Raw genomic sequence first — 144,179 nt, 5'->3', positions numbered from 1 at the left:
CTGTAACCTAGCAACTCAAATCCTATGTACACACCCAGAAAAAATTTCCACACACAAGGTTCAGTGCCATCACCAAGAATGATAGCTAAGATATTGTGAACACCATGGCTGAGCATGAGCAGTGGTATCAGATCTTAAAATGTAATGTTACATGGAAAGACAAAGTCATGTGACACTTAATAATATGATGCATTTAAATATAAATGCATTTCCTATGTAATTAATAAATTAGACTCTTGACCTGAAAAGCAAGAAACAAATGGGGAAAATGATCCTAAAAAGGAGTTAATTTTTAAAAATATTGAAAGGCCTTGTGCAGTAGATGAGGTTCCATGAAGATTATCATCAACTGATTAACTGTGCCAGAAATTTTCAAAACTGCTTTTCTAATGTTCTAAATCTCAACTTACACTGTCTTTATATACTTCATAAAAGACAGCTAACATAGTAAATGGACATGTCAATAAATCATTCAGTCAGTAGAAATTCAATAACATTTTTAAGGAACTGGGAATTAAATATGGTGAAACCCACGTGTTGCTCTCTAGAAGCTTACAGTCTAACCTGCAAACAGAAGCAGAGTGCACTTCAACAGTGGAAGAGAATTTTGGCTTTGTTTTTGCACATTTTAAAAAGCAACAAGGTGCAGAGAACTAGGCTATCAAAACTGATCCACCTTCAAATAAAATCAGGAGAAAGAACATATCCCTCATTCCTCTTTGTCTGGAATATCTCTCTTTTGACTGTTGGACAGAAATTATTCTTTGAATTTTTACCCTTTTAAGCTAAATTTTCCCAATACTTTTCGTAAGGCACCAACCACATCTTTGTTTCTCAAACTGTAGATTAAGGGGTTCAGCATTGGGGTCACTATGGCATAGAAGACGGCACCCATCTTTTCCTGCTCTGCATAGGAGCCACCCACAGGTCTCATGTATGTGAAGATGGCTGTGCCAAAACACATGGACACCACAATGAGGTGGGAGGTACAGGTCCCAAAGGCTTTGCGGCGTCCCTGAGAAGAACGTATGTGTAGAACAGTGGCAACTATATGAGCATAGGAGAAGAGGACCAGAAAGCAGGGCAGCATGATCACCAGAAATCCTGAGATGGTCACCATGATCTCGTTGAAGGAGATGTCCCCACAGGCCAGCCTCAGCACAGCCAGCATCTCACAGGCAAAATGATTAATGATGTTATGACACAAGGGTAACTGGAAGATGATGATCGTCTGCATGAGTGAATTCATGAAACCTGACACCAGGCAGCCAGCAGCCAGGCCAAGGCACAGCCCTCCATGCATGATGACTGTGTAATGCAGTGGGTGGCATACTGCCACGTAGCGGTCATAAGCCATGATCCCCAGCAGGAAGAACTCTGTGCTGCCCATGGCTAGAGACACATAGAGCTGGAACACACAGCTGTAGAAAGAGATGGACTTCCGGGAGGACAAGAAGTGAACAAGCATCTGTGGGACAGTGCTACTGATATAACAGATGTCCACACATGACAGGATACTAAGGAAAAAGTACATGGGTGTATGGAGCCTGCTGTCCAGCCCGATGAGGAGGAGGAGGAGGGAGTTTCCCAACACAGTAAGGAGATACATGGCCAGAAACAGGACAAAGAGGGAAACCTGAGTGTACCACTCACTGGACAGGCTCAGTAGGGTGAACTCACTCACCCACGTCTGGTTGTCCCTGCCCATGAGCTTCTGAGGATCAAGTCCAAGTAACTTATCAATAAACAACAGAGCAAAACCAGACGGAAACCCTTGTTATCTCCTCTCAGTGGGGAAGATGGTATTAGAGTGTCTGTACATTTGAGGTCAAAGGATAAACTATGGAACTTCACCTTTTTCTAGACACTCAATACCTAACCATGGAGTTTATTCATTTCTTTTCTGACAACCAGCTTTCTTCTACTTGTACCTCAGAATCCACAGCAAATAACTCAGTAGTTACCTACAATTTTATAAAAGTTTACATTTTACCTCTGGGTTCTCTAGCTATGAACATGCGGTGTTCAATTTATACTCTTCTATAATCAGAAATTTGGGATATCAACTTGCAAAATAGCAAATTTAATAGATTATATGTGTCAGGAAATATACAAAATTACGTTTCAGAAAATTAAAAACACTAACATACGAGTGATCGTGTTCAGTCTTAATAAAAGTGCATATGGGAAGAAATCACCCCAATTCATGTTCTCCCTCCTTCAGGAGACTGGCAAAGAATGGCCTGCAGGAGGATATACCTGGTCAAAAACAAACAAGCAAAAACATGAAGTCCAACATTAATTTTGCTATCTTCTCTGATACATGATGTAAACTCTAACACTCACTGCAATTATTAGCTGATTAACTAAGGGGTAGTGGGAATCTTGCTGCCCTCCTTACTGATCTTATTTTTGTGTATCCTGAGTAGTGAAGGGGTTTGGAGACAAAAAACTATCACTAGGATTAACTCATTGAAATGGCTGCTGATGTTCTCTTTCTCGTACCTCTCTCTACTCTTATTCCCATTTCAAATGTATTTGACCTTTCATTCTTCTGAAAGATATGAAACTTTATCTTTCATATCTCTGAGCTGTTCTCTCTTGACTTTGACTCCTGCCACCACAGGGTAGTGTCTGGTTTGCTCAACATGGTCCCTGAACTTTCTAATCTTGATGATCTACTGGTATTTCAGAGAGTTTAAAGAGTCTGTTTTTAGAAATGCACTTTGGAACTCTTATTCATCTTGGGTTTGCATTTCACTTAAATGACAAGGAATTTCCAAAAGCCTCATAGACTGGACAAAGTTTATTCCCAATTTCTCACTTAATCTATATCTCTAAATACTCTGCATTTCAGAAGGATAACCTAGGACCACCTACAGCCTCCCAGTCAAACACATGATCTGCCTTTCATCTTTGGTCAGATACTACCACTAAATATATGACAAGGATTGACCTTTCTGTTGAGTGTGAACATAACAGGAAAGGTCATAAGGTACATGAAGATCAATAGGGTGTTGCACTTTCATTTTGGCTACAGACAAAAGTCTGAGGCTGGTGCTATGTATCCTTCCTTCATCTGAGAATAAATACATTTCAAAAAACTACTCTCAGACAACTTATGCAATATACAAAGGGAGACATTCTAGCATTCTTTAGAAATTATTCCAGAACTTTGAAAAAATAGCAAGTTGTATTGTAATATTTCTGTAAGAAACAGAATACCTATCTTTTCTATCCTTATGGAAAAAGGAAAACTTGAAGTACAAAACCATCAGTGGTGGGCATTTGGCAAAGCAGATACAAAAGTGAGAGACAAGGAAAAAGCAGGGCATGACATGCTTCAGCGGAACTTGACTACAAACAGGCACTATTTTATAAACAAGACTTGAAAAAGGAATAGGATAGTTTCTAGTTCTGCTGTTACATAGGAAACAACTCATGTGAAAGAATTTTGTCAGCAGAAGGCTGAAATCCTAGTGCAGTGATAAAGATACACGATGATTAGGTAGTGTTTACCAGGTACTAAATACAGGAACTTTTGAAAATTCTTGCTATTAAATATCTTAGAATTTTGAGTCTTTTACTTCTCCAAAATAATGATAACTAAATACTTGACAATGAGAATGTTATTTCTGATCTTTGGCTAGTAAGTTTCCTTAAAGCCCTTGGAAGTAACTGATTAGAGGCAGAATGTAAAAATTTAAAGGTCTGTTTAAAGGGAGCATACGGCAAGTCTGTCCTAATGTACAGGAGGGACAAAGGGACAATAAAAGGATAGAAATAAGACAGTAATATGAGAAACAATAATTCTATAAGGAAAGCAGAACACAACAATACAAAATATCTGAAATATTTTTTGAAAAATTAATACTGACAAGCAAATAAATCTTAACATGTCTTAAAAAGTAAGATGGCAAAGTTGTAACTGTCAGCAATCATAAAATTAATGAGATTTTCTGTGCCTTTTCTTCTTGGAAATAACTCTAGTGACATATCACTTTTTTTTTTCAACAGAATCACATGAAAAGTTTGAGCTACCCTAGGAATAGAAATCGACCAAATTACCCTTCCCACCTATCTCCACTTCCTTGTAGGTGCTGATATATACCTGCTACTGGTAACCATGGAACGATTACAGCCCATCATTCAAGCAAAGTTACTTTCTACTCAGCAAAATTTAAGAATGACTGATGGCACAAACCTGTTCCCCGGCCCATAAACCCGAATTCAATGGATGTCATCTTATCCTTGTTGTATTATCTTTCCTTCTTGGTTAAGGACCTGACAAAAGAAATGTCATCCCATCTTCTTTCTCCTGAGTATTATCCTCTCTTTCTCCGTGTTGACCATGTTGAGCAAACCAGACACTACCCTGTGGAGGCAGGACAGACTTGAATATATGCTTCCTTCAGTCAGACCCAGAAAGAGCACTGCTATAGCTAAGCCTATTGATTGTTGGGAAAGAAGTCAAAACATCTGAAAGAAATCACTGCTCAGTCTGACTACAGAAAATGTGCTTTCTTAGAATCAATTGGCAAAGGTGGACTTATATTTCAGTTTCCCAGCTCAGTCCAATTGCAACATGAGGAAGACATTAGGAAGAGGCTGTGTGGTGAGCAGACCCAGGTTCCAAGGCCTTAGATCCCAGAATGCACTCCTAAGTCTCTGAACATGGCTGACTCATCCCAAGGATGGGAGGTGGCCCTGTCCCAGGTGACATAAGGCTGGCCAAGATGTGTGGCATAGAAGAAGTAACTTTCCTCTCCCTCCGAGATAAAATCTCCACAGGTCAATTATGTTGTACTTATTAGTGTTCTGCTACTTTGCCACTTTCCTTTTCTTCTCTTTTTTTTTAAATCTCCATTTTATCCCTTTCTTTAATGAATTTCAATGTAACTATTCCCTCCCCTTAAATCTCCCATGCATTTTATTTTTTAAAATTTCTCATGCATATTAGAGACTTTAAAAATCATAACGTTTTTATTAACCCAGAAACATGAGAAGCCACAAAGACTCACATTCCCAGGAAACTTTCTTCTGTTTGTGGAGTTTTCTTTTTAAGAAACTTATACCTCGCCTGGGACTTTTTCTCCTCACATTCATTTTTGTTTTGTTTTGTTTTGTTTTTGGTATTGGGAATCAAACTCACAACTTCATGCTTGCCAGGAAGGTGCTATACTACTGAATTATATCCTTGGTTCTCTCTATACCTTCATAGTTGAGAATACTTTGACACAGTGTGTACAACAATGGGCTGTGTGTAGGAATACTGAGTAATATCTCCTGTACCATAAAACTGAATTTACGTAAATTTTTGATCAAATGATTTTTCACAGCTGATGCAAAGATCAGTTGTATATCTTCCACCCTTTCTGAATCACTATGAAAGATTCCTTTTTAACTAGGCACTGCAAAATTATTTAAACTTTTTATCTAGAAGTGAGTCTTTATATTCTGCAAATACCTCAGAAATTATTACTTGCTTTAAACATTCCTAATTATAGAGTCCTCTTACTGGTAGACACTTGGATTAACTCTAACTTGCAGCAATTAGAAAAATACTGCTGTGAGTATTCATACATACACACTCACCACTTGTCCAATATAGGGACTCATTTCTATTATCTGGTAGTGTAATTGCTACATGATAGGCTTGACCATTCTTAACCCATTGACTGGGTAAAGAAATCCGTAGCAGATTAACAAACCATAGTTTTGGGCATTCCTGGCAGGTCACAGAAGCATGACCATGAATATTACATATAGTATCTGCTGCTTTCCTCCCTAGCATATTATTCTCCTCTGCTTCCCAGCTGCCATGAGCTAAGCATCCTTGCTTCACCATTCTTTTCTGCCCTTATTTTTTTCTACTGTGCAGACAGCTGACCATGAACTGAATCTCCTGAATCTGTGAACCAAATTAAACCTCTCCTCCAAATTTTCAGTGTTGGGTGTTGTGTTTCAGCCTTGGGAGAGCTGATATAGAAAATTGGTAAAAGAATGGTGAGGTCATTGCTGTGGCTCAGAAGTCTTTATACCATGGGGCTTAGGGGCCTTTGGAACCTGTTAGTGGGAGGAATTTGCAACGGATTGTAAATGCAAGCTAGGAAATACCAGAGTGCTATAAGAAGAGCCTGATGGAAGATTCTGGTCCTCAGCCATAATATCTCAATGTTCATAGGAATGCAAAGAGTAAAAAGTACCCCAATGATGATTGAGATGTGAATGCCACAGGAAATTAGGCTATAGACCATGCATATTTCATTATTCAAAGAAGCTATCTATTTGTTGCCAATGTCCTGAAACTTTGCGGGAGGCTGAGTTTAAAGGCTACAGACAAGTTGATGTCTAAGAGAAAATTAAAGGCACCCCAATGTTCATGCTGTAATGTGGTAATTCTGGCTGCTATTAACAAGTTTATAGTCAGAAACTTGATCCAAAGGAGAGGAGATGTATCTTAAATGCTGAGATTTTGGTGCAAAAGGGACTATTATTAAATCTGAAGCCAAAGTTGTACAGTTGCTGAAAATGTTAGCACTATGATGTAGACTTTATTGAGATAGGAAGAGGATGTGCGGATAGAGATAAGGAGAGAGCTAGAAAGGACTGGAAGTTACAATAACCGAGAATTTGTATGGGTTCAGAAGGAAGTTGCCTTGAGGACATCTTAGAAATCAGCAAGATTCCACACATTCCAGGCTCAAGAATGCAATCTATTAAACTTTCATATGATAAGAAAACTGTAGGAACCCCTGCCCAAGAAAGACTGCTCAGATAGTTTATTCCATAGAATTCATTTCCCTATAATCAGCCATTCAGGCAAAGATTGCTGTAGACATGGTATAAGAGGTCCGGATACCCTGACTGCAGATCTTGGTATCATCCACCTAATGCTCACTTTACCAGCATGCAGAATGCAAGGATTTTGAGGTTAGGAGCATTTCTATCCAGATTTCAAAGGAAAGATTAGGAGGTCAAGCAAAATATCTCTGATAGGTTGGATAATAGAGGGATTGGCAAAAACAGTGTAGTGGAGACTCGGGTGTCAGAGATGCCGGGGATATGGAACATCTGCAGATAAAAGCTGTGAGGACAGTCACTTCTAAGAGAGAAGATATATGGGTTGCAACCAGCAAGATCATATTGGTGAGAAAATTCAAGCCCTATGCTTGCCCTATGCCACTGTATCTTAGGCCAAGTTAAGTTGTTTTTGATTTTGCAGAGGTTCTTAGTCAAGAATTCTGATTGAGCCTCTGAAGAGACCCTAACTTAGACTGTTGAAAAATGCTGAACTCTTAAGGCTTTAGGGAAAGGTTTATTGAGTTCTCAATTCTATTTATGATGATCGTATCATGTTAGGAATTATTACCCTATTGTGTTTATTTAGAGATTTAGTATGCTTTAATGATTTGTGTTTGAATGTAAAGTTACAAATGGTAGATGGTGACTGATAATGCTGATCTGTTGACTGGATGGGGTTAAGAAGTGCTAAACAGATTAACACAGCACAGTTTGAAGTATGTCTGCATGGGTTATGTGGGCTTGAGCTTGGAGAATATACTATCTCATGATCCCTGCCCATTTCCTCCCTGGCTCAGTCACTGCTGTGGTTCTTCTGCCTTGTTGCCATGCACCAAGCGTCCACTTTGCCTTACAATGTGATGCTTCTGTGCTGGTATCAACAGATCATGGACTGAATCTCCCCGCTGAGCCAAATTAAACCTCTTATCCTTTATCTTGTAGGTGTCAGATACTATGATCCCTGCACAAGAAAGCTCACTGATACAACAGATTAACTGCATCTATGTTGCCAATAAAATTAGCACAAATTTTATTTGGCCAATAAAATTAGTTTTCCAAAATTTAGTAGTGCTAACTAGTGGTGTTAATTACAGTGGTGCTACATTAACTATGTATTTCCCTATCTATTCTCTATCCTTGGTATTTCCATTCTTAGGTTTTGCCATGCTGATGACTCTCTAGTAGTATTGCATCATGATTACATTTTATATTGCTTGTATGGTTAATGAAAAGTTGCGTATTTTCAAATGCTTACCTGCTATTTTAACTTTCCATATCCTGGAAGGTATACATAATATTTTGCCTTTTTTCTAAGTACATGATAATTTTTCTTATAACAAAAGTTACTGTGTTATAGCAAACCGGCTCCTTTTTCATGTCCCTATAAATGTGTCATAGGATTATGGACATTAATGGTAAAAGTAAGAAAAGTGAAGAACTTACAAGACATTGTTGAAAGCCACAGGCTTCTGCTTTCTCTGTGTCTGCTCATGGTTTTTTAAAGGCTTATGAGTTATTAGAAATTTAATTTTTCATTTGTTGTCTAGCATTAGTATTTAGAAAGTAGTTAACACTAATGAGAGCACAGAGGGTTGCACAATACTTAAATAACTGTAAGACAGGACTCAGTACCTTGAGAGCTCCAAGGAAAATCACATCTCTGTAAAGGTGACTACATCGCAAATTTCTTCTGAGACTCTTGCTAGTTTTATGGTATTTTTTGTACTTTATTACTTTAAAGAAAATAAGACAAGCAAACTAATGCCTGTATCTTTCCAAAGCTTTGACATTGGTTAACTCATGTTTTGAATGGAAAAATAAAGTCAACTCTATCTTTCCTTTTTTTATTTAAAGAAAGAAGAGGGAAAAAAGAAAGGATATAAAAAAACAATGCAGTAAAAGGGTACAAATAATACAATATTTCTAGAAAAAATATGTACAGTACGATATCACCAGTTAACAGCTACACATTATCTTCCCAGAAACGGTTGTCCATATCACTAAATTAAAGCATATAAAGTGAACATTCATACAGTGAAATTGGAGACAGTTCTGTTCAATGATCCAACAAAAGCTCAGTTATATGATTTTCCATCCTACACTCTCGAACATACCTGCGGTTATATCCCTTAGTCCACCTTACTTTCCTCTCTTTTTTACAGTAACAATTAGACTTTTAGGGTTTTATTACTCTCAAGGTTCTTATTACTTTTTTGAAGAGAATAAAAACAAATGTGACTAAGCAAAACAGAGTCAGAACAGAAGGGTGGGCATAGCACGTGATGCAAAAATAGAATACCAGGTGATCAAAAGTGGTTACCATTGTGCCTCTTGCTATTTTTAAATTGAGTTGTCTATATCATCAGGTATAATAGAATTGATCAAAACAATATGGAACAAAACCAACAAAATCTACACTGAGGACCTTACAGGACTTAAAAAAAAAAAAGGATGATAGTCAATCCATATTGGGCATCATAGTATATCTTATTGCCTTCAAAGTGATTGCCTATACCCTCAAACTTGATACTATCAAACAAAATAGAATATATAATAGTCAGACAGAACAAGATGGGGAGAGCAATACTGGGGTTCAAGTCAGGTTAATAGGACAACAAAAAAGTTACTATAATGTGTCCCGTTATTCTTTAATTTAGTTTTCCCTTAGTTAAAAAAATGAGAGAAAGTAGATTAATTTAAAAATAGGGGGAAGATTCAGATAAGAGAGGACATTGTAATAGAACAACGCAAGGCAGAACTGAGCAATTTAAGCATCATTGTGTTTCACCACCAGATAATCTAACATAATAGTAGTCACCATAGTGCCTCTTTCCTTAAATTGAGTGTAATTTTGCATGCTATAATATCAAGTGTATCTAGACAGTGTGAAGCCTTTCAAGAGAATGCAAGAATTACAAGGTATTTAGAACCTGCTAATAGAAAACAAACAATGGTTTCTCTATTATCTCTTTGCCTATAAAGAGTTGCGTTTATACTATAGCATATAGTGAAATATAGTAAGATATAACATGTTAAAACCAGTGGAAACAGATGTACTACAGCTTGATGGGACTTCAAAACAAGACGATATTGAAGCATTAAAGCACTAGCTTTTACGCTGTGTTGCTTTCGTCAAAATAGCTATTCGTGCTATCATAGATACCAAAATCGAACAACCCAGGTTAAAACCATTGCGGTTAATGAGTGAAAACATTATATAGCTTCAAACCAATATGATTGGGAATCATGATTACCACATACTTCTATGTATTCTTATCATTTCTTACACTAGGGAAACTATTCGGTATTTATACATGTGAGTTTGATTTATTTCACTTATGAGTATGGTCTCAAGCTGCGTCCATTTATTTATAAATGTCTCAATGTAGTCATTCTTTATAGCTGAGTAGTACTCCAATGGGTAAAAATACCAGAACTTTTTTACCCATTCTTCAGTTGATGGACACTTAGGTTGTTTCCAAGATCTGGCTATTACAAATTGTGCTGCTATAAACATGGGTGCACATATATCACTGTGGTATGATGTTTTCAGTTCTTCTGGGAATATGCCTAGAAGTGGTATAGCGGGGTCATATGGGGCTTCCAGTCCTAGTTTTCTGAGAAATCTCCAGACTGACCTCCACAGTGGTTGCACTAGTCTACACTCCCACCAACAGCGCAGGAGAGTTTCTTTTTCTCCACAGCCTCTCCAGCATTTGTTGTTGTTGGCTTTCTTGATCTTGGCCATTCTTTCAGGAGTGAGATGAAATCACTCCTGATTTGCGGTTTTGATTTGCATTTCTCTAATGACCAATGATGGTGAACATTTTTTTCATATATTTATTTGCCATTTGCATTTCTTCATCTGAGAATTGTTTATTTATCTCAGATGCCCATTTTTGGATGGGGTCTTTGAATTTTGGGTGTCTGATTTGTTTTAATTCTTTACATGTTTTAGACAAAAGTCCTTTATCTGAAGGGCAGTTCACTAAGATTTTTTCCCAGTGTGTGGGTTTTCTTCTTACCACACTGGAGACTTCTTTTGATGTGCAGAAACTTTTATATAAGAGGTGATCCCAGTTATTGATTCTGGGAAGTATTTCCCGTGCAGTTTGAGTCCAGTTCATGAATTCTCTACCTACTCGTATATCTTCAAGGTTTTACCCAATTTGTCTTCCAATAGATTTAGTGTTTCTGTTTTAATATTTAGATCTTTGATCCATTTAGATTTTATTTTAGTACATGGTGATAGGCATGGGTCTAGTTTTAGTTTTTGACATATGGAAAGCCAGTTTTTCCAGCACCATTTATTAAAGAGACTGTCGTTCTCCCAGTGAACATGTTTGGCCCCTTTGTCGAAGATAAGGTAGTTGAGTGTGTTTGCAGTTGTGGTTGTATCTTTAATCTATTCCACTGATCTTCAGCTCTGTTTTGGTTCCCGTACCATGTTGATTTTACTACGGTTGCTTTGTAGTATACTTTCAAGTCAGGGATTGTGATACGTCCTGCCTTGCCTTGGCTGCTTAGAACTGTTCTTGCTATTCTAGGTCTCTTCTCACTCCAGATGAATTTTAGGAGTGATTTCTCGAGTTCTATGAGGTATTTTTATTGGGATTGCATTGAATCTGTACAACAGTTTTGGGAGAATGGCCAGTTTCACAATATTTATTCTCCCTATCCATGAGCAAGGGATGTTTTTCCATTTTCTGAGACGATCTTCAATTTCATTTTTCAGTGTAATATAATTTTCCCTGTACAGGTCTTTCACTTGCTTCGTGAGAGTAATTTCTAGATATTTCATTTTTTGGTTGCTAGTGTGAAGGGTGTGGCTTCTCTTATTTCTCTTTCTGTGACTTTGTTGTTAGTGTATAGGAATGCTATTGATTTTGAGTATTGATTTTATAGCCAGCTACATTACTAAATTTATTTATTATATCTACCAGTCTTTCAATGGAGTTCTGGGGATCTTCTATATAGAGTATCATGTCACCTGCAAATAATGATAGCTTAACTTCTTCTTTTCCTATCTTTACGCCTTTTATTTCTCTCTCTTGTCTAATTGCTCTCGCTAGTATTTCCAGTACTACATTAAATAAGAGTGATGATAAGGGACATCCTTGTTTTGTGCCTGATTTTAAAGTAAAGGCCTTCAATTTTTGGCCATTTAGTATGATATTGGCTGTTGGTTGTCATAGATGGCCTTTATTATATTGAGGTAAATACCATCTATTCCACTTGTCTGCAGCATTCTTATCATGAATGAATGTTGGACCTTATGAAAAGCTTTTTCTGCATCTATAGAAATGATCATGTGGTTCTTACTTTTGGCTCTATTGATATTGTATTACATTTATTGATTTACGTATATTGAACCATCGCTGCATGCCTGGGATGAATCCCACTTGGTCATAGTGTATGATCTTCTTGATGATTTGCTGCATCCTATTTACCAATATTTTATTGAGGATTTTTGCATCTGTGTTCATTAAGCAGATTGGTCTGTAGTTCTCTTTTTTAGTTGGGTCTTTCTCAGGTTTTGGTACTAGTGTAATATTTGCTTCCAGGAATGACTTAGGAAAGATTGCTTCCCTTTCAATTTTATTGAAGAGTTTGAGGAGTGCTGGCATTAGGTCTTTTTTATATTTCTTGTAGAATTCTGCAGTGAATCCGTCTGGGCCTGGGCTCTTCTTTGTAGGTAAGGATTTAATTACATTTTCGATTTCATTAATAGAAATTGGATTATTCAGTAGATTTACATCTTCATGACCTAGCTTTGCTACTTTGTATGCTTCTAGGAATCTGTCCATTTCCTCTGTGTTATCAAACCTTTGAGACTAGAGGTTTTTGAAATAGGTGTTGATGACTTTCTGTATTTCTATAGGGTCCGTAGTGATTTCTCCTCTTTCATTCCTTATTGCATGAATTTGAGTTTTTCTTCCCTTTTTAAAATAAGGTTGGCTAGGGGCTTATCAATTTTATTTATTCTTTCAAAGAACCAACTCTTTGATTCATTGATTTTTTGGATTTTTTTTGTCTCTATTGCATTGATTTCTGCTCTGATTTTTTATAATTTCTTCTCTTCTTTTGGCTTTGGGCTTGACTTACTCTTCTTTTTCTAGATGTTTGAGGTGTAATATCAGGTTATTTATTTGTATTCATTCTGTTTTCCTGATGTGTTCCTCTGAGGACAGCTTTTATTGCATCCCACAGATTCCGGTAAGTTGTATTTGTTTTTCATTTTCTTGTAGGTAGTGTTTAATTTCTTCTTTGATTTCCTCTGTGACCCACTGATTACTCAAGAGTGTGTTATTCAGTTTCCATGTGTTTGTGGGAATTTTGTAGTATCTTTTATCATTAATTTCTAATTTCATAGCGCTATGGTCCGATAGCATGGAAGGGATGATTTCAACCCTTTTGTGTTTATTTAGATATGTTTTGTGAATTAATATATGCTCTATTTTAGAAAATGACCCATGTATTGCTGAGAAGAATGTGTATTCTGTTGTTGTTGGGTGGAATGCTCTGTATATGTCTATTAAGTCCATTTGTTCACAGGTGCGATTCAGTTCTTTTATTTCTTTATTGATTTTCTGTCTGGTTGATCTGTCCATTGGTGTCAATGGTGTGTTAAGATCTCCTGTTAAAATTGTGTCACTGTTAACTTGGTTTTTCGTTTCTGTTAGTACTTATTTTATATAACTGGGTGCTCTGGAATTTGGTGCATATATATTTAAGATAGTTATCTCTTCCTCTTCGAGTTTTCCCCAGTATGTAGTGACCTTCTTTATCCCTTCTGATCATTATTGACTTGAAGTTCACATTGTCTGCAAGCAGAATAGCCACCCCCACTTTTTTTGGGGGGGTTCCTGTTGATTGAAGTAATGTTTTCCATCCTTTGACTTGTAGTCTGTGGGTATCCTTTTGGGTTAGATGGGTTTCTTGTAGACAGCATATGGTTGGATTTTGTTTCTTTTTTTTTAAATTTTATTTAAGGAGAAAAAAAGCAGAGAAAGGGTACAAGTCATACAGATTTACAGAAAAAAAATAAACAGTAGGAAATCACTAGTTAATGGATTACATATTGTCATCTTAGAAATAATTGTTCAAGTCACAAAATTAAAGCTTGTAAAGTAGACATTCCAACAATGATACTGCAAACAGTTCCGTTCAATGATCCAATAAAACTCTGTGATATCATTTTCTATCTTATACACTTAAATATACATGCAGTTATATAGTTTAGAGCACTTTCTTTTCCTCTCTTTTGTACAATGACTATTACACATTTTGGGTTTCATTGCTCCCACGGTTCTTATTACTTTTTTGGAAGAGATTAAAACCAAATGTGACATAACAGAACAGAATCGGTCAAATCAAAAGGGTGGACATAATAGATAATGTAAAAACATAATACAAGGTAATCAACAATGGTTACCATAATGCCTCCCGCTATCTCTAATAGAATTGCCTATATCGTTAGTTATAATAAAATTGAACAAAACAGTAAAGAACAAAACCGACAAAACCAAAACATTGGAGACATTGTAGGTCTTCAAAAGTAGATAAAAGTCAACGAGAATGGGCGTTATAATGTATCTCGTTATCTTTGTTTCTTGATCCATTCTGCCAGTCTGTATCTTTTAATTGGTGCATTGAGACCATTTACATTAATGGTTATAACTGTTATATATTGGTTTATTGTTGACATGTTATCTTTCTGCTTGCATCATTGTCTTTCGGTTCTGTTTAATTGTCTGCTTTGTTTAGTGGTTTTTTCCTAGATGCATCTAGGCTGTCTTTCAGTATTCTTTGCAGGGTTGGCTTGGTGATCATATAGTTTTTCAGCTGCTCTTTGTCATGGAAGTATCTTGTTTTTCCATCCATTTTGAAGGACAGTTTTGCAGGATACATCAGCCTAGGTTGGAAATCATTTTCCTTTAGGATCTTAAATACTTCACTCCATGCTCTTCTTGACTTTATTGTTTGTGCTCAGAAGTCTGCTGTGATTCTGATAGGTTTTCCTTTATAGGTGATCTGTCTTTTCTCTCTTACAGCTTTTAATATTCTATTCTTTTGTTCAATTTCTGGGATGGCCATTACTATGTGTCTGGGTGTAGTTTTATTTTTGTTATGGCTATTTGGAGTTCTATATGCTTCACTGATCTTGATATCGATTTCCAGTCTCATGTTTGGGGAATTTTCAGCTATTACTTCTCTAAATATCCTCTTGACATCTTTTATGTTGTTCCCTTCTTTTTCATTTATCCCTATTAACCTTATGTTGTTCCTTTTTGCATCATCTTGCAGGTGTTGAATTGTTATTTCCTGATTTCTTGTTATTTTTAAAACATCTTTCCTTTCCTGTTCACTGGCTGCAATCTTGTCTTCAAGGTCTGAAATTCTATCTTCACATTCATTGAGGTGATTTTTACAACTTTCGATGGAGTTTTTGATTTCCTGTATATCTCTTTGAATCTGCTTTATATATTCTGTTTGTTTCTTATATTGTTTATCCAGGGAGTCTATCTTTTTGTTTATCTCCTCAAGTTTTTTAACTGTGTCTTCTTTAGATATGTTCAGCATCTCTTTCATTTCTTTTGTCATTTCTTCTTTCACCTGAGAGATTATTTCTAGTTTGATTTCCTTTACGGCTTCCCAGAGTTGCTTCTTTATTTCAGTTTCTATTATTTCTTGTATTTCAGGTATGTGGCATATATTTTCTTCTATACACATGGCTCCTAGGCTTTCTTGGGATGGGCTGGATGTTTGAAACTGCATTTTGGTCTTTCATTTTGTCATTTTCCTGTATTGTTGCGCTTCAAGTTTTGTTCCAAGTGAGGTAGAGAAGTCAGCCAGGCTGGGACAGAGGTCCCTGCTCCCTCCTTACTCACTGATTTTGACAGGAAGCCGGATCCGGGGCCCCAGGTAAAGAAAACAGTTCGCTGGCCTAGGGTGTGGTTCCTTCAATCTATCTTTCCTTAAAGGATTAAAAAACAGTAATCACGGATGTGTTTGTTGTCTATCTGATGAATTGGCTCCTCAAAATTATATGCTAATATTTTAAACCACAAGTACCTTGAAATATGACTATATTAGGAGATAAGCTTGAAAAGAGAAATTATAGGCTAAAATGAGATTAAAATGAGGTCTTCAGTGTAGTCTTAATCCAATATGATTGAAGTTGTTCTAAGAAGAGATGAGCACACGCACACACACACACACACACACACACACACACACATACACACACAGAGAGACAACACACATCCACATACACATGAACGGCTATGTGAGAACATGGAGAAGAGACCAGAGGGACATTAGATGAAGCCAATCCCACAGACACCTTGATTTCAGATTTCAGGCTCAAGAACTGTGAGAAAATAAGATCCTATTGCCTACACTGCCCAGCAGCCTTTTCAGTACATCAATGATATAGCAGAAGTTACATTTTAGATATAGAAACACTAAAAGTGAAAGCTTCTTAAAAATAGTAAGTCCAAACTGAAAAAAGTAATGCTGATACCCATGCGTCATTTGCTGGTTTCTCTCTTTAAAATCATTTTGTTTACTGTTACACTAACAGAATTTGGTTAAAGATAACAGAATCTGAACCTGTGTTTTATATTTGTTTCCTCTGGAAAACAGAACAGATTGACAGAGCCAGCACCTTGGGGTGGGGGTTGGGGGTCCTAGCTTCCTCACTTTTCAGAGCAGGTCAGAAGACAATGGAGGTGTTGCCCTCAGAAGCCCCGGACTCCTAAGATCTGTCTTTCCACTTCTAGAAACAAGGACACTTTTCAGAAGCACTGTGAGATGCACTAGAGTCACAAGCCTGGGCTCCAATTAAGAAAAGTGATAGCATTTTGCTAATGAGTTTGAATACTCAGAAAAGCTCTTTCCACTTGTCACAGTAAGAAATGTCCCTCCTGAATTTAAAGACAAGCTTCACAGCAAGCTATGGAAAACATTTTTACGCACTATCATCATTCAGAGGATTACAGATTTCAGAAACTTTCTGTGTGCTATCTTTGTTCTGCACCCCAAAACTCCCTCAATTCACAGTTTAATACAAACAGGAAAAAATGCAAACTTCATAGTCATCTAAGACTGAAGGACAGAGAAAGTGTAAGACATAATATGTAGTGTGTTCACAGTTGTAAATGTGTATTTAATGTGTTCTAATAGCTGAAACAGCCTGTCATGGTCATCCTTCCTGTAACCCCAGCACTCAGGAGGTTGAGGCAAGAGGATCACTATGAGTTCAAGGCCACTTTGAACTACATATTGAGACCCTTTTCAAGAAAACACACACACACACACATGTACACACACATATACATACACACGGAGAGTGACACATGCACATGGAGAGAGAGAAAGAGACAGGGACAGACAGAAAGACAGATAAAGAGACAGAGAGATAGAGGCAGAGACTGGCATATAATTTTTAATAATTTGCTGCATTCTGTTTGCATTGTCTTACTGGGGTTTTTTGTGGCCATGTCTTTGAAGGAGACTGGCCTATAGTTGTCTTTTTTAGTTTGGTCCTTCTCTGATTTGTGTACCAAGGTAATGCTTGCTTTTGGGAATTAATTTGGGAGTATTGCTTCCCTTTCAATTTCATTAAAGAGTTTGATAAGTAGCAGCATGAGGTCTTCTATAAATTTCTTGTACAATTCACTAGTGAACTTGTCAGAGCTTGGGCTTTTGTTTGGTGATAGACTTTTAATTACATCTTCAATTTCATTAAATGATACTGGTTTATTTAGCGTTTTTATATCTTCTTGACTCAGTTTTAGCAACTCTTATGTATCTAGGAATCTGTCCATTTCTTCTTCATTTTCCATCTTATTAGAATCCAAGTTCTCAAAGTAAGTATTGATGATCTGGATTTCTGCAGGGCCTGTTTTGATTTGACCTTTTTAATTTGTAGTTGAGTGAATTTGAGTCTTTTGTTTTTCTGCTAAGGTTGGCTAAATGTTTGTTGATTTTATTTAATCTTTCAAGGAGCTATCTCTGATTCATTGATTCTTTGTAGTGCTTTCTTGGCCTCCATTGCATTAATTTCTGCTCCCACCTTTAAAATTTGCACTCTCATAGGAGCTTTGGGCTTGACTTGCTTTTCTTTTTCTATAACTTTGGGTTAAACATTAAGTTGTTTATTTGAACTTGCTCTGTTTTCCTGATATGGGTATTTATGGCCACAAATTTCCCTTGTAAGACTGCTTTCACTAAGTCCCATAAGTTCTAGTATGTTGTATTGGCATTATCATTTAATTTGTAGAATCTGTCTAATTTCTTCTTTAATTTTATCTAAGACTCATTAGTTGTTTCAGGAGGATGTTATTTAATTTCACTGTGTTTATGCAGTTCTTGTGTTTTCTTTCAACATTGATTTCCAACTTCATCATAGTACCAAGGGATTCAGTGTTGATTCAACATTTGCAAATCAATACATGCAATACACCATATTAACAGAGCCAAGGACAAAATCATAAGTTCCTCTCAATAGGTACAGAAAAACTTTTGAATTGCCAATACCCATTCATAATAAAAAAAATTTATATAAAATTGAAATTAGCGTCTTTATCTCAATCTGGTAAAAATCCATCTATGACAAACCAACATCACACTGAATGGAGAAAAACTAAAAGCTTTCACTCTAAAATCAGAAAGAAGACAAGGATTTTCATTGTCACCACTTTTATTCAACATAGTTGTAGAAAATTTAACTATAATAATTAGATAAGAGAAAGAAACAAAAGGCATCACAATAAGAAAGGAAAAAGGTTTATTATCATTATTCATTGATAATGATGCTCTACATAGAAGATCCCAAAAACTCCACCAAAAGACTTTGGGACTTAACAACCAAGTTCAGTAACATTGCTGGACACTAAGTCAACACTCAAAAATTAATGTACAAAAATAACCAACTCACCAAGAAAGAAATTAGAAAAACAATATCTTTCATAATAGCATCCAAAATATTAGAAACAGGAATCAATCTAACAAAGAAAGTAAATAACCTCTAATTGAAAACTACTGTATTTTGAGAAATGAGGTTGAAGAGTACCTCCGAACATGGACCAAGACAGTTATACAACTGGTTTCTCTGATTTCATTAAGAGAATTTTTTGTGCTTGTATTGTTTGATTAGTTTTGTATGCCAATATCTTGTAATCTGAGCAATTACTTGAAGATAATAACATGCAATATATTAACCATTGTTAATTTCCTATTATATCATTATGAAATTCTGTATCATTGTTTTTGGTTTTTTTCTCTTTAAAAATAAATGGAAAGATGTCCCTTGGTAGGAAGAACAAATATAGAGACAGTAGCCATACTTCCAAAATTGCTATAGAGATTTAATGTAATCCCAATTAAAATACCAAAAGCATCCATAACAGAATTAGAGAAAACTATCCTAAAATTAATTTGGAACAGAAATGACCTAAAATAGCCAAAGGAGTCCTGGGCAACAAAAGAAAGACAGGGGGCATCACAATCCCAGAAGTGAAATTATACTTCAACCCTACTATGAGAAAAATAGTGTGGTATGACTAAAAAAAAAAAAAAAAAAAAAAAAAACAAGCCCCAGGATCAGTGGAGCAAACCAGAAGATGCATAAACAACTCCAGACATTCTTAGCCACCTTATCTTTGACAAAAGTGGCAAGCACATTCACTGGATGAGATAGACTTTTCAAGAAACGATGCTGGAAAAACTAGCTTTCCATGCAACAAAAACTAAAATGAGACCCTTATCTTTTACCATGAACTAAACTAACATCAAATCATCAAATATCTAAATATTAAAACAGAAACATTAATTTTCTGGAAGAGAGAATAGGTAGAACTCTTGCAGCTATTGGTGTAGGCAAAGATTTTATGAATAAAAAATCCATCACACAGGTAATGTCATGCAGGACCCACTTGGATCTCATCTTCTTTAAAAGCTTTTGAGCAGCAAGAAAAAAAAAACAAAGAGACCATCTACATTGTGGGAAAATTTTTCAGCTATTCCTCAGACAAAGGATTACGCCTAGAATATATAAAAAACTCAAAAAATTCAAACGCCCAAATTTAAAGATAAAATCCAAAAATAGTCATCTGAAATAATAGATACTTCTCAGATGAAGAGATAGAAATGGCAAATAAATATATGAAAAACTGTTCAAAATCACTGGTCATTTGAGAGATGCAAATTCAAACAACACTGAGATTCCAAAGAATGCTATCAGCAAGAAATCAACCAATATCAAATGTTGGCAGGGCTGTCAGGGAAAAGGAACACTTTTGTACTATTGGTGGGAATTAAGTCTTATGAAGCCACTGTGGAAATCAGTGTACAGATTCCTTAAAAACTAGGACTAGAGGTTCCACTTGGCTCAGTTATTTCCTTTTTTGGTTTTGCCTTTAATTCCCAAAGAATTAAAGGCATCATATTACAGTACACAGTGATATATGCATTTCCTATGTTCATAATGGCAGTTTTCTATAGTGAAATCTTGGAAACAGCCCCCAAATACAGTAAATGCAGAAGGAATATGTGGGGTTTTTTTAATTCAATGGAATATTAGTCTGCCATAAAGAATGATAAGTTTGAGGCATTTTTAGGTAAATGGATGCACTTTTAGTCCATACTCCTAGATGAAATAAATTGGGCATACTGTGTAAATACCACATTGTGTCTCTGATATGAGAAATTAAATGTATAAAGAGGCACCAAAATGTATAATAGATATTGTGAAACAGGAAATAGTGTTCAAAGAGGGAGGGGAACAAGGGAGGCATGAAGGGAAAAGGAAAGAAGGAAAAAGTAAAAAAAATGAGAAAGAATGAAAAAATTGAAATGAAGAGGAAAAAAGGGTTGAAAGGAAGGTAGGGAAATAGGGGAAAAAAGAAACAAATTGTATCATGTACAAATTCTGTATGATAAATGTGATCACTTTATATACCTAAAATGTACCAATAATATCTGATTGGAAACAAAAAATAAAAACAAACCATCCAAAATGGCAAAAAAAAAAATGTTTACCTTCAAAACCTTACATAATTTAAAAAGCCTCTGCTGTGCCTCAGCCCCACTACTGTCCCCACCATATTTTGCCATAATGGAGGCTTCTGGAAGTGCTTGTGCTCTGATGGTTTGCCCCACCTTTTCCCACAAGGTGTCCTTTGGGTAGGTTGCTTGTCATCTAAATTACATATTCATATCTTTTGAATATCAGTCTAAACGTCTCTTTGCTTGGCATGTCTTCTGCAATCCTGAGTCCTAATAGCCCTGCGAGTGCTTCCTACTCTGACATTTCTCACTGCATCATAATTACTTCGTTGCCTGTCTTCGCTATGATGCAGTCATAGGTTTGATCACTGGGACTCTGTTTTCTTGACTGTAGAATCTCACCTACCATTCATTACCGATAACACATAAAAACCACTTCATTAGTATTTATTGAATTAACACCAACAAAATTTCAGCTCCATATCGTGGACAGTTTGGGAACATCTATGTATCTCACAAAATTTTAGATACATTTTATGGTAAAATATAAATGTCCAGTAAGCCATGGGATATGTGAGCCTGCAACTTTGTGTGAATCCAGAGGCTGTGACAATGTGATTATGTGGGAGAATTACAAATCAGCTGAGCTAATGAAGACCCAAAGGGAGGCATGGAAGATCCTAACCTGAGACTCTTTGGAATGAGTGAGAAGACCCATTGTTGTGTTATTTCTCCTTCCTGCCCTGCCAGTCTCCTGTGTAGGGATCCATTGAAGCTGGAGATTGATCCCATGTATGGAGCTAAAGCAAGGCCAGCCCAGAAAAAATAGAGAGACCAAAACAAGCTATGTAAACAAGCTGTTCCAACACCAAGAAGGCAAGAGGCCCAGGCCTGCCAGGCAATGGGAGGCTGCAGAGGGGCTGAAATTGACATCATCTTTCCCAGTATATAAATAAAGGTATATATAAATAAATAAAAGTGGTTGAGCAGTTCCTTTCCTCCCACCAGGAGGATAAGGGCTCGACCTGACCCCAGCTTTTTCTTTTCTTTATTTTTCTCATTCTTTTGCAGGTCCTTAACCAGAAACAACCTCTGGAGCCACATTGGGTGGCTGCACTCCTGTTCAGACATTTCTTTCTTTCACCGTGTAGGTTGTTGTCCAAGGTGAGGTTCACTCTAGGAAGATCTCAACTCATCAGGATTACAAAGGTCAAGTTAAATGTCATTGCCTGTAAGATAAAATTCTAACGTGGATGTGAAGATAATTTCTACACAGTAGACTGACATCCTTTTTTCTTAAAAGGCATGTTAAGGTATTTTCACAGACTTATCCAAGGAATCTGCACCTTTTAGGTTAACTATGTTTTTACTGTTTTGTATATTTTCTCATTGTTTTTTATATTTCCTTATTTTCTTGCTAAAATTTCAATTCCTTAAATTTTCAGACACTAAATCATTCTAGTATTTTAAATTAGATTTCATTCATACACAATATTTTTCTTGTCAGATTCCTTCACTACTTAGAAATAACTGAATCTTGGTTATTTCTTAGTCATTAATGCCATCATGTACATACAATTTGTGCTTAGATTCTCAAGGAATTTCAGTTGATGTTTCACCATTTAATAATATTACTCCTATCTGTATTGTAATAGATCCGATAAAAACTATTAGTCTGGATAAGAACATTCCTCTCATACTGCATTACAAAAGAAGTGGCCACACATTATACGAGAAAGTAACTCCTCAAATGTGCAAGTGCATTGTGCTCCAAATGAAACACCATAAGCTTTTTTCCAAATAAAACTAAGAATCAGTTGCTCAGTGTAATATTCATATACAATTCCATGAAAACAAATAAAATACTAATAAAGTTATGTTACTTCATTTACTTAAGTTTCATATATTTCTTACTTGCTATATACCTGCGTCCCAATAAATTCATCAAAGTAGAAAATATTGTGTATCAAGAAAGCATTTCATTCACGTAATTTTTGACTCTGAAGCTCGGCGATACAGGGAGCTGATGGTGTGGAACGTGGGCCCCATTCTTATTCCTGACTGAGGCTCTGCTTTATACTGCAGCCCAGCCTCCACAGAGCATCATATCACATGGGGGTGTCTCAGGAAAAGCTCAAAATTCATACTTGCATGTATAAATTCTACCTAAAGTGCATTCCTTTAGAGATACAATAAGCCAAAAGTTTGCAGGTTGAATCACAAAACCTTAGGGACCAATTTGTATGCATAAACCATAGGAATGGAGACTGTAGGAAGCACTGTGCTTAACTCAGCTGGATATGTTGATGTGACAATAAAAATGTAATTATATCCACATGTGAACTCAACCACTCATCCTCCTTACAACATGGCTAGTACATATTACATCTCTTCTAGGTTACCAGGGCAAAGCTGCTACTCCTGTCATATCTCAGCTGAGTGAGGCAAACCTCTCCTCTTCAGCAATGCTTATGAGTCAGCAAGTGGTGAATTTTGATGTTAATCCAGAGAATTGCCCTAATACTTGCCAGGCCCCTTTCATCTCTCTTCTTCCTTAGGCTGTAAATCATGGCATTCAGTATAGGCATCAAGACAGCATAGAAGACAGAAATCAACTTCTCTTGAAGGACAGAGGGGCTGGAGTGGGGCTGAATGTAGGTGAAAATTGTGCTATAGCACAGGGCAACCACAGTGAGATGCAAGGCACAGATCTGGAAGGCTTTGCTCCTCCCCTCTTTGATCTGGATCTTTAGGATGGTGGAGATGATCTGGATGTAAGACAAGAGAACCAGGAAGAAAGGGGTCATCAACAGCACAGTGCTAGAAATCATGATTATAATCTCATTGGAGGAGGTGTCCACACAGGCCAGCCTGACCACAGCTAGGAGCTCACAGGATATATGATCAATCTACTTGTTTTGTGCACATGGGAAGCTGTAGGCAATAACAGTCTGCAGGAGGGAGTTGGAGGAACCGCTGACCCAGAATGCAATGACCAGCTTACTGCACAGACCTGCATGCATGATGACTGAGTACCTCAGGGGTTTACACACAGCCGTATAGCGGTCATAGGCCATCACTACCTGGAGAACAAACTCAATCCCCCCAAAGCCAGGGAGAAAAACAGCTGAAATGCACAGCTCACAAATGCGACTGTTTTATGTTCTGCTAGAAAATGCACCAGCAGCTGAGGGACTATGCTGGTAGCATAAGACATCCACCAGGGACAGGTTGGTGAGAAAGAAGTACCTGGGGCTGTGGAGTCTGCTGTCCAGTCTGATCAGAAGAAAAATGAGGAGGTTCCCCAGCACTGTCACCAGGTACATAATCAGGAACAGCACAAAGAGTGAGACTTAAATATCCCGGTCACTGGATAAGCCAAAAAGAATAAACTCACTCAACCACATTTGGTTATCTGGTTCCCTTAAAAATTGCAATTGAACAGCAGCAGAATAACTTTTTAAGAATATATACTATAAGCCTGGCATAATGGCAAACACTTGTAATGTCAGTATTTTGGTAGATCAAGATGGGAGAATCACAATCTCAAACTCAGCCTAAACAACTTGGCAACTGAAAAAGCTTCTATCTTGAAATGAAAACTAATAAAAGAGCCAAGGAAGTAGCTCAGTGAAAAGGCCCAAGGTTCAATCCCCACAATCACTACTGCCCCAAAAAGAATATGTTGTATAAGACCTGCCAGGCTCTGTTGTCAGCCTTTAGATCAGTTATGAGGCTAAGGTGACAATGACTGGCTTAACCAGAAATGCTCTATGTACTGATTCAGGGAAAAAGACCAGGGCCCTATCTGTGACATGTTTCACGTAGTCTTTTAAATACTATCAGCGATGCAGAGCAATTGCAGGAGTTCTATCTCTGTACTATTACCTTCAATCTTGAACAAGAATATAGAAGAATCAAAGATCTAAATATTAAAACAGAAACACTAAATCCACTGGAATACAAAGTAGGATGAAATCTTGAAGACTATTCATGAACAAAGACTAAATTTCACAGAAATCAACAACTGGGATCTCATCTTATTAAAAAGATTTTGCACATAAAAAAAGATCACTAACAGAGTAAAAAAAAATAACCCAAGAACTGGGGGAAAAATTTAGTCAAGTGTTCCTCAGACCAAGGACTTCTATCTAGAACATATAAAAATTGAAAAGAAAAAAAAAAAAAAACTTGATCCATCAAATTCAAAGACTCAGTACAAAAATGGGCATCTGAAATGAATAGACACTTCTCAGGTGAAGAAATAGAAATGACAAATAAATATATTAAAAATGTTCAAAATCACTAGCAATTTGAGAGGTTCAAATTAAAACAACACTGAGATTCCAAAGATTGGCTATCAACAAGAAACGATAACAAATGCTGACAGGGCTGTGAAGTAAAAGGAATCATTCTCCACTGTCGTAGATGTATATTGATATAATCATTGTGGAAATCAGGGTGGAGATTCCTCAAACCCTACAACTAGCAGCCTCATTCAGCCCAGCTTTCCCCTTCTGAGTGTTTTCCCAGAAGAATTAAAAACCTCATACAACAGCAATATATGTGCATCCATATTTTTGGTTGATTAATTTTACATGCCTTTATCTTATAATCTATGCAACTACTTCAAATATAACAATATGCAATATATTAATAATTGTTAATTTCTTATTATCCTGTTTTGAAACTTTGTAGTTTTGTTTTGGTTTTGTTTACTTTTCTCTCTTTAAAAGAACTTAAAAAATTTAAAAGCATGGGGCTGGGGATTTAGCTCAGCGGCATAAGCACCTGCCTTGCAAGCAGGCAGTCGTGAGTTCGATCCCTGGTACCGATGAAAGGAAAAAAAAAATTAAAAAGCAAAGTTGACAATGATAAATACCAATGAATGATGAAGAAGATGTGGCTGGAAACTTTAAACATTAGCTTAGAGATGTTACTTACACACACTGTAACTGAGTGCATGAGTTAATTAGTAAATTACAAAAAGAATGATTTTGAAGAAGGAGAGTTTTGAGGAAAGATCTAAAACCAGGGAAATAAAATTTGCAATCTGACTATTTGGCAGGCATGTGATTCTTTATTAAATGTTTGTGTATAAAAGAAGTAGGTTTTCACTAATTCACTGGTATGTTTAATCTCAAGTAGAAAAGCTGATGGAATTACTTTAAAAGATTTCTGTAACACTACTGCTTTACTGCGGATTTTCTTTTTCTTTTTTTTTTTTTTTTTTTTTGTCTTTTTTGTTTTTATCGGTACCAGGGATCGAACTCATGACTGCCTGCTTGCAAGGCGCTTATGCCGCTGAGCTAAATCCCCAGCCCCCCACTTTTTTTTTATACTGAGGATTTTCATTGTAATCACCTCTGCATTGGATTAATGAAGAAGATAATTTAACCTTCCCATTCTCCACAAAAGTAGACAAACTGGCAAAAAATTTTGGCAAAACCAAAACTTTCGGTCTTTTAGAAAGGCTTTGCTAGACTGTGAGCTGAGGAAGGACATTTTAATGGTATCTAGTTCTAGGTATTTTTTGTTGTTGTTTTCTACTTGCTGCTGTTAAGAATCTATTCTGTAAATGTGATTTAAAAGAAAAAAATTTTAAAAATAGATCTTTAACTGTCCTAGATTAAAGCGATAAGGGAAAGTCACCATTTAAGGCCCCATCTTCATTTTCTGGGATGGAGAATAAGGTATGAATCCTTACTGATATACTTTGAAAATGAAAATAATCCTCTGGTTACCTTTGTGAAGTGGATGTTTGTATAGCACAGCTGATATGTCATAATAAAAATTTTAAACATCAAAATGGAGCCAGATTCAATTACATTGCTGTATAACTGACTGTTATTGTTATTCCATATCTGCTATTTGCTAAAATTCCTTGGATTGAAGTGAATGAAATAATGGAGGAGAGAAAGTGCACAGGAACCACCAAGGGAAGCAATAGGATGTTTCATCCTAGGATCTAGGTTGAAAGAGAAACTTGTCAGTGATTCAGGTCTCTTACCTGATAAAGGGCAAAATAAAACAAATATTTCCAGAGATGATTCTCCCGTGCATAGTTCAGTTATGCAATATGTTTATAAACTCTTCCATAAGGTTTTCTTCAAAACTTGATTTCATACAAAATACAGATATGTTCACATCATTTTCATGCACAAATAAATTTATGATGTCTATGTTTGTTAATTTATTCTACAAAGTTTTTACACATTCCATAATCTATTCTTATACTATTACCTTGATTTTACAAAATTATCCTACTGTATATTTTACAGCATTATATTTCATGAAAATAGACTGTTTTTATTTAATACTTTTCACTGCTTTATGAATTGGTTACACTCATAGAATATTTTAGTGCTTATTTTCATGGAAATTTCAGTGCTTATTTTCATTAAAAATGTTCAACATCATTGATCATTTGAGTGATATTGAACATTTGAGATGCAAATTAACACATCGTGGATATTTTCATCTCACTCCAGAAAGAATGACTATTATCAAGTAATCGACCAATAAAAATTCTGGGGATACCGTGGGGGAAAAGGAACCCTTCTCCACTGTTTGTGGGACTAGAGAATGGTGTAATCACTGTGGAAATCAGTGTGGAGATCCCTCGAAAAATTAGGAAATTTAGGTTCCATTTGATCCAGCTATTCTCTTTCTTGATATCTTCTTAAAAGAGTGAAAGCGTTATATGAAAGTGATATATGTGCACCCATGTTTACAGCAGCACAGTTTGTAATATCTAAAGCTTAGAAAAAACCCAAATACCATCAACTGATGAATGGATAAAGAAGGGGTGTGTGTGTGTGTGTGTGTGTGTGTGTGTGTGTGTGTGTGTGTGTGATTCTGCTATAAAATAGGAAAAGCTTGGGACATTTCTAGATAAATGGATGCAGTTTGAGACCATGGTATGAATAAATCGGACATGTGTGAATATTGTCTCACTAGTGTAAGAAACTGAAAGTGTAAACAAGGCCAAAATGTATAATAGATATTGTGCAATAGAAAAAAGTTAGATATATTTCTAATAGTAAATTATCAGGCAATAATTTGGTAACATTTGCTGTTGGCATCTGGTATTTTGGAATTATGAAATTGGGTCTCACTCAAGGTATTATAATTTTCTTGAACTTGTACAGATGATAAAAGTGCCATTAATGAAAAACTCCCTAGGCTTGATGTGGTGGCATACCAGTAATCTCAACACTTGGGTGGTTGAGGCAGGAAGATCACTAGGAGTTCAAGACCAGCCTGAATTGCATAGTAAGACCTTGTTAGAGAGAGAGAGACAGAGACAGAGAGAGAGAGAGAGAGAGAGAGAGAGAGAGAGAGAGAGAGACAGAGACAGAGAGAGACAGACAGAGACAGAGACAGAGAGACAGAGAGAGACAGAGAGAGACACAGAGAGAGAGACAGAGAGAGAGAGAAAGAGAGAGAAAGAGAACGAGAGAGAGAGAGAGAGAGAGAGAGAGAGAGAGAGAAGAAAAAGAAAAAGGAAAGGAAAGGAAAAAGAGAGCTTTTTCTCTCTAAACTTCTGCAGAATACCATGGAGGAAAGGTACAGTTTCAGATAACAGTATGATCTCTCTATATGAACTACCATTAGACCTTCAATTACACACTTCCAATATTCCTGGTCCAAGAAAAACTAAGAAGGAATCGTGAGCAACTGCTCATCAAGAAAACAACAAGAGCCCTGGCCCACGGCAACTCAACAAAACATCCCTAGAACTCTTCACGGCATGGGTCTCCCATAGAGAGTCCCCCATGGTTCTCCCATAGAGGATCATTACGTGTAGTCTCCAGAGGGGGTCTCGAATGCATCTGTTTAATTGTCCTCTCACCAGTCTTCAATTGCATTCTGTTTTCCTTGCTGCATCATGGGCTAAAATTCCAAAATACTGGATTTGCCTCTTTAATGAAGCAAATAGCCAGGCTCAGACTCATATCTCATTACCCTTCCCGGTAAGTGTGTGATATATTTAAAACTCTATGGAATGTTTTCCTACTTCTATTGGCTGGCTGCTTCCATGAGTTGTTTCTCTCTTTCCCCCACATTAGGAACAGAGAAAGAAATTTTCATTTGGAAAATCTATCAGCCATGCACGATATAAAATGATTTCTCTGGGCCCCTTTTCCAGATGAGAAACAGTCTTTCCAATGTTAAGTCAGTTTCAGGAGTATGTGAATGCATTCCTTTGTGTACTTCTAAAATCAAAATTTAAGCATGGTTTAAGTGTGAGCCCATTACCATACTGTAAATGAAGCCCTATCTCATTATGTAGATGATGGTCTATACCTAAATGATAAAAGGCCAAAACCTTTTTCCTGGGAAATTGTGTTCATGCCTCATCTTTTATAATATATTACATTGTAGTCTCCTTATATTAGTCTTCTACATGCCTAGTTTGAGGTAAGTATAGTCCTGAATTCAAGAGAATAACCCATGAAAATAAGACAAACAGAAATTTCTCTTTCATGCTGGACCAAATAAAATAAAGCCTTACCTTGATGCGATTGTATTGCCAATGAAAATGGCATTTTCATTCAGAGGGAGAGGAATCTGACCTGTGGCTGACCACTTTGCTTGTGTGTACACAGGGTGGATTCATCACAGACTACAGGATTTCCATTATCCTGATATGTGGACTTGGAGAATCCCATGGTCACTTATATGCAGAATATATCAAAAAATATTTTCCATTCTGAGAGGACAGTAAGTTATTATCCTTTAATGTCTTGTTATCAACTTTTTCTCTGCTTTTCACATAATATGAGACTAATTATCAAGGACTATTTTCTCAGAAAGGTGCAATCCTGAAATTCACCTTTAGTGGTTTATTTTAACATGGTTTCATTCTGCAAGTACTCTGCTACCTTACATTTCTTGCTCTCCATATGCAGTGTATTGTTTCCCAATAGAATTCCTGCCCTCTTGCAAGTTTCCATAGTACATTACTACAACTCTTTTGAGAGAAGCCAATCCTAGCAGGAGAGTAGGAGAGACAGGAGACCCCATTCCAGTTCCCAGGTTATACTATGAATTCTATATGACTTTGACAATACATTTAATCATCCACATTTTAGTTATTGCTACTGTTATAAAAATAACTTGTACACACAATCTCAGGGAAATAATTGGGATAAAAGTCGTTAGAGCAATTGAAAATGTATCTCTATTGAAAATGTAATATACCTCTTATGATATGTTTATGAATATTAATACTTAACTCTCTTAATAACTAAGGATTTTTCCCTAAGTGCCTTTTCCAAAAGTGATGCAGAATCCATCACTATATTTCCAATTTTTAATGAGTAATAATTCTTTTTCCCAATGTTTATTTCACATTTTGTCTTTTTCTCTGCTAGTATTAATATTTGGACCATTGAGCAGTACTTTAGCCTCCATCCTCTGGAAAATAGAATTATTCTACTGCATTTGATAAAATATTAGGGTGATAATATTTCAGCATTCACAACTAATATCTCAAATCCAAAGTCCCTAATAAAGCAAATGAGTACTAGTTCTGCACTCCATAAATTCTTGCTTACCCCCACCCTCTTTCAACACTCCTATTATGAATTGTCACATATTCATCAATATCTGTTGATATGATCCTATCTCCTTTAACCTAAGATTGTTTTCATAAAGTGCTTCCTTCAACAATGTGGGGCACCATGGAGATTTACTTTCCTAGTCTTCTTGGGTTCCATGGTCACAGATCTGCTGAAGCCAGTTCAAAAATAGTGCAGGAGGAAGGTCGTGGGTGACAGCAAGTGGGCTCACATTGAGAAGTAACAAAGTGTGGTAGAGGGTGCATGGCCAATGTGGCATTAACAGATCTTCATGAGCTTCATGCTTCAGGTTGTTAATTGCAATTATGGGTTCTAAATCTCAAAGGCAGGGCCACCATGCTGCCCTTTTTCTCCTTGTGAGAATCTGCTCTCCTTTATCTCTTTCACTGCCAGAACTCCATCAATGCCTTAGGTCATCCTAAAAAGCCCAGGAGCCAACTTGTTGACACCGCAGTAGGATGTTCTATAGCACAAACTGACTGTCTCTTAACATCTTTATGTAGCAAATAGTCAGCGTGCTTGAATTCACAGTAGATTTGAAAGAAGCAATTTTTTTAGCTTCAGGATGCCCCTACTTCTCATTCTAGAGACACGAGTACTCTAATGAGATATGTGTGAAGAATAAAATGGTCTGTGTTGAGCTTTACAAGTCTTCATGGATGACCAGAACATGTGTCTTAATGCCATTTAAATTCCAAAAATAATAACCTTGATTAAAATATTTAACACTTTAAATAATATCTATAAAGAGAGTATTATTATCTGTTGGGTAAAATGGGAGAAAGAAGAAGGCTAACCCAAATAATGTAAAAAGAGTAACTTGGTACATCTCTTCAAATTTTTATTTTTGTATCAAGAGATTCAATGTAGTTTCAAAAGAATAGGTTACATTGCCATTCTCTGACATATTCTTTATGCTTTGTGTCTCTTTAGAAACCTTTCCCCATTTATTTATTAATCTATCATGTCAAAGACTCGTTAATTCCTCAACACCCTTATCTATATATTTATGCACTTACCAAACTGTATGTTACCATCCCAACACTCATCCATTGTCTCATCTGCTTCTGCACACACTCTTGCATCCTATCATCCACCTGTCAAATCATCTGTTTGCTTAACCTTCATTAATTATCTGTGCCATAATATATCATAAAAACTTCCATATTAATGTATTCAGTCATCTAACCATGGCTTCTCATGTTACAGAGTCCAGTACCTTTGACACAGGTTCTGGAATATTCTGGGCAATACACAGGCACACTGCAAATGCTTCTCTTTCTCCAACCCAATTCCTAAACTTAAATAAAAGTGAAAGAATTGGTTGGATATGTTTTTCTGCAGGAAGCTAGTAAAATTCCATAATAATGAAGGCTTTAGTCATAGTATTTATATCACTAGTGTTTTTCACCACTCTTCTGAAAACTTAAATCCCCAAATTCCAATGGCTGTCTTGTATTCTCTGTCACTTTTATTTGAGACTTTGGTATAATCTTTCTCAGGCAACCTCTATAAATAAACTGAAACTCTGACACACCTTTCAGATGCATTTTCTTTTCCATTATTAGTACCAATGGTATCCACACTGTTCAGAAGAACAATATGTGGGCCATGCTGGGATTGGGAGGAAATAACAAGAAACCAACTAGCTAGCCTATCTGGAAAGCCATGCAAGCAACACAGGTTCCAGGAAGAGAAAAAGTCAGTGCTTCCTTAGAACCAGCCATGCTGGGACTGGGAGAAACTGACCAAGAAGCCAACTAAGCTATAGCTTTTGGTGAGCCACACAAGCCATATTGGTACCAGGAAGAGAAAATTCATCACCTCCTGAGAACTGGCCATGCTGGGACTGGGAGGAACCAACCAAGAAGTCAACTAGCCAGGCTTTCCAGTAAACCACACAAACAGCTACTAAGAAATCAGCCAATTTTTCTGGTAAGCCATGCAAGTCATGCAGGTTCCAGGAAGACAAAAGTCAGAAGCACCTGGTGCATGGGCTGAGAATCACACACACACACACACCCATCCCCTGTAAGCAATGAGCGGGTTTGGAGGACAAGGTGAGCTGATAGCAATAAAGGTTTGATTTTGCTATCCTGATGGAGCTGAGAACTATTGTGAAGATAACAAGATATACTATGGTAGCCATTGTTATTTTCCTAGTATCCTGCTTTGAAATTCTGTACCAACTTTTCTGCTTTGTTTTGATTGGCTTTGTTCTATTTTGTTTTGTTGGATTTTATTACTTCTAAAATTAAAAAAGAAGAATATGATTCAGTGCCTTTAAGATAAGATAGCTCCCTTAGACCCAGAATTACTGAAACAGAAACTATAGAAAGTTCACAAAATTGTTTTATAAAAACATCTGATATTTCCAAAGGAATAAAATGTGGCAAACCCTGGAAGAATTCATCCCATAGACATTGTCCCCACCCACTATGATACTTTATTCTAGCACTATACAGTTTACAAATACATAATCTGAAGTCTTCAGTGAGTGTAATACCACATTTCAACTCAACTGAATGAAAAGCACCAAAATCAGCCACAGTCTGATTTTCTCACTGTTTCCCTGCCCTATGTGTCCCCCCTTCATCTTGCAGTTCTTCTTGTTCTATCAAGAGGAAATGTTCTCTCTCCTGCACAGAAAGGTCATCTAATAATAGATGTCTATGTAGAAATTGAATTAATTCCTTCAAGAAGCCCTTATGACGGCTACACTAGTATTTGTTGTTGGTTCATGCCCATGAACTTGCAAAAGCAGTCCAAGTATAACAAATACTTTCACTCAAGAATTATGCATGCAGTTTGATGAAGTTACTTACAGAGTAAGTAACACTCTATAAGTTACTTACAGAGTACTCTTTGGTTTATAATTCCTTGGGATGAAAAACATTACTTGCTATTGGTAGTTTACTTAGTTGAATATTTTTATATGTTTCCCCACTTATGCTTTGTCCATTTAAAATCCAGTAATTAAAAAATCATGCTGGTGATGGATATTAGTAGGGAGGAGGACTGCTCATGGTAGGAGGGAGGCAGGGGTACATGGGAACTCTCTCTGCTCAATTTTGTTGTGAACACAAAACTTTTTTCAAAAAATACAAAAGATTTTTCAAAACAAGAATTGTGCAAAAAGTAAGAATTTTGCTTTTTATAAGTAATAATAGTAGCATATGTAAAGTCAAAGCACAATCAGGAAAGTGGAATGTTGGCTCAACATCACTTCACAATATTTAATAAAGACATAAAACTTTTCAAGTATTACATTCTGAGTACTTGCTACCTACACTGAAACATCAAAAGCTAAACAAGCTTGAATAAATTCATAATGTACCAAATATTACGGTGTGAGATGCCTGGAGGCAAAGTTTACTCAATTTTTAAAGTACTACAATGTTAATTAAATGGACAAAATATAAGTGTGTTGTTAGTATCCTCATTCTGTTATTCAATGTGGCCTAGTTGCTAAAATAAGCTATCTCAAAATATTAGTGGCCTACTAAAATGAAATTATATTCCTGCATGGGTCATGATAGCTCAATATGAGTCACATGGGTTGGGGTAACTTTTGGGGATAGTTTTTATCTAATCAATGACTCGGGATGCCAGACTTTCTACCAGCAGCTAGTCAGCTCTCTGGGCCAAGACTCTCACATACTTGATCAGTGGAACATAGCAAATTACTCCTTCCTTGAAATCTGCTATATTTTTTCTTTGTCAATCTCATGACTAAGAAAATGAGGCCCTGTACAGAGACATTATCTTCTCTTGTCCAGCCCTGGTGACCTAGTTCATCTCTTAAAAGCGTGTGTAGCGGCCTCACCAAATTAGGTCAGAGAAACTAGTCTAGATTGGAAATCCAGTGTGGAACTCAATTCATTTGCTCTTCATCTAAAATTAATTAGTTCAAAAATCAGGCTGAAATGCAGGTGGAGAATAATATGTTTCATGGAAACTCACTATAAGACACTGATCTCCAAAGAGAGAACTTAGTGTGAGTATCTTCAACAGCACCTCACATAAGGGATAACTTTTCTAGTCAGTGAACAATGCCAACAAGATCTAATATCTGGGCACTCCACCTTGAAGTTTTTATTTTGAAAATGCACATGTGATCTCCCAGTTTATCTTCATCGGTGCTTAAATCTCAGTGTTTTCCATATTTATCTATTTTGAGGTTCACCATGAGCCAACCAATCACTCATGCCACTCCTAGGTGTCAGCATCCAAGAGAATCATCTCCAGATGCTCCATTCACAGGACAAATGGTTCTGTCACTGTACCCTTAACTCCATAATCATTGACATTTAAAGACGGGAAGGCATATGGGGACCCTGAACAGAGTATGTGGGAAGTCTTGATATTAAAATCAAAGTTATGGTCCACAGTATTTTGCAGAAAAGCCATGCCTCTGGGTAAAGGAAGTTGTGCTTTTCAGAAAGAACACTTGTCATTTTGGGGTGTAATAACTGAATATGTGGGACATCAGGTCACCATATACTTGGAAATATGTGCTTTGAAGAACCAAAATATAAAGCAGTGTATTTGAAATTAGACCTAAAAACGCAGCCCTTGAACACTCAAGTAAGTGGCATAAACAGGTGGTTGATTCACTCATCCTGTCTATTCTTGTCATCTGACAAGTGTGCTGTGACCTACATTCATGGACTCTTGGAGATCTGTATAACTATATGACTGAGAGGATGGGGCCCTGAAAATAATGAAAAATATCCCTTTTATATGGAAGAATTTTAAGCAAGTCTGAAGCCAAGACAGGTGTCAATTTAAAGGTCATTCCAATGGTCTGATTGAATATATAAGGATACTATGTGAAGAATTGATGATACAGACGATCAAAGAAAATTTGGCATAAATCCTGTGCCCTATGTTGTTATTAAAAGCAAATTTTCCACTGGAAAAGAGGTCATCTGTTTCCAATAGACTCACGTATCCTAGATGTCAGATAACCACACTTCCTTTAGTGGAGCAGTGGTCCTAATCACCTATTGATTCAACAAGTTAGGCCCCATGTACCCAAGACTAACTTATGTAATATCTTTACTGACTTCCCACCCCTTCAGTAGCAGTACCAACCCTGCACCTCCAGCTGAATAATGTACTCAGACTGTTGTCACTAAATGCTTCCTGTTTCTAAAAAGGAACCAGCTATTCCTTACGAAATAATTTCAATAGTACAATAAGGAATATAAAAGATAGGACTATAATATTGTAGGATGCTAAGAAGCAAAGTGAAATCACTGCTGAATTATTACCACTGATAATCTAGGATTGTATGTTTTTTAAAAACTAAGTGACCTGATTAAATAGGCTTTGGCACACTAAGTAATGACCTCTAAAGATGTCCGTGTCCTAATCTCCAGTCTGTGATTATGCTGCCTGACATGATAAAAAAGGACTTGGAGGTACTCAAATAAAGGATTTTAAAGTGGTAGAATTTTCTTGCAGTGGGTGACCCCACTATAACCACAAAGGATCTTATGGTCAGAGTTAGAGGAAAGAGATATAATGATGAATGCTCAGGGGTAGTCAGAGAAAAGCTTGCTATGTTGTTGGTCTTGGAAATGAGAGAAGGGGCCATGAGCCAGTGTATCGAAGCACCTGAGTAAAGAAGAAACAGCAAGAAAGCAGCTTGTCCTCTAAAGCTCAAAGAAAGAATGCAGCACTGTAGACACTTTGATTTGGGCCAATTTGATTTTGACACTCAGAACTGTAAGGCAGTGTTTTTGTATTAAGTCACAAAATATGTAAGACTTTCTCACAGCAGTAATAGCAATCAAGGTATCATTCATTAAACACAAAACAAGATAGTAGGAATATCATCTACAAATGTAACAGCAATAAATTATGTGAATTATTCAAAAAATATAATTTTGTCTGCATTCTAATTTTTCTTTAAGAAAAATCAGTGATATATTTAATATAAGAAATTGCTGAACAAATTTTAATTTTCAAATACATTTCAATGACTGATAGCTTTGAAAAGGCCTGTGTAATAGTTGCATTGCTTAGAATTTCATATTTGGCACTGACCCAAAAATACTTTTCTGTCCTATATTGGGAATGTCTTCATGAGCAGCTAAGAATTAAGAATGGTTTTAATCTCGAGTTGTTTAATTTATGTAGAATTTAATCTTCTGAGAAACCACATCCTTGAAAAAAGACCTATAAAGAGATAAAAATAAAATTTAACAGATGAACTTTGAGACTATAAAAGTCTACTACTACATAAATGATACCTGCCCTTAGCATTTTGGCCCCCTGAGAAATGAATGTTTGGATAACACTTCATGTAAAGATCCCTCAACAAGGTGAGAAGTTGCTAGAGGGCACAGAGTTTAAAGGATGTTTGGTCGTAGAAAGTTACAAACACTATGAACATATGATCAGTCATGGAAAAAAGGATACAGTACCTTGATATATTTTCCTTCTTGATATGTCATGGTATTTCAATTTTTGACTGATTTGCCTTGTATCATTCTCTCCCATACCATTACATGTATGGTGTGTTCACAATGATAAAATTTCCATTGTGTTACACAACTTACAGAGCATTTAGACAAAATTGTAACATATTAAAAGAGGAAAGAGATACAAGTAAGAATTCTCATTTTTTCCTCTTAAATCTCTCTGTCTCTATCTCTCTTTCTGTTTCTGTCTCTCTGTGTCTCTCTCTCTCCCTTCCTCTCTCTCTGTGTCTCTATGCCTCTCTCTCTCTCTTCCTATGTGGCCCTAGCTCTTTTCATATTTTTTATTTTGAAAAAGGGTCTAAAAAGAAAAAGGTTCTCAGAAAGTTTCTAAATTGCCCAGTTCAGTCTTGAATTCCCAATCTTCTTGCTCCAGCATCTTGAGTATAGGGTTATAGGCACTGCCACCACAGCCACCTCGAAACTCTTTTAAGCCACATGGCCTAACTTGTCTTTATCTTTGCCTTTGTTACCATAGTTCAGATTTCTATAATGTCTCAAATCCTGGAACAGTTGGTTTGCTGGATACCTTGCTCTCATCTCTTCTTCCACAGTCTCACTTACCACAGTGAGAGCTCGAAACTGCAAAATGCTCAAGCTCTACTCTTACTAAGAACTCTTTCCTGGCTCTGTATTGCTATCATAATAAAGTTTAAAACATTGCACATCGATGCTCTTCAGGAGGCGTCCACCTCTATCCACTGCTGGATGCCCCTGCTTTTCTCTTCTCCACCTCACACTCAAACTCCACACATGTTTGGATTTGCATGCTTGCTTTCTGAACGCCTTCCCTCTCAAATCCAGATGAGACAAGAATGTCCACCATCACCACCCCTGTTCAATAAAGCTCTTAAAACATTAGCTGGAGCAATAAGACAGAAGAAAGAAATAAAAAGGATATGGATAGGGAAGCAAGAAATTAAGTCATCATTATTTGCTGATGAGATGATGCTCTATATAGAAGACCCCAAAAACTCCACCAGAAGACTTCTTAGAATCAATATAATCACAACAACTTTATACAAGTTTGTTGGGCTTCTTGTCATCTAGATAACCGGTTCTCATAGTTCTAGTCTTGGCCTAAGTATACTTTCACAGGAAGACTTCTGTCATTACCCCAGTGGACTTTTACTTCATCACATGATCATGTAACAAACTGCTTCATTATCTGGCATTCCTTTGATGCAAGAATGTTCTTGTCAAAAGAAACCATTCATTGACATTAGTACATAACAGCTCACACGGCTTGAAAGAACACCAGCAGATATTTAATTAGGTGGCCTTGACATCCTGCCTATCTTATAAGATTTCAAATTGCATTACTCATGGGAAAATTCAAACATCAGTGTCCTTTGGGTTATATGAGTGTATAACTCTTTGAACTCTTGGATTTTGTGCTAGTATGTTAATAAACATGAGAACTGCACATGTGTTGATGTTGACTTACAGATGTGAGTTGGGGAGAACTACATAGATATTTTCCCTTCGTTGTAAATTTTTACCCCTGTTCACTTCCATAGTTTCACTCTTTCATATTATTTAGATTTTTTTCTTCAGAGAATAGGTCTACCTTCAAGTCCAGATCACTAACCCTACAGATGTTTACCAGTGCCTATTATATGAGGAAAGATAAGGATTTAAAACTTTGAAAGCAACCTGGACACAGCGATCTTCCCTATGCTGATTATGCCAAGTTGGTGTTAAAATTATCATTGATAATAAGTTTTCCTTCTTACACTAACTATGCCTTTGACTTTCCATACATCATCTCAATTTAGGTGCTTATTTTGCTTCTAAAAAGAAAAAGATTTGTGTATCTTTTAGAGACTGGAAAACTTTAATGTTTTAAATGATATCTCTTAAATAAAAATAACACCTCTTATACTGTTGGATATAGTCAGTTAGTGTCCGAAGTTTAACTTTGGCTTAATCAGTAATTCCTCAAGTGCAAACAACCTTTAGTTATATTACAGTTAAAGTACAAAGAACCCTTTGTGATTATTTCCAATAGTCACATTTAGTGGTCACAGAAAGACACTACATCCACAGTTAGAAGGTACTGCAAAACTCATGTCAGCCTTGACAACAACACTTCTTAGGAAAATTGACTGAAAATTATAGCATATATATAGATACCACATATTGATTTGACCCATGCTAAATTAAAATTCATACTGTTTCTACTAGAAAAACCATAAACTTTGTCAAAATATATCTGCATAACCACATGTGGCTTGAGGTAAAATCCACGAAGATGTTTGTGGTTACAATTGGGAAATGAAAAACATTTTTCTCAGGCTAAAGGAATAGAGATGCATAAATGTGGAGTTCTGGGAGAGCTGTGTTTAACTCCACTAAATCTGCTGCTATGATATAACATACCTACAACTGCACCTCAAAACTACCATTTGGTCTCCCACATAACAGCACCAGAACATGTTAAAGCATGTCCTTTCCAGTTGCCAGGCAGTGGAGGTTGGCAGATTATCTCATCTGGGTGGACACTGAGGTAAAGCTCTGCTCTCTAGTAATGCTCATGAGTCACCCAGAAGCCAGTTTTGATGTTAACCTGGAGAATCGTCCTAATAATTTCTGCCAGGCCCCTTTCACCTCTTTATTCCTCAGACTATAAATCATAGGGTTCAGCATGGGGGTCAAAACAGCATAGAAGAGAGAGATCAACTTCTCTTGAAGGACAGAAGGGCTGGAGCGGGGCTGGATGTAGGTGAAGATGGCCATGCCATAGCACAGGGCAACTACGGTGAGGTGAGAGGTGCAGGTGTGGAAGGCTTTCCTCTTCCCCTCTCCAGACTGGATCTTTAGGATGGTGGAGATGATCTGGATGTAGGACAAGAGAACGAGGAAGAAGGGGATCATCAGCAGCACAATGCTAGAAATCATGATTATAATCTCATTGGAGGAGGTGTCCACACAGGCCAGCCTGACCACAGCTAGAATTTCGCAGGACACGTGATCAACAGTCTTGTTTGTGCACATGGGAAGCTGAAAGGTAATAGCAGTATGTAGGAGGGAGTTCATGGAGCCACTAACCCAAGATATGACAGCCAACTTAGTGCACAGTCCTGCATGCATGATAACTGAGTACCTCAGTGGGTCACGCACAGCCACATAGCGGTCATAGGCCATCACTGCCAGGAGAACAAACTCAATCCCACCCAAAGCCAGGGAGAAAAACAGCTGAGCTGCACAGCTAACAAATGCAATTGCTTTATGATCTGATAGAAAATGCACCAGCAGCTGAGGGACTATGCTGGTGGCATAAGACACATCCACCAGGGACAGGTTGGTGAGAAAGAAGTACATGGGGCTGTGGAGTCTGCTGTCCAGTATGATCAGAAGAACAATGAGGAGGTTCCCCAGCACTGTCACCAGGTACATAATCAGGAACAGCACAAAGAGTGAGACTTGAATATCCCGGTCACTGGATAAGCCAAAGAGAATAAACTCTCTCACCCACATCTGGTTATCTGGCTCCATTAAAAAATCTGATGTTTTTTTAACCTGGAAAAATTCAGAAAAGCAAAAGCAAGTGAATAGCCATAAAATAACACTGTAAGGATACTGCATGTGACCTGCCTGTCCTTCTATCAGCTTTCAGATCATTCTTTTTCTTTAATTTTATTTAAGGAGAAAAAGAAAAAAAAAACAGAAAAAGGGTACAAGTTATACAGAATTTCAGAAAGAATAAACAGTAGGAAATCACTAGTTAATAGATTACATATTGTTATCTTAGAAATAGTTGTTCAAGTTACAAAATTAAACCATATAAAGTGGACTTTCAAACAGTGAGACCGCAAACAGTTTTGTTCAATGATTTCAGATCATTCTTGAGACCAAGAAAGCAGAGTTGATCTAAATATTCTCTATATTGTGATATCCCTGGTGGATAGTTAAGACTGGCGGTAATGAAGGACAATTTCAAGAATTCTAACATTGAGCTGATTACCTTAGTTCTCCAGCAAGAAGGATGTAGTAGTAGGCAGTGGTACTTACTAAATAATGAAGAAGACAGAGTGGCAGGATTAACAGTCTCCTCAGATATTTCAACAGACTCACTTTGACGAAAGGCATGAGTGAATTATAAAATGTTTGATTATGAACAGGGAGGACTTTGTGGAAGGATTGGGGAACCTGTGTTGAAACCTCATTTTATTAGGTAAATGATTGCTATCTCATGATAAGCTTTCATACATAAAACGGGCTCACATTTCACAACTCCACTCAGATGTACACGTAACTCAAATGTAGGTAACTGATGGGAAGTACTTGTGAATTCTCGCTGGTAAGACTACCGCAATGGTATGGGTGTTTATAGCAATGACTTGTACATAAAGAACCAAACATGATTTCTCTCTCTTGTCTCGTTCACAAAATTAGACAGAAATAATTTGGCAATCTGTAAAGAAACCTCTGATTTTTTAAATAGGCTTTAATTTTTTCCTACTTCAGTTGGCTGGGGAAGCACAGTAATGCTATCTAGTTCTTGATATTTTTATCTTTTCAATTTGTTAATGCTAAGAATTTGTTCTGTGCACATGAATTTAAGAGGAAACGGAGATTGTTAAAAGTGATAAGAAGGATGCTGGCATTTAAAGCCCCATATTTATTGTCCAGCACAGAGAATAAGGTACAGAGTTCTTGGTAATGTGTATTGAAACACAAATCCCTTTCTGCCTACATTTGTAGCAAGTAAAACTAGTATTTCATAACACTGACTTTAAGCATCAAACAGAAACAGGTCATATTAAGATTTTTTTAGTTTATTCATACCTACCTTCTTACTAAACTTCTTTTTAATGGCTTGAACAAAATAAATGTAGGTAGAGGAGACTGGATACAGGTGAGGCTAAACACAGAAATAAGACTGTGCAGACTGTGGCCTGAGATAAAAGGGGAGATTATCAGTGTCTCAACTCTCTTACCTGACCGAGGACTAAATAAAACCAGTCCTCATAAAAAAAGTTAGGGCTAGGGTGAGACTCCTTTTACTGTCTGTATCTTAACTCCTCCCTGATGAGCTGAATGACTTCATGCTATTCTCTGTCACCTTCTGCAAGAGGCCTTCGTCTCTAAAACTGTCCTTTGTACTTCTTGTCTTGAAAGGAATGTGCAGAAAACTAAGGTCATAAATTAAGTTAAACATATTTCTAATGGCAAATTCTCAAGCAAAGATTTGGGGATCATGGAATGAGATATCACTCCCATCGTCTGCTGGAATGTCCTTAGATCCGAATGTTTGATTACCCAGAGAGGAGCCCTATTTGTGCCAAGTTTCCTCCATTTCTGCAGAATTCCAGAGCAGAAAGTGGAGCTTTACACAACACTATGATTTCCATGTGAACTATTTCTCCTTCCTTTCTACCACAGCTCACCAATATCCCCATTCTAAGAGGTGCACTAAGACGCTGAAGAAGCATAGGCAACTACTCATCAAGAAAAATATGACCACAGGCAACTCAACCAGACATTAACAGTACTCTTCACTGCAAGGGTCCCACACAGGGGTCCAAGTCCAGAGATGCCCTCTGATGCTTCCATTTAGTGTCCTCTCATCAGTTTTTAATTTCATTTTATTTCCCTCACTGATTTATGGACCATTACTTCAAAATACTCACCTTTGCAAAGAAAGAATTAATCTTCCTTTCCTGTCAGTGCTACATTTTATGATACTACTCCAGTGAATACATTATGTATTTAAAACAACCTAAAATCACTTCTTACTTCTACTATAAATTCTGTTTTCCCTTTCAATCTAAATTAGGACTAGAGAAATTCTGATTTGGAAAGCTACAAAATATGCATATTATAAAAAGATGTCTAAAGGTCTCGTCCTCCAGAAGCATTCCAGAAAACTAACCTTTCCCAGTCTTCATGTCAATTCAAAGAGAGTATGATTGGTAACTCTTGTCTGCTTCAAAAACTCAAACTCAAAAATTGGTTTATGTGTGAACCTGTTACCCACATCAGCAAGATGCTGCTCTATATCAGGGTGTGGGTGATGCCCTATAGCTAGGAGATAAAATGGGTTTTCCTGGGAAAATTTACATTTTATAATAGTCCACTGAATCTTAATCATATTTGGAGTCCTTATTTCAGTCTTCTGTACTCTTAGTTGAGGTAGAGTCCTAGATTCAGAAAAAAAAAAAAAACACGTGAAGGTAAGACACACAACCCACAAAGATTTCTCTTTCATGTTAGTCAAATAAATCACAGCCTTACCTTTAAACAGTTAAGTTACCAAGGGCAATGTCACTTTTATTTAGGAACAGAAAAATCTGACCCTCAGCTGAAATCTTGGCTGCTGCATACACAGAGTACATTCACGGCAGTAGTAGTATTTCCGTCACTCTTACACTTGAACAGAGAATCCCGTGGTCACTTACGTGTATCATATATGAAAACTTATTTTGCATTCTAAGAGGACAATGAGATTTTTCTTCTTTAGAGTCTTCTTGCCTCCTTTGTTCTGACTTTTCATGTAATTTGACTCTAATTACTGAAATCCAGTTTCTCAATCAGGTTCAATCTTGCAATTCACCTTTGGTCATTTATTTTGCCATGGTATTAGTCTGAAAATACTCAACTTCTTTACACTTTTTGGTCCCAACACTTAGGGTAGTCTTTCACAGTAGAATTCCTTACCTCTAACAAGTTTACATGGGATATCACTATAACTTATTAAAGAGAAACCAAACTTTTGATGTGGGAGTCAGTAGACCTCCATGGTGGCTCCTGTTCACACTATGAACACTGCACTGTTTGACAATATACTTAATCTTCTACATTTTAATTATTTCTAGTAATATGAAAATAATACTTGTATATGTGCTGTAATTGGTATAAAAGTCTACACATGACAATTTACCTTTACTGCAAATGTAATATAGCCTTACTATATGTTCAATAATATCAATATCTAACTACCCATCTTAGTAACTGAGGTTTCTCCCTTAAGTGTCTTTCCTAAAGGTGGCAAACAATCCATCCACCGTATTTCCAATTTCTAATTACTAATAGTTCTCTTTCCCAATCTCATCCATTCTCTGTCTCTCTCTGTCTTTCTGTCTCTGTCTGTCTCTCTCTCTCTCTCTCTCTCTCTCTCTCTCTCTCTGCCAGTATTAAGCCTTGGAATTTGCAAACTCTTGCAATCAAAATACACCTAAGTCATCAGTTTCCGAAAATATAATTATTTTACTATATTTCCTGTTATATTAGGGTGATAAAATTTCAGCATTTATAGTTCATATCAGTAATCCAAATTCACTGAAGAAAGCACATGTATACTTCTGCCACTTTTAAAGTCCCTATTTACATGTACTCTCTTTTAATGCCTCTATTCAGAATTGTCATATACTAATTAATATCTGTTGATATGGTCCTGTCCTCTTTAACCTAAGATTGTTTTCCTATAATCCTTCCTTCAACAATGTGGTGAACCATGGAAATCAGTGCACCAGTTTTCTTGGGCTCCATGACGCAGAAACCACATAGGACTAGTTTTGAAACACTGCTGGGAGGAAGTTGTGGTGATCCCAAATGGGCTCAAACACAGAACTAATAAAGTGTGATAGTGGCTGCACTGGCAATGAGGAGCTGACAGATCCCTCAGGAGTTTTGTGCTCAGAGTGTTAATTGCTGCAGTGACCTAAATCCCACAATCCCACAGGGAGGACATCATTCATTCTCTCTCTCTCTCTCTCTCTCTCTCTCTCTCTCTCTCTCTCTCTCTCTCTCTCTTTCTCTCCACCCCCGTGGAAGGCTGTTCTCCTAACTCTCCCCTCCACTGAAGCCTTAGTCATTCTAAAAATACATTTCACCAGATAATTTTTGGATATTTCAGGATGTTGCCCTACAGCCCAAACTTACGATGTCTCTCATGGTTCTAGTCTAGTGATCGGTGGGTGTGTCTCAGTCCATACCAGAATTAAAAGCCCTCTCATAGGTCCAGGTTGCCTTTCTGGAGAGAGTGTACACTGTACTCTGTCAAGCTATGTGCAAGAAAAATGATCAACTATTGTGAGCTTTACAAGTGTTGATGGGTAACAAGCATACATCTCAGAATATTATTTAAGTCCCAGAATAATTGCAATACATAAAAAGATTCACTGGGTCAAATATGGTCTACAAAAAAGAAGTTTTATGTTTTACAAGGGGAAAAATAGAAAATGTTATTCAAAATTGTACAAAAAGTATCGTATACCTTTTAAATGCTTAATAAACAAACTTGATATAATTTTGAAGCAACAGACTCACAATACCGTTCTGTGGTATATTCTTTAAACTTCATTCCTTAGATATTTTTTCACGTATTTACTCATGCCAAGTCAAGCACCTAGTAATTCTCCAGTACCTACAAGTGAATCCAACTGCATCTTTCACAATCCCATCATCTGTTATTTCTTGTATACTCACTGATGCCTCACGTCACCCACATGCTAACTCATCTACTGAATTTCCCTGACCTCCATTAATCATCTGCTCCTGCCCCATTTACCATCCAAAACCTAGCCACTAACTCACTCAGGCTTGTTAGCATGGCTTCTGATGTTCCAGAGCCCAGCACCTTTAACAAAAATTCTGGAACATTCCAAGCAATATATAGAGAAAATACAGTTGCTTCTTCTCCCTCACAATTTCTAAACTTCTGTAGACTGAACAAATTGGTTGAATATTTTCTCTGCAGCAAAGTGGGAAAATTCAATAGGGACAAGAGCTTTATTCATAGCATCCAGGTGTTTATGTCACTACTGTTTTTCTGTACTGATCTTTAGATAACAAAGATAAACTTCAAAATCTCAAGCTTTTAGTAAGTATTTAGCATCATTTTCTGTCACTCTTAGTCACAACCTGGACAAAATACTATTTTTCATTTAAACCCTATGATTCTTTTCTTTTTGTGAACATTCCTTAGATTAGTCCTTCTTTTATTACTACTGATGGTCCCTATTATTTTAATGTATGTATTTATAAGACCATGTAGTGCAGTGTCTTTCAAGATTGATTGTCTTCATTCGGTCCTGATTTACTGAAACAGAAACTGTGCAGTAGAGTCCAGCAAACTGTTTTAAGGATACCTTCAGAAATTTCTCATGAAATAAAATATGAGAAAAAGTTCATAGATAATTCACTCTGTAGACCTCTCTCACAGTCACTTTCTATTCAACACTTTATTTGAACATTAATCTCTTCTTGGCCTTTTGGCTAAGATCAAATGCAGTATCTGTTCTTATCAATTTATTCCAACATTACCCATTTCACAAATATTTCCTGTAAAATCTCTAATAAGTACACTAGCAAATCCCGACTGACTAAAGAGCAGCAAAGCCAATCACAATCTTTGGTTTTTCACTGCATCTTTTCCACGTGAACTTGCATCCATTCTGTAATCCTTGCTGCCTTGTAAACAGAAAATTGGTTCCCTCCTCGGCACAGGATTGTCATCTCCTAGGTGTCTGCCTAGAAATGGAATTAGTTCTTTCGAGAAGCACTAGTGACAAACACACTCTTTTTTTTTTTTTTTTTTTCCTTTTTATCGGTACCGGGGATCGAACTCACGACCACCTGCTTGCAAGGCAGGTGCTTATGCCGCTGAGCTAAATCTCCAGCCCCCACACTCATATTTATACCTGTGATATTATTTAAAATATATAGTCTGAGTACAGCGAATTACTTTCTTTAAAAAAAAAGTTTGCCTAAATTACTTTCTGAGAAGTAATTTGGTTTGTAATTCCTGGATGAGGCTAACTCCCTCGGTTACAGTTCACTTAACTGAAAATTATTATGTGTTCCCTCATCTATCCTTTCTTCATTTAAAAAATTAGCGAAATACAGTATTCTGTTGATGATTACAAGCAGTAGGAGAGACTAAACTGAGGATAGTTGGGGGACTAAGGAGTTTAGGAGAATTCTCTGTGCTTTCTGTTTAATTTTGCTGAAAATGCAAAATATCTCTAAAAATAAAGTCTACTTAAAAATGAAAGAAAATTTTTTCTAGCTTCTACTTAGTTTGTAGAAAGCTAAAAAGAGCATTGCTCCCATATTAAAGCAAGACAATATTCGATGATCTATCAAATTGCAACTATTTTGAACTGACGAGGGAGCTGATATTCTAGGAAAACTGAACATTTTGAAATCATAGGCGAAGTAAAGACCTGCAGAAAGACATGAAATATGAGTTCTATTTTACCAGGGCCAGCAAAATGGAGAAAAATCAGGCTACATTGCCATCTAGAAAGAATTATTGAGTGAGTAGTATTAGACTAAAAAATGCATAAAACCCTCACCAAAGTAAGGAATTTATAACTCATCCATGCTTTTCTCTTCAGATTTGGATTATTCTTCCTAATAACATTCAGGAGAGTACACAAGACCAGACACAGCCTGAAGCCTCATCAGAAATCCCAGGAAGTTGGATATACCAGGCACATGGAAAATTTGGTAAGGAATCTGAAGGAATCTGAAGATATTTTGAGGAGAGCTAGCCAAAGAGACTAGGTATGGCAGCTGCCATGGTAAGACCATAGTAGGGCTACACAAGTTCCTTTAGCTCACAATCATGCCCGCTGTGTACCAAATGTCAGACACAAAACTACAGATTCTGATGTTTGCTCTGCTGTTTGTTTTTGATACAATTCTTTGTATTCCTTATTCTCTTGTTTTGGGATAGAAATGTTTGCTCCGTACTATAGTATCATCACCGCATGTGACTTGTTTTTGAATTTTAAAGGGATCCACAGGTAAGAGTTTGCTGTTAGCCCAGAGAATACTTTGGACTTGGACTTGGACTGGTGAGCAATGCTGGAATCTTGAGAATTCAGGGAAGGGATTACCACATTAGTGCTTGCACTGAGAATAATGATGCCATGATAGATGGAATTATGAACTGTATCTGTGTTTATTTTGAGACAGAGTTTTGTTTGAAACATCATTGGGTGTCAAGTTCATAAAGGATGGAATATTGCTAGTTAATCTTGGTTGTCATTTGACTGGATTAAGAGGTTCCCGGAGAGGTAATTGCATTGTCTCGGCACTACCTTCATCAGTGGATCTACATCTATGGGTTCACAACTGAATGGGCAATGAAAAGGTGGATCTAGTTGGGTACCATACATGTGTGACTGTGGAGACTATATCTGGTCTTATTCTAAGACTGTTCCCAAGCTCTCCTCTTGCAGATGCCATGAAGTGAGCAGCTGTTTTCTGCCATGCCCTTTCATTGTGGTGTTTCTGATTTGGAATCATATGACCATGAACTTAAAATGTGAGCCCAAATACAATCTACCTCCTATGAGTAGTGGGAGTCTGATATTTGTCCCAGCAATGGAAAGTTGACCAATAAATACTTTTTGATAAAGGTCAGAAAAAAAGAGGCATGATTACAGAAGTAGAGATGCTTTCAGTGTTATTTGAATTATAGATGAATGAAAGCACCAAGAACAGAGGCACTTAAAGAAGCAGAGAAAACTGAAAAGTAATTTATTCGCTACAATACCTGAGAAAGGCATGTAGCACTGTGGACACCTTGATTTTGGCCCAATGAATCCTATTTAATACTCTGAGCCTCATAATTGTTAAATAATAATTTTGTGTTGCTTTAAGTAATCAAAGTTGGCATACTTTCTTACAGCAGTAATAGAAAGGTAAATAGGCTCTCATTCACAAAATACAGAATAATTTGAACACTAATGAAGTTAATAACTGCAATAGATAAAGACAGATAAATAAATTTCTGATGAATTAATAATGGTAGTGAAAAAATTGCATCTCATTTGTTGTATTTAAAATTGATTAAAAAGGTGGGGAAATTAAAAATTTTATCCTACATTTACTGTACACCAGCTATGTCACACGAAGATGAAACAGTGATGAGGAGGAATATTCCATATTTATAAATGTGTCTCAGATAATAAGGAATTTGAAACAATGGATGATACAAATCTCTGGTCTTAGTTCAATAACTCTCTGATGCAGGATGTATTGGCAATGCCCAGTGGACTTCCGTGGTCTAGTAGGGAGAACTCAGCAGTGTTTCTAAATATACTACAACTCACAGGGCAGTGCTTTACCAAAGAATCAGTCAGCCTAACAAGTCAGAAGACATCTACTTCTTTAAGAAACCTAAACTAGGCAGTATACGATCTGTAATAAGAGTTAGAAAGAAAAAGATGAAATATCATACATTGATTGTAGAAATGTGGTCACTATCTATGAAATAATATTACCAGGAAGAAAATAAACTTAAAGCTTATAGAATAGGAAGTACAGAGGGCTGGGGATTTAGCTCAGTGGCATAAGCACCTGCCTAGCAAACTCGAGGTTATGAGTTCCATACCCGATACTAAAAAAAAGAAATACAGAGTCAAGAATATAAAATTACACTCTCAGGACATCTTTAAAATATACAGAGTACATAAAAACTCCAACTAGATCAAACAATAAAAAACTAATAAAAAAGTAGCGTGAATGGTAAGGATGAAGACGAAACAATAAAACTGTAGTATGAAAGATTTTCAGAGGTATAACAGATAATGGTCATATAAATATCTTACTGGGACTTTTGTTTAAATAGAATGTAATTTTACATACATTAAATTTTTATTTAAAAACTTTATAGATGTTTTCCTTTATAGATATTTTCCATAGATCGCTGAACAAGATTTTACTATCAAACCCTTTTTTAGTGACTATTTTAAAAGTTCTTAAATATGACTATATATAAAATTTTATTCTACTTTATCCCTACCCCAACACTTTCTTCTTTTCTACTGGGAATATCTTTCACAAGCAAACTGAGATTTGAGAATGGCTTTGGTCTTGAGTAATTTTTTATAAATGTTTATTGAAAGGCAACTATATTTTCACTTCATGGGAACAAACAAAAACAAAGCAAAAGTTATGAGAGTATTAAAATATTAAATAGCAATAAATAAATAAGTGAAATAAAATGTGAAAATCTCACCACAAAGTTTACAGGACTTATGCACAGAAAATTAGAAAAATTACAGAGAAATTAAAGCTTAAGAAACATTTTAAGGTGAAACACTTGAAGATAATAATTTTCTATCAAAATCATTAAAACGCTTTTGAAAAGGAAGAAAAACTTTTGCAGGCTAACATGGCATGATTTCTAGAATTAATATATGTTTATAGGGGCTGGGAATATAGCTCAGTGGCCCAGCACCTACCTGGCATGGGCAAGGTCCTGAGTTTGATTTTCAGTAGAAAAAAAGTGCCCTCATCTCATTCCATGGACCTATGGGCTTCCAGGATTATCAGCCTCACCCCACCGCTCACTCCACAGACCTAGGGGCTGCCTGGATCATCTGCCCTGCACCCTCCTCACCCCATACATCTAGGGGCTATCTCAGTTATAGCCATCAATATAAATAATCTTAATTTAACAATTAAAATAAATAGGCTGACAAAATGGATCAAGAACAGGATTTGTATACAAGAAACATATCTGACTCAAAACTCATAGACTAAAAGTCAAAGGATGAAAAGCAACATTCCAGGTAATAAGAACCCTTTAGAAAGCAGGAATACCTATTCTATTTGCAGACAAGTTGAACTTTAAACCAAAAATGATCAACAGAGATAAATAAGGTCACTACATACTTGTTAGTGGAAAATTCAAGAACAACACACAAGAGCACCCAACTATATAAGACAAATAGTAATAGACATGAAAAACCAAATATACAATGACACAATTGTGACAAGGGATCTTAATAACTCATTGTCACAAAGAGATAGATCAACTTGACAAAAGATCAGCAAAGAAATAACAGAACTGAATCAAACCTGTGAACAAATGGACTTAGTAGATGCTTACAGAGTGTTCTACTCAACCACAGAATACAGATTCTTCTCAGCTGTGCATGGGACATTCTCTAAGGTAGACCATATATTAGCCCAAAGAACATTTTTAAGTAAATGCAAATGGATTGAAGTTATCCTATGCATATTACCTGACCATAGTGCATTGAAATTGGAAATTAATGGTGAAAGAAACTGTAAAACCTACATAAACATATGGAAATTAAATAACAACTCTTGAACAACCTATGGGTTACAGATGAAATTAAAGAAGAAATTAAATAATACCTACAATTCAATGAAAATGCAGACACAACACACCAAAATCTGTGGGATGCAATGAAAGTGGGCTTAAGAGGGAAATATTTTGCAATGAATTGTCTCATCCAGAAAACAGAATGAACACAAATCAAAAACCAAATGCTACATCTCTAGATTCTAAGAGCAAGTCAAGCCCAAAGCTCATAGAAGACTGGAAATTATAAAGATCAGAGCAGAAATTAATGCAATTGAGACTAAGAAAGCAATACAAAAAACTTAATGAATCAAAGAGCTCATTCTTTGAAAGAATAAACAAAATTAATAAACTTCTAGCCAATCTTGTCAAGAAAAGAAAAAACAAATTAATGCAATAAGGAATCACAAGTGTGAAATTACTACAGATCCCTTGTAAATTCAGAAGATCATGAGTACCTACTTCAAAAACCTTTACTCATGTAGAGTAGAAAACACAGAGGAAATGGATAGATTTCTAGAAATGTATAGATTTTCAAAGCTGAGCCAAGAAGATACAACAATTTTGAGTAACCAATATCACCTACTGAAGCTGAAAATATGACTAAAATCTTACCAACAAAGAAAAGCCCAGGTCCTGATGGATTCACAGCTGAATTCTATAAGAAATTTAGAGAAGATTTAATGCCAATACTCCTCAAACTTCTCAGTCAAATTAAGAGGTAAGCAATTCTTCTTAACTTATTTCTGGGAACAATTATTACTCTGATATCAAAACCAGAGAAAGACCCACCTAAAAAACAGAACTATAGGCCAAGCTCATTATTAATGATAATGGATGCAAAGATTCTCAATAAAATACTGGCAAAAAGAATGCAGCAAATCATCAAGAAGATTATACATCACAAACAAGTGGGATTCATTCTAGCAATGCAGGGATGGTTTAACATATGCAAATTAATAAATGTCATATACCATATCAATAGAAACAAAAACCACATGATTGTCTTCAATAGATGCAAAAAAAGATTTTGATAAAGTCCAACACTTGTTAATTATAAAAACACTACAGAAACTTGGATAGATAATATCTACCTCAATATGATAAAAGCTACCTAGGCAAACCAAGAGACAACATCATACTAAGTGGACAAAAACTGAAAGCTTTCAGTCTAAAATCAGGAACAAGATAAGGCTGTCCACTATTACCACTCCTATTTAATATAGTTCTGGAAACATTTGCCAGAGCTATTAGACAAGACAGATAAATAAAAGGAATAAGAATAGGAAAAGAAGAAGTTAGATTATCACTATTTGCAGATGACATGATACTCTACGTAGAAGATCCCAAAAACTCTACCAAAAGACTACTAGAGTTAATACACAAATTCAGCAATGTACCTGGATACAAAATCAACACTCAAAAATCAATAGCATTCCTGTACACAAACAATAAACTCGCTGAGAGAGAAATTATGGAAATGACACTTTTCACAATAGTATCCAAAAAATGAAATACTTAGGAATCAACCTAACAAAAGATGCAAAAACCCTTTACATTGAAAACTGTAGTACTCTAAAAAAGATTGAACAGGATATCAGACAATGGAAAGATATTTCTTGCTCTTGGTTAGGAAGAACCAGCATTGTGAAAATGGCCATATTCCCAAAAAGAATTTAATGCAATTCTGATCAAAGTACCACTAACATACCTTACAAATCTGGAGAAAACATTCCAAAAATTCATTTGTAAGCAGAAGAGACCTAGAATAGCAGAGACAACCCGGGGCAACAAAGGCAAAGCAGGAGGCATCTCAATCCCTGACTTGATATTATACTACAAAGCTACAGTGATAAAATCAACATGATACTGGTTAAAAAAAAGCAGACATGAGGATCAATGGAACAGATTAGAAGATGTAGACATAACTGCAAAGACACTTGGCCATATTATCTTTGACAAAGGGGTTAAAAATGTTCACTGGAAGAAAAATAGCCTCTTTAACAAGTGGTGCTACAAACTGACTTTCCAGAGGCTGAAGACTTAAAACTAGATCCTTGTTTATCATTATGCACTAAATTAAAGTCAAAATGCATCAAATATCTAAATATTAAATAGAAACACTAAATATACTGGAAGACAAGTTAGGTAAAAATCATGAAGACACAGGGGTAGGCAAAGAGTTCATGAACAAAATGCAGACTGCACAGGAAGTACCTCAAAAAATCAACAACTGGGATCTCTTCTTATAAAAAAAGTTTTGTATTTTGTTGGTGATTTAACCAACAGAGTGAAGAGAAATCCCACAGAATGGGAAAAAATTTTACCCAGCTGTTGCTCATTTAAATAACACTCTTAAATCTAGAACCTATAAAGAATTGAAAAAACATCAAGTCCCCCAAATTCAAAGACCCAGTCCAAAAATGGGCATCTGAAATGAACTCATACTTCTCAGAAGAAGAAACACAAATGGCAAATAAATACATGAAGACATGCTCAACATCACTGGTCATTTGAGAAATTCAAGTTAAAACAACATTGGGATTCCATCTCACTCCAGAAAAAATGGCTGCCATCAAGAAATCAACCTATACCAAATATGGGCTGTGGGAAAAAAGGAATACTTCTCCTCTGGTGGTGAATATATATTGGTGCAACCACTGTGGAAATCAGTGTGAAGATTCCTCAAAAAACTAGGATTGGAAGTCATTTAATCCAGCTATTTCCTTTCTGGGTATTTTCCCAAAAAAATTGAAAATGCCATGCCACAGCAATATATGTGCCCTCAGCCCAATATGTAATACCTAAATCTTGGAAACAACCAAAAGTCTCATCAACCACAGAATGGATAAAAATGTATTTTTATACAATGGAATATTAATCCGCTCTAAAAAAGGTAATCTTGAGGCTTTCAATTAGACAAACTGAGACAATTTGAGAACATACTCAAAAGTGAAATAAATCAAACTCACATTTATAAATATTGTATTGTCCCCCTAGTATAAAAATAATGAAAATAAAAATCTGAAAGAGTAATAAGATCCAAAATATACAATAAATATTGCAATAATGAAAAGGAAAGTGCTGAACAGGACAGAACAACTAGGATAGCGGAGAGGACAAAAGGAAGAAAGAAAAAGATTATATGTATATTGGTTAACATATATAAATGTATGTATGTATACATATGCCAGAAAGATGACTATATTACTATTCTCTGTTAGTTCATCAAAAAGAACAGTTTGCGCTGTCATTGTTTGACTGATCTGTTTTGTTCCTGTATTTTGCAACCTGAACAACTTCTTCTAATATAACAGTATGCAATATATTAGCTAGTGTTAATTCTCTACTTTTTTCTTAAAATTCTGTATCATTTGTGTCTTTTTTCTGTTTTCTTTTTTAAAATTAAAAAATCACTATATATATTATAAATATACTCATATTTACTCTTTGAGCTTCTCACACTTGCTGGCATATGAGTTTGATTTATTTCACTTCTAAGTACAGACTCAAGTTGCATCTACCATCTTATCCATTTTTGTGGCAAAAAAATAGTTCATTTATTTAAAAAATCACATCTTATTTATCCATTCCTTGGTTGTTGGGCATGTGAATTACTTCCAAGATTTTGCCTTTATAAATTGTGCTGTTATAAACATAGGTGCACATATATTAATATGGTCTGATATTTTTAATTCTTCTGAGAAAATACTCAAAAGAGGAATAGTTGGATCAAATGACTGCTAATCCTAGTTTTTTGAGGAATTTCTACACTGATTTCCACAATGGTTGTACCAGTCTACACTCACACCAACAGTGAAGAAGAGTTCCTTCTTCTTCACAGTTCCTGTTTTCCCCAAATCTCCTCCAGCATTTGGTGTTAGCTAATTTCTTTATAATAGCCATTTTTTCCCATGGTGAGACACAATCTCAGAGTCTTTTTAATTTGCATCTCTTGAATGGCTTCATGTAATATTTGAGTGCTATTTGTATTTCTTTACTTGAGAAATGTGTATTTATCTCAGATACCCATTTTTGAATTGGATCCCTAAATTTGAGATCTAATCTTTTTTATCTCTTTATTGAGTAATTTAAATCATAGAGAATTCAATTAACTAAGAAATTGCAGCCCTGAAAAAAATACCAGTAAAATGAAAAAATATAAAAACTCAATAGATGAGACATGAGACAATACTAGTGTTACTGCATAACTACTGCCTATCCTCAGGATTTATGCTTTTTAAGGAGTGAAGATTTGCATATTCCATTATTTAAAGTCTCCAGACAAGGTGAGGAGATGTTGACGGGCAAAGAGATTCCAAAATGGTTAGCACAGCAAACTCACAAACACTGTAACCTTATGGTAAGACATGAAAATAAGGCTATAACATTCCCATATATTTTTCTTCTTTATTATTTTAAAGAGACTAAAGCCAAGCAAAATAAAACAGAACAAAGCCAATCAAAACAAACCAGTATGAGTGACACGGGACTTCAAAACAATGTGAAATCTATAGTAGTTACTATAATGCCTCTTCTTGTCTTCAAAATAGCTGCAGATACCTTCAGACATTATAAAAATCAAACAAAACAGAAAATAATAGAACCAATGAAAATGAACAATGAATGCAATAAAGGACTTCAAAACAAGGCAATAGTAAATCCAAAAGGGCTACCATAATATATTCTTGCGATCTTTGAAATAGCTGCCCATGCTATCACATATAACAAAGTCAAACAAAAAAAAAAAACAGAATAAAACTCAACCCTACAAAAAAATGAATGCTACAGGACTTCAAAACAAGATAATAGGGAATTAACAATGGCTACCACCTACAGAAGGAGATCCTCCATAGATGTCAAACTGTGTACCGTTATCCTCTGAATAGATGATCAGACCACCAGCCCTAGACCTGCAAAGTCAGTGAAACACCAAACACCATAAGCATCAAGCTGCATTTCACCTAAAGTGCTATTATTTCAGATTGTGTTTCTTGTTTGCCAGCCCACGTGCCGGAAGGGGCTGGGGTCTGGCTGTCTCCATGCGTCACCACCTACACATTGTGCTGGTTCGTGGGCTTGCTTCTTGTTGATTTCTTGTTCTCTACCCCCACAGTTCACAAATGGTACTGACTCATGGGAAAAGGCTAAGATCTGGCTGTCCCACCATGGCAGCATCCCAAGAATGGCCTATATTTATCATGTGTATACTTGCATATTGTACTAATTTTCTTCATCTTTTATCCATATCATTATATACAGGGTATATTCATGCGATAAATTTTCCAATTTAGTACACAATTTAAAGACTCTTCATAGATAACCGTAAACATTTTAATTTTTTGATTTTTTTTTTTTTTTTTTTTTTTTTTTTTTTTTTGGTCTTTTTCGGTACCAGGGATCGAACTCAGGACTGCCTGCTTGCAAGGCAGACGCTTATGCCGCTGAGCTAAATCCCCAGCCCCTATAACCGTAAACATTTTAGAAGAAGAATAAGATCCATGTGGAATTCTAAGTGGGGAATTTTTAAGTCGCTCAAATTACATGGCTTGACTTGACTTTCTTGTTCCTTACTGATACAACCATAGTCAGTTTCTTTGATAGTCTTAATAATATTTCTGGAGCAGGCTATTTCTTGACTCCTTGCTCTGGTCTTTTCTTCCCCTTTCTCTCTTATCAGAGTGATATTTCAAGTCAACTCCTTGTAAAAAAATCCTCACTAGTTCTCACTGTTATCACAATTTATTGTTAAGACAGTTGGCATTGCTGCCTTCCAGCATCTACCCTCCTGCTATATCTCTACTTCTTTTCACTCTTGTTCTCTCTACATTTAACTCCCTACATCCTTGGATTTGTATGCGTGATCTCCTATCCATAACTCTAAATGTTCTTCCTTTGTTGGGCATTTTGTCATCTGAATAACTGGTTCTAATGGTTCAAGGCCCAAATTAAGGATCGCATTAAGGGAAGACTTCTTAAAGCACCCGCAATAGGCTTACTCACACTTTAATACCTACTGCAATGCACTATCATTATTTCATTGCCTGTCATCCCTGCAGGGGATGCACACTCTCACCAGGGCTATACTGCATCCATTATTGTGTGCACAAGCCTTCACTGACACTGGAGCATGGTAGATAATTTGATAGTTAGCCATGACATTCTTGACTGGCTGACTATCTTGCAAGATTTTGGGCTCCATTATTATTAAGATAAAATTCAAATGTCGAATGGCATACAGTCTGACTGTGTTTGAACTCTGAAATTGTGTGACAGTGTTGAGAAATGTAAAAGCTATAAGTGAAGTAACTTAGAACGAAGTGAAGAAAATATGTAGACACTTCCTCTTCTTCCCATCCCCTTGTTCGTGTTCACTTCTTTCTTTTCAGCATGTGATACATTGAGAGTATCAGTAGCACTGTTGATTGAACTACCTGGCTCCTCCAAATTCATATTAAAATTATTTTATCTTTCCATAGATTTGGTGATGAGTCTTGTGTTTTCTTAAATTAACTGACTTTTGATTCTTTATGCTTCATTTCATAGTTCACATATTTATTTTATTACTAAATAGCCTGTGGATTGTACAGATTGAACAATTTTAACATTATGAATGGTATTCCTTATGTAAGTAGTACAATTCCTTTCATATTGCTTGAATACTGCCAGTTAGTGCCTGAATAGTTTCTCTTCCATGGCCAATAGTATAACTTTATATAAAAAGTCTTTGGTTATGTCACTGTCAGAATAAACACACCCTTCACTTGGTCTTTCTACAGTTGTTACTGTCAGGGCTCACTGGAAGTAATTACATGTACATGTAGTAGGTTCTGCACAAAAACATTTCAATCAACCTTGTAAACAACACTCTTCTCAGAATGCTGACTCTCACATGTGGCTACACGCATTGTTCTAAGTGAGTGATCAAATGTGAAAAGCCATTACAACCATTTTCAAAATGTGTCTGCATAGTACTAGTGCACAAGGTAAGATCCAAGGATAGGTTCATGATCATAAGCAATGTCAAATATCAAAAATGTGAGTAGCTTTTTCCAATTACTGTCAGACCACAGAAATGAAGATTAAATATGGAGGTTCTATGACAGCAGTGTGCAACTCCACCGAACATGCTACTGTGTTATATCAATACATCCACACCCCATCACAATCACTCAGCTTCCTGCATAACATGACCAATACACATCATCTCCTTACTCGTTTCCATGTTAATTCAGTTTATACCTGTAATAACTGATACGCACAGAGAACACTAAGGCAAAGCTCTTTTCTTCAACAATATCCATGTCATCTAGTTGATAGTTTTAATGTTAACCCAGATAATTGTCCTAATACTTTTTGCCAGGCCCCTTTCACCTCTTTATTCCTTAGACTATAAATCATAGGGTTCAACATGGGGGTTAAAACAGCATAGAAGATGGAGATCAACTTCTCTTGAAGGATAGAGGGGCTGGAGCGGGGCTGGATGTAGGTGAAGATGGCCATGCCGTAGCACAGGGCAACTACAGTGAGGTGAGAGGCGCAGGTGTGGAAGGCTTTCCTCCTCCCCTCTCTGGACTGGATCTTTAGTATGGTGGAGATGATCTGGATGTAGGACAAGAGAACCAGAAAGAAAGGGGTCATCAGCAGCACAATGCTTGAAACCATGATGGCCACTTCGTTAGAGGAGGTGTCCACACAAGCCAGCCTAACCACAGCTAGGAGTTCACAGGATATATGATCAATGTATTTATTTGTGCACATAGGTAGCTGAAAGGTGATGGCAGTCTGCATGAGAGAGTTAGTGGAGCCACTGACCCAAGATGTGATGGCCAACCTAGTACATAGTCCTGCATGCATGATGGCAGAATACCTCAATGGATCACACACAGCCACATAGCGGTCATAGGCCATCACTGCCAGGAGAACAAACTCAATTCCACCCAAAGCCAGGGAGAAAAACAGCTGAGATGCACAGCTCACAAATGCAATTGCTTTATGTTCTGATAGAAAATGCACCAGCAGCTGAGGGACTATGCTGGTGGCATAAGACACATCCACCAGGGACAGGTTGGTGAGAAAGAAGTACATGGGGCTGTGGAGTCTGCTGTCCAGTCTGATCAGAAGAACAATGAGGAGGTTCCCCAGCACTGTCACCAGGTACATGATCAGGAACAGCACAAAGAGTGAGACTTGAATATCCTGGTCACTGGATAGGCCAAGGAGAATAAACTCACTCACCCACGTCTGGTTATATGTTCCCATCAAAACTGTTAATCTGCAATCAAAACCAGAAATTAAAAATGATGTTTATCAAGAACCATAAAAATATCTATTTGTAAGCATACCTTCATAAACCAGCCAACTTTGTTCAGGAACTTCAGGTTAATGGACTGGCCAAGAAGATAACTTGAACCTAGTATGCTTTATGTATTTAATTTGTGTTGGAAAAACAGTAGAGTACCTTCATGAGAACATGATTCATTATCAGAGAGGTAATGCATTGCAATTCCTATAGCTCTATCATTTTACTAACTTACCTGAGATTATGAGGTAGGGAAAAATGTTATGTGGCAGCAGCAGATAAAATCATACATAATTAAGAAGAAAGAAGTTGGAGATTAAAAAATTATCTGCAGTGAGACTCAGTGAAATGTATAAATCTAAATCAGGGAAAGATTTTAAATAAATAAGGATCTAGGTTTAAAACATGGTTTTCCTAGATAGTTTTATTACATTGGTTCAGAGATAAATATTAATATATAGAGAGCAAAAAAAATGCATACACTCTAATGTAAATAACATATGAGGAAAGTACTTTTGAACTTTTGGTTAGTAGAACAATAGCATCATATAATTGTTCACAGCAATAAGACTTCTGTTTTACAGCAGATAAATCAGCAAACAGGATTACTGCTTCAGCTCTGTAGCAAACAAGCCATTTCAGTAATGCCTATCTCCTGCAAGGACTGGATATCACATACAAGTATGTTTTTACGAACTCTTCCCTAACACACTCCTCAATACCTCACCTTCTCACACTCCCTCCTTTTTCTTTCTATCCTGATACTTCAACTTCCATTTTTATTGCTTTTGTAAAATAATAATCAGCCCAGAAAAAATCAAAAATATCAAATTGGCTCAAAAAATCTAAATTTAAATTCTAAACTCATAAAAATAATTCTTTTTTTTTTTTGTTTGTTTGTTTTGGTCTTTTTCATTTTTACCGGTACCAGGGAGCGAACTCACGACCGCCTGCTTACAAGGCAGGTGCTTATGTCACTGAGCTAAATCCCCATCCCCAAATAATTCATTTTTTAAAAATCTATAAAATGTTCCAGAATATACTGCAGGTCTGTATCTGAGTTAGACATTTTTTCTCCCTTAATTTGGAAAACATATTTGAAGTACCACCTTTGCAAGAAGTGTCAGCATGAATATTACCTTTCCCTGAGTAGATTTAGCAGTTGGAGGAAAAGACACAGAACAAATTGCTGCTGCATCGTGGGATGCTTTCTGGAGCATGGGCAAGACCATGGCTCACTGTGCTCTTTTAGAATGTCATCCATCCCTGCTACAGTCCCATCGCGTTACAACTGAGTGACAGTGCCACATCCTAGAAATAGCATAGATGTCACAGCCCATCAGCTTTTGTTTGAACTGACATTGCTTTCCTCTTGGCACCTAGACAAGTTACTTAGTGTTTTTGAGCTACAACTTTTTCCATCTTCAATACATGCATAAAATTGGCCAAGTGGAAGAGTTGCTGGGGAAACCAGAACTGAAGAATGACAGAGACTACAAGAAGGCCTGAACAGGCAGGTGCCCGTTGTTTAAGAGATGATAAATTAGTCCTGAATTCATACATTCTATCTCTTTTTGAATCTCCTTTTCACTAACTACTCTTCTTTATGACCCTCAGATTATTTATCTCCAGAGTGGCTCCTTCTCTTTATAAAAGAAAATATATAGATGTGTCCCACATTATAAAGATATATATGTGAACAAATTTCTCATTTCGGGAGAGAAAGTTTTGTTATGTATTTATCATTCTTTTTTTTATTTTACAGAGGATAAAAAAAGGAATAAAACCAATCAAAACAAATCAGTGTAAGAGGTACAGTCTAAGAGCATTACAAAATCAACAAGAGTTACTATAATGCCTTTTGATGTCTTCAAATAGCTGCAGATAACTTTGGACATAGCAAAGATCAAACAGAACAGAGCAGAATAGAAACAAAAACAAAACAATGAATGCAAGAAAGGACTTCAAAACAAGCCAATAGTAAATCCAACATTGCTCCCATGATGTATCTTTTTATCTTTGAGATAGCTGTTCCTGCCATCAGATTTTACATAATCAAACAAAACAAAAGAGAATAAAACAAAACCATGGAAACCATATAGGATTTCAAAACAAGACCATAGGGAATCAACAATGCTGCGACCCTCAGAAGGAGATTTCCCCCTGGATATCACACTGCATATTCCTATTCTCTGAACCCATAATCAGACCACTGGCCTTCAACCTGCAATGTTAGTGAAACACCAAAGCACCTCAGGCATCCAGTTGCATTTCACCTCAACAGCTATCATCCCAGCCTGTGTTTCTCCTGATAAGATGGTCGTTTATGGGGGGAGGAGGAGATATATTACTTCTTGTTTGCCAGCGCACACGTGGGAAGGGCTGGGATCTGGCTGTTCCAGTCCAGCAGAGGTGCATGCATGGCGCTGCTTGCCAGACTGGGTTTGCTTCCTCGCTGATGGGTCCTTTGTTCTATATTTATCATCCTAAAACTCTTCGTTTCACATATAGAATGACTGGCGTCCATTTTCTGGATTCATGTCCTATTATTCATGCTGCAGGTCACGCAAGTTTCTACTCTTGTTAGTCAATAAACTTTGAAAACTTGGAAGCTGTTTATAATCTTCTATCATTAATTCTAGAGATCCCGTTGTATCATTCTTACTTGATTTCTAACAGTAATGTCTGACAATTTATTTCTAGGCAATACTAACGATATATTTGTAACACTTTTGTTTCATTACATGTTTATTTCTCAATTATTTCTAACAAGATTAGCTATTCCTTGAAACTCTTAATTCTGTGTTATACTTCTCTCCTGCTTTTCTTTCAGTCTAATTTTCTTCTCTGCATTTCTTAACATCTTCTCTAAATCCTCTGCTCTATTGCTGTGATCATATTCCGATATTCTGTGCTCCTTAAGCATTCATATGCTTTATTAAGCAACTTAATAAATGTTTCCTAAATACCTCACTAAAAATCACGTTCATCTCTCCACAAACTGGGTTTTCTCCTGAGTTTATTTCTATCAATAGAACTAGACTACTCCCATTTCCACAGTGAATTCTGTTTTGTTTTTTCCTCCTCTCACCACTCCACAGAATAAAAGATTTCCTTTGTTTCTTTTAATACATATCTCTCCCTTCTTTCCCTTACTATTCATACACTCTGTGTCTCCTTGCTGCTATGGAATACAAGAAATTGTGTGCTAGATTCCCTAGTATAACCTCCATTCGCTCCAAACATATACTTTATCTCCAAATTAATCATGCAAAAGACAAACATATTCACATCATTTTCATATGCAAATGTATCTATAATGTCTAAGTATATGCAGAATTAAGTTAATGTTGGACAGAAATATTTTCAACTGTCTATAATCTAGTTTTATCTCATTGCTTACTTTGATTTTATTAACTAGCAATTTTTATATTGCTGTATGCATTACAGAAAAAATTATATTGAATTAGCTTCCTAGCACTTCAGTATCTTTCACTGATAACTTAGCTAATGATTCTTTACCCATCAAGATTGTAATTTATTTCTGAAGGCAATTATCTTGATTATAAAATCACATGTTCAAATGTATATTTTCTATTATTTTTGAACCCATGTTAAGGAAAACAAGAATATTGTTGAAAAGTCAAGTGGAGGTAATATGTTGGCTAGATTATTTTAACACACCTCCAGTTAATAGCATCTTCATATTACTTCAGGTTCACCTTGCATCTAAGTATAATTCTGTTTCCACCCTTACTTTACAGTGAGTAAAACAGAGGCCCAGGAATGAGGTTCATGTCTGACTTCTCATCTTAGGAAACTAGAGCTTGGTCTTTTCAGCTGTAACTAACTTGTAGGTTCTATATCTGTCATTAAACCTGTGTTCTTCATTTAAGTAAAAACACTTGGTGCTGGCTGTGGTGGTGCACACCTGTAATTCCAGCACTCAGGAGGCTGAAGCAGAAAGATCCTTGTCTGTTTGAGACCAATCTAGGCTACAAAGTGAGCTCAAGTCTAGCCTGAACTGCATAGCAAGACCTTAACTCAAAACAGACAATTAACTAATTAATTAATTAAAATAAAGGCAAATCTGAGGAATATTTACTGTATTCAAATGTACAAAAATAAAAAGAGAAGCGTTTTAATACAGCATGGGCCCATAGCCCATAGCTCCGTGCTCAGAACACATTTGTGCTAGACAATGAACATAGTTTAGTCAGTGCTATTGAACTTCTCCTCTTACCCAAATCTACTTTATGTTCTTCCCTCCACATTTGTTCAACTGCAAATATTTAATCTGTCTGCTAGACATCTAATGGCCCTATAATAAACAAAAAAATCCTATTTTGCATTCTTTGGATGATATTCAACAAACCTCAAACCATACCTCTCTACATATTTTAAGATGACTTGTCTACTTAAAAATAAACAATCCAAACTGCCAGCTCAGAATGGAGTGCTGGAGAGTAATAATCCTTGCTGTTCATCCTCTTAGAATAAGCATGGGAAAGAAGGGGTTCCTTTTCCCTATGTTTTATGAATTTCACTGAAGTAAGATAACTAATGTGACCATAATGAATAAAACATAGTACACAACAGAATTACAAAGCTGGTGGGTCAGGGAGATAGCTCAGATAAAGGGTTACACGTGCAAGGCCCTGAGTTTGATCCCAAGCACAAGAAAGAAAGAGTAGGGAGAGGAAAAAAGGTAGGAGGGAGGGAGGAAATCAAGAATAAAACATTCTCATTCAAAGAGTCCACGAAAGATCACTAGATCCTTAAAACATTGTCACTGAAACTTGACATTTATTATGCTTAAGTTCAACACTGTGTTTTTTTTTCTGTGAGCTGTTTAACGATTAAATAATGCTAAATGAGCAGTTAAAGATGTAAAGTACCTAAGCTTATTGTGAACGAGTACATTAGCTTGCTGTGACCCTTAAAAATCAGTGAGACCCAAGCTGAAAATGGACAGTTTAATGTGAGTGACATAGAAAGTGCTGAAGCCCAGAAGAGGTGCAATCAGCAAATACCAGGATTTCTTGGTTAAAATATCACATTTATTGGAATTGCTAAGTCAAGCTAATTAACATAGTAATTAGCATTATTTTACTTCATATTATCTGTTTGAGAGGACACTTAGAAGTCCACAGGATAAAAACAATTTTCCTTCATCAAACAAATAAATGAAAAACATTACCCTTGTTTGTTCTTGCTAACAGTGCCTCCATGTCCCTTCTGCTATGAATCAGTGATTATGCAGTACAGCAAACATCAAGACCTCAGTGTTCTTCTGTCTGGGACAAAGAAACAAAGACAAAAGCCAGGTGTTTACTTTCCTCACACAAATTATAATTTTCCAAGACACAATGCGCTTATTTTGTTGTTGTTGTTCCAAGAATCAAACTCATGAACTTGCACTTCCCAGGCAGACCCTGTACTGCTGAGCTATATACTGAGCCCAAAACAGCTAATTTAAAAGTAAACTTGCAATCAAATATGATTTTTTAAATAAAGCAAATCCACTCATTCCATAGAAATGGTTACATAATTCTCATTTAAAATTGTCTAAATTTTAATACATTAAATGTTATTTTTCAATTTACTATATCTTGGTCAATGAACTTATCATCTTTTCTATTTTTCAATTTTCTACCACCCTTTAATATCTTTAGCTGAAAATATGTGTTTGCTGAAGAAATGAGGAGTATGGAATTCACACAGCCATATGTGCTACTATTAAAATCTGGATTATCTTTTGTTTGGATAGAGTAGATAAAACTTTATGATCCTGCCTCTGTTTCCCCCAGCATGGCTTTTAACCCTTTATCTGTGAGTCAAATAACTTTACACCATTCTCTGTAGTTTCCTGCATCCAGGTCTGCCTTTCAGAGACACACTTCTATCTATAACTGCTTTTTTCACCATTTATCTTCAAAGGAATAGCAAGAATATATAGACATTAATTTAAGTTAAACAGATTTCCAATAGTAAATGCTCACAGATGAATTTTGGTAAAATTTACCATTAACATCTGGATTTTTGAATCATGAAATCAAGCAATCTTCAACTAGTCTATTTACCTAAATCTGAAGTGTTGATGAGAGTCCCATTAATGTGAAGCTCCCAAACCCTCTGCTGAATGCTTGAAAGGGTGTATTTCCAGTGAACTCTTTGAATTTTTAAATCTAAAGTGTTTCTTTGGCCTCTGCATATGATGGTGTCTGCATATCTCTGCCCTAATAAGCAGACACACACACACACACACACACACACACACACACATACACACACACACAAAGAAAACCTTGAAGGAAGTGTAGGCAACTGCTTATCAAGAAAAAGACGAGAGCTCTGATCCACAGGCAGCTCAACCAGACGTCACAGAAGCGTTCCCTACAGGGATGGGAATAGCACACAAAAGAGATTGTCACACATGGTCTCTGAGATGCTGCTTGCTTCTGCTCTTCTCTGTCCTTCTCCAGCCTTTAACTCTGTCCATCTACTTGCTGTCTACTGACCTACACTTCTAAACACTTAACCTCTGCTAAGAAGGGAGCAACAGGGCTTAGCACTTTGCTGTTATTCTCCTGCCCAAATATCAGAATTAAAACTTTGCTAGACAAATTCCCCTGGAAAGGAGGTCAAGTACTGTAATAGAAATGAGGAAAACCCAGACAGAGAAAGGCACCAAATGACCTTGGGACTTGCACCAAGAGACCAGAGAGTGAAGGAGCTGACAGGCAGAGTACAGAAAGAACCAAGTACATAAAGCCAAGCTCAGGTAGCCATCTCTTTACACCTCCAACGCAATAGAGGGAAACATAAGGGGAGGGGATGCTGACTAACTGTGAAGAAAGCTATTAATCGTACATATTTTTTTCCAGGATATCTAGGATATACACTCTAGTGTCACTATATTCATCATACAATTATAGTGTATAATAGATATTCATATGCTCCCTCATTAACTTCAAGAAAACCATGCATAAGGCACCCCACTGCCAACTCATCACCTATCCCAAAGATAAGGCCTTGAAAAGTAGGTCAAGGACAAGGAAACGGACAGAAAGAAGCTCTCAGTAAACCACCAGAAAAATGACATTATCAGAAGTACCTGCAAGCCCAATCTGGTTAAGGCGAGTTCCAGGTAAATGGAAAGCATCTTTGATCCACCCCCATAAATTCAACTGGAAACAAAGACCATCTTACTTGAGCTCTCTACCCTGGTTCTTTCTTATCAGGGTGGTTATCGGTCTCCCTCCACCTTTCCTTTTCCTCTTTGCAAATAAAGTATCTTCCTTTCCTTATATGTGGACTCTAATTTTTTACTAGGTCTGAGTTTATGAATCCCAGTGAACTGCCTGTGGGCAACAGAACTGGCTGCTCATCCCCCAGATACAACACATGTCAATTCAAGGGGTGCCCTGTTGAATAAAACCTGTATCAATCATGAAAAACCTAATCTGAAATACAGTGGCCCTTAGAGGAAAATATTTGACCAGTGTTACCTCCCATTCATTAAACTGATGCTTCCCTAGAACTAAGGGTTAATTACCAAGAAATTCATTTCCTTGGAAAATTTGTGTATTCATTTTATAAAATGCTTTAAGATCTTAGTCATATTTGATTTTTTCTTTGGAGACTTCCACAATCTAAGTTGGGAAAAATAAAGTCCTACATATAGAAGTAGCACATAAAGGTAAAAAACAATGGTAAACAGATATTTTATTTCATGTTTTTCAAAATAAACTAGAGCCTTACACGTTAAGTCATTCATGGAAATGGAGCTTCTATTTAGAGACAGATTTATCTGACCTGTGGCTAGATCCCTGACAAATATGCAGGCCCCATCCATCAGAGATAACAGTATTTCCTCATCCTGTCATTTGGACAGAGAACATTAAGGCCACTTTGGTGGGTGATATAAAAATGATTTTCTATTCCAAGCAGGCAATTAATTTTTCCTTTAGGTTCTTGTTGTCTACTTTCTGTCTGGATATGGTTGCATTATTTCTCACATAAAATGCCCAATTATTGAGACCAGTGTCTCAAACAAGGTCAATCTTGAAACAAAATTTGGTGTCATTATTATAATTTCATTCTTAAAATGTTCACCCGCTTTAGAGCTTTTGGCCCCCATAGCTAATACCAGAGTATTCCTTTGCAGCACAATTCCCTTACCATGGCATTACTGAGAAATCTGTTCCTCTCCTCAAAGTTCCCCTGAGTGTTTAGATTTGGAAAACAGAATTATTGACTACATTTGCTATAACAGTATGAAAAGATTGCATTCGTGGTCATAAAGACTCTAACATATCAGAACAGGACAGCCCCATCCCTGCAAAGCCTGATTAAAATCTATTATACCCACAATTCACACTTCTATTAAGAGCTCACAGATATTAATCACCACCTGAGAAAATGAACTTATCTACTTTAATATATGTAGAAGCTATATTTTAAGGAGTACATCCCACCAGCAAAATGATGTATGATATAGGTTTAAAATCTTCTGCTCTTTGACTCCAGGGTTCAGAAGTCACCTGAAACTAGATTATATTGTGAGGGAAACAGAGAAAATTCATGTGCCCTCAAACAGGCTCACATATAGATCTAAGGAAGTGGAGTGAAGGCTCTGGTCATGTGGGACTGCCAGATTCCCCAAGAAGCTGCATGCATCAGTGTTAATTGCTGTCACCATTCCCAACTCTCCAGAGGAGGACTTCTATGCTGCCCTTTTTCTCCTTGTGGAAAGCTATGTCTCTCTTCTTTTCAAAGTGCCAATGAAGGTTTAAATAATTCTAAAAGGCCATGACAGCCAGCTTCATGAGGTTTTAGAATGGTCTTCTAGAGACCACACTGACTTTAGCCCTCATGCTCCTAGTGAGGAGTAGTCCTGAACCCTTACTTGGTGAGCCAAGTCTTATTTCCACCTTTAGTTTTGGTATCTCCTTATGTCTCCTGTAGGCAATTGGATTATGATTCAAATCCCAGAGTTACTGGTAAAGAATATGACCATTGCAAGTGTTAGTGGATACCAAAGTATATTTTAGTAGTGCCTCTTTTGTTTTAAACAATAGTATCAGCTATTTTACAATGTTTTGCTTACAAGGTAAGAGTCAAAAAGATCTACATGAAGAGAACCTTATTATGTACAGAGAGGGGGAAAGGAAAGTAAAAGATCTTCCAAAATTCTTAACAGAGAATTGTTCATTGTGTTACTTGTTTAAATTTTTAATATTTATGAAAAGAGAAACACTTTTCAATTTTTGGCATATTTTAAGACAAATATTTTAAGTGAATCATTCATCAATCATTCACCAATAATTCATCTATCAAATCGAATGCCAGTAACACTTTCATCTATCTGTCCATTCTTTTACCTCTTCTCAATATGCACTCATCTTTTCTTTTGTCTGCTCATCCAGCCACTGCTGCATTCCATCATCCACATACCAGCTCGTATATTTCTTAAATACCTATCAATTGTCTACTAAATAGTCTACATTAATTCAAAGTATCATATTCCATTGTTATAGGTAGATGTCCTCCCAAAGCCTCATGTGGTCATAGGCGGGGCTTTTCAGAAGGGGCTGGGCCTAGGATGTGTGCTGCTGCGATAAAAGGTGAATGACGGATTAACGAATGGTCAATTTGGAAAACCCAGATGAACTGAACAGTGTGTTCCTGAGGATCAAGGGCCACCTGAGGATTGTTGCTAACAGCCTAGAAAGGACAATTTGAGGGGAAGATGGTGTGCTGTTGATTCTCCTGGAGAAGAGTGCCACATTGGTTTTCCTGATATGAACTCAACTGCTATCATCAGAGGAGCTTGAGTCCTCACTGTGCTGAGGATAGCTATGGTTCTTTTCTAGGGAGCTCTGGTCTTTACCTTGAGTGTTGTTTCCTGGCTCCAATGCAGATCCCTCAGCCTGCTGACACAGACCCTAATCCTGCTGGCAAAGACTTTCTAGCTTGCACCAGTGATCTTTGGATCATTCCAGTGCAGATCCTTGATACAGACTTGCATGAGATATTGTCATGGGCTCTAGGTCTTCAGCTAGACTCGTGCAGGATATTGTCACAGGATCCACTTCCTCAGCTGGATTCTTTGGGTCTCTAGTGCATGGCCAGATCATTCAGACTCTTTTGCATTTGACTCTTTGGGTGAATATTACAAAATAATCCTATAAAATATATGTCTATACTAAACGCATTCCGTTGTAAACCCTGACTACAACAAGGTATGTGATTACTAAATTTCTCCACCAACTGGTTTGCACAGTTGTGGATGTAGATAAATAGAAGTCCCAGCCTGGGTATGAGTGGCACCACCCAACGGGCAGTCACCTAGATGGCTATAAAGTTTCAGAAGGAAGCCAGGCCTGGGGCTGCTTCTGCATTACCTGTTTGTTTTGCTGCCCTCTGCCCACCAATGACTGTTTCTCCTCTGTGATGCCTCTCTGCTACCCTTTCTTGCAGCCAGCAAACAACCAGCTGAAACCTCTATAAACTGAGAGTTAAAATAAACCTTTCTTCCTTTAACGTTGTGTGTTGGCTGTTTTGTCTCAGCAATGAAAGAAGTAACAAAGTCAACCACATACACACTAATACATCTATGATGATACTTTATACTGATCCTGTAACATGTGTCTTTAATACATTTTCTTCTGTTCTAGGCAATCTAAAGTGACAGTGCAGATTGTTTTCATTCCCTCCTCTACTTTTTAAATTTTCATGAAATTGAAACACTTGATGGCATAGTTTTCTGAGGTATGGAGGATTTTTCATGACTGAGCAGGCTTTAGTCACAGTCTCTGCAAGTTCTCATCGCTGCTGTTTTCCTCTACCTTATGGAGGCAACAAAGGTAAATTCCCAAATTCTAAGCTTCTAAACTTAACAATGTTAAAATCATAAAGCGAGAGAAAGTATAAAGCTTTAGTTGCATAGGAGGAATAAATTTTAGTGATCTATTACACAATATGGTAAACATATTTAATAATGCATGTTGTGTATTTCAAAACTGAAAAGTTTTAAATATTCTCCAAAAAAATAAGTAGGTCACACAATGGATACATTAGTCTGATTTAATCTTTCTAATATATATATACCAAAACATTACATTATACTCCATAAAAAATAAAACAATTATTATTTAGATTATTATTTTTAATAATATTTTTGTCACTATGAATAAAACTCGGGAAAATATTCCTTTCATTTAATCTCTGTGGTTTAGCAAGTTATATTAAATATTTGAAAAACCTATTACATGGGCCCTTCCTTTCTATTATTTATGTTAATGCAATCTAATAATGTACAGTTTGGTTCATAAGAGTCATTTAATTAAAGATGTAATAGACTACATTCAACCTGGATATGGAACCATTTGGTGTTTCTGAAACTTAAAATATTAGAACCCCTGAAGCCATTTATTATATAGAGCACTCCACTTTCATCTTCGAGTACATTTCATGCTAACATCATACAGTCCATAAATAATTAATTTTAAGGTCACCAATAAATTTAATATCAAATCTCAGTTCAACTCAGTGAAGAGCTTCAAAGTTAACCTCCCCCTAATCTTTCCTTATGTCTTTCCATACAAGCCACACTTTAATTCTTGCTGTTCCCCAGACAATGAATTTTCTATCTTTTGAAAAGAAAACTAGAAATCAAATTATTTCTTTGAAGAAGCATTTGTGCCAACACAATAACATTTAATATCATTTCATGGCCTTGAGTTCACAAGAACAGCCAATTAAGGGGAAAAAAATCCAATAGCTAAATGTCCCAAGCTAAGCAAAAGTGCTATAGGTAAACCGGAACTCACAAATAATCACAATGACAACAAAATTCAATTTGATTCCATTTCTAACTACATAGATTCCCCCCAGGAACAGACCCACACAGATAACGATATAAGATTAACTGAAGAAAGTTGCCTGTTGGAAAGTATAATACTATTTGTTTTAGAGTCTGTTAGTCTGCCTGGGTAATGTTTCAGTCTTAGATAAAATGGAAGATAGGAAAAAAAGAAAGAAAAAACACTGTCTACGCAAAGCAATGAAAAAAATCAGAATCATCCAGGGATTTAAAACGACTCTTACTAACTAGTTAAAAGATGTAGTGGAAGGGGCTGGGGATTTAGCTCAGTGGCATAAACGCCTGCCTTGGAAGCATGCGGTCATGAGTTTGATCCTCGGTACCGATAAAATATAGGTCTAGTGGAAGAGGTAAATAGCTTGCATAATGCATGAAAAACTTACAACCAAGAAGCAAACATTATATGAAGTCAAAAAGAAATGCTAGACATGAGTAACACAGTAACAGAATTAAGGAATGTGATTGACAATAGAACAACCATTAGCATAGGATACACCAAAAACATTAACAAAAGTCAAGCACAAAGAAAAAATTATAACTATAACTCACGGTAAAAGTAATCATATATGAAACTTTGAAATTATTGTATAATTTATGGGACACAATGTGGTACTCCAAAGCATGTATATGGTGCTTATTGTATGTACAGTAAAATTCTCATATTATCTGGATAGCTTAAGATTGTGAGGGAAATTTAGGTTTTCCTTGGCTATTAATGGCCCACTATACAAATAATATTTAGTCATTTTCCTGTCAGGGTAAAACAAGATTCCATTTGCTCTTTCTCTACTTTCTACTTTCAGGACTCACACAGATATTATGCACGCATTAAGTAGGTCCTACACAAAAGCATTTTGATTAGCCTTAATAAGAATATTCTCCTGATAATATTAATAATTGTTACAAAATTGTTGCATATGACTCACATGATACTATTTTTTTTAAATTTCATTTAAGGAAAAAAAGTAGAAAACAGAAGAAGGGTACAAGTTATACAGAATTTCAGAAAAAATAAACAGTAGGAAATCACTAGTAGATTACATATCATCATCTTAGAAGTAGTTGTTCAAGTTACAAAATTAAAGCATAAAGTGGACATTCAAACAGTGAGATTGCAAACAGTTCTGTTCAATGATCCAACAAAACTCATACACTTATACACTTAAATATACATGCAGTTATATCCTTTAGAGCACTTTCTTTTCCTCTCTTTTTAAAATGACGATTACACATTTTGGGTTTTATTACTCCCACAGTTCTTATTACTTTTTTTGAAGAGAATAAAACCAAATGTGACATAACAGAACAGAGTCAATCAAATGAAAAGGTTGGACATAGTACATACTGTAAAAACAAAATACAAGGTGATCAACATTGGTTACCATAATGTCTCTTGCTATCTTAAAAAGAATTGCCTATATCACCAGTTATAATAAAATTGAACAAAACAGTAAAGAACAAAACCAATAAAACCAAAACATTGGAGACATTACAGGACTTCAAAAGAAGATAATAGTCAAACCAGAATGGGCGTCATAATGAATCTTATTGTCTTCACAGTTGTTGCCTATATTCTCAAACTTGGTAGTATCAAGCAAAACAGAATAGACGAAAATCAGTCGAAACAAGATGGTGAGAGCAATACAGGGTTTCAAATCAAGTTAATAGGAAATCAAAGTGGGTTACTATAATATATCCTGCTTTTCTATTTTTCCCTTAATTAAAAAGATAAAATAAAAAAAGTAAATAATAAAAAAGGAGATTGAGATAAAAGAGGACATGACAACAAAACAGCACAGGTGAAAACATAACAATTTAAGCAAAATAGTGTTTCACCACTAGATATCCCGGCATAAAAGTAGTTACCATAGTGCCTCTTTCCTTGAGATCTTTGAGTATAACTTCAAATACTGTAGCACCAAACATATCAAGACAATGAAAAACCATTCAAGAGAATGACAGTATTACAGGGTATTTAGAACCAACTAACAGAAAATGAACAATGGTTTCTATATAATCTCCTTATCTATGAAAGTTTTGGTTTATATTATCACATATAATAAAATCCAATAAGATACAACATGTTAAGACAGATGGAGAAAGAAAAACAAAAGCTTGATGGGACTTCAAAACAAGATGATATTGAATCAGCACTAGCTATTATGATGTCTTGTTTTCTCCAAAATAGCTGTTCCTACCAGCCAACCTTCTCTGCCTCATTTCTGTTGAGCTCTTTTTCTGTCATTAGTTGTCAGTTTGTCTTCTTCATTTCGCTTTCTGCTCCATTCATTGTGACCTTTCTGCCACTGTTTCTGGAAACTTGGTACTTTTCTGTTTTTAGAATGTCCTGTAGTATTCTCTGTAGAGTTGAATTGAATACTGAAGTATTCTTTGTAGAGTTGAATTGCAAATTCCCCTAGTTCCTCTTTATCCTGGAAGCACCTTGTTTTTCCATCAATTTCTAGGGACAGTTGGGCAGGATATATCAATCTTGGCTGGAGGTTATTATCTTCCAAAGCCTAAATTATTTCCCCCCACGCCCTTTGTGATTTGATGGTTTGTGCTGAGAAGTCTGCTGTAATTCTGATGCATGTTCCCTTGTATGTGATATGTTTCTTGTCTCTGATGGTTTTTAATATTCTGTTCTTATATTGGATTTCTGGAATTTTGATTATTATATGCCTGGGTGTAGCTCTGTTTGGGTTGTAGGTGGCTGGGGTCCTGTATGCCTCATATATCTTTACCTTTTGCTAAATTAGGGAAATTCTCCTGGATTATTTCTGTAAATAGCCTTTGTAGTTCATTTGTTTGTGTCCCTACTTCTTCTTTTACATTCTTAATTCTTAAGTTATAGATCCTCTTATCATCTTCAAGCCTTTGTATTATTGCTGTTTGTTTTCTTATTATTTTTAAGAAATTTTTCCTTTCATGCTCCCACATTATAAATCTGTCCTCCAGTTCAGATAATCTATCCTTAGTTTCTTTCAAGCTGTTATGTCAGCTTTCAATAGAGTTTTTAGTTTGCTGGTAATCTCTTTGAACCTGCTTCACATATTCTGTTTTCTCTATTTTCTCCATCAAACAATTCTCCCCTTTTTTTTCTGTTCTTCCATTCCACCATCTGTTTTGTCTTGGGTGGTGCTTAGCATTTCTCTAACTATTCTACTTATATCTTGCTTTAGGTCATTAAATGCTTCACTCTCGTCTATGAGGCTCCATAGATATCGCTTTATGTCTATTGGTGCCGTGTCTGATATTGCATGTTTTCTGTCCCCATTCTCCTTTGCATTTACCTTTCCTGGATCAATGTTCTCAGGATTGGGGGCTGAGGACCTTTTCTTGTTGCTCCCTCTTCCCATACTTTTTGTTCCTTCCATACAAGTGTATATAGGAGGCCCAGTTTCTTTCTTTGTCAATTACAGTTTGTTTGAAATGTGCTGTCTAGGTGTCCCCACCCACTGCAGTGTACTAGGGGAACACAGACCTGGGCAACCTCTGCTGGGTCCACCCTTACAGGTCAGTCAACCTACTGAAGGCTTCACTGCTAGGGTGCACCCCCAGGTGCTGGGTTCTGGTTTGGGCTAGCCTATTGGGTCTTGACTAAAGTCACTGCAGCAACATGTTCCAGCTAGCCTCCCTGTCCCAGAATGTCCTATGTAGGAGCCTCCTAGTCTATGGAAGGGTCCCTGTTCCACTCACTCACCACAGGTTGATTCAGGGCTCCCCGCCAGTCCCACTCTCAACTCCATTTGCCCATTCCCACTCTCAGAGGTTTCATGTCTGTCTCCCTGCTGTGCTGATTCAGACGCAGCTGCAGCAGCAGGAAATTTAAATCACAGCTTCTAGAGGCATGGGTTCCAGCTTCAACACTGAGATTTTATCTGTTCCAGTTATAGCACTGGGATTGCATTTCCAGTTTGTTTCTCTGAATTTAGTTCGTTCCTGGGTTGGCAGGGTATATCTCCCCTTGCTTAGGACTCCTCACACCATATCATTGCTGGATTCTAAGCTGGCTAACTCAGAGAGCCTCTATAGCTGCTGTTATCTGTTCACCACGTTCTCCTGGAAGTGAAAGATACTATTTTAAATGAGCCTTCAAATGCTAAGTTGAATTTTGTTCCCATTGAGGACATCAAAAACATTTTCAAAATGTGGGCAAATAAAGAATAGTTCCAAGATAAGATCTCTGCATAACTGCATGGTTATGAACATTAGGACAAACTGATGGCTATACACAATAAAAGTGAAACTCAGTAAGTGTGGAAGCTTCTATTACATAAGTGCTTTTCTCCACTGAATATGCTACTTATGAAAACATATCCATATCCACACAATCCCTCAGCCTCCTACATATTTTCACCAGTACATATTATATCACATCCTTGCCTCTTGTTCAGCTAATGCCTGTCATGCTGAGTTGAGTAGAGAACACCAAGACAAAGCTCTTTTCTCTAGTAATGTTTATGGGCCAGCAAGTTATCAGTTTTGATGCTAACCTAGGGCATTGTGTTAATAGTTGCTGTCAGGGCCCTTTCACCTATTTATTCTTAGACTGTAAATCTTGGGTTTCAAACCGGGCATTAAAATGGAATAGCAGAGGCTTTGTGTACTATGGCTTGCCTGTAATCCCAGTACACAGGGACAGGGCAGCAGGATTGTTGTGAGTTCAAAGCCAATGTGAGATATAGTTAGCTCAAGGTCGGCCCGAAGTATGTATCGAGATCCTGCCTCAAAGTAAAATAAAACAAAATAGCATAGCAGAGAGGGATCAACTTATCTTGAAGGACAGGGGGCTGGTTTGGGGCTGGAGGTGGGTGAAGCCATGCCATAGCACAGGGTAACTATGGCAAGGTGAGAGGCACAGGTGTGGAAAGCTTTCCTCCTCCCCTCTCTGGACTGGATCTTTAGGATGGTGGAGATGCTCTGGATGTAGGACAAGAGAACCAGGAAGAAGAGGGCCACCAATAGGACAATGTAGAAATCACAATGGCCACTTCACTGCAGGAGGTGTCCACACAGGTCAGCCTGATCACAGCTAGGTATTCACAGGATATATGATCAGTATACTTGTTAGTTCACAAAGGTAACTGAAGTGAAATCGCAGTATGCAGGACAGAGTTTATAAAGCCCTAATCCAAGATGTGATGGCCAATCTAGTACATAGTCCTGAATGTATGATGACTGAGTACCTCAGTGGGTCATACACAGCCACATAGCGGTCATAAGCCATCACTGCCAGGAGAACAAAAATCAATCCCACCCAAAGCCAGGGAGAAAAACAGCTGAGCTGCACAGCTCACAAATGCGACTGGTTTATATTCTGCTAGAAAATGCACCAACAGCTAAGGGGCTATGCTGGTGGCATAAGACATCCACCAGGGACAGTTTGGTGAGAAGGAAGTACCTGGGGCTGTGGAGTCTGCTGTCCAGTCTGATCAGAAGAACAATGAGGAGGTTCCCCAGCACTGTCACCAGGTACAAAGAGTGAGACTTGAATATCCCGGTCACTGGATAGGCCGAGAAGAATAAATTCACTCACCCATGTCTGGTCGTCTGGTCATCTGGTCACCTAGAAGGGCATGGATTATTAATTTGCAGAAAGAGTCATAAAAATAAATTGCTGAGTCAAAGAACCTCAATAATAACTTCTTAAGAATATTCCTAAATGTGGCTTTTCAACATTAGCCAAGTGCTTCAAATGATTCACCAGGCCCAGAACGAGCTAAATTATAGTAAATAATCTATCTGCTAATCAGAGAGATAGTAGTGCTTTAATAGAGATGAAATATGGACTCAGGGAGGTGAAGAAAGCCTAGGAATTTTATTGTGCAATTTTAAAAAGCTCTGTATCTTTTCTGACTTTCCTCAAAATCCAGAGCAGAATGGCTTTGTGCTTGTGATGGCAGTGAGGTGGAGGGACAGAAAGTCCCAAGCTGAAGTGTATACGTCACTTTCCTATGCTGAGACAAAATACCCATCACCTGCAACTTAAAAGGTTTATTTTGTCTCACTGCATTCAATCCATTATAGTCTAACTCCAAGACAGAAATGTTACAGCAGGAGGAAGCTGCTCAGCCCATGTCAATCGGGAAGCAGGGAAAGAAGGGAGGAACCAATGTCAAGAACACATCTACTACTTACTAGCCCCATGTTTTAACAGCACATTCGGTTATGAATCTAGTATAGCGCCCCCTATGATCTTGTTATTTTCCAAAGATTCCATCTCTGAACATATGAAACTTTTGGGGGGAACATTTTATATCTAAACCATAACATCCACTTATCCTGAGTGTTTTGGTTCCTGAATGTCTTCCAAAGATCAATGTCTTAGCAGCTTGCTCTCCAGGTTGCTTTGGAGGTAGAAAATCTTTAAAAGACAGGCCCTGGGAGTTCCCTAAGAGACTGGAATTGAGTGCCTGGATGCTATCCCTCTCCTTTCTCTCTTTGCTCCCTGGTTCATGACGTAAACAGCCTTGCTCTATCACATACTCCTGTCACGATATACTGCTACATCAGAGCCAACAAGCAATACCACTAACCGATCATGGACTGGAAACTCCCAAACAGTAATCCAAACTGAATCACTTATCTCTGGAATTCTTTTATAGTGACAGAAAACTAACTCCTTCCATGTAAAACACCTCATTCCTTTCTTTAACCCCTTTCCCTCCCCTCTTTCATCTCTTTTTCCCCACCCCTACTTGAAAAAGACCCGCCTGCTTACTTCTTACTATCTTTTTATCTTGCTTTTTATTTTAATTTGTGTTTTTCTCATGTAAGAGAAACTATGAGATATATAAGCCTGCATGACTGGTTTATTTCATTTAACATTATGGTCTCTAAGTGCATCTATTTTAATACAAATGACTCACATTTATCTTTCTGTATTGCACAACAGTGCTTCAATGTGGACTACATTTTCTTTATCCACTCATCTCTTGATGGAAATACAGGTCACTTCCAAAATTCAGTTAAGAATGGTCATGCATGGGTATGCATATATCAGTGTAATATATCAGTGATACATTTAACTCTTTCATGAAAATAACTGGAAGAGAGTCATGTGGAATTTCTATTTTTCAGTTTTTTGAGGAATCTGCATACTGATTTCCGTAATAGTTATTCTAGTTACACAGAGCTAGTCCCACCAGCAATAATGTCATTTTTTTCCTTTGCAACCTTGAATATATTTATTATTTTATTTCTTGCCATCCAATCTCTCTGGTATTTCAAGATGTTTTCTTATAAGCCTACTTCAGTTTTACCTTACAGAGAATGTTGAGGGTAATGTTATAGCTAGATCATCCAAGGTGAGGTAGCAATGAAACAGTTACCAGCACATAGATCTTGATGCTACCTTTATATTTTTGTTAGCTATGGCATCTAATCAGTGGTGCCAGCTAATGTAATAGTCCCTCCACAAAGCTTAACTGGTTGTCTGGAGAAGCAGAGTGGAAGTGTAGCCTAGCTTAAATCGATGAAGCTAGCTAGTCCAGTTATTGAACCTCAGAGCAAACCTTCCAAAGACATTGTTCAGGCAAAGAGACACAGTTTTCTGCACATATCACAGAATTATAGAGGCTAGCCCTACCTAGCCCTGGAAGTCAAAAACCAGCTCCACTCAGCCAAAAAGCCCACCCAACAATTCTGCCTCAGCATAGAGATTCCCACATCCACAGAGATTAGAAAAACATATGGGTTCAATATCTTTGACCTAAGAGGTCAAACGCCTGCTCAACTCAGCCAAACTCTACTACAAAGCTCCATCTTAAAAAATAAACAATCTTCAGTCTTGTAGTGCTAAGGGGCAGCTATTTTCCTACTGTGTTTTTATGAGATCACAGGCAAAAGCTAGAAAGATAAAAGGAACAAGAACATATAAGGCAACAGAATGGTCAAAAAGTCAAACATGCATGATGTAAATCTTTATCTCTCCCACAAAAACTGAAAAGAGGAAATTTCAAAAAGATTCAAAGTTACCAGCAGCCAACCTCTCCCAAGCACACATTCCAACTACATATTTAGCTATAAATCCATCAGTGGACCAATCCCCTGGTGAGTATCCTGCCTCAATGATCCAAACCTTCCTCCTAAAGACCCACCAATAAGTCCATGAGGCTTTGGGGGAGCATTTAGAAATAAACCATAACAGTTTTTTATGATTTTTGTTTAAATAAGAATAGCTATTTATCCTTGGAGCTCCATGTCCTTCCATGCTAGGCTTATAAACAATGTTAGCTGGGACATGGGAAGCCCTATGTACAGAAGCAGAACACGTGAAGATAAGTCCTTCTTCCATGCTAGTGAAAATTACTGAAAGACAGAAGAAATAAAATGGTGTTGTCAGTTGAAGTCTTCAGCATGCCTCTCTGAGTAATCAATAGAATAATTATGCATAAAATGTGTAAGGATAAAGAAAACTTGTAGCACTACTGAACAGCCCAGTTGACTTGTCATTTAATGAATGCCCCATTCAACAGTAGACCATGTACGTGTATTCAAATATACATAGAACATTAACCAAAGCAGAATGTATTCAAAAATGTGAAATAAAATTTGAAGTTAATAACAAAGCATATTCTCCACCAAATTTTCTCCACAAATTTAAGTTGAAATTTGAAACAGAATGTCATATGTAAAATATTCAAATATTAGCAAATTAAGCGAACTGCTCCTTTGTGATACATGAGCTACAGAGGAAATTTAAAGAGAAATTTTAAAACTGTTAAATTGAGTAGAAATGAATGCAAACATGAACATTTCTGAGAGAACACAAAATGCTCCTTAGAGAGAAGTATACAGCATTAAAAGCATGTATTACAAAAGAAAATAGGTCCCAAATCTGTCATTGTAATTTCCAACTTAAGAAAGAAGAGAAAGGGCAAATTAAGCCCAGAGGTTTAACGAGCAGATGGAAAGCAAAACAATTTTATAAAATCACTTCCATAACAGAAGAGCATGGAACATTTAATAATGAATTCTATGAAGCACACATTATTATGATACCAAAAAAACAAGACTCTGAAAAGTCATGAAAAGAAAAACTGTAATTCAAAATCTTTGAAGAACAAAACATACAAAAATCATGAACAAAATATTGAGTAAGTCAGGGATTGTGAAGTTAAATGAGTATTTGAAAATTAATCAATGCAGTTCATCATATCAACAGATTAATGAAAAATACATGATTGTTTCAGATGTGTATCATTTAACATCCACTTATAATAAACACTTGTTAAATTTATAGACAGATTCTTCTTCAACCTGATGCCAGTTACAAAAAAAAAAACTTCTACAGTTATTATGTTTAACACTGAATGCTGTGTCATTTCAGTTAGATTCTCAGTTTGGCTAAATTAAGGGACTCCTGGAGAGGGATTTGGCTCAAGGTGCTGCTATAACCTTTGATGTACATCACTGAATGTGTTGCCAGAAAGTGGTGCCTTCTGGGTGAAGAAATCATGTGATGTATAGAGAAAGGTCACAGACTATGCGAACACAGGAAGAGTCACAGAAATGAGGATGTTAAAGAGAAGGAATTGTTAAAGTAACAAGTAAATGCATTGATTTGCAGTAGACAGAGGAGAGGAGTGTATCATGACCCATTTTTTTGCCCAGGGTCTACATCTTTCGTGGTTGAGGCCTCCAGTATCAGGACACATTCAAACATTCTCAGCATCCCCAGCACCAGGGAGCAGGCTCCTTCACCGAGATGCTTTCCTGCCACAATTTGGCATAAGGACTAAGGATGAAAAGAGAGAGTAACTGCCTAGAATTAAACTTGGCGAGGCTTGCACGGGAGCTGTTTCCACAATTGGGAATGATAACACTTCTAGTGATTTTCAAAGCACAGAGAACGTTTACATCTCCCACTGCACTGCTTGGGCCCAGAGGGAACTGCAGTGATGTCTTCATGGAACCAATTATGCAGAATGATTTATGAACATTTTTCTCAGCATTGGCCAAATCCATGTCTGATTCTCAGAGGTTAATTGAGCTACTTAACATCCTTTACTAAAATGCATACCATGCTTAAAGTTTGTATCTATTGCTTTCAACTAGGGTACTAATTGATGATGAGTTACAAACACTTGGAAAGTAACAGAACTGCCACAGTAAACTTGTATTTCTCTTTTCATTTTTAAATTTACCAATTATAACAGAAGGAAGAAAAATCGCTTTATTTTTTTTGTTTATTCATCTGATTCTTCTCCAGAAACTTAGCTCATAAGGAAACATGAAGAAAAGACCTTCAAACAATGAGTCCCAAAATTAACATTTGGTGTTCTGAAGCATTCGTATCACCTGACTTTCTTTTCTGTGCAGATTTACCTCAGGTTTGCCCTATAAAAGAATGACTCGTCACAGATAAGTAGGATAAGGACTTCAAGGCTACTGACAGTTGTTTCTCTGGATGGTATCCAAAGACAGTTCTCTGTCTCTCCAAGTCAACTTCCCTAGCTAAAGAATTTAGAGTTAGTATTAAAAACATATATTTGGGTTGCTTTTCCACCTACCTTTTTTCTCCAAGAAAATCCTAGTGGCTCACACTCTCTTTCCATTGTCTCTGTTTTTGATCTACCATCTGAGACTCAAAAAGAAGCTTCCTGATATATAGAGGCAGATTATTCTTGAAAATGATTTCTAGCTACTGGGCATGGTAGTACATGCCTGTAATCCAAGCTCTCGGGAGGGTGAGATAGGAGGATGGTTGCAAGTTCGAGACCAACCTGTGCTGCAAAATGAGTTCAAGGCCAGCCTAAACTGCATATAGAGACCCTGTCTCAAGAAGAAGAAGAGGAAGACAAAGACGAAGACGGAGACGAAGAAGAAGAGAAGAAGAAGAAAGGGAAAAGGAAAATGATCATCTAATTTTTTCCAACCCTAAAGGCCTTCATTATTTCTATTTGAAGTTATGAGATACAATTAATTTTCTTTCACCAAAAGTTTCTCTATTGACCTACATGATGAATGTAGGTTCATAAGTACTACATGATAGGAACAATGTGTTTCAAAGTATCACTAGCCTATGGCTTGTGCAAATTTTCATGATACCACTTCCATGGAAACCCTGTTTAAATGTCTGACTCCTTCAATAACAAAACATTTTAACATAATACTCAGAAACTATTTTTAAGCTAGCAGATTCCATTCTATCTAACTTGTTGTTCTAAGAACTCAGGAAATATTAAGATGGTGGGAGAGGGGAAAGTGAAAGAATTTAGAGTTGCACCAATTTAGCTTTTACCAGTAAACTTCCTTTCCGAGTCGGGCTTTTCCCTTGGTGAGCAGCGTGCACTCCTTCACCTCACACCTGCCTCTGCTGACTCTCACTCCACAGCAGGCGCTCAGAATCTCCGCACTGCTGACCTCTGTACTGTGCAGATCCATTCCATCTCCTTTAAAGTTTTTCCCAAATTCGTTTCCAAAGCACGATAATCAAAATCAGCCTAGCCCTGGCAAATCTGACTTTTCTAAGTTTATTTCTTTCTATAGACTTTTTACTTCCTTGTACATCCTAAAGTTTGCATGCACTTTAATTATTATTGTGCGTGTCTATCTGTTCCCAATGGGTGGAGGAAAGGATTTTACTTTGTTTTATTCTCTCAGCAATCACTAGCTCCTAGAAAATCCATGGCCTACATAATGACACAATAACATGGTAATGGAGGAATGAAGAAATAAAGTTTTTTTTTTAAATTTTCCACATTGTCCTAGAAATAAGACTTGTCAAATATAAAAAATCTACACTTACCTATGTACATCATCTAAACTGTGTTTGCTTTGTGCATTTATTTCTATGTTTCTCATTTTTATACATGTCACAGATGATGGCCTATATTAGTGAAAATTAAAAACACTCAAATTTTACAGTATTTTTTGTTGTTTTCTAAATTTTTTCATTCACAGAATGAGGGACTTGGTAATAAAAAAAAAACCATCGTATACCTAATAAGGAAAATTAAGATGAAACTACAAGTCCATTCAAAAATAAAATAATCCAGACAACAATTTCAAATATTCACACATTACCCATTACATAGTGAGAGTATCTTGCTTTTGAATAACTAAGAAAGAGGGTTTGGATCATGACAAATCTGGAAGATTAGCTCTAGACTCAGAAATCTAGAGTGTAATATTGACTCAACTATACATATGATTAATCTGAACATTTTAACCTAATGTGCATCAATAACTCATAAAAGTACCATTAGTTAATGTTTCCCGACAACATACATATTATGCTTATTATTATTATTTTGTCTTTTTTGAGACAAGTTCTCACTATGCAGTTCAGGTTGGTCTTTGCACTATGCAGTTCAGGGTTCACTTTGCAGCCCAGGCTGGTCTGGAACTTGCAGTGAATAATCCTCCTGCCTCAGCCTTCTGAGTGCTGGGATTACGGGAGTGCACCACCATACCTGGCATGGATACATATTACTTTCTAAAGTGAGATATAACTTGTATAGAATGAAGTAAATGAATTCACGCTGTCAGGACTACAAATTTTATATTGTATAGAACTATATATTCTTCACCCAAAACAAAATTTAAAAGATTTCCAGCTCTAGAAATTCCCTTTGTACTTCATGCCCCTTTATAGACAAAATAATCCACAAAGACCACAACCTTCTGGTTTTTGTTTAGTTCATATTAGTTTTCCTATTCTTATACTTCATACATTTTTGTAAAAATATGACACACATTTTCCTTTTTTATCACCCAATAGGAGATCTCAAAAAATCATCCACACTGTACCTTCAGCCTCTTGTTCTCTTTTATTACCACAGGATGTTTTAATTCAGGAGCACATCTCATATTACTTATCTGTTTCCTGTTGGTGGCTATGTAAATGTATGAGGAATGTAGCTGTAAACATTCTTGTTCCAGTCTTTTTGTAGACAGATGCTTTAATTTCTTTGGGGTAAATATTGCAAGGGGAATGACTGGTTCCTAGAATTTACATGTGTTGTCTACATGTATATAGATATATAGAAACAGGCAAGAACTGACCTGGGGGAACATGCTAAATGACATTACAACTGGCCTGTGCCATTTTACACTCCCAGTAGCAGTTCAAAGCAGTTCAAGTTGTTCCACAGACTTGCATGCATATGATATAGTTGGATTTCTTTTAATACAGTAATTCTGGTAGGTAGAAATTGTGGCCCATTGTGGTTTTTTGTTTTTGTTTTTGTTTTCAGTGTAGAGAATGAACCAAGGGACTTTGCACTGAGCTACATTCCAGGCCTTTTTTTTTTTTTTTTTTTAACTTTGATACAGGGTCTCACTAACTTGCTAAACTGCCCACGCTGAGCTGGTGATTGCCCTGCGATGATCTCCATGCACTTCATGACAGGCATGGGTCCCCAGTGTTGTGATATTAGTTTGTATTTCCTGGATGGCAAATGACATTGAGTATCTTTTCATGCTGTGCTTCTATGTGACTTTTATATTTTTTTTTCTCACAAAATGACCATCTAAACCTCTTCCTTTTTTATTGAGCTTGTTAATTAATTTGTTAGGGCTACAATTATATTTTAGGTATATTTATATTCTATTGTCAGAAATGTAAATACAGGCATAGATTTATACAGAGTCACATAGAAAATATCTTTATCCCACCACAACCTTGTATTTCTTTTTCTTAACAGCTACTTGCAATGAGTAGAAGTTTTGAATTTTGATAGTTTCTAATAAATGATTTCTCTTTCATAAATAGCACTAATATATCTTCTCCAAAAAGTCTTTGTGTACTTCAAGATCTTAAAGACATCCTCCCATATTTTCTTACAAAAGTGTTGCCAGTTTAGCTTTACATTTCCATATGTGATCAAGTCTCCAGTTATTTATGGTATGTGATATAAGGGCTCCATGGCTCCCAACCTATGGATGCTGAAGTCTTTCATCTAAATGCATTAAAGTTGTTATGTACATGTGTCAAATTCCCACAAGGAATGTAAAGATTATGTATTAAACACAAGTCCTAGTTAAAGTAAGGTTATCAACAACCACAAAAAAAATACTTCAAAACTACAGATAAACATAAGCATGAAAAAAATAGCAGAATAATTGCACATAACCTACTCCCAAATTCCTGTTTTGTTTGGTTTTTGTTGATTTGAGGTTTGTTATTGTTGTGGTTCACCACTTTGTGTTGTGACTAAGTGTCACTTATTTTCTTCAGATTGGCCTTGACCCTGCTATGTAGCCCAGGATAGGATCAAATTCAAGATCCTTCTGCCTTAGCCCCCCAAGTGCTGGGGATACAGGCATGTGCCTCTGCACCTGGCACTTCCTATATAGTTAAATTTGCCTTGAGATTACTTATAATAGACAATAAATGTAAATGCCATGTAAGTAGTTTTCCTATTGCCTTATCTAGGGAACAATCACAAGAAAAAGCATCTATACATGCTCTGTAAAGATACAATTTTTTCCCTAGTATTTCCAGCTCACACTGGTTGAAATCCATGGCTACAGAGATCTGCAGAAGTGGAGGCTGACTGTACTATAAAGCACGGCTCCCTGTCTGTGACCAGAAAGAAGGTCACAGCCCATGATACAGTACTCTGGATACAGTACTCAGGGCATCTGGCCTCAGCAGTGGTCAATATGTTTCCCAAAGATTTGTCTTGACAAACAAATTTGTAAAACAAGATCTAAAAAGATAACATGTATCCCAAGTAATTTAGCTGCTCCCAGAATCATCATAATTATTTATAACAGCACATACAAAAAAAAAAAAGTCCAGCACTAAAAACAATAAAATTTTCTTCTATGCAAAGGGGCGTGAAAATATGACCAATTTTAAGAAGAAATAAAAGAAGGTCCAGTCAGTGTCACAAAAGACACACATTAGCACCATAGGCTTAGGAAACTGCTTTTCAGAACACTACCTGGCTCATCTTGAACCTGGGTATCAACCAAAAAACATTACATAGAGCAATTTAAACTAATGTTTACAAAGAGCAGTAATAATATTTTTGCTGATATTTTTGAAAACATTATTGACTTACATGTATCACTTTCTAATTTTACAGCCTTGAGTGAATCATTTAACATCCAGTAGTAACCTTGCATTTTTTTCTAGGTAATCTTCAAAGAACAGTACCTCCCTCATTTATGTGAGTAAAAGCACAAGATTGGCATCTCTGTAAATTGTGAGATAAAGATATGCAGAAGGATCAATTTACATAATCCATTAAGGTAGCAGTGGAATTGTTTTGGGGGGCTATTGCTTTGGTTTCTGATATGCAAACTCTTGTGCCCTGAAGAGTCATAGCCTCTTATCTTGAGGTTCATACCCAGCTGACATTCCCGGAGCTATTTGCTCTGACATCTCCAAGTGCTCATATCCTGTACATATATGTATTGTACAGAGAACACTATGCAAGGAAACAGGACTGTCTGTTGGCTATAGAGATTGCATATTAGCACCTCGGCTAGCCTTATTTGCAATGCTTAGAGCCAATTGAAGAGAGAAGGAAATGCCGTAGCTAGCCTTTTACATATCAGTATAAGGAAATGAGTTTTCAAATCATCAAAGTCACAGTAGCTGTTTAGGATTCAAAGGGAGTCACTGGAGTTGTCTCCCACAAGTAAAAGCAGTTCTATGCATGTTAAATTCTTAGCCCAAGAGCTAAAGCTATATGACAATCAAGAAATAGTAACTATTTTAAAATTTTATTTTCATGTATAGAATTCATTATCTCATATTTTACTGTGCTTGTGTGTGGTTTTTATTTATGATTTATTTTTATTTTAAAAGAAAAAAGAACAAAAACAATGATATAGAATTTCAAAACAACATAATATGAGCTTAACAATGGTTAATGTGTTGCCTATTATCTTCAAAGTAGTTGCCCAGATTACAAAACATAGGCTTGAGAAAATGATCAAACAGTGAAAGCTCATGTTTTAAATTGTTGATTTCTGGTGCCTTCTCAAAGAGTAGGAATCTTTGCTTGTTCACTGATATACTTCCAATGCCCACATCAGTACCTGTACACAATGTGCAAAAATTATGTTTTAGAGGCCTTTGTGGCTATAAAGGGATGATACAAGGAAATCATGCAATGAAACAGTCTTATATCATGATTATTATTATAGTTGTTACACAAATCTACACATATAATAAGGCCATATATGCATAAATAAGTATACAAAGCTGACAAAATCTATAAGAGCTCTGCGGACCTTAGGAATGTTTTCTGATTGTGATATGTATTATAATTATACAGGATACTACTACTGGTAAAGTTAGGGAAAGATACATAGGACCTCACAATACATTTTCTTTTTGCAATTTCCTATAAATTCATAATTATTTCAAAACAAAATTTTTAAAAGTTTCTGAACAAATTAATAAGGCAGAAATGGTGAGTATATCTTTTTTGGCAAGTATATCTTTAAAATAGCAAGCTATAGAGCTGGGGATTTAGCTCAGTGGCATAAGCGCCTGCCTTGCAAGCAGGCAGCCGTGAGTTTGATCCCCGGTACCAATAAAAAGGAAAAAGACCAAAAAAAAAAAAAAAAAAATAGCAAGCTTAAAAAGGAAGAGGTAAATATTTAATAATATTTTAATAAAATAATTAATAAATGTTTAATAAAGTCAAAATTTAATATTAGATTTTTTGGCACTTGAAATAAAGATTTACTGTAGCTACTTTTTCCTTAAATTCTTCATGGAAAAAATTAACATTAATGTTTCATTTATTCCTCTATTTTACTCTAGCTATCCATTCTGTCTCACACTGCAACAGACCATCAGGTAATCCTTGCAATGGAAAGCAACCCACTCTCCAATCCCAGCCCCCTAAGCAGAGCGCCTACTTGCTCTAAGGTGGAACAGTGTCAACAGATCATTACTTACCATGCATCCAAGTAAAGAAGCTGCTTTGAGATTTTCTAACAAAAGTAGTCCCTGTGGAAAACTAGTGTAAATCTCCTGCTTCCCTTCTCCCATTGCCATGGTCTATTTGCCCTGCTTAGCATTTGAAAATCACTGAAACAGATTTGGTTTGCTTTTTAGTTCCTTTGCCTAAAGGAAATATTTTCTTTGGTGCCACCCACCTAAAACGGAAAGAGATGCTCAGGGAGCAGGGCCTCCTAATGCCATTGCACAGCCCTGGCCGTGACTAATTCTTTCCATTCCCAAAAGCCATTCAGCTTTCAAGTATTAAATGGTATTTATGCGTTTTAATGGAGAACAAAACCCTCCTTGCTTCTCCTTATGCTTCCTCACCTGACACCCACTCACATCCATTCTCAACAGCCTGTTGGAAGGAGCAGCTTCTGAGGCTGCTGGTGATGGTGCTGCAGAGAAAAACTTCAAAACCAATGTCCAAGAAAGAGCTTGATAAATATAAATGAAGAGGGAACCAAGAGTCGGAGCGAAGGAAGAGGGAAAAGGAGGAGAAGGGGAGGTGAGAAGAATTAAGGTGAGCTCTGTACGTGTATCAACTCCCCATGATAAAGACAAGCATTATGGATTGCAAACCTCTACTAATAAAAATAAACAGACAAAATAAAGCACATTTTACCAAGTCTAAAATATTTGAAATGATCTTATAATTTATTTCACAGTCCTATGACTTTCCTGGGTGTGGAAGCTCTACTAGATATGCCCTTAAACCTCACTGAAACAGAAACACCCCAAAGCAAAGTCCCAAACCCCTGGACTTCCAGCCCAGTGCAGAAGGAAGGAAAGAGACTTCTGCAGGCATAACTGTCCTTTTTGTGCGCTTTCCCTACCTTACTTTTTAAACCTTCCAGTTATTTGTCTTCTTGTTATTGTCTGAAGGTGAACCTTACTCTAAGCACATTTTAAACTGGAGCTGCAGAACAGAGAAGAGTTTTTGTCTCTAAGACAGCAAAAGCAGGGAGAGCTAAAGGTAGAAACTAGCCTTCCTGCCCCTTTTATGGTATCCAGACTGGTGGGATTAGGGAGGTGCCAATCTAATCAGTGGGCTGACCCAGCAATCAGTCACCCTTAATCCCAGCACTCTTTATCCCAATATGGTGCTCTGAATCATTCACAAACTCTAAGTTCAGCTGCCTCCAAAAAAGCCCCAGCTAAAAGTGTGTGAGGTTTTCAGGGTACATCCAGACACAAACCATAACAGAAGCTACGAGACCAAAGGTGGCAAAAATTCCTATAATGCTTTGGTTTTCATTTTTCACTTCTCAGAATTTCTTAGTCCTTGTCCTTTCCTTTGGTCTTGTACTGTGTTGAAAGGGGACTCCTTTCCACTCCAAAAATTTTGATGCCAATAGAAAGTATCACATAGGATGCAATGGCAGAACTCCTGGTGTTCTCTTTCCGCCTGTTCTTTCCATCACCTGGAGCTCAGCACTTTTGCCCATTGGCTCCTCCGTGATGCCTCACCCAGCATTCTCCCTTGGCACACAGGCCTGGGTGCAGGCTCAGCACAAGGGGACAGAAAAAGGACTCTTTGATCTGTTCTTCCCACCCCACTTCCCTTCAACTCTATATCTATACCTTTAGAGAGGCAAATTTAAAAAAGAATAAAAAGGCATCTTATTTAAGCCCCCAAAAATCTAATATTTTGGAAACTAATCCTAATGTGTATATATTGTTAACTCTTATTTTATTTCACAGTCTGCTCCTGATATTCGTGCAAAATTACAAAAGGTTGAACATGGCCCTCAAATTCCACAAGGGGATCTACTTAAATTAGCCTTCCATATCTTCAACAATAGAGATAAGCTTCAAAAAGAGGAAAAGCAAGCTCAAAAATTAAAGTTTGCTAAATATCAGTCTGACCTCTTAGCAGTGGCACTCGGAGCTTCCAAGACAAAAAATCCACAACAAGGTGTGGCTGCCGGAGTCCCCCCCAGACCATGCTTCAAATGCAGCAAACAAGGACATTGGGCAAGAGACTGCCCTAACCCTGGCATTCCTCCTGGGCCCTGCCCATACTGCAACATTAAAGGGCATTGGAAGAGCGATTGTCCAAATGCCAGTGAGCAACTAGGCCATCCTCTAATCCCTCGCCCTCACAGAGACTTCGTCAATGCCAGATTCATCGCTGACTAGGACTTGCTGCAGAAAATTGATGGGGCTTGGGGCTTAGAGCCCCCTACTCCGGTAAACTTGTCAGAGCCCCAAGTCTCACTGGAGGTCTCAGGCAAAATAATATCTCTGCTTGTGGATACAGGGGCGACTTATAGTGTACTTCCTGAATTTTCAGGACCCTGTGGTAAGTCTTCAATTTCTGTTGTGGGCGTTGATGGCCAGCTGAATCAATCTTTGCAGACTGGGCCTATCCCATGTATATTCCAGGCTCTTTTCTTTACTCATAGCTTCCTAGTAATCCCAACATGTCCCACACCCCTTTTAGGTAGAGACCTTCTTCAAAAGCTTATTTTTTCCTTCACTTTCTCTCTCCCCACAGCTCTAATCCCCCAAACAGCCTCACAATGCATAGCAAAGCCATTCCCCCCTCTTCCTCCTTCTCTGGTTGACCCCATGGTTTGGGACACATCCAATCCCACTCTGGCTACACATGCCACACCTGTTTTAATCCGCCTCAAGGATCCCTCAATTTTTCCCTGCGTTCCCCAATACCCCGTAGCTCTCCAACATTTAAGGGGACTTAAACCCATAATTAAGTGGCTTTTAAAAAATGGTTTCCTTAAACCTACCCATTCACCCCACAATACTCCCATTCTCCCAGTACTCAAGCCTGATGAGTCCTATCGCCTGGTATAGGACCTTAGGGTAATTAACAGTGCTGTTACCCCAACTCACCCAGTGGTGCGAAATCCTTATACCATGCTTTCTCATATCCCTCCCTCCACTACTCACTTTACAGTTACAGATCTTAAAGATGCCTTTTTCACTATCCCCCTACACCCTGATTGCCAGAACCTCTTTGCATTTACATGGACTGACCCAGACACTCTTAGGTCTCAACAACTTACTTGGACAGTGATCCCCCAAGGGTTCAGAGATAGTCCCCACTTCTTTAGTCAGGCTCTCGCTACTGACCTCACAGAACTTGATCTCAAACTTAGTGTTCTTCTTCAATATATAGACGACCTCCTATTATGTTCTCCATCCTATATGTTAACCATACACCACTCAGCAGTCTTCTTAATTCCCTTGCTAGTCATGGATAAGGGTGTCTCCTGCTAAAGCCCAGATAGACTCCCCAAAAGTCAAATACCTAGATCTCACTCTCACCCCCACCACTCGCTCCATCACCTCAGATCGTAAGGCAATTCTTCATGATCTCCAGGTGCCCACAACTAAACAGCAGGTTACATCTTTCCTAGGTTTAGCTAATTTATTTTGTCTCTGGATTCCTAACTTTGCAGCCCTAGCTCAATCCCTCTACAAGGCCGCTAAGGGTCCCTTATCAGAACCCCTGGATCCTACTAGGCCCATATATGCCTCCTTTCAAAAATTAAAAGAGGCTCTCCTAAAAGCTCCAGCTCTTACCCTTCCTGATCCCACCCAACCTTTCATCCTATACACTACTTGTCAGGGCCACAATGCTACAGTGTACTAGGACACAAAAAAGGACCTTCTTTTCAAGCAGTAGCTTACTTGTCAAAACAGATCACACAGTAAAAGGATGGGCTCCTTGTCTCCGAGCTCTTGCAGCTGCAGCCCTCCTGACACAGGAAGCTAAAAAGTTTACATTAGGACAATCTTTTACAGTACACTCACCTCATCACCTACATGACCTTATCTCACATAAGGTGCACCCTGCCCTAATGACCCCTTCTCACCTTCAACAGGTACACTTAGCTCTCTCTCAAGACCCTTGCATCTCTATTGCAACTAGTGGTCGTCTTCATGTAGCCACCTTACTCCCACCTCAGAGGGCCATCCTCACCATGACTGTATAGAGTTTTTACAGATGACTCCCACCCCTTTCCCTCGCATCAGTAGCACACCTCTTTCCTTGGCCTTTGACACATGGTTCATAGATGGCAGTTCAACAAACACAGACAACCAAAAGAAGGCAGGATATGCAATAGTTAACCAGTCAAAAGTTATAGAGGCAAATCCACTGCCACCTGGAAACTCTTCCCAGAGGGCAGAACTTATTGCCCTTACAAGGGCCCTTACACTAGCAAAAGACAAGATTATAAATATATACACTGACTCAGAGTATACATTTAGCATTTTATACTCTCATGCCTCTATCTGGCAAGAACAGGGTTTTATTTCCACTCAAGGAACCCCCATTATTAATGCTCCCCTTATCCTTAAACTTCTAGAGGCAGCCCAACTTCCAAAGCAGGCAGCAGTTGTTCATTGCAGAGGACACCAAAACTCTACAGATCCTATTGCTCAAGGCAATGCCTTTGCAGATTCACAAGCCAAGTTAGCTGCACAAGGGCCCTGCCCTTCTCATCTTCTCCCGTTAGTCCCAAACAGTCTACCTCAGCCCGATTATTCACCAGAACAGTTACAGCTACTTCAAAAACCAGGTTACACACAAAACACTCAGGGATGAATTTTCCAGGGATCTAAACTTATTCTCCCACATCAACAGGCCTCAGATATCATCACTGACTTACACAACTGTTTTCATATAGGATCACAGGCCGTATACAAACTCTTAGCCCCAATAGTCACACACACTTCTGTAAAAGCTATCATTCTTAAGATTACTCACACCTGTGATCTCTGTGCCAGAACCTCTCCTCAGGGACCCATGGCACCCCTTTCCTTTCCTACCCATCAGTTTCAAGGACACACTCCTGGTCAGGACTGGCAGATAGATTTTACACACAAGCCCCGCCACAAGACTCAAATATCTTCTCACCTTTGTTTGTACCTTTTCAGGATGGATAGAAAGAAGCCTTTCCCACAACCAGGGAAACTGCTGATGTAGTTACCAAAATCATATTACAAGAAATCTTTTCAAAGTTTGGTCTACCTCAGAGTATTCAGTCAGATAATGGTCCTGCCTTTATTTCTCAGATCACTCAACAAGTATCCTCAAGCTTACACATCACCTGGCACCTACACATCCCATACCATCCGCAATCCTCAGGAAAAGTAGAAAAGGCAAATGGCCTCATAAAGACACACCTTACAAAACTGACTTTAGAACTACACCAACCTTGGCCTCAACTTTTGCCCTTAGCCTTAGCCAAGCTCAGAACACTTCCCCAGGCTACTACTTTCTTAAGTCCTTTTGAACTTATGTATGGCAGGCCATTCTTACTCCACAATCTTCCTACTCCCCAAAATCTCCCTCCCCTGGCTGACTATGTCCCAGTCCTCTCCTTCCTCCAACACCTGTTGCGACAACATGCTGATCTCTGCCTTCCACAACCCTCTGGAGAGGCCAAACCAGATCCTCCCATATCCCCAGGAGATCTAATTTATCTCAAATGTTCTAAATCCACAGGACTACAACCAAGGTGGAGTGGCCCTTACCTGGTATACTTGGCTACCCCTATAGTGGTCAAAGTTGCTGAACTCCCATCCCGGTTTCACATCACTCAGGCTAAGAGGTGCCCTTCCAGCCCTAAATCTGATCATTCTGAGTGGTCATCTCATCTTCTGTCACCCACCCATCTCCATTTCACGAAGGCCTCACAGCCACAGTTAACAGGCTAAGTCATGTTTTGTTATCCAATTTGGTTCCTAATCTCTTATTTCTATTAATGATCATTTTTACAGCAGGACTCTTCACAGTCTTTCCTAGAGACTCCCACATCATGCATAAGATCATCTTCATAATGTTCTATGTGATAACTGTCGTGGTTCTTTCTACCCTTGGCTGTCTGGTTAAACGTGACATCCCTGAAAACCTAAGCCCTTACCTTCCCTATACTGGTACAGCCACCGTCTCCCCTGCTCCCCCTATTTTTTCAGCTCAACTCCTAGACGGGAGACAAGTTTTACACACCTCCCCTTGTAACTTTTATGCTTTCAGATGGGGAAGTAATCACCTCTCATAATTTCACTCCTTCTAACCTCACACTTATTTTTCAGAATTCTACCTCACTATGATAATAATCCTACCTCAACGTCATCCTGATAGAATAACATGTCTAAATCAAAGGCACCTTTCTCTCTACCTCACCTGAGTCCTTAAATATGACAGTGCCATGTCTCCTCATAACATCATGTCTCTTTGTTTTTCCAGTCTGACATATGTGCATTCACCAGTGAAGTTGTCCTGGCTAAAACGCCTGGCATCAGCGTCCACCTGGGCATCAACCATCATCCCATCGACTCCCTTAGGCTCCAGTACAGCACCTCCTGCCAGCAAGAAGTAGTTAAAGAGAGAAATCTTCACCCCTTTTCATAATAATCATAAGACAGGATATGAAAGGGTTGTTGGCCCAGACCGGACATTGTAGCCAAGAAAAAGACCTCAGCCAGAATCAGAGAGCTCCTGTCTCCCCCGCCCTTAGAGATTTACCTGTAACTCTATACCACCCCCATCCCTTGGATTCTTCCCCTGGCACAAAACGTGTGCCAATGAAATACCTGTGCATCTCTAATAGCCTTAGGGCACTGCCCTAAGCTTAGTCTACTTATATTCCCCCATGCCACGTGTCTGAGAGAGAGATAGCCAGACTTCAGCGGCTGGCATGCCAGTCATCTCTCTCCGTGTTCTCAGAATAAAGGCCTCTTTTGTTTTATACTTCTCATCTTTTGGAAATATTTTTCATCTTTTGGAAATAATCCTATCATATATGATACTGTTTTGATTTAGCAAATAAAGGTTTCTGTTGTTACTCTTCACATGAAGGTTTGAACAAACCCAAAGAAATAAGCTTTCTGCACATTAATGAATGTGTCAAAGATGAGTATTGAAAAACAATGGTGTGGTACTCCTGCAATAGATAAAGAACAAATGATCCTGTGTATGAATGGATAAAAAGGAATATAGAAATGCTCCAGTAAACAAATAACAAATGATACGACACAAAATTATGCAAGAAAAAATGGCAGATGTGTGGACTTAGTGATGTCATCACCACTACATTTGGATAAAGTGAGTTTATGGTGTTGTAAGGTTGGATGCAGATAATTAAAATAGTATTACATAGCAGAACTGCAGAACTGAAGAGCTAAAGAGAAATTTTGGCTAAAGAAATGACTCTTGCCAGCTGCCTAATAGAAACCACTTTAATCAAATAATGAGGATGGGCATGATTAGTAATGGAATACATCTGATAGAAAAAAGAGCTCAGTATTACCACTGGGCTTCTCCTACAAGCTTTCCCATCCTGGTGCAGGATACTGGGTACCCACACATTACAAGATGAATGGCTTGTGTTGGCTGTTTTAGGGGATTCAGTCCATGGCTGACTGGCTGGGAGGCAGAAAAAGCATGGTGGAAGGACCCGGTGGAGGAAAACTGCTCACCTAATGGTGGACAGAAAAGAGAGAAAAAGAGAAAGAGAGGAGACAGACAGACAAAGACAGAGAGAAAGAGAGAAACAGGGTGCAAAAATATGCCCTTCCAGGCCACACCCCCAGAAACACACCTCTTCTGATCAAGCCCCCACCTCCTAACAACACAGGCAGCTATCAAGAGATCAGTGGACCAATCCACTGCTATGTACACCATCCTTATGGTTCATTCAACTTCCAAAAGCACCCCCTTTAAACACGTGCGATTTCTGGGAGACATTTAGGTATAAATCATGAAAGGTGCAACCTATTAATAATCAAAGGGAAGCATACTGAAAGTCCAAACTGAAGATACACAAAATAGCTGGATGGAAGTCGTCTCTCTGTCTCTTTTCCTTTGCATTGACTGATTTTGAGTTTTTATTGTGCTGGCAATGAAACCCAGAGCTTCACAAATGCTAGAGAAGCATTCTATCACTGAGCTACCCGCCCAGCCCAGGCCTGCCATTTTGTTCTACCCAGCCCTTCATCAGGGAGCATAAGCTCTTCTCATCCAAAATGCTTCTCAGAGAAACAGCCAGACAAATTCTGAACAAATACCTTGGCAATACATGGCCTAGTTGAGTTGATACATTAAATTAGTCTTCACAATAAGCAGATGAAATTGACCCCTGAAAAGCACACAGCCTTACTCAAACAGCACCAAGCATCACTGCTGTGTAGCAACAATACTGGGCTCTTGTGTACCACCAGGAGGAAGTCATTAAATTCGTATATCATGGGAGTTCCAATTAAGCAGCTGGTTCTTCTATGCTATTCCTACAATTAAAGACAGGTAGGAGTCCCTATTAGAGGATCGCTAATGGTGACCCAGAGGAGTCACGTGGGTGTCTCATTGTTAAAACTTCTAGGAGTTTCCAAAAGCCTAACAGGTACCCTCCTGACACCACATTAACTTTTCCAACTTTCACCACCCCACAGGAATTCCCTTTTGCTGGCTCAGCAAGTCTCACGCAGTGAAACATCTTGGAGGTGATTATAAATCCCAGTGCTTTCAAAGGTCAGAGAGGGGACCTGCTGTGGCTGTCAGGAGGTTGTGCAGAATGTGACAAACATAAAATGCTTCCAAAAGGACCCTTGGGTTGTTGTGCCATGAGAACATCATCACTCTGATGTTATGCTTTCAGATTATTCAACAGTAGCTGGTTTTCTGGGTCCCTATCATAAAATCCTCCTGATTTTAAAACCTCCTGATGTTAGCTGTGTGTGGAGGTACAAGATTTCAGACTTCCTAAGCACAACTCTGACCACCAAGTCCAAACTGTGGGCGAGGGTTGTGTGACTTCTATTTTAGGTGAACTCTGCTTTCAGTAAATCAACATAAGCAAGTATGCAGAGATCAGAGGGACCGTGTGATCCCCTTCCTACCATTCCCTTTAGAGTGTTAGACATAACACTCCAAGATGTCCTCTACTTAATTCCCTGTAAATCTGGCATCCTGCCAGTCTGACCTGAGACTGGAGAGCAAACAGAGCAGTGTACTTCTCAGAGGCTTTAGGGAATGTATACCAGCTATCCACCCACACAGAAGAAGACTAGTATCTGACCATAGTGGTGAAAGGCCAGGCGGTATTTGAAGTGTTTGGCATTAGGTGTGCTTGCATGGTCACTGGGGCACTGGAGGAGACCTGAGGCAGTAGGTGGGTGTTCTGGGATTGCAAACCATTTGCAATAGACCAGCATTCTTTGCAGCTGAGCTGTCTCATTCTCTCTGCCAAGACAGCCACGTTTCTCTCTTGCCCTCCTTCTCCTCCCCTCAGATGCTGACAGCTAGCAGGAGGCCTGCTGTTGCCTCTTTCCCCAGATACACAGCACCCCATCTTTAGTTGGTATTATTTTGCTGTTCAGTTAGTCACTGAATTTGGGAGCTTAAATATCTAATCTCCCCTCTAATGGAGAAGATAACAGGAAATACAAGCAACAGAAAAGATTCTTCCAAATGCAGATGGAGTAAGATCTTGAAAATTAGCAGATGCTAAGACTCTTTCAGCCCCAAATCTCTGACATCACCAAGAGGCTTCCAGCCAGCCACCGTGTGTGTGTGTGTGTGTGTGTGTGTGTGTGTGTGTGTGTGTCCGGGCTTGCAAGGAGACAGGGCCAGCTCTGCAGGCAAGCCTCCCCTGCTCAACACCCCCACAAGTGCCAGCTAAGTTTGATGCAACTCAGTTATGCTTTTCCTCCATTCCCCTCCTCTCTGGCTTCCACCCCCAGCCCAGCTCCCTTATCCAGCCCCTCCATCCTCTGACCTCACAGGCTCCAGACCCTTGGCTCTGAGCCTGGGAAGGAAGGAGCAGAGACAGAAGCCTGTGCCAGATTCCAGGCCTAGTGCTGACAGTCCCCCTGGGGAGTTGGGGAGTTCTTTCTGTTACAATTCCAATTCTGAAAAGCAGTGTGCTCATAAGTGGTTAGTGACAGCAAAAAAAGAAAAAAAAAAACTGAACAAGTGTTCTATTGATAATGTTCTCTACCTACAATTCTCGCTACCTGTGAGTTGCTGAATTATCTGGGGGACAGATACAAAGGATACAGAAGAGAGTAAATGAACAGAGAAACCTAAGAGAAATGAATGGGAAAGGAGGCCATGAGGCTAGGAGGCCTGTTGGCTTGAAGACAGATAAAGGACCATGCAGAGGAAAGATCTGATACAGAGTGAGGTCACCGGTAACTGTGTGCTGCAAAGAATCAAAGAAGAGTTCTGGAATGAGCTGCTCACAGCATCTGCCTTAAGTACTTTCCGTGTATTCACTCATTTGACTGTCTTCACAGTGCTGAGACCTAGCTCCGGTGTGAGAGGTGAAATCCTGAGATAGAACTAGGCAAGAAAAATGACCCCGTGAAGATAAGCAAGTCCCAATTCCAGAACCTGAGAAAATCCAATGCCAACTGTCCAGGCAGAGTCCAGGGCACCATGGAATTCACTGCTAATCAATAGAGCATGACAGGAGACATTGTTCTGGATGATCTAGAGAACCAAAGATCCTTCCAAGTGACAGAGATAGGCAGGAAGAGCCAAGAAGTTGTTACCACAGAAGCAGAAGTTGCAGGATTTGACGGTGAAAAAAGAGCCCTAAACTGGAGACTGGGGCCAGTCTTTGGCAGTTGGAAAAGAATGGGAAAATAATTCTCCTCTCCCAAAACCACACAGCTGTGTCTGCCTCTCCATAAGAGCCAAGTGAGACCCATGGGGGGCTCTGCCCAGAGAACTCTAAGATAGAAACACTCAGTGTGTGGTAATGGGTTAAAAGTGGCCACAGGAAAATCACATTCTCCAATTTGTAAACAGAGAAAGAGGCAGCTTCAAAGTCCAGGCTTTTTACCACCAACACCTAGCGCCTTACCTTTACAAAACAACGCACACACTACCTCAGTCCAGTCAGTAGTTAACTTCAGTCTTGTCCTTATGTCCCTTATACAGCACATGTATAATATTTTTAATAACATGATTACATATTCTATTTTACTGCAAGTAGATTTTTGATAAAAAATAACTAAGACCCACAGATTTAATTCATCGCTAACAATTGTGTTTTATGCAAGGAGCTGTCATTATTGATGGAAATCCAATTTGTTCATAGTCTTAGGGGCTTTCCTGTTTTGTTTTGTTTTGTAAACAAATCGCTGCATCTGCCTTAAGTACTTTCCTTGTATTAACTAGAGCAGGCGCCTGGGTCTTCACCCCGGGTTTGGGGCTGCATCTGGGGTAGGAATTGACACAAAGCCGGGCCTCTGTCCCGCCCACTCCGCTAGGGCCAATCAGCTCGCGGGCACCGCCCCCTCCTCGTCCTCCCTGCAGCCTGCGACTTTCCAGGTCCCGGGCGTCTGGTCCACCGCCCAGTCCTCCGCAGAGAAGCTCCTTCCCCTTGGGGACCGCTGCTGCTCCTCCCTAGTCCTGTCTGCTCCGACTCGCGCGCTGCGGGCAATAGCGGACCAAAGGGTGAGTGGTGACCAAGGATGATGTCTGGACCAGAAAAGGCCTGCGGTGACGGTGAAGGAGGCCACAGTGCGGGGGGCGGGGTGGAGGGCGGTGTCCAGGTGCGCGGAGGTGGTGCGGAGGGAGCAGGGCGGATGGGGGACTCGGAGTGCGCCCTGGGATAGAAGAGATGTTCTTGTGGGGGCGCCGCCCTCCCTCTGTCAATCCTTCTGTTGCTTCTCTGTTTCACCTCTGCAGCTGCAACCTCCATTGCGTTATAGCCCCTGCTTGGCTGGAGGCATAGGACCCCCTAACTTCTTGTTATTTGGCTTGCACTGGGCAGAGAGTTATTGGGATCCATCAAAGGTGAAGGTGGGATGAGGCTTTCTCACCTGCCTGAGATTCGGGATTGAATTCTTCTAAAGGGGTAGCCCCACCCACCCACCCCTGGTAACAGCCCAGTCTCATGAGTGCTGTCCAAGGCGCTGTGATCTGTAACCGCTTCTGAGAAGAGCAGGGAGGTGGGCGGTGTGAGACAAACACCAGGAGAAGGCTTCAGAGTGGGCCCAACCTGCAGGGGAAGGAGAAGGCCTTAAATATAGCACAGGAGAAAAAGGATCTTTGTCCAACTGGATACTCAGGGAAGCTAGGAAGAAGTGCAGGTCTTAACTAGACAACAGTGTCTCCATCTTGACCAGCTATCTGGCCGTCCTTTCATCTTCCAAAATAGGTATTAATTGATTGATTACATTTCAATACTGTGCTTTCTTTTTACCTGGTTTTGTTTTTTAAAACTTCACAAATAAAAAGAATATACAACACCGAGGAACAGACTTAAAGATAGTGAAAAAAATGCTTGACCGTCTTGTAGGTCAAGAAACAGGTCATTGCAATACCTTACAAGACAAAATGGGGAAAAGTGAATCACTCTTTTTCCTTCCCCAGGACAGGAAGTCAAAATTCTTACCATGATCATTCCCTTGCTTTTTTTTTACACTTGTGTCATCTGCATGTGTTTGCATGTGTTGATTTTACTTTTTTACATTCATACTAATGTATGTCATCCTGTACATATTCTTAAACTTTGGAGATTTGTTGCTTCTTTAATTTTCGTTGTTTATAATTTAATATATTTTTTCCATTCCAATGCTCGTGGGCATTTATGTTATCCAGGGAGATGGACAAATATGTGACAAATTGCTTCCAACACCAGCAGTTTAAAGCCAAAAGAACCCAAAGCAAACAAAAGAAAATTCCATGTCTTGCTGTTATCTCTGTTTCTGCGGATCAGGAATGCAAGGGGGGTGGGGTCTCTAAATCCAGCTCTGTCACAAGCACCTAGTGGGGGATCAAGGCCCTGGCTGGGGCCCTTCCTCTCTAGGGTAGGAGCTGCTGGCCTCCACTTGGGCTGAACACAACAGTTCTTTGTCAGCTGGACTTCTGTATGAAATTGGCCACACATGGCAGCTTGCTTCTCCACGGTGAAGGCTCCCAGATAGAACGTGAAGTCTGTGACTACAGATTCTTCTTGTGACCTAATCTCAGAAGCGACAATCTGTCATTTTTGCCATTTTCTATTCACTAGAAGGGAAGCATTAGGTCCAGCCTACACTGTAAGGGAGAGAATTTCCCAAGGACATAAACACATGGATGTGAGGACTACTAAGGGGCGTTTGAAAGCGTCCCTACTACCAAGGACACATCAGGATACATTATTCTCTAACATGCTTGTACATGTGTGCAGAAGTTTCCCTGGAGAATACATCTTGGTTTAAAATTGCTGGGTTACGTAATTTGCACATATTAAACTTTGTCAGTTCATTTCCAAGCTACTTCAAAAATGTGGAGCTCATTTATACTGTCTCCAGCAAGGAATGAGCATTCTTGTTGCTCCACTTACTTGTTATAAGTTGGTCTTACCAAATTTCATTGTTAGTCAGTCTGATGGAATAAGATTCCATTGGTATATATGTGGTAACTTTTCATGTACATATAGATACAGAGACAAATATGTATGCATTTAACTGTGAATTGATACTGGTCTATAATTATCATTTTCTGAAAAAAAATTTCTGTATTATTCTTATCTAATATTGGTATCATAAATTAATGAGTCATATACTTTGGTATTTTATGGAAGCATTTTTGCAAGATTGGAATAATCTGGTCTTTGAATATTTCTTCAAATCATCTAGAAAATCCTCTGGATTTGAGAGATTTTTAACTTTTTGGCTCAGTTACTTCAATGATTATAAAACTTTTCAAATTTTCATATGGGATCATTTTTGGTAAATCTATACTAATACATGTGTTCACTCTACACAGGGTCAATGCCAGAACTTCATACACACAAGACAAAAACTAATACAGCTATTGTTACCTTTATATGTTTCCAAATCTTTGCCTTAAATACACATGTAGTAAATTTAACTTTTTTAAAAATATTCTCAATTAAAAATATATTTCAATAATTTATAACTTCTCACCAAATAATTTAATCCATTTACCTTTATTGTAACCATTAATGGAATTGCTTGCTCTAGCATTATATTATTTTCCTTAAATTTTTTTGTCTCTTCATTCCTTTCCCTTATTTTTTTCCTTTTCTTTCATTTCCTCATTTCTTCTTCCTCTTACTTGGAAGTTAGATTGTCTGAGTCTAATGTTTCAGGAAAATTCTAGTTCTACTACACATTCATGGGATTCTCAGTTTTTAGAATATTTAGTTCTTTTTATAATACACCAAGCGTATTTAAATTAAGCAACATTGGTTGTCAGTACTTCAATTCTAATTCTTAGAATTAGAATTGAAGAATCTGGCCACAAATGTCAGATGTTTATTTTTATTACTGGATAATATCAGTGCTTCATTTTCCAACATATTTACCAATTTAGTTGCTCATAGATCTTTCTTTTAGATATACCTTACTTATAATAAAGTTCACTTTCTTAAGTGTCCAGATCAATAAATTTCATGTATATAGAGTGAGGTCAGGATATAGATTATTTCCTGCAGCTTAAATGACCCCTTTCATAATTCCAATTTCCATTCTCAAAGTCATCAGATATTGGTACAATCCCAGTCTTCCCATTAATTGACCCAGAATTAACTATTCTTTGTGTTTGGTTTGTTAAATGTAACTTCAATTCTATGCAATTCATTCTTACAGTAGCATAGCAGTACTTTCCTCTTTTTTCCTTTTTTTGTAGTAGTAACATGTTGGGTAAATCCATCACAAATTATTGATCTATTCTATTGATGGACATCATTTTATAACTTTTTCTTTGGCTATTACAAATAAAAATGATTTGATTGCAGGAAATATATTCTACAGAACACACATCTAATCAGCATAAATAATTTCAAACAATTTTGCAAAATAATGGTCGTAGTTTATCTCCCTTCAGACATGTATGTATGTTGTAGTAGCTCCTAAACCTGTTCACTGTTTTGTGTTGTTACTACAATTAATTTTAGTCAACTAGATGGCTATAGACATCTTAGTGTGGTTTTAATGTGCTTTAATCTGGTTGACTGATCATGTTAATTATATATTCATATTCTCATGACCATTTGAATTTCATCTTTTATGAAATGTTCATGGTTTTTGTTCATCTGAGGAAAATTATTGGGAGCTTTGTCTACTTAATTTTCCAAAAATTTTTAAATATGTTCTGAATATGTACATACGTCCTTTGCTGTTTTTGTTGATGAGTTTCAAGTATAATATTCTCTTCTAATCTGTGGATGCCTTTCCACTTTGGAAATCGTATGTCCTAATAGAAAGAACTTCTTAATGTAAGTTTCATAATACCTAATTGTCATAAATAAATCTAGACAATTAGCACTGAGTCCTATTTAAGAAAATTTTGCCTTATCCTTTGATCAAAAAAGTATTTATCCTGTGCTTGTTTTGTCATTCACATTTAAGTTTATAATTCATCTCAAATTATTTTTTTGTGTGTCAGGTAATGTGGGCCAGGATTAAATTTTTATACAGATATCTAATCAATTAAGTGTTATTTACTGAAAAGGCACTGGACACTGCAATATTACATTAGTTACTATATTGTAAAATAGCTAATCATACATACGTATGTTTTAGACTTCATTTAAGATTTTTTATATGTTTATTGAATGATATTAATCTCTAGTTTGCAATGTACTTATCAGGCTTTTTGATTAAAGTTATGCTAAGAAATGTTTCTTTAAAAGAATTTTTATAATATGTATATTAAAGTTTTTCAACTGTTTAGGGAAGTTTATCATAGAAATACTTCTGTGTCTACATCTTTATTAGACAATTTTTTAAAATTTGCTTTAAATTCCTTAACAGATAAGATTATTCATATATTCTTTCTTTTTGCTATTTTGGATAAGTTGTATACGAATTTGAAAATCTACTTAAATTTATCAGATTATTGGCATATGGTTGGTTATTCATAACACTACTTTATTATCTGTTTTATGTCCTCTGGGACTGTCATAAATATCACATTTTTATATTTAATAGTCTCTGTGTCTGTCTCTATCCTTGTGTCTCTGTTTCTGTTGCTCTCTCTCTCTCTCTCTCTCTCTCTCTCTCTCTGTTTCTCTCCCCCTTCTTCCTTTCTTCCCTTTCTTTTCCCTTTTCCTCTTTATTGATCACTTTTACTTTGGCTCATTAAAGCTTTGTGGTTTTGAATTTTAAAATATTTTTGAGTTTTGATTTTTGCTTGCTGGTTTATTATATCCTGTCATTTAGTTTCTTTGTTTTAATTTGTTGTTCTTTTCTTATACCTTAAGACAGAAACTTAGATACTTTACTTTCAGCATTTCCCCACTTACTAACAAAAATTCACAGCTACAATTTGTCCCAGTAATTGATTTTACTGCCTCCCACAAATTTTGATATTATCTTTTAATTATTGTTAAACATTTTTTCTAGTTTCTATTATGACTTCTCTTATTTAGAAACATCTTCATTAATTTTTAATCTGAAACCTTCTAAATTGTTACTATTGATACCTACTTTTATCCCATTATTATCAGAGGTTATATTCTCTATGCTTTTGAGTTTCTTAAGAATTGCTTTATCTAAAACAAGTGGTCTCTTTAGAAAAATATTTGAGCTTCACTGGAAATCATCTGTATTCTGTTATCAGTAGTACAGATTATCATATATGCTGATCAGGTAAGGTGTGATAAGTATGTTTTTCAGATCTTATATATCTCTACTGATTTTTTGGCACTTCTTTGGTCAAATTATTGAAAAGGATATATTTCAATCTTTAACTATGCTTACGGATTCATACTCCCACTTATTATTACTATTAACTGTGTTTTATAAATTGTGAATTTATATTATTAAGATTGCAATTTAGAATGGTCAAGTTGCTCTGTGGAGTTAATCTTTTATTACTGTGAAAAACTCTTTTTATCTCTATGTTGTAGGGCTCACTGCAGTAATGTTCGCTTTGCCTGCTGCAAATACAGCCTCACAAACTTTCTTATGGTTAATTTCGTAATGATGTCTTTTCCCATTTTTTCCTTTTGTGCCCAATCAGCTTTCTGTCATCATAATGCTGACTGAGATAATCCACTTATAAAAGAGTTTATTTTGATTCATAGTTAGGGAAATTTGAGTCCATTATCAGTTGGACCTGTTGTTTATGTGCCGAGGTGAAGCACCACATCAGTGGTGTGTAGCAAAGCAAAGTTTTTCACATCAGGGCAAGGATAAAAAAGGGAGAAAGAGGACAGAGTGTCCTCTTAATCAGCAGATCCCCCAATAAGCAAAGCCCTCACACAAGGCTTCACGTAAAGATTCCAGTTTTCCAATAGCACCACTCTAAGCAATAACCCTTTAAATGCCATGAATTTTCAGGGGACCTTTAATTAACCTTAACCAACTTTCAATTTCTATTTAGTCATATTTCTGCTTATTTGTTTTAATTTTGGCAATTTATTCATTTAAAATATTACTCTTTTAAATACGTTTTTCTTCTAGAGTGATTTTAAAAATCAATGTACATTGAAAAAGTTTATTGATCAGATTGCGTCTTAGTTTGGGGTGCTGTAACAAAAATGCCACAAACTGGGTAACCCAAGCAAGAGACATTGATTTCTTATGGTTCTGGAGGCCAGAAGGTCCAAAATAAAGATGGCAACAGATCCTGTGTCCAGGAAGCCATTTTCTCACTGTATTTCCACATGCTCATGAGAAAGAATTTTAATCCCTCTTTCATTTTGTAAAGATATTAGGAGAATCATGGAATCAATGCTAATGACCCAAATCCAAACCTAAATGACTCCCATAGGATCCAATTCTAAATACCATTTCCACGGGGGATAGGATTTCAACATGTGAATTTCAGAGGGATATAAAGGTATAATCCATAACTTTCAGGTTTACACCTACTGTTTTGTGGTGGGTTTTTTTCTCATTGTTTTATCTGTTCTTTTTTCTTACTCAATTTCAAATCATTTTATTTTTATTTTTTGTGTTATAAAATTTTTTATAACTTTTACTAGTTACCACAGATATTATAGTTTATCTCACTGGCTTATTGCAGTCTACCATAAATTATTTACAAATTCTAAAACAATGCAAAACTTTAAAATAATTTACCCCTATTAACCCTATTTCTAGCTATGCTACTGATGTACATTTTGTATATGTTTTATATCCCAGGAGACATTATATTTGTGGATTTAAATAGCTAATACTTACTGTGTTTGTGCATTTTTTACTTTGTTTCTAGTGTTCTCTGGTTCTCCCTACAGTAATATGCTCTTGCCGGGAATGATTTTCCCTCATCTTGAAGGATTCTTTTTAGCAGTTTGGATACACTATTTTGCTAGTCACAAGTAAGGCTCTGAAATTAATTTTATTTTGCCTTCATTTTGGGGGGATATTTTTGCTGTACATAAGAGTCTAATTGGCAGATTTTATCTTTCTTATTTTTAGAAGTTACATTATGTTCTTGTTTTCATCACTTCTTTTGAAAAGTCAGCTGTATTTTTGTCTCTTTGAATGAAAGTATACTTTATCTCTGGCCGCTTTTCAGATTGCCCATGAATCTGATTTTCAGCAGTGTGACTGTGAAACCTCTTGTGTACCGATTTGTTTATGTTTATTCTGTTTAGGGAATATAGAATTTTCTCAATTTGGAACTTAATATTTTTCATTTCATTCCTTTTGTACATAATTCACACTCATTAGTTTTTAACATATTGCTTCTTTCATTTTCTTTCTCTTTTCCCCCAGTACTCATACTAACACCACAACTTTTCCCTAAAGTCTATTATGCTCTTTCATCATTTAGTCTCTACATCCATCATCATCTTTTCTTCTTTCTGTGTGATTTTTGGATATATTCTACTGACCTTTGTTACAGTTCATCTATTCTTTGGTCCTCTGTGTAGTTTAGTATTAATGTCATCTCTTAGATTACTAATTTTAATTATTATTTTTCATTTTTAAAATTTCCATTTTACCTTACAAGTTTATGAATTTTAATTCTATACTGAACTTCTCCAGCCTTGTGATTGTTTGTTTTGGACATATTAACTGCAGTGATTTTAAGTTGCTTGTCTAGCAGCTCAAATGTCAAACCCACTTGTGACTCTATTAATATTATCTATTGTTTATCTTGAGCTTTTGATAACTTACCCTGCTGTTTAACCTATCTTTTTTGACGGAATGTAGATTATTGTGGGTGAAAGATTTTAAAAGTTCTGGCAGCATCATTTTCTCTCAAGAGAACTGAGAATGTGGGTGCAGACACAACACCAGCAGACAGCTTTCATACTATCAAGGTTAGTTTTAGGGTTCATTAGAACTACCCACTTCAGGGGTGATCTTTTCCTGAGAACATAATCCTTATAATTAAAGTGTGATTTTATATGCCTTGAATTTTTATGTGTCTACTGAAATTACAGCATTTGTATAAAAGCTTTTTTCTTTCTTGAGGTTCGGATTCTACCATTTTATTTTCACACCAATACAGTTACCGAGATGAATGCTTTATTGTTTAGCCTTTGGGTATTAGGGTATTTTCTGCAAGATTTGTTGGAATCTTTCCTTGCCTATAGCATAGGAGTCACCCAGTGACATCAGGGGAATTATGCAGATTTTTAGATTCAATTCTCTGAGGTTCCTTCATGATTTAAAGTTTCCCTTCGGAGCTTCTGTTGGTTTAGTAGCCTTGCACCAGTAATGCTGACATTTTCTGTTTGGTCTCAGTTACTCCGCATTATGAATGGAAAATATCTAAAAGGAAATGCAATGGTTAATACAGAGCCCGGGTCTTGAGTTTTCTTTCTCACAAAGACGGTGCCTCCTTCAGCCTGTTCCAAAGGCCTTCAGCTGTTTATTCTTTAGATTCTTCAGTTGCCTCCTGTATTTTGTCCGCATTCATTCCTGTTCTCAGGGGCAGAGCTGTTCCAAACAGATTAAGTGCAGAACGGGAAGTCTCTCACCACTGTCTTACATTTCAGATTAATTTTCTCAGATCATGTTCATTTTTCTTAACATACATTCTTTAGAATTTTCTTTAATATGGGTGTTTTGAAAATAAATTCTTAAATCTGTTGCTTTTAATGTGACATTTCTTAAGAGCCATAGAAGGAAGTATGCTAGATATAAAATTCTAGATGGCTTATTTTCTTACAATAAGTTGAAAAATATTATCTTCCCTTTTTTTTTCTTTTTTTCTTTTCTTTTTTTTTTGGTCTGCTGAAGGGGCAGTGGGGAGTTTAGCCATCAGGTAATTGTAAGTGCTCTTCCCCGCCCCCCACCATGAATGCCTTCTATTTCTTGCCCTTCAGTCTACTTTAGTATCTTCTGTTAACTGAATTCACTCCGATATACTTAAATAATTATTTTTTAAGTTTATCTTCTTTGAATTTGTTAGGCTTCCTGCATCTGAAGACTGGAGTTTTTCAAGAACTTGGGAATATTTGCAATAAACATTTTTTCCAGCAATGACTTTTATAATTTATTCCCTATATCCATTTAGAGATAAGAGCAGACCTAGACATACGTTATCTCTTGCTGTAACCATGACATCTTCTGACTCATACTTTACATATTTTTAGATTATAGACTAATTATGAATAATTTCCTCTACTGTCATCAATAACTTTTTATTTTGAACTATTCTATTTCTATTATTATTGTATCTTTCTATTTCTATTTGAGTACTATGTAAATATACTTAACTCATTTTCTGTTCAAGTTTCCAAGTTTCTCTTTTATCTTTCAAACTTTTAAACAACATGGTCATTTTGCATTCTGTACCAAAGAATTCTGTTATCTGAACTCTGCCTGTTTCTGGAAACTTTCATTTGCAATGGCTGTCATTCAACTCAAAATTTTGTTTCCTTGAGTATTATGTGATGTTTGTGATTATCATTATGAGCTGCTGCTTTCATGTAGGAATTTTTTGGTAAAAATTCCTTCGGATTGCATTCTGTTCTGGTTAATTTCTGTCTTGCTGTCTTGTTGCTAAGACAAAACACCTGACACCTAAAATTAAAGAAGGAAAGGTTTATTTACCTCCTAGTTTGTGGAGGTTTCAGTCCCTAATCGAATGGCTCCAGGTAGAGTGACACACAGCAAAGAGGCAACAGTTTATGGCAGTGGGTGATACCAGAAGCAACAATAGCCAAAAGGGGAAGCAAGCTTGTTTTCCTCACTTACATTTTACAAAGGCTATATCCCAGCTCTGGACAATGAACCAATCACAAACTCTAGAGTTAGGCACCTCTGAAAAGCCCATGGCCACATGAGGCTTTGGTGGGCATGTAGACACAAGCCATAACACATTGAAATTAAGATTTTTTCCCCCCAGAAATCAACTGTATTTGCTTCTACCTAGTGGAAACATTACCAAAATGGAACCATTTCAAATTAAATTCACTTAGAGTTTTTCAATACCTAGAAGTAATATGCATTCAGATTGCAAACCAAAGGATAACTGATATGACTGCCTATTGAGTCTCAGCATTATTTTCCCCTTCACTCTCCAGCAGGGCTAAGAGAAGCATGTTGCCTTGATTTCTTCCATGTGAGATGTGTTGAACAATTTATTTATTATTTACCTATTCCCTTCCCCAGTACTCCTTTGGTGTTTGATCTTTTTGCACAAGTGTTCTTTTGACTTACATCCTTTCATGTGAGCCTTGTCCTAGACTCCTCATTCCATTGTTTCACTGCCCGTATGTTTTGCAGGATTTTGCAGAAATACCACAGGGAAAGCTGGCTTTTGTGCCTGCTTTCTTCAATGTTTCCTGGTTTTAATTTGTTTTTGTCTTTGCAGATCCTCACTGTTCTATCGTCCCATTGATGCATTTATAATATTTTGTATGTATTATTTCACCAGTAATTTGTTTTAGGGCATCTAATCAATTACATTTCTGAAATCAAAATATTATTTTAATACTTTATTAACAATATTTGTATGAAGCTTATACATCAATATATCATAAAACAGTTTTATGAATTTTCACAACACACCCTTGGTCAACTACTTAAAGTTATTAAAAAAAACAGCAACAATAGCCTAGAACATGCCTTCTTGTTCTAGTCACTGCTTTTCTCAAAGCAAATATTATTTTTAATCTCAAAGATTAATTTAACCTTTATAAAATGTACCTAGTTGTACTCCTACAAAATGTAATACTTAGTTTCTGATTTTTTTTCCCCGCTATAGCATGTTAGTGAAATTCTACCCTATTGGATCATTCTCATCATTGTGAAATATTCAGTGTAAGTAGGAATTTAATCAAATGTGTTAGGGGTACATGATGATGGAGACCTGTGTAGACTTATGGATGAAGAACCAGAAAGGGCATTATCTGGATAACTAATTAGGCTATCGTGAATGCTGCCACTTTGAAGAATTCTCTTGCATGTCTTTTAATGAACATGTCTATGCATTTCTATTGAGACTAGATCTAAGAGTGCTATTATCAAATGATCAACTTTTAATTTCAAAATGATGCTTTTAACATCTTTTAACTACAAAGTTTCTTAAGAGAGAAATTACTGATCAACATCCCTCCAACTCCAGAAGTAGCTAGTATGTCATTTTTCAGGCTTCAGTCAACATAAATTTACATAATTGTAAAGTAAGAGCATAAATTTTCAGTGAAAATATATACTCCAGGGAATTTCTCAAAGTATGAATTCAGCTCTTCTTTTTAAAGAATTTCAAAATAACTTGCAATATGAGTTTTTAATACACTGTTCATTCACATATTGCAGAGTACTTATGGGTCTTAATGTTGACAAAGTCATTTCAATGCTTTCAGAGTTTCATGGCTATTTCCTTTACTGACTTACTCAAGGTTACTCTGGGCAGAAAACTGGACATGAAGAAATTCAAGGGGAAATAGAAATAAGAGTGGATATGGAGCTTAAAACTGAGCTAGTGTAGAATCTGTGACAGAGAAAGAAAGTGGAGCATGTCTTTTGTTGAAGAGATATCACATTGGGAGATAGAGAAAAGAAACGACTTCAGGAGAAAATCGTAAGGAAAAAAACATAAATGAAAAGAGAAAATGATCCTACGCACTTCCTTCTTATCCCACACTCATCTCTCCATCCACCCCTCTGGTGAATCTTCTGAGGCCCCTGCTTATGACCTAGGAGAAATAGGAAACTGAGAAAAGGTAGTTTTTGACCCTTGCTTCTTCTAGTTTGGTGAGTTCTAATAAAAAATAATTTAAGTCATATAGGATGTCTTACTCTGTTTCCATTAACACAGAACTCACCTTCTGCTCAGAGGTCTAGGCTTAGTCCTATTTTACAGCAGTGGAAAAGGTTTTACGATGGTCAGTTTGATGAGCGTCTCTTTCTTTTTAGGTACTGGCAAAGTAAGGGCAGAGAGGGGCATGAGGGGTGGAGGGTTGGAGAAGCTCCTTCAAGCATTTGGGGAAGACCCTGTAGCTTCTCTCTAGAGTCTACCATTAAGCTCACTAAGCTGTGAGACTCAAGGTAGGACTAGTCAGCAGTAAAAACAGAAGCAAATGTCAGATCCCGCCCTTCATTAACATCCATCAGGACTAGGAACCGAATTCTAGAATCCTACACACTGGCAGAAATCATGTGCATACAGAAGCACTGTCAGCTGTTGAAGCCAGGGGTTTTGTCCAGTTTCTTTAGCTGATCACATTTATTTATTTATTTATTTATTTATTTATTTATTTATTTATATTATAAATAATGCACATTTCTATTGAAATGTTAGTGACGTACATAAAGAAAAATACTTAAAAGTAATTCGCTTATGTGATACATAAATACTTGTGAGTAACCCAATTGTCTGAAGCAATGAATTCTAGTACTTAAACGTATAGCTTCTATATAATTTCCTTGTTTATGCAAGCTTATAAAAAGATTTCTAATTTTTTGTACAAACACACAATCTATTTTAATGTAGCACAAACGTTTACTTCATATATATTGAGAGAAGGAAAGCCCTTAATTATTCCTGAGCAATATATAGAGATTTAACCCCTTCTTAAGAATAGTTGTGTACTGTTTTGCACCAAGTTTCAACATTATCAAACTGCTTCCTTGTTAAATAGTCGTTTTTGTTTTGTTTTTTAAACAAATTGCTCTGCTGTACTCACAAGGTGAATGTCGGGGGCTCCGTCTGGGCTTTGGGGCCAGATCTGGGGGTAGAAACTGACAAAGCTTGGGCGCTGGGGTCCTGGGGCGCCAGTGAAGTCCCGCCTCCTCGGCAGCGACCAATCAGCTGCGGGAGCCGCCCCTCTTCGCAGTCTGCACTGCAGCCGGCTCTCTGCTCTTCACCCCCATCTCCAAATTCCCCGGCCACCTGGCCCGCCTCCCGGTTGCCTCAGCGGAGGACTCCCTTCCCCCTCCAGAGTAGCCTGGTGTAGGTGTGGAATCGCTGGACGCACGGTGAGTCTTGCCCAAAGATGGTTCCTGAGCTGCAGGCCCAGGCCGACCGACTGAATTAGGGCGGTCCGGTGGGGTGCACTGTCGCCCCCAGCTACGGGTTCTAGGCCTGAAACGCTTGCGCCCAGGAGATTAGTATCCTTCCCATTGAATCTTAGAGGCTTCCCTCTTGTCTCCCCATCTCTGGGTCCCTGCTTGTCTCTGTCACTCTTATTTATTACGTGCTAAATCTCTTCTCCTGGGGCTTAGCCATGGAGAGTCCCTAGAAAGCATTTTCCATTCTGCCCCGTTATCTATGCAAATGAATAGAATTTACCAGATGCCGATGTTTTACCACCTTTGCTTTGGTTAGCTCGTTCTGTGTGTCTCTGTGTCTGTCTCTCCCTTTAAAAAATAGAATCCATTTTTGCACCAAATCTCACGCTCCCCCTCTGCATCCTTCAAGATAAGTTGGCGTGTCTTCTTCACATGTATCTATTTGCCCTGTAAGTACTCATTGTGAATGCGTTTTCATATGCACTTCAACATTATTTTCATGAAAGTCATTATAATGAGTTAGCTGGCGGTGCTATTCATCCTGGCATTTTGGATCGATGGTGCAGGGACTTACAGAGCAGACCTCCAGCTGTCCTTTAGCTGAGAAACCTGAAGGCCAGAGAAGGAACAGAAAGTAAAGGGAGGCTCACTATCTCTCGGCTGCTTTGCCTAGTGCGATCCTGAACCCAGGTTCTGTGGGTTTATGTCTCAGAGGGTCGCTCTACCAGAGCCCTGCGCCAGAGCCTGCCTGCTGTCTGGGCCTGATTGATGGATGCTCATCATCTTCAGACTGGGGGAGGAGTGTAAAAGGCAGATGAGAAAGGACTCGTGACTGAGACGAAATTAGGACTGAAAGTTTTGCATGTTTCTAGACTTGAAATACTGAATCTTAGGGTGACTTGCATATTTGCTGTACTTAATAAGCACCCAAGCATTTCTATTATGGCATGTATTAGATGCCAGGCATTAAGAACAAGTCTTAACCCATCTACTTTTTAGTCTTAAATAAATCCGAAATGCAGATGTAAGTTTTATCACCCCTGTTTTACAGAATTAAGTAACTTGCCCAGGGTCAGCCAGCTAGTGACTTTGGGTCCAGTCCATCTGGTGAGAATCTGAATTCTCGCCATTACACTACTGTGTGTTTCACATTCTAGAAGGGAACACCTGTCACCTCGGTGAAGTCACCTTATAAAGAATGGACAGGCAGTTCGAGGGAGGAGCAACCGAAAGGGAAGAAATGGGATTTCACCTTTACACTGAATAAGACATCTCAGCCACCCATTGCTTGTTGGAAATTTATTATTTTCAACTTACAAAAGACAATGCAATCAATGAAGAGTGACACAAAAACTTGCCGCTCCTTGTTCCTGGATTAAATATAAGCAGATAGAAATGTATTCTTCCCTTCTCCCTGCATAAAACAGATGTGGGTCTCTTTATATAAACGAAAGTCTATTCGACAATTTCTACAATCCGTGTTTTTCCATGGCCCATGCCTCGAGGTGCGTTGCCTCATTATGTGAGATTTAAGCTTTTCCTAAAAAGTGCTGAGTGCACGGATGGTTTCTATGGTAATTTATTCAGCCCATTTCCTACTAATGGGCAGGATCGGAGACATTTGTGCCTTTAATAAAACAGCCTTGTAGACTGCTAAGGAGGCAACGCCAGCGTCCCTAATCTTCTGCAGTGCCGAGCCACCAGGGCTGGCGACACAAAGAAGCGCTGTCCCCTGCCAAGCGCCGCCCCTCGGGTTCCCACTCCTGCCCTGGAGGAAGGAAGTGGGGAGGAGGAGACTGCTCGGGAACCCTCCTTCCTCGCTCTCGGCTGTTCTCCTGCTTGCCTAGCTCTCGGCTCGCCCTCCGGGTCGGAGCTCTGCAGGGAGGCCCCAGCCCCCGGGCCTTGCACCCCCCCCCCAGCACCTGGCAGCCCCGGTGGACACTGCGAGGTGACTCGGTGAGTGGCCCCTTCCGAAGCTCTCGTGGCCTAGGACGGACGGCGCTGATGAGCTGGGCCCAAGGGTTGGAGGTGGCGGGACTGGATGGCTGCAGCTGCGGAAGGCGGCGGCGGGGGGGGGGGGCTGGGGGGGATTGCGGGCCTGGGTCAACCCTGGACAGCCTTGGGGCGTTTTGTGTTCGCGCAATGGCCAGCGATTTTTCCAGGCTGCCCTGCTCTGCTCCTTCCCGAGTGCCGCGCAGCTCCTGCGCCCCGCTTTGTGACAGCGATGCTGGTGTAGGGTGTGCTTTGTGCTTCCACTCAGGCCTGACTTCCAAAAGCAGCTTTCTGGGATGAGAAGACCGCGGCACCCCGGGAGGAGGCCGGGCTGGCTCAGGGGCTGCCGGTAGCTGGTGACAGAGCATGGAGCATCGCTCTGTCCTGCTGCCCTTTGATCTATGCAAAAAGGGACTCCGGGACTGAGATTCCCTGGGTCGCTTGCACCGTTCCCCGGAGACCGGGTGAGGCTGGAGGAGAGACCTGTGGTCTGCATATTCCATCTCACCCAGCCCTTGATGCCCAGGGGCCTGGACAGTTCTCTGCCAGCCGCGCAGAGCTTTTCTGCTGCACTCCCCTCCTCCCAGGCTGCCACCCCCGCCTCTCAGTCTGCAAACGTCACAGCCCCTGGCCCCCGCCCCGCTCGCTGACTTTGAGCTGGGAGGGGAGGAGGGAAGACAGAGGGGACCAGTTGCCAGCTGATGGGTGACAGCCCCTAGGAGTTTAGGACAACATTTCTCACCCTTCGTCCATTTGGCAGAAACCCTCTGAGGCAATGGGGCCATCATCTACACCGAGGCTGGGCTTTAATAAAACACAAACAACACACATAAAAATCACCCAGGTCTTCCCATTCCTGAACAAGAGTTCCTCAACTCTGTGGTGCTGCAGAAAGTCACCCAATGGGAAAAATGTGAGAATAGGACAGAGAATGGCAGGAGCCCCAGAGGGAGCTCAGAAATTAAAGACTTATGGTAAGGCAGAAAGTTTGACTTCCTTAATTCTCTGGCTATTACTGTTATTAGTAGTATTACTATTGGTCTATGTTTGCAGTACACGGTGATCAAATTCCTCATGAGGAGGTGGTACATGTGCATAACACGTCTTAATTATTTTTTGTCCTCCTGTTCTTTCCCCTCCTCTATCTCTTCATTCCCTTTCCATTTGCAGATTTATCTTGCTACTTCCTATTATCTGTCTGTATTTTGCTCTGTATTTGTATTTTGGGTTTCTTGTATAAAGAGAAACCATGCAATATTTAGGTTTGTGTCTCTTATTTATTTCACTTAACATCATGGTCTCAGAGTGCATCCAGTTTCCGACAAATAACTCAGGTTATTTTCTTTATTGGCAGAGAAGGGTGCTGTTTTTAAGCTGAGTGGTAAATATATGCAATTTTAAGTTTTACAGTTGTTTGTTATTTCACTTCTGTTGATATTGTATTCTAGTACATGTATGAATTAAACACTTTTTTAGACACCTTCATATCCCTCACCCAGTCGTCTGTCCAGTGATGATCTGCTCATGTTTTTGGGGAGTTGAAGAGCAAAATGTATTGTCTGACCTGAGACACTCTACATTCCAAGGTCTGAAATCAAGGTACAATACAGGATGCCAGTGGTATGGTATCCAACAAGGCCCTGCCATTCCTATATACCTTTCTTTCAGGGAAATTCCCTCCAGCCTTATGGCACTGCTGTGTGGTAGAAATATAAACTCCACTCTCTTCCTAGCTCCAGGTCCTGCCTGGAGCACCTTCTGCTTTTTGATGATGACTTTGTACCTAATTATAAGGTCCAGGGGAGAGAAAGCAGGAACCATGGGGAGGTTAACAGGAAAAATAAAAATTCATTTTCCCCTGTTGTGTCTCTCTGAGTTCACCAAGCTAGAAAACACAGGGATTCAGGCATCAAAAGGGAGCATTTGATTCAGAAGTTAAGTCTTGTCACTCTCAGCTGGTTAAAGTGGGAACAGAACCAACTGCAGAGTTCAAGGACACATCTTGATCATTCCTTTACAGGGAATGAGACTAACTACACTGGTATGCAAACACATAGCCTGATGGAAGATGACAAAGACACTGGTTTGGGGCCAGTGAGATAGAATCAGTTGACTGGGCTATTAAACACACATAAATATGTGTTTATCTTCTGTTTACATGAACTTATTAATTGCACATATATTACTTCTATTAAATTGTAATAATACCATGTATAGCAATTCCAGAGATTACAGATTTGGATAAAGAAAAGTACTGTTCACCTCTTCCCTTCCCAATGTAATCAGAGGTAGCATGTTGAAATGTGGCCTCCATAGAATCTGTATACATAAAAAGGCGAGCATCTAAGAAACATTTATATATTCCTTATGCTAAAGAAGGTAGATCTCTGCACTAGATTTCTGGGAGTGGGTCCTAGCTCCACCATTTACTGCCCAGGGGACTTTGAGCAAATAACAAACTATCTGGCTATTGAGATTTGGATTGTTTTATTTTACCTGTCTATAAAATGGGTATAATGTTGACACATACCTCAAAGGTTTATGTACATTTACTATCAGGATTAAATGATGACATGAGTCAGTTATTGCAAAGCAAAAAACCTGAAAACTAGTGTATTATTACTACTGCAATAACTATGATCACCTCCATTATCTTTATCTATAAAAATACATTTCTACATAGCACGAGTTGAAATTTTTAGTTAATATATATCTAGAACATTCTAGGTAGATGCAAAATGGATTTACTTCATCCTGAACTAGCCAGTGAGGCAGTTCTGCATTCTGGTCATGTGACACATTAGCACTGGGGAAAATGTAGACCCAGAGAAAGGGGTCTGCTGGGCAGCCTTGCAGGACTGAGTGGGAGATCCTGAAACAGGTAGACTGGAAGATGATACTAGGAAACACCCCTCATCCATTTATGTTTTTTTTTTTTTTTCTATTTGTAGTTTTGTGTGACAGTACTATGTTTATTGTCTTAGTTACTCTTCCCGTTACTGAAACACAGTACTTGAAAGCCTCAAGTTAAGGTGAAAGGTTTTATATTGGCTCACAGCTTCTAGTGGTTTCAGTCCACAGTCAGCTGAATCCAAGGCAGGGAGGCATGGCAGAGGGACATCACAGAAGAGAAACAGTTCATGGTGCGTCAGGGTAGGCAGCAGGGGGCAAAGCAGCAAAGCAGCCAGCAACAAGCCTGCCTTGACATGTTATGGAGGCCACACCACCCCCAGGGTGGATCTGCCCATCCTCCATACCCACTACTATGCTGAACCATCAACATACAAATCCACATACACCCAGGTTGTTTTGAAAGAATGCCGACTTTGTAGGTCCTTCAGATTGTGATAGTACTCTCCCCACAGCCTTTCCACCACTAAACATTAGCTGCTTTCTTTATTTTCCTCACATTCTTCTGTCCAATACTTTCTCTTAGTTCTTTTTTGACAGTCCTATGAATAACATGCATTGTATTTTCTGTTGACTGACTCATGAGATTATTTTTTTTCTGAGAGATGGCCATATCTTTGCATATCTTCACTTAAAAGGGTAGGATTTCCACAGATAGAAAAATGTGGGTGAGAAGGGAAAGAAAATGAATGAAAATGATTTAACATGGAAGCAGAATCTCTAGGTGTGCGGGGTAGCCTGGAAACTGCAGGGAGGGAAGGAACAAAAGATAAGAGGAGGAGCTGCCACCTTGGAGTCATCACAAGCCAGGAGGAAGGAGCCAGGTCTCCCGCTGTGGACACTGGTAAAGCTCTGGTGATTTTTCTTCAGGACAGTAATATGGACAGAGAGGTTCCAGGAAGAGAGCCTGGTGACTTGGAAATCAGCTTGGTTTAGTCTAGGCATGAATTACTTAAAGACCTAAAGTAAGTTAATGGTAGCATGATTGAAAGTGGTGAACAAGGACATTGACAGTCCTTGTGACCAGCTGATATGGAATAACAGGAAGAAAGAACATACTGTGACTCTGTCGCTGACTGTCCTAGTTTTTTGTGGACACCAGGAGGGGTAAAGAAAAAACAGACTTCTTAATAAACATTTGTTGGCTGTCTGTTCTCAATATCTCTGAGGGAAGTAGGCAGACAATGCTTGTTTTTAACTGCTACAAGCATCAAGTTTATTCAGTGTACCTCAGAGGCACTCTTTTGCAGGAAAACAATGAGTTGAAGACTTCTTTGATTTCAGAAACCAGCTATAAATGATCATGAGCTCTTTCAGTCAGGGTCTTGACCTCATCAGCCACTCAGGATAGGACCTTTTCCTAGCTAGCTATGGAAAGCACTGAGCAGTCAAAGACTTTTTCAAGTACTCATGCAGATACATGAAACATAAACAGTAATTTTAGCAGTAATATTATCATAAGTCTTAATGTTGACTGCAAAAAACTAATATAAAACCTAAATCAATAACTATTCAATCCACTTTTTATGAAAACCAACATTACATTAGATTTCTTCTTTCACTGCAAGAATTCTCTATTATTCACATATTTAAATGATTTATATTTCATCAAATAACTATGTACATGCATATATAATATATGTCTATAAGTAACATAAGGGCATATAACCTGTGTTATTTCCTCTAATTCTGAGAATCTTTTGTGATTCATACTATTGTTTCTATTTGATAAATAACGAAACTACATCTGAAATATGTTATCCAGGTCTTGCCCTAAGATTTGAATCTAGAGAGCCTTAACTCTACTGCCTGAACCTGTATTTAATTGAGAGTGAGTCTTATGGTCTGTCTGTGCTCCTCAATGCTCAGTGTTGGAATCTTAATCTCCGGGGCAAACCTGCTGAGAGAGGAGACCTTTAAGACAGTGGTGAATGCAGAGTCCTCATGAGTGGATTAATGTTGTTATCCAGGCTTTGGGTTAGCTCTGACCAGAACTAGTTCCTGATAAAAAAGAACCATTCAGTCCCCTTCTTTGTTCTCTCTCATACATGCCCTGTGGTCCTTCTGCCTTCTGCCTGGGCTGATGTGGCACAAAGGCTTTCACTGATTGTGGGACCTCCATCTGTATTTCCCTGCCTCCTGAACTCTAAAGAAAAACATCTCTGCTTTATAAATTTCCAGTCTCAGGAATTCCATTTCAGCAATATAAATGCATATTTCCTGACATGGAAAATAGAGAGGAGGTAAAGTCCAAAGAGGAAAACTTAAGAAATGCCAAGAGGAGATGAAAAAAAAGGACAGACAGTAAGTGGTTCCAGAAATCAAAGATAAACAGTTTGCTGAGAGCCCAGTGTGGTGGGGAGGTATGCTTCTTTATGTGGTGATTGTAGGTATGCTACAATCCCAGCACTCAGGAAGCTGAGGCAGGAGGATCACAAGTTCTAGGCTGCCCTGGGCTACATAGCAAAAGGGGGGGGGTTTGGCTTGCTCAGGACAAGGATAACAGCTATGCCCAGAGCTGCTGGGGAGCCAGGACAAGGAGCTGTGGATATCTTGATTATCAAAACGCCTTTGTTTTTAGAGGTCCTTTTCAATCAGGTTCAACTAATCAGACTGAGGAGCATCCTTACGTGGAGCTCATGATGAAGCAGAGATGCTTGTGAGCTCACAGCCACAGAGTGTTCCAGTGCAGGCAAGAATCTGCCCCTTCTCATGACTTGTCACCATCTGCACTTGGCTGTCCAACACTTGGACTCAAGGCACTGAGGCTTTGTCTTCCTTCATACTCAGGTTATGACTTTGACCAAAGAACCAGCTTGGTGAACTCAGACTTTTCAAACTGAAATTTTCATTTTCCAAGTGGAGATTAATAAAGTCAGTGTGGAGCCCAAGAAGAGTGGGACGGGTATTGGAAGAATAAAACATGGCACCACTGTGTCGGTTCTTTGAGGCTGCCGTATCAAGTGAGCATAGTACAGTGGTTTAAAGTAACAGGAATTTGTTCACTCACTATTCTGGAAGCTTCAGAGTTCAATGTCCAGGTGTCAGCAAGGTTGGTTCCTTCTAGAGGTACAGAGGTAGAATTTGTCGGTGGCTTTCTAATCTGAGCATCTATTTTTTTTGCCTCAATCCTTAGTGCTCTTTGATTTGTAGACACATAACTCCAATCTTTGCCTTCATCTTCTGTTAACATCCTCCTCTATGTATCTGTATCTCTCTGTGCCCAAATTTCCTTTTCTTATTGAGATCAGCCATTAGCTCTGTCCTATCCAAACCCAGTATGTCCTCATTTTAACCTGAATACATCTGATAGATCCTATTTTCTAAAGTCACAAAAACAGATACTATATTAAGACTTCAAAATATCACTTTGGTGGACACAGTTCTGCCTTCATTTGTCCCTTCTATTTTTGCCCACCTGTGATGGAAAAGTACCATACCATCTGAATTTGACCCTACAAGTTTAAGTAGACAGGGCATGAGTCTTAACTACAGACCTGAACACTGAGAGCTTTGGTCGTTTCACTTGTCAGCGTCATTCGCACTGTGAATTTCACCATCTGGTGGGAAAGGGGCGGATGGTGCTTGTTTTTTTGGTTTGTTTGCCTACTCCTTGCAAAGCTGAATCTTTGCTTTCTTTTCTGCAGAAACCACTAGCGCCATGGCGACTCCCTCTGCTGCCTTCGAGGCCCTTATGAATGGAGTGACAAGCTGGGATCTCCCTGAAGATGCTATCCCATGTGAACTGCTCCTGATTGGCGAGGCCTCGTTTCCTGTGATGGTGAATGACATGGGCCAGGTCCTCATTGCTGCCTCCACCTACGGTCGAGGCCGCCTGGTGGTCTTATCCCATGAAGACTACTTGGTGGAAACCCAGCTCTCACCCTTTCTCGTCAATGCTGTGGGGTGGCTTTGTTCTTCCCCTGGGGCTCCCATCGGTGTCCACCCATCCCTGGCACCTTTGGTCAAAGTGTTCGAGGGTGTTGGAATAGAGGCAAAAATTGAGCCAGAAGTGAACGACGCCCTAGGGGTTTACTGTATCGATGCCTACAATGAAACCATGACTGAAAAGCTGGTCCAGTTTATCAAGCGTGGAGGAGGCTTGCTCATAGGAGGCCAGGCCTGGGATTGGGCCAACCAGGGTGATGATGAAAGGGTTCTGTTCACATTCCCTGGGAACCTGGTGACCAGTGTGGCCGGTGTGTACTTCACTGACAATAAAGGGGACACCAGTTTCTTTAAAGTCTCTAAGAAGATGCCCAAGATCCCAGTCTTGGTTAGGTGAGTACCTATTCCAGTGCAGACCTGGCTCCGGGTTAAAAAGAAAACATGGTTCTTACCTTCGTGCTGCTTCCAGGGTAACAGAAGAGAACCTGGAGGTCATACATGGATTCTTCGCAGGACAAGTAGATTTTTAAAATGCTGTATGGCCCAGGAAGGGCAAGGTCCCCATTGCTCCTGCCTTCCCAGGCGAGATTATTTTGCTGCTTGATGGAAGTACTTAATTACTGCCTATTGAATCACCTAATATCTAGCTTAACCCAGGAATAAATCAGCAAAATAACCCAGGAAGATTCATAAGAAAGAGTCCTTCAACTAAAATAAGAGGAAAAGGAAAACATTAGGGGCCCCCTAAGCAAAGTCTAGAGAGAAGTGGGAAAAGTCTGGGAAGGTTCAATCAGATGGGGAAATAGAAAACAGAAAACTCAGAAGTTGAGATTGCCAAATAGATGGCACTGATTATATATGCTAAATTTCAGATTTAAGAGTGGGGCCCAGGGTCTGGGGATTTAGCTCAGGGGCATAAGTACCTGCCTTGCAAGCAGGTGGTCGTGAGTTCGATCCCTGGTACTGATTAAAAAAAAAAAGAGTGGGGCCCAAAGATTAAATAATTGCGAATGAAGAATATAAATTGATGAGTGCAGAAAGAGGATGCACTGAATGAAAATGCTTCAAAAACGTCAGCTAGTCTGTTTTATTCACACACAGTGCCATATGTGTGCAGGTTAATAGGTGCTCAATAAATATTTGCTGGGCATAAAATTAGATGGATGAACATAGGAGATGAATGTGGATAGATGAATATAGCTGGAGTATTCCCAGGGGTAGAAAAAGTACTCAAGGCCACTCCCTGTTGTACATTAAAGTTCTCATCTTCCTTGGAACAGAGAGCACTGATACTTCTGGTTGATAAGGCCAGGGTAAGTAAGATTGGGAGAGGAAGTTGCTTGGAGGTAGTTGGAAGCATGAGAATGAGCTTGGATCTCCTTGGAACAAATGTTTTGGGGAAATCCACCAGAAAAATTTGTCTACTGTGTCTTTTGGATGACCTTTCCCCAGTTTAACCTAGATACAATGGTACCTCAGTTCACAACCTTAATTCATTCCATGATTCTGGAAATGATGGCCACGTTCATGTCCATGGTAGTGGTCATGTGTGTAGCCGAATATTGAATGTTTTCCCCTAAATTTAAAATCAGGAATGGAAGAACATCTGCTCTCATCCCTTCTGTTCAACATTATATATGAAAAGTAAAAGAAGGGGTAGTATATACAGTGTGTATACGCTGAACAAAAGGATAAATCATGGCACACCACTGTGTGAGATTTCATCATGCTACTTAGAATGGTACAATTTCTTATGTAATGTTCACTTCTGTAATTTTCCTTTCACTGTTTATGGACTACATCTGACTGTGGTCAACTGAAACTGCAGAAAGTGAAACTGGATAAAAGGACATGATCAGTATGCTGTGCTAAAGAAACAGGAAAATTTTTAATCTTTTCAAATCAGTGTTAAAAAACATTATCAAGACAGCAAACAATAGTAAGTATTTTAGGCATGTAGAAGAGTTTTAAATAATAAGATTCATCTGAGCATAAGGTCAGCATATTTCCTGCAGTGGGATTATTTTATCCCTAGAAGTACTTGCAGAACATATAATCATTCTGTAAAGAGAATCTCCAAAATACTTGACTTTACCAATGTTGTAAGATACAAAAATCAATTACATTTTATATATTAGAACAAAATAAGTCATCATTTAGAATATTCTAAAATCAAGAAATAGTTACATTTAAAACAAAATGTCGTAGTATACTGAAAACTTCAAAAGTCCCTGAAAAAAATAAATAAAATCTAAAGAAGTAAATAAAAATACCATGTTGATGAGTCAGAACACGATCTTTCCTTCCTCCCTCTTTTCCTAGTTTGCTATTGTTTCGAGACGTCTCATTGTGTCATCTGGGCTAGCCTCAAACTTACTGTGTATCCCAACCTGGACTCAAACTTTCCTGTTCACCATCCTTCTGCCTTGGGCCCTTGAGTGCTGAGATTACAGGTGTGTGACACCATGCCCCCATCAAAGTATTAAATATTTCTAAAACATTAGTTTTTTTCCAAAAGTGTTCTATAGACTCCATGCAAAGTTCAAGTTGATTCTAAAACTGATAAACAAATGAAAAGAACTAAAATCACTAAGCCTATTCTGGAAATGAAGAATAAAGGTAGAGAACCTATAAAAGCTAATTTTGAAATTTCTGTAAAGCTGAAATAATCAAAACACTATAATACTGGTATAAGGATAGACACACAGACTAGTTCATCTCATGTTTATGTTCAGTTGTTTTTTGACAAAGTTTCCAAGATAGTAAGTGAGGAAAGAACAGTCCTTTCAACAGAGAGTTCCAATGCAAGTGGATTTCCCATGCTGAAAAAACGAAGCGTGTCCCTTACCCCATCATCACGACACATAAAGCAAATACTTAGATGTAGACATAACTCCAAAGTCAAAAACTCCAAACCTTCCAAATGAAAGCACAGGAAAAAGTACCAAAAGTATTAGACAGAGGTGGGCTTCATAAAATGCAAGAAGTGCATGATCATAAAAGGAAAAGATTGATAAATTGAGCTTTATTTAAAAACTGTGACTTCTGTAGCTACATGCAAAATATTAAGAAAATAAAGAGATGAATTACAGACTAAAGCAAAATTTTGCATGTTTAACAATGACCTTCCATTCAGATTGTGCAGAACTGTATTTCGGGAAGACAGTTTTTTAAAAGGCAAAGTATTTTAACTTTACAGAAGATGATATATTAAAAGTCAAAACACCCATGAAATGATTCTCCATATTATTAGTCTTTAGACTAATGCACATTAAAGTCACAACAAAATATCTTATCTCTTAAAATTAAAAAGTGACAAATTAAAGACTCACAATTTCTTATAAACTTGACATACATTTAGCATAAAACTCAGCCAACTTTAATCCAAGAGAATTTAAAATATGTCAACACAAACTGTTGCACAGCAGGATTCAAACTGGACGTTATCCAGATGTCCAGCCACAGAAAAATGGTTAAATAAAATGCAGAATATCTTTGTCATTGCAAAATGCTGAACAGTAAAAGGGAATGAATAATTGAAAGGCTCAATGACATGCGTGGTTCTTTAAAAATTATTCTGAGTGAAAGAAGCCAAATACAAATAGAGTACATACTTCAGGGCACATGTATAAGAAACTTTAGGAAAAATAAATACAACCTGTATGTACAGAATGCACACCAGCCTCTTTCTGTGCTGAAATAGGGGACTGAATCAACTGTAATGGAGCAAAGTGGATTTTCTACGTGATGGATATTTTGTGTCTATTTGCATAAAATCGTGGTTATGCAGTTGTATCAAATTAGCAGAAACTCATCAAGATACACATTTAAGATAGATGAAATTTCATCTTGTGTCAATGAAGATTTTTAAATAGGTGTTTAGAATATATGATTGATATAGATGCAGTTTTGATATGCATATATCATAATTTCTTTATGCATTCATCCACATTTATATGATGCCGTACTGTGTCTTGTCTACTGTGAAAAACATTACAGTAAACCTACAGGTGCAGAGATCATCCCAACGTGCTAATTCCACCTACTTTGAATATAGACCAACAGAGCAATGACTGGGTTACATGGTAGCTCTTAAAATTTTCAAGGAACCTACAAACTATTTTCTATATTGTAGAAAGTTCTACGTGAACCAATGTAGAACACATTCTGTATGTACCAACTTACATCCTTACCAACAATGTATAAGAGAATTCCCTTTTCTCAATATCTTCATGAACATTTATCTCTTGGTGTTTTCGTGATAGTTATTTTCACAGAATGAAGTATTAGCATGGTTTTGACTTCCATTTCTTTGGTAATTAATAATGATGTTGAGTGTATTTTCATAGACCTGCTAGCCACTGTCTTCTCATAAATCTGCTCTTCAGGTGTTTTGCCCTTTATAAATTGGATTATCATTAATTACTATTATTTTGCTATTGAGTTATATGAGTTCCTTATATAGTGCAGCTATAACCCCATACTTGGCACACAGCTTGCATATATTTTTCTCCAGATCCATAATCTGCCTTTTTGCTTTCCTTGGGTTTTGTGTTGCCTTGCTGTGAAGAGACATTTAGTTTGCTGCAGTCTTGTTTACTTTGGGTTTGGTTCCTGTGCTTTTCTCATGATAGCCAAAAATCATTCTCCAGACCAACACTAAGTAACTATTACCCTGTATTTTCTTCTAGATATTTTATGATTTCAAGCTTACCTTTAGGTCTTTAATTCATTCTGAGTTGATTTTTGTGTGTAGTGTAATGCTCTTCTCAATATGGTGTAACTCGGTTGTCATTTTCTGACGATGCATAGAAATTTTTCTGATTTTTTATAGCAATATTGTATTGCACTCTAAATATACATCCTAGTTTTTTCAGCCAATCCCTAAATTTATATTGTTTTCAATATATTGCTATTATAAATAATGTTGAAATGAATAACTGTCAGTTTTATGTAACTTCCTACTGGCTGAATTGCTAGCTCAAAAAAACTTAAACAAATGTATATTTTGGTTAGGAAGTACCACAATTTTCTCTATTTGGATGTGCACTATTTCTGATTCCCATCAGGAATATAAGAAATGTCAAGTTATTCCAGAGGTATTCAATAAAGAATTATCAGACTTGTGAATTTTGCCAATTTGATAATCAGAAAAAAGTACTCTAAAATAATTTTAATTCTCCTTCTTATACTAAGATAGATTATCTTTTTGTGTGTTTTGTTGTTTGTAATTTATGAAATATCTATTCATCTGTTGTTAATTTTTCATACTGGGCTTTTACTATTTTATGACTTAGTAAAATCATAAGACCTATATCTATATACATTAAATTTCCCTTTTGAATATGCTTACTATTTTTACCAAAAAATGCCCTTGTATGTATAATTGATTTTGTCAGTCATTATTAATACAATCTGATTGCAAGTCAGACTATAAAAACCATACCCTTGTTTTAACACTTACTTGATTTTAATTTTTAAATGAATATCTCCTACTCACTTGGAGTGGTTTTTTCTTGTGTATTTTGTAAAGTATGGGTCCAGTTTGTCTTTTCTTATATGGCTGGCCAACTGCCCAACATCTTTATGAAAATATCTATCTTCTCCCCAGTAATTTAAAATGCATCGTTATTATATATAATACACATAATTACTGCATTATTTTCCAATTTTTAGATAAACTTATTTTTTATCTGATTTGAGAATTAACTTCTTTATATAATTTATCTTTCCTTTCAACTCTGAACTTTCATGTGTCCCACCTTCCTCCAAGATTTTGGAGAAATCACTAGGTATTACGGTACTAGCTGGTTTTCACTAATTTTTGCTTGTTTTAATATCATAGCTTTATTAATCTGGTATTCTTTCTTACAAATTGCATCAAGTGTCACAGGATATTCATCAGCAGTTTTTAGCATCAGTTAGAAGCCTCACCAATATGCTTGCCCACCAGTTTTTTATAGCAAATTTGTTCTTCTGTGGTTTTCGGTTTTGTTTTTCAGATTTTTCTAGCCCTTCAGGATAAATCTAATCTTTCTTGGAAAAGTTTTATTTGCAGTAAATTTCAGTGTCCTCATGTGCTGAAAAAGTTTTAGGCAGCTAAAACATTGACTTCTTTGTAGACAATTTTGCTTTACTTTCTACAGTCTTTTGTAAGATTTTTTTCTTTTATATTTGGAGTTATAAATTTACCAGCAACTGACTCAATGCTCCCTTGTTTCATTTTCTCTGCTTTCCATTTGGATAGTGACTTCATTCTAAAGATTCAGATGTTTTCAGTCCGAACAAATGTTTATCTCACTTCTTCTCTTTGTTCTATCTTTTTGGAATTCCTAATTGCTAACTGTTATAATGTATTCCAATCTGTTTCTCTTTTTACAATGTTTATCCTTTGTTCCTTTAGGACTGCTTCATGAATTATCACCTTACTTAACTTTCCAGTTTAATTAGTTGCTGTCTTTAGCTAGGTCTTGATATATTTTCTTTCTGTGTTTCAAAATTAGGGTTACCTGTTCAGTAGTAACACCTTTATTCTGATCAGTACATTTCTATATAAGCCTCAACCATTTTTTTAAAAAAGTGATGATCTATCTTCTTAACTTTTGCTAGTGACAAGCCATATGTGTTTCGAGTTTTCTTCTCCATGTGCCACCATTTCTTTGAAGTTTGTTTTCTCTTAGAGTTTGATGCTTTTCTTTCATGTTGTTAATTTTCAGCAAATATTGTCTAAGATTTAGATTGCATTGAAATTCTACATCAATAAGTTTTTTTTTAATTGCTTTTATGCTATCTTTTCTCAGGACAAATGATAATACTGGTCCTTGGTTTTCTTGATCTTCTCTTTCACATATGTCCAATCCCAGACCCTTCTGTTCTCATGGAATTTTGATTCATCTGACTCCATTTGATATATGTTCTCCATATACACTGTACTACCCTAATTTACTGATTGTACCCTTTTCAAAATCTGTTACCATCATAAATATGTTTCTATTTTAATAACATTTCATTTCAGAATATGGTGAGAAAGAAAAGGAAAACAAAATAGATATTTTTTCAATTCACCAAACTATTATTTTGCCCCTTCTAATTAAAGTACAGAAGTTATGATTGTTGAAGCTGATAAACAGATGTCTCTGAGAGCGCTCTTTGATTTAGTGCTGAGCAGGGTCTCGTATCATTTATTTAGATGGAGTTCTAGGATTTGGGATCTGAATCTTGGCTTAGAAGTTTTAGTATCTCTCATTTCCTTGCAGGAGACTAATGCAGAAATCCTGTTACTGATCCATTAATTCAGAACATAGTACCATATCTTTTCACTGACTTCATTAAAAAAAATTGCATGAAACATATGAATATAACTTTACAAGAATTAACAATTTCTTAAAGAAGTAAGAAAACTTAAAAAAATAGCTATTTCTATTCAGTTTTCTAGACATATTAGCCAACGTATTGCTTAAGAAAAATAAATCCTACCAATGCATAATATTCTGGTTGGCCTGACTGATGTCATGGTGGCACTCTCAGGCCATGATCATCCAAAGCAAGATTATAATCATAAGGTTGATAAACCCAGAATCATAGCAAGAAGAGCTAGTTAAATGATTTTAATGGCAACTGCTTCAAAGAAAGGGAGAGTCATCTTTGAATTGCAGATTAATGCCTTTATTTTAAAGAAAGACTCCACTGTGAGAACTAGTTTTCCAAACCATTAAAGCTCTGCTATTCCCAGAGAGTACAACACAAATCCTATGAATATGTTCTCTACCTGTTCCTCATTTCTTTTGGTGTTTCCACAAATCTGCCTTCTGATCGTACATTTGCCACACTTCTAACATAAATAGCAGAACAATTCCCGAATCTTAAGCTTACAGAGACCACTCCTGTACCCAAAACCTCATCCTATTATGTGTCTCCATCTCTGTACATTTGGAGTGTGTTGGAGATCTTTCAGGCATGGATTTCTCATAGAGAGTGACTACATGGTATACTTTCTAGGGTCAGGAAAGTAAACACATGGCTGAGCAAAAACAAAACAAAGCAGCAAAAACCATAGCGTTCACCACTGTGTGGGGCAAACAATGAATCAGTAGAAATCCAGATGCAGTCAAGTCCCATGGGGTTAAGACAGCCATATGGTGGATGCAGAGTTGATGGCACTCAACTCTACTGAAACCCTTGTTTCAGTAAAACTTCATGCTCAGTGAAGTCAGACCTACCCCATTCTCTCTTCACACATCTGACACATTTGTAGTACTTGCTGTATAGGTCACACTGTTTAAGAGTTGTATGTGGGGCTGCTCCTCTAATCAAGCATGCACATGTCTTTTGCAGTTGTGAAGATGACCTGTCTGAGGATAGAGATGAGCTTCTGCATGGGATTTCGGAGCTGGACATCAGCAACTCAGATTGTTTTCCATCCCAGCTGCTGGTGCATGGGGCCTTAGCTTTTCCTCTGGGCTTAGATTCCTACCATGGCTGTGTTATAGCTGCTGCTCGCTATGGCCGAGGCCGAGTGGTTGTGACTGGCCATAAAGTATTATTCACCGTGGGGAAACTCGGCCCCTTTCTGCTCAATGCTGTCCGCTGGCTGGACGGAGGCCGAAGAGGCAAGATCGTGGTGCAGACGGAGCTGCGAACGCTAAGCGGCCTGCTTGCCGTGGGGGGCATAGACACCAGCATTGAGCCCCATCTGACCAGCGACGCGAGTGTTTATTGCTTTGAACCCGTGAATGACGTGGGGGTCAAAGAACTGCAGGAGTTTGTAGCAGAGGGCGGTGGGTTATTCGTTGGAGCTCAGGCTTGGTGGTGGGCCTTCAAGAACCCTGGAGTGTCTCCTCTGGCTCGATTCCCTGGAAACCTCCTCCTCAACCCCTTTGGCATCAGCATCACAAGCCAAAGCCTCAATCCAGGGCCCTTCCGTACCCCGAAAGCGGGGATAAGGACCTATCACTTCCGCTCCACTCTGGCCGAGTTTCAGGTTATCATGGGCCGAAAGAGAGGAAACGTAGAGAAAGGCTGGCTGGCAAAGCTGGGACCCGATGGCGCAGCTTTCCTGCAGATCCCTGCTGAAGAGATCCCGGCCTACATGTCTGTGCATCGGCTTTTACGGAAGCTGCTGAGCCGTTATCGTCTCCCAGTAGCCACCCGAGAGAACCCTGTAATTAATGACTGCTGCAGAGGGGCTATGCTTTCTCTGGCCACGGGCCTGGCACACTCCGGAAGTGATCTCTCTCTGTTGGTCCCAGAAATCGAAGACATATACAGCACCCCCTACCTGCGCCCCTTGGAGTCTCCTATCACCGTGGAAGTCAACTGCACCAATCCAGGTAAGGCCAGAGGACTAGGAGCTCAGTGTTAGGAGGATGAGTGGATTGGCAGCCTGTGACTGCAATAGTTCATATAGGGGAGCTGAGCATCTGCAGCGGGCACCTCCATCCTTTGCAACTGAGAAAGTAAAAACTGGGCATTTGGGTGCTGCTTGGAAGAAATCAGTCAAAGCACCACCAGCATGAAGGGAAAGAGCGGTGCAGAGCTCAGGGAGGGTCTGTGGAGGGCGGCAGGTGGAGTCACAGAACAGGGAAAAAGCATGCCCTTCTGTATTGTCTGCAGGCACCCGATACTGCTGGATGAGTACTGGCCTCTACATACCCGCAAGGCAAATCATAGAAGTCTCACTGCCTGAAACTGCTGCCTCTGCCGATCTGAAGGTGAGGCCACACACCGTCTGTCTCACCAGGTGACAGGCACCTGAGTTGCCCTCCTGGTTGATATCCTATTTGGTCTTCATAAACCTTTCTGACAGTACAGAGTAGGGATCATTGCCTTCATTTCAAGGATGAAGCAACTAGGTTGCAGGAAACTAAATGTGAATCTGATACAGCTCAGAGCCCAGAACTCAAAATTAACCAACTTACAGCTCTATGGAGTTGTGCTTCAGTCAAACCCACAGAGTGACGATAGGGAGAGCTATCAAACTGAAGGGACTCATCCCTCCTCTTACAGTCAATAAATCTTACTTTGTTACCCATCACCACATACGTCTGCCACTGTAGCACAAGGTCTTTTTCATTCTGGCTCCTTTCCCATGCCACCAAAAAAGACTTTTCCTCAGTAACTCAAGTCTACCCTCTGCTTCGTCCCTTCCACAAACACGCATTCTATTCCCCAAGTTAAATTTTTTATCCTGTTATTTCCCACCATCGGGTTATTGTACTAGCAAGGGTCTACTCCATGCTTGTGTCTTATCTTGGCTCTTGTTTAGCAAAATCTAAAGGTAAGCAGTCTCAGGATTATCAAGTGCAAGCATCATTCGACTTCTCAGGAACAGGGAAGGAATTAAAGTCTTCTGTTAACATCAGCCAGATTATAAATGCCTTGTACCAGCCCACTCTCTACTCTGCAAAGGGCTCCTTTCTGCCCCCTCTTCAGTACCAGAATTGCCATCCTGAAATATCCAACCTTGAATTCTTTGTGTTATAAAGACATCACAGGACCATCTGTGGAACCCACAATCCTCAGAGTTCACCCCCCAGGCTGCACTCTCTGCTTCTCATGTTAGTGTCTCCAGGTGATCCTTGGTGGAGCTGTTCACATCCTTTTCAAGGATGTTCAAGAACCCTGCATATCCTTAATGTAGGCTGCATGTTCATGAGGAATACTGAAACTTCACAAGTCTATCTCACATTCTCAGTTTCACACGCTATTTCACTTGGGGTTGTGGCCTAATGACTCTTCCTGAGTCCCCACTCCTTGGGCTCTCTTCTTCTGCCCTTGCAAGCCCCATGCTGATGCTGATGGGGGATTTCTCTACTTCAGATACAAATTGGCTGCCACACAGATGACCTGACCAGGGCCAGCAAGCTGTTCCGAGGACCCCTTGTGATTAACAGGTGCTGCTTGGACAAGCCCACGAAACCTATTACCTGCCTCTGGGGTGGACTCCTCTATATCATTGTGCCTCAGAACAGCAAGCTGGGTTCTGTCCCCATCACCGTTAAAGGGGCTGTGCATGCCCCCTACTACAAGTTGGGTGAGTGGATCCTGCTGGATGCAACTCAAGGGAAAGGGAGCGGCTTGAGACAGGGAGGTGACTGTGGGATGTTTGGTGCAGGAGAAGAAAGTCCCAGATTAGTGGAGGAAAGAAGGATAACTTCCTTAGATTCTGCTTTGGACCAACAATAAAAAGACCAAAGCACACTGATAGGGACTTCATACAAGGATAGAGAGAAGAATATGTCTGTTCATGATCTAGGCTTTCTTCATATGAAATCTAAATTGTATGTATTAACTTAAAGGATTTGGGAATGTGTGTTTCAAGCTCTCTGGCCTCTTTTCCTAGGAGAGACATCCCAGGAGGAGTGGAAGAGACAAATCCAGGAGAACCCAGGTCCCTGGGGAGAGCTGGCCACCGACAACATCATCCTGACAGTGCCAACCGCAAATCTGCGTGCGCTGGAGAACCCTGAGCCGCTACTCCGGCTCTGGGACGAAGTGATGCAGGCTGTGGCACGATTGGGTGGCGAGCCATTCCCTTTGCGTTTGCCCCAGAGGATCGTGGCTGATGTGCAGATCTCAGTGGGTGGGTGCTCCCAGAGAACCCTCCGTGTGTGCCACCCCTAAGGGTCCTTCTTGCCGCAGCTAGGAGGGAAAAAAGCTTTTGTTTGTAAGGCATGTACTACATGTACTCCTTGCTCTTTAAGTAGAAAGCAAAGGATATACATAAGAAATAGATAACAGTTTAAATTAGCGTGTCAAGAGATGCCATCAAAAACACCAAGACATCTTACCTTGCAGGGTGGCCTTCAAGAGCCTTCAAGGAGTGGGTAAAGGTAGTAGGGGCCTTCACTCAGCTCAGAGTCATTGCAAGACTTTGAATAAAGTGTTCCTAGGCTGTGAATCAAAATTGGGAGGTGGGGTGGCTATATTTTCTTAGCTTGCATAGATAATTCTCGTAAAGTAGTACCAATGGAGCAAATACATATCTGATAATGAGAGGAGAAACCACAACCAAAAGGTCCTGAATTTTGAGAAAAAGATACAGCAGCACAGAATCCCCCCCAAAACTGAAAGAGTAATGGCAGGACTGAGCCTCTATAGCTTCTGGCCTCTCCCCTGGCAATGCTGGTCAGGATGGAGTATGGATGAGGGTACTGGAAGGAAAGCCAGGAGGTCTGAATTTGGGTTGCCCTTCTGAGCAGGAGGGATGCCAGAAGCTGTCTGAGGATATCCGGTATTTTGGAAGAGAGAGTTCAGGGAAGAATTTCATAAGGTGATTGAGAAGACCTGACCTTCTGCTCTTCCTTCCTACATTTTCCAGGCTGGATGCATGCTGGGTACCCCATCATGTGCCACCTGGAGTCTGTACAAGAGCTTATCAATGAGAAGCTCATCAGAACCAAGGGGCTGTGGGGACCTGTGCACGAGTTGGGCCGTAACCAGCAGCGGCAGGAGTGGGAATTCCCCCCACACACCACGGAGGCCACCTGCAACCTGTGGTGTGTGTATGTGCATGAGACAGTCTTGGGCATCCCTCGCGGCCGTGCTAATATTGCGCTGTGGCCCCCAGTTCGGGAGAAGAGAGTCCGAATCTACCTGAGCAAGGGGCCTAATGTGAAAAACTGGACTGCCTGGACTGCGCTGGAAACGTACTTGCAGGTACTGAGCAGGGACTGAGGTGGGTGGGAAACCCTAGGGGGGCCATGTGGTTAGATGATATCCTGGGGGCCCAGGTGTCCTCGCCTTTTCACGTGCAGAAAACCCTGCTAGAGTCCCTGTATGACAATCCTGTAGCCATGTCTCTCAGTGCATTGCTTGGTGTGACCCTAAAATGTACTTACCAGACTTAACAGCACCCCAAATTCGTCTGTAGACGAGAGCACTGTGCAAAACCCATCAGCAGAAGCAAGTACAGCACTGGGCCGTCTCATTATGACTTGACTGTGCCTCGGATTTTAACTTACATAAGCAACCCAAGAATCTTAACTTCTCTGGACATGGAAGTTGTCTGCCTTTGAATTACCATGTTTTCTGCCCCCAAGTTCCCAGATCATTTCCTGGCTCACTTAGGGATATGACATTGCCTTGACCTCAGGCCTAATGTGCTCCATTCTGGTTTTTCCATGAGAATAGTGTGAACAGCCAAAGGGACTCATTGTCCACCTTGCTGTCTAGATGCTTTGTCCGAGGAATAAATGTTTCCCAAGAAGAGAGTTAGTTTGGTTGTGGTCAATTTCCCAAGTGCCTCTTATTTCCAAAGCTCTGTAACCCTGACCAGCTGGGGCTCTTCCCAGCACCTTCAGGATAGCTGGCTCTTTCTAAAATTATAATTTATTCCTAATTCTAGTTAGACTCTATAGTCTTTTATATCTGCCTGACTCACTTCTCCCTCTATCCCTGACCCTAAGGCCATTTTTAGTAGCTGCGTGAATGGACACATCTTGTGGTTAATGAGGATTACAGAATAGGGAAGGGAGTTTCCAAATTTTTGGGCTTTAACTTTGCAACTCTGAAAAATAATCAGGAGCATTGCACTTTGGGTAGTTTTAAGGTTTTGTGTAACACCCAACGCTACTTCTATGATCTTATGAGACAGGTAAATAATTGTAGAGGTAGGAAGTATCAATAATTATTGAAGCTATTTTCAACGCTATGACTGATTGTTTGAAAAACCCAGAGACCCTCTTAGGACTGGGCAGAGGGGCTGGGGCATTAAACCAGCATATGAAACAGGAAAGAAGGTTACAACAGTTGCAGAGCTAATGTTTGGAGAGTAAATGCCCACAAGTCTCGTATTGTGTTTGATGAGCCCTCTTTTTTGTAGATTTGATGTCTGAACTGGCTCCATCTTTCTCTTTCCAGCTCCAGGAGGCCTTCGGATGGGAGCCATTCATCCGTCTCTTCTCTGAGTACAGGAACCAGACCAACTTGCCCACAGACAATGTCGACAAGATGAATCTGTGGGTCAAGATGTTCTCCCACCAAGTGCAGAAGAATTTGGCTCCATTCTTTGAGGCCTGGGCCTGGCCCATCCAGAAGGAAGTGGCTACCAGCCTGGCCTACCTGCCTGAGTGGAAGGAAAATATTATGAAATTGTACCTCCTCACACAGATGTAAGGAGTGCCCATCAAGGTGGCAGGTAGAGAGGTTTGGGGAGGTAAGGCAGAGGTGGGATTCACTCCTCCACCTCTGTCTTCTAGAGTTCTGGCCTTGGCCCTGTGTCTTATCACCGACTTCTGTCTCTAGGAAGCGGGTTAAGAACACAGCAAAAGTTTAGTCAGGTTTTCTCAGGAACAGGGCCTTCTACTAGGCACCCTGTTTCTTTACTAAAAGCTACCACATTTCCTCCTGATCCTGTAAGGCCCCATCTGGGAGTCTAGGCTTACCTTCAGGCCATCCTCACAGGGTACAGCCCATAGAGGTTGTTTCTCAGCTTCACATTCTAAAGACTGTCTGGATTTACTTTTGATCATCTGATCCAAAAATCTGACCACCAAGCTCCACTGGAACACAAATTTACCATGACAACTAGACAGCTCTCTGATGCCTTATGTACTATTGGATAGTTTTCAAAGCACTTGAAAAGCAGTCTGGTGTAGTGAGACTAGAGTTGGCTAGGACTAGAGTTGGCTCTTGGGAAAGCCATTTCTCTCTGTACTACTGTTTTCTTGTGGCATACAAAGGCTGGCCTCTTAGAATTGTCACAAAAATGCAAATGGATAACTTTAAAGAGCTTATGAACTGAGCAGTGGAATCGCTTAACTTCCTGCTGCTCTGCAGAATAATGAGGCCCTATTTCCAGTCTCCTCTCACTGGTTAGAAGTTGATCACCATTTCTACAAGTAGGTGCCTGGCATTCAAAATCGTGGGTCTTATACTTATTAGTTGTATGGCAGTAGCAAGTTTCTTAACATCTCTGTGATTCAGTTTCCTCATTCTATAAAATGAGATACATTTCATGAAATTATTGTGAAAATTCCATTTTATGCTGATGCCTGGTAGTTAATAAGTATTGAAAAAAATGTTAGCTACTCTAATACCTAACTAACTCAGTTTCATTTTAGAGTCCAATGTCATTTTTTGATGAGATTTACAAGTACAGTGTAATTGTTTGTTTTTTTAACTGATACATAAAGATATAAAAGCTATACATAGTAATGAGAAACCATAATATTTAACTCACGTTAAACACATCTGTCTCCTTAAACATCTGTCATTTCATCATAATATTGAATTAAATCTTTTCTGCTAGCTTTTGGAAATATACAGTACATAACTGTTACCTCCAATATCCCATCCTTTAGTTTATATAGCTTTTAGAAGGACTCTGGTGTTCTTTTATAAATCTAAAGAAAGAACCCTTTAAGTTTACAGTGGGGTTTTTAGAAGCTACTTACAGTTTGGCTTCCTTACCTAAATCTATCTTTCAGTCCAACTCCTTCTCTGATTAAATTAAGAGTGGGAATCTTAACAAAAATGAGGACAATTCCAAGATGGTGCTTACCCTTAGTAAGCCATCTGGTTGCATAATAGCAGGTGTACTTCCACTGTGACACAGACTCCAGATGCAAACACTCAAGTGTTACCACACCTACAGAAAACTTCACTTTGGAACAAGATAAAACTGCCCCAATCTTTACTTAATTACCACACATTAAAAGATCCTCCTGCTTTTTCATCTACATTTACTGTCATTTGCATGCCTTTTTCTTCATAATTTTAACTAAGATTGAGCCTCTAGAAATAATGCTGTTTACATACAACCAGTTTTCCTTTAGTTCACTTCTTTTTAAATTGATTTTAATACTTCATTTTATTTACTTAACTGGGGAACTGGAGGCATGCAATAAGATTTTATCTACACAATGTTTTTTTTCTGAATTTCTTCGTAATTATCCTCTCTTTAGCCTAGAATTATTTCCCCTTTGTTCATAAATATCTTTTGTCTAAGTTCTTTAAACATACAAGTTGAACATTCATTCATAAATAGTTTGTATCTACTGGAAGCTATCCCCAACCTTTTGGCATTACATGTATTATGCCCTTTATTTTTATTTCAATTATTATTATTACATCAGATTCTCATAAGGAGACCTCAATGTAGAGTCCTTGCATACATGGCTCACAGTAAAATTCACTCTCCTATGAGGATCCATTGCCACTGAGATCTGACAGGAGGTGGAGCCCAGGTGGTAACTTGAATGAAGGGGTGTCCATACATACACGAGGCCACTGTGCAAACCCGTTCGTAACAGGCTTCTGACTGGTACCAGGGCCCCTGTGTTTTGGGGTATTGAATATGTGCCAGGTATTAATATTGGCTCTTTTATAAAAATTGTTTAATCTTCACAATAATGAGATAGAAATTGTGATCACTGCCATTTTATGAAAGAGACCTGAATTTTATGGAGATCAAATGTATTATGTAAGGCTCAATTGCTAATAAGTGGTACATCTGGAACTGAAACCTAGGCATTCTGATTGCAGAATGGGTGATCTAATTACAGTGCTTTGAGTAACCAAATATAGATAAAGAAACAAATGGAATGTTTTTGTTCACTAGAGCTTGTCTCCTCATCTAATTTTATCAAAATAAAAGGCCCCTTGGTTTATCCCAATTACTTGTACAAAGAAAAAGGAGGCTACTGGAGTGTGTCCCGGTAGACAGTGCTAGACAAGCCATTAGGATCTAGCAAGCCCTGTAGCTGGGGGTTTAGTTTCCATCACCCTTTCCAGGGCACCATGAAAGCACTCTACCTAGATTATTGAAAGTTAGCCTGTTTTGGTAAGCATCTGACTCCCAGAAGTCCCCAATACTGCATGTTCTCTGAGAAAAAATTAGATTCTCAACCTTTTAAAATAAAATTAAATACATTCTTGCCCTCTTTAGTCCCTTTTAGCAGTGAGGCCTGGGGATCTTGTAAATATATATAGTTATCCATGTTACGACCTGCCTGAAAGCCTCAAACAGGGTGTCCAGTTTAAAACAATGGACTGACCACATAAGTTTTTGTTTGTTTGTTTGTTTCCTCCTCAGGCCCCACTGAAGCTGACATCAAGAAACACAGAACAGAAGTGACAAATCCCAGCCAAGAAAACTGAAGGTATTTGGTAACCATTGGAAAAGATCTCAACACACTCTGGGAGAGAGAAAGTGGAAGAAGCATGAAAATGAATTAAAAGAGCAAAGGTACCTTTCAGACAGAATATAAGCTGATCTGAACAACATAACCCCAAAGAAACTAAAGCAACAGAAAAATCTATTACTAAAGAATTGTACCAGTGGTAAAATTCATCCCCATTCTGTTCTACCCCCACTCTTGTACATAGAACATAAGTAGCCTACTATTGGTACCAGTTAAAACTTCATTGTTGCTGTTCTTGTTGTTGTTTGTATAAAGGAATTAAATAAATTGTCTGAGGAGAGGGAAGAGTTGATATTCCAAATAAAATACTTTTGTGAAAATATGTGGCCCCTTCAGCCTACCAGCTAATTCTCTAGAATTAAGATCCCTAGTCAAATACTCGGTGTTTCTGCTCATATGAGGGTCACTGGAGATAAAGACTTATCCATGCAATTGGAGGGGAAAAAACCCAATCTGTAAAAGTCAATAGTTAAAATTGATTTTTAAGTGTAAATTTTCAGCTGGAAATCCCCAGACATGGAGGGGAGATGGAAACAGCAAGAGAAAAGGATAAGAAAAGTAAGCAAGAAGAATTAAGGAAGTTTTAAAAAGTTTACAAACTGGAGAAAACAAAGTCAGCATGGTAGAGAGATAATTTAAAATTGCAGTAACATATTCAGAGAGATTTGAGTTGTTTTTGTAAAATGGTAACGGGATATTACAAGAAAAGGGAAATTTTTAACAATAGCAAGAGATCTTTGAAAACAAAATAAGACTTCCAAAAGATTTTTGTAGACAATCTGGAAAATAAAGTAAAAAGACTCTCCTTGGACATAGAGCAAAAATAAACAGAAAATAGGAAGGAAAGAGACACAGACAACTAAAATGTAACCATTAGGAGTTTCTAGAAGAAAGAACACAGAAAACAGTAAAGAATAAAGAGAATCAAAGAGCAGAAAGAATTACATCTTGAGACTGAAAATGCCCAAAACAACCCATATTTAGGTACAATCTTATGAAATTTAGAAATACTAAGTGTAGATGATGATATTAAAAGTGCACAGGAAGAGAAAAAATTAAATCATCATAATTAGCTGAAGTAAAAAAATGAGAAATAGGTTGATGGGAGATCAGTCAGTGACACAGAATTTTAGAAGCCAAGGGAGTGATGTGTTCATGTAGCTTCTAGAAAACTTTTGTCCCCAGGATTCTATAGAAGGCAAACTGGGAAAGAGGAATATCAAAATAAAGACATTTTCCAGCATGCAAGTTTTCAGAAAAGATACCTTCTTTGTACCTTTATTGAGAAAGTAGCTTGAGGAATTTCTCCAGAAACATAATCAAAACCAGGAAATAGGAAAAAGTGGGATCCAGAAAAGAGTAGACCTCACCCCAGAAGTCTTATTGTTGCGTAATAGTTATCGAGTCACAAACTCACTCTAGAGTGATAATTATACAGAGGGACATATCACTCTACAGTGACATTTGTCCAGCTGATCCATTTTGGGTGAGAACACATAATCAAGGGCTCTGTGGGAAGAATGCATTCTACGCATGGATAATACCATTGAGGAGCTAAGAAGTTGGAAAATCTGGAATGCACACGTTCTTTAGCCTACCAAAAACAAAGATTAAAAATACAACAGGAATTCAGGTCCAGTTATGAAGCAAAACAAAACAGACGTAATTTTAATGATTTATGTGATAAATCAATTTGACATGGGTTGTAAGTACATCCTCTTTCCAGTACTATATGCATGATGCCATTGGGTGTGCTAGTTTCTATTGGATTTTCATTTTGTAAAAAGTATTTTTATAGCCAAAATCATGTACTTGCCATTTATTGATCCTCAGTGTTCTGATATCAGCAAACCATGAAAGGAATAATATTTTATTTAGAACTGAAATTGAAAATAATGCTGACAAGGTAAAAAGAAAAGAAAAAGAAGTTAAGAATTAGTTGAGTGAATAAAAGGAAGAAAAGGTATGGCTACTTACATATTCAAAGTGGGGATGAAAAGAAAAAGTCCTTAGTTAAAAGGAGAAAAACTAGATAGTAAATTCAAAACTAAACCAATAAAACTATTTAAAATGACATATCTATTAAGCATTTGGAGAAGGATGGACAAAGGAAAGGTGGAATAGTATAAGTTAAATCCTTATCTTTTGTAATGGGGAATTATTAAAGATTGTCTAAAGTTAATAAGTCAAGAAATTATTGTTTGAACATATTATTTAAAGTTAGGAAGTTAGAAGATACAAAATTAGATATTGTTAAAAAAAAAGCATCTAGGGACTAGGACTAGAATTACAAAAGAGTGGGGTGGCAAACTGTGTTTTTCATTTTAAGTCTTTCTGTACTATTTAATTTTTTACCTTGTGCATGTATTACTTCGAAAAATTTTTAATAAACAGAAATAAAAATCCTTCCATGGCTACACAGTGTTTAAGATACAATGGACTCAAACGCTTCACATGGTGTTTGCTTCATCTGACTTCCAAACTCATCCCAGGTCTCCATTACTTCTCCAGTAGTGACCACACTAAATAAACAACAGTTACTCAAGCACCCTTTACATTCTCTTCTTTCGACAAGTACTCCATAAAAATAAAGCCTTCCTCTGGTCTCCGCCTGTCTGGCACTTATTCTCTAGCAGATTCACAGTAATTATTGAATAATGGATGTTTGAGAAGGTACTGATAAAGGCTACAAACTGAGGTTCTTTTCAAAGGCCCATGGAGTTTGTCCCTATAGTAGGAAACACTGAAGAAGATCCATACGAGGCTGAAAGCTTTTGTAACTTTAACAAGTTGCAGTCTTACATGAGGCCAGCTGGTGTGGGAGGATTTCCATCCATCTGTCAGTCGCTTGTTATGTTCTTTGCCCCTGCACATTCTAATCTATTTTCAGCTATTTCCCTGTGTATTAGGGAGACACCATCAACTAATGAAAAATGTCAAGCCACCAAGTTTTTTATGTCCTGTTATTTCTACTCTCTTAGTAGTTGTTTCTTTTCTGACCCCACTAACATTTATAGCTGAAGATAAATGTTTGTGCAAATGTTTTTTATTATTATTATTATTACTGAGTTAGCATCTCTCCTACGTACTGTGCATCAGGATCTGGAACAGAGGTTTGCTCTCACAAGTTAGAGTGGTTCCCAGATTGTTACTGTCACAGAAATAGCCCATTTTTTAACAAATAAATTCCACCATACTGTTCAGTCTGTATTCCTGTAAAAGAAAATAAAATATGCCATTGTCTAATTCCCAAGGTCAGTTGGAGCTCTGATGAGCAATGGCCTTAACCAGCAATCTGCCACATTTATCAGAATCCTTCTTACTTGTTCTTCACAAAATCAATCCCTGAAAACTTAGTGCCTTAGCTAATGTCCCCACCCAAAGTCACAGCCTCACCTAATGTATGTACTTAACAGACCAACTAGAGATGGGCTTAGATGCCCATTCTTTTTGCTGGCAACATGCCATGCCAAATTGTATCTTTGAAGACTGCTTCTAACAGACCCCTGGCATGTCCTTTGGAAACCTGTTGGCTTCCACTTCCTTAAAGTTTCTTTAACTGTCTGGACCTGTCTTTCACTTTGGTAGAGTATGAACAGAGGATGATTCTCAAATTCGAAGATACAGTTCTTCAAACTATAAACACACACCAAACAACTCCCAATCCTAATCAAGGGAATCATGGAAATGTTACTTTGCATTTGGATTCTTGTGCTTTTCATTGATAGCTAGAAGAAGCATTTCTATGACATGAGAACTAGAGCAGTCTAATTATGCATGTTCTGGTTTGGGTTGCTGTCACAGATGCTTATTATGTTAGAAATAAATACAATAAAAGAATGAGTAAATAAAGGGTAAAGGTAAATAAAGGAGAGGGAAGCAATTGTAACTTAAACAGCAACAACAGAGATGGTATGTCAGCAACTAAGCTTTAATTAATACCAATGCCATGGTGTGAACCTGAGAGCCAGTTAAAAGTTGCCGCTGTTCATCTCTATTGAGTGTGAACTCAAATTATTAGTTATTATCAAATTATTGAGAAGCATGTACAAGTAGATATTAAAAGCTTCTTCCCATGAACTACCTAAATTTTGACATAAAATTCATTTTCACAGCCTGCCAAAATTAAAATATCTTAAATCTGAGACAATATCCAATAGGTGGGTGGTAGAAGGATAAACTGATCAAAGGCACAGCATACAATCTAGCAAGGAACCTCTCCAAGAGGTCCCTTGAGATAGGAAGAAGACCCAGTCCCTTCCTGAACAACACTGGTAAGTCCAGGGTCCAAGTGTATGCAGCAGACTATGGCTGGACCCGAGGTAGCTCAAGGGTCTGCGCTTTCAACAGAAGCCAGGAACTAGGAAAGAAATCTTAACTTACTTTACCCTCCACCAAGCTAAGTAAAGATGGGGGAGGAACTCCAGTGTAAGAAAAATAGTTTCTCCTTTTATTCTAGCTAGCACTGTAACCTTGAAGACCAACTGTTAAAAAGGAAATAATAACCTTTAATCATAAATATTTACAACCCCTGGCACTATGAGTTTGCTTGTAGGTTTGCAGTGGGCACCAAGAACAGACTTAAAGACTCATGGAAAACAGAAAAACTAGCAAAAGGTAAGCTGCTGACTCAGTTGGTGGCATTAGAGTGTCTTCTGTCACAAAGCCAAGTGGTCTCCAGTGCTGGACACAAGAGTGAGCGTCTCAGCATGAAGAGGGAAGAAGCCCTCAGCTACTGCAGATGAGGTTGTCAGGCCCCTCCAGCCAGAGGTGAGCAGGAACACACCTACAGGTGGACAAACCCATGTAGCATCATTGCAGGAGGGAAAGCACACACCGCAGAAACTGTGAGCTTCTTTGTCAGTGGTGTTATAAAGAAATTTTGTAGGCTCTGGGCTTCTTTGGGTAATTGAAGGAGAATCTAAGAAGGCAAAACTTTGCTCTGGATCTTTGGCTGAGATCTCAGTGAAGCTCTTCCACGAAGAGATCTGAGTAAAGTCACACAAATCTGTCACTGGTTTTAAAAAAGTAGCAGCTTCTCACTGTAGGTAACAAAGAACTTTTTTATGTTTTGCAGTTTGCAAGAAAACTTGTTTTTTCTCAATTTATGATGATCTCAAGTGACATCGTCTGATATTCTTTTATGAAATTATTTATGTACAAAAAGGTGACGTGGTCCAGCTTGAGTACACAGCAGACAGGCCCCTGTGGGTCAAGGACTCCTGCCTTTCCTTCTTCGTGCAATTGGAGGGAAAAACTTTGTTCCTTTCAGAGATTCATACTTGCATTTCCCTTGGGTGAACCCAAGGAAAAGAAATTAAAAATAAAGAAATACACAAGGTACACAAGAGGTACCCAGGTAAAGGATGGTTCCACTTGGTGAAAGTCTTTGGTAAATGAAAATGAAATCAAGACTATAAATAAGGTCACTTACTTATTGTTTGAAACAGTCCAAATATAGATTCCTGAGCCGTTACTGGGAGGAGCAGGAAGTAGTTGGCAGAGCATCAGTCTGCCTTCACCTGAGAGGATTAACTATGTCTTCACTCTCATGTAACTTCATTTGCTACCGGCTGTCTTTGGGCTACAGAGAAGAAACTGGAATTTAAAATGAACCTGAAAGAATCTTTTCCTTAGAATGTAACATCTGGATTAAAAAAGTAGAAGTCATTTTCTGTAGTGTTCAAGTTTACTTCACGGACCATATAATCACTATAATCACAATAGAAAATTAAGTTGTAAATATTTATGATCTCACTCAGACTTCCATTTTTTTAGCATAAAGTTAAAAACCACTGATAGCCTC

At 38.0% G+C, this 144,179-nt stretch overlaps 4 protein-coding genes and 3 pseudogenes across 7 annotated transcripts; 2 read left to right on the top strand and 5 right to left on the bottom strand.

Annotated features, from left to right (window-relative positions):
* Positions 1-772: 772 nt before the first annotated feature.
* On the bottom strand, positions 773-1,708 carry LOC100723667 (olfactory receptor 2F1-like). The gene has a single exon (XM_003475298.1). It carries the CDS (start codon positions 1,706-1,708, stop codon positions 773-775), a length of 936 nt encoding a protein of 311 aa, XP_003475346.1.
* Positions 1,709-23,293: 21,585 nt separating this feature from the next.
* LOC100723948 (olfactory receptor-like protein OLF3) lies at positions 23,294-31,351 on the bottom strand (annotated as a pseudogene).
* An 8,082-nt stretch (positions 31,352-39,433) lies between these two features.
* LOC100719901 (olfactory receptor-like protein OLF3) lies at positions 39,434-40,390 on the bottom strand. Its single transcript, XM_003475705.1, has one exon. It carries the CDS (start codon positions 40,388-40,390, stop codon positions 39,434-39,436), a length of 957 nt encoding a protein of 318 aa, XP_003475753.1.
* Positions 40,391-46,094: 5,704 nt separating this feature from the next.
* LOC111758517 (U2 spliceosomal RNA) lies at positions 46,095-46,272 on the top strand (annotated as a pseudogene).
* An 11,999-nt stretch (positions 46,273-58,271) lies between these two features.
* Positions 58,272-59,228, bottom strand: LOC100724224 (olfactory receptor-like protein OLF3). The gene has a single exon (XM_003475299.1). The coding sequence runs from the start codon at positions 59,226-59,228 to the stop codon at positions 58,272-58,274; it is 957 nt and encodes a 318-aa protein (XP_003475347.1).
* A 16,703-nt stretch (positions 59,229-75,931) lies between these two features.
* LOC100724498 (olfactory receptor-like protein OLF3) lies at positions 75,932-94,189 on the bottom strand (annotated as a pseudogene).
* A 5,169-nt stretch (positions 94,190-99,358) lies between these two features.
* LOC100723292 (TRPM8 channel-associated factor 1) lies at positions 99,359-140,779 on the top strand. 4 transcript variants are annotated; one of them, XM_005006091.4, is made up of 9 exons: positions 99,359-99,516; positions 120,989-121,622; positions 129,564-130,558; positions 130,842-130,939; positions 132,048-132,261; positions 132,571-132,810; positions 133,549-133,886; positions 135,090-135,340; positions 138,265-140,779. In XM_005006091.4, the coding sequence occupies exons 2-9, from the start codon at positions 121,003-121,005 to the stop codon at positions 138,272-138,274; spliced, it is 2,766 nt and encodes a 921-aa protein (XP_005006148.1). In that variant the 5' UTR covers positions 99,359-99,516; positions 120,989-121,002; the 3' UTR covers positions 138,275-140,779. The 4 variants fall into 4 exon arrangements, with proteins under 4 accessions (XP_005006148.1, XP_063106727.1, XP_005006149.1 ...); XM_063250657.1 differs by having other exon boundaries at positions 135,090-135,366; XM_005006092.4 differs by lacking the exon at positions 99,359-99,516 and adding an exon at positions 112,256-112,406.
* Positions 140,780-144,179: the final 3,400 nt, after the last annotated feature.

The sequence above is a fragment of the Cavia porcellus genome, unplaced genomic scaffold (assembly GCF_034190915.1).
Source record: "Cavia porcellus strain 051 isolate PalLab524CR breed Dunkin Hartley unplaced genomic scaffold, mCavPor4.1 scaffold_6, whole genome shotgun sequence".
Lineage (NCBI taxonomy): Eukaryota > Metazoa > Chordata > Mammalia > Rodentia > Caviidae > Cavia > Cavia porcellus.
The sequence above is the reverse complement of the archived record's forward strand: the minus strand, read 5'-3'. Positions and strand labels throughout refer to the sequence as shown.

Bases quoted from the DNA above. Each gene is read 5' to 3' on its own strand.
- LOC100723667 (XM_003475298.1), bottom strand. From the start codon at position 1,708: ATGGGCAGGGACAACCAGACGTGGGTGAGTGAGTTCACCCTACTGAGC.
- LOC100719901 (XM_003475705.1), bottom strand. From the start codon at position 40,390: ATGGAGCCAGATAACCAGATGTGGGTGAGAGAGTTTATTCTCTTTGGC.
- LOC100724224 (XM_003475299.1), bottom strand. From the start codon at position 59,228: ATGGGAACATATAACCAGACGTGGGTGAGTGAGTTTATTCTCCTTGGC.
- LOC100723292 (XM_005006091.4), top strand. From the start codon at position 121,003: ATGGCGACTCCCTCTGCTGCCTTCGAGGCCCTTATGAATGGAGTGACA. The intron at 130,940-132,047 runs GTGAGGCCACAC...TCTCTACTTCAG, and splicing joins CTGCCTCTGCCGATCTGAAG to ATACAAATTGGCTGCCACAC. The intron at 132,262-132,570 runs GTGAGTGGATCC...CTCTTTTCCTAG, and splicing joins TGCCCCCTACTACAAGTTGG to GAGAGACATCCCAGGAGGAG.